This window comes from Malaclemys terrapin, chromosome 17 (assembly GCF_027887155.1).
Source record: "Malaclemys terrapin pileata isolate rMalTer1 chromosome 17, rMalTer1.hap1, whole genome shotgun sequence".
Classification (NCBI taxonomy): Eukaryota; Metazoa; Chordata; order Testudines; family Emydidae; genus Malaclemys; species Malaclemys terrapin.
The window spans coordinates 13138562-13242598 of record NC_071521.1 but is presented as its reverse complement, the minus strand read 5'-3'; the positions used below and the strand labels follow the sequence as shown (position 1 = coordinate 13242598).

The 104037-nt window shown below is 41.9% G+C and overlaps 2 protein-coding genes across 10 annotated transcripts; one reads left to right on the top strand and one right to left on the bottom strand.

Moving 5' to 3' along the window:
- Positions 1 to 1863: 1863 nt before the first annotated feature.
- On the top strand, positions 1864 to 74182 carry SPTAN1 (spectrin alpha, non-erythrocytic 1). 8 transcript variants are annotated; one of them, XM_054007504.1, is made up of 59 exons: positions 4056 to 4136; positions 5385 to 5432; positions 11320 to 11559; positions 12173 to 12298; positions 13921 to 14061; positions 15940 to 16086; positions 16816 to 16949; positions 17731 to 17875; positions 17962 to 18116; positions 19448 to 19583; positions 20593 to 20694; positions 21277 to 21414; positions 23116 to 23226; positions 23856 to 23933; positions 24118 to 24273; positions 24740 to 24944; positions 25113 to 25294; positions 30966 to 31209; positions 31601 to 31723; positions 32610 to 32827; positions 33647 to 33739; positions 34156 to 34290; positions 35124 to 35272; positions 36564 to 36623; positions 39174 to 39372; positions 40658 to 40762; positions 41580 to 41600; positions 42068 to 42103; positions 43351 to 43398; positions 49446 to 49537; positions 50678 to 50822; positions 50933 to 51114; positions 51301 to 51400; positions 51619 to 51816; positions 51940 to 52086; positions 52763 to 52866; positions 53031 to 53193; positions 53984 to 53998; positions 55868 to 55999; positions 56382 to 56519; positions 56808 to 56912; positions 57113 to 57321; positions 58522 to 58642; positions 59145 to 59266; positions 59883 to 60015; positions 60876 to 60974; positions 62056 to 62215; positions 62429 to 62505; positions 62672 to 62881; positions 64355 to 64651; positions 65193 to 65305; positions 66307 to 66324; positions 69079 to 69141; positions 70516 to 70570; positions 71078 to 71274; positions 71671 to 71724; positions 72122 to 72268; positions 72998 to 73145; positions 73845 to 74182. In XM_054007504.1, the coding sequence occupies exons 2-59, from the start codon at positions 5403 to 5405 to the stop codon at positions 73968 to 73970; spliced, it is 7527 nt and encodes a 2508-aa protein (XP_053863479.1). In that variant the 5' UTR covers positions 4056 to 4136; positions 5385 to 5402; the 3' UTR covers positions 73971 to 74182. The 8 variants fall into 8 exon arrangements, with proteins under 8 accessions (XP_053863481.1, XP_053863479.1, XP_053863482.1 ...); XM_054007506.1 differs by lacking the exons at positions 4056 to 4136; positions 5385 to 5432 and adding an exon at positions 1864 to 1949; XM_054007507.1 differs by lacking the exon at positions 36564 to 36623.
- On the bottom strand, positions 74173 to 89254 carry DYNC2I2 (dynein 2 intermediate chain 2). Of its 2 annotated transcripts, none has more exons than XM_054007513.1 (9): positions 89050 to 89254; positions 85566 to 85826; positions 84573 to 84682; positions 83342 to 83499; positions 77305 to 77414; positions 76817 to 76984; positions 76128 to 76360; positions 75231 to 75388; positions 74173 to 74640 (listed from the first exon to the last, which is right to left on the bottom strand). In XM_054007513.1, the coding sequence occupies exons 1-9, from the start codon at positions 89125 to 89127 to the stop codon at positions 74402 to 74404; spliced, it is 1515 nt and encodes a 504-aa protein (XP_053863488.1). In that variant the 5' UTR covers positions 89128 to 89254; the 3' UTR covers positions 74173 to 74401. The 2 variants fall into 2 exon arrangements, with proteins under 2 accessions (XP_053863488.1, XP_053863489.1); XM_054007514.1 differs by having other exon boundaries at positions 74173 to 74455.
- Between the last annotated feature and the right edge of the window lie 14783 nt (positions 89255 to 104037).

The window sequence follows — 104037 nt, the reverse complement described above, 5'->3', positions numbered from 1 at the left end:
TCCTATTAGTGCCTTGTAAAGTTTATCTCACTGTGCCTATGTTTAGCGTAGCAACCATTCCTATAATGAACAAACTAAAATGTATTTAATTACATCTTGAATATCTAATGCTTACTGTTGTGGCCATCTTGGATGATATTTGTTTGATACCAAAATATTGAATATTTGCAGTTAAATATTACAGATTTTGTGTAAGTTCTAGTGTGGGTCATGTTTTATGACAATATGCAAGGCAGGAAGCTTTGTGTATTATTAGGGATATTGATGAAGGTGCATGTTTTTATAAATACTATAAGGATGTTGAGCTTTTCTGCCTTACTTATGAAAGACTGTTGCAATGGATTGCCATGATGTTTTGAAACTATATTTAAATGTAGCAATAAATGTATTTTTTAAAATGCTTCCACTTAATGTATTTGCATAACCAAAATGTAATACATACCACCTTTCCAAGGGTAGTTCATAATTGTATCTAATGGTGTCTAATGTAAGTGAAGTTTCATTTTTTTGTTGCAACTGTTTTTTTTCCATTTCTGTCAATTTGAGTGTTGGCCATCTTGCCTTACCGGGGTATTTAAAGATCTTCTCAATGCAGAATGTAATATAATGTATTTAAATAATCCCAAATGCATTTAAAGGATTTTATGTTTCAAGTATGTATGTGTCACATTCATTTCAAATACAGTGTAAATGGGAACATTTCATGTCTGAGATTGTTGTACATTAAGGACCTGATCCAATTTAAATTGCTATGACTCATGCACTTCCTTAGAGATAATGGTTCCCTTGCAGTCTTATAGGTTCTGATGCAATATCTGTGGAAGATGATTTTTTTCTAATTGCTTTAACAACTTGTACAGGAGCTGAAAGAGAATGTATGTTTGTGTTTTTTATTAAAGAAAACCCCCAAAACTCTGTTTATAGAAAGGAAATTTATATATTTGCTCTCTGTGGGGTTTTACATATATTTAATATGCTCGATACAACATAGTTTAGGGGGTATAAGTACAGCATACTAGTCTTTCTATTGAAGAAAGACTTCCTTTTTAGGTGTTAGTCTATGCACCATCTTTGTCTAAAAGCAAAAATCTCTTAGCTGTGCAAGCACTCACATCGTTTGAAACTGTGATCCTTTGTTATTTTTACCTTGCATGGGGGTTTGAGAAAGGAACCATCTACGTTATCTTTAATATTAAATGCAAACGTAAGATGCCTGCTTTTAGTATTACAAAAATCTAAACCTTCCTCAATGTGTTTTATGGTAAATTAAATGTTTTTATGTAAATATTGTGCTCTTTTTTGCACCTGGATCCGGGAATGCTCCCTGGGCAGTAACCGGAAAGTGACTAACACAAAAAGAATGAAAATAAACCGTTTCACTGATGGAAAAGTGAATGCAATTTTTACAATTATTTCCAGTTTTTAACCTTTCCGCCTCCTCTCCCCCCCCAATACGCTCGGTGTTCATCATGTTCATCTATTCACGTCACTCGGATTAAAGGGCCTAAACTCATCTCGGGTGAGAGCAAACCCGGGCCCTGCTTCAGGGAAAGCGGAGCTTGTGGGAAGCCGCGGCGCCACTGCCAAGCCAATGCAGCCTCCCCCCTGCTCCCTGCGGACCAGCCTCCACCTGCCTCTCCCACCCTTTCGACTCTTTCCGGAACCGTTCGGATTTCTCCGTACTGCGGCAGGCGCCTTCGGCTTCACTCGGCTGTTTCCGTGCACTGGCTCTGAAAGCCGCCGCCTCAGCGGGGTGGGGCCGCCTTCCCTTCGGTTCCGTCCGGAGTCATTCGCCTAGTTCCGTGGCTAGAGACCAGTCTGCGGTGTTGACGTCATATCCGGGCCGGCCTATATAAAGGCTGGAGCTAGGAGCGGCGCGCGCGTAGTCTGTCTGACGGGCGGAGAACTCGGGGCTGCGCTCGCCTCGGCGGACCCTTCACACAGACTTGGTGAGGCGGGAGCGGGGGGGCGGCCCTGTCTTCGGCGGCCCGAGCGGGCGGCTGGGTGGGCCAGTTGCAGGCGAGCTCAGCTGGGGCCCTTAGCCTGCGGAGACCGAGACCCGAGTAGAGCGCCCCTCCCAGTCCCGGTTGGCCATAGAGGCGTTGCGGGGACAGGTGTAAAGCCCTGAGGTGTCCCAGTCTTCCCCCGAGGCTCGCCTCATGGCGACCGGAGGATGGGTGGGGTAGCGGTGGGTGTCCCTTCTGTGCATGCAGAAGCTCCCCAGGGAAAGCTCTCCCGCTTAGCGCCAGCGCCCCGCTTACGGTCTCATTTCCCCGGGGCTCGCCTAAGCTCGCTCGCGACAGCCGAGGGGACCTTGCTAATGTTCGGTTTCCCAAAGATGGATTTAGAGCTTTGACATTCTCCTCCCAGGCTCGCTTCTTGTCATCGCTATTAACAGAGTCTCTGCAGGGAGACGCTCTCCCTGTCTCTCTGGGCTCGCTTGAGTAGAGGCGAGCTCAGGGCGGATACGACAGTAGTGTAACGAGTGGCTGCGTTTCTGTTACTCTTTCCTGATGGGTTCGGGGCGGGAAGGAGGTTGTTGGGATGGAGGAACAGACGATTTTTGTGTGTGTATGCGAGAAAGAGAGCGAGGCGGATCCGCCCTGTGTAGCTCCCAGCAGCAGTAGCAGGAATTTCATTCACTGCCCTGAGGAGCGAATAAACACTCTGATAAATAACCGTGCCAGCAAATCCCCCTCCCCACAAAAAGAGCAGGGGAGATTTGCATCCCCCCTGAAGCAAGCTTAGCAGCCTAATTACTCCCGCCAGCTTTGGGGGAAAATCTCGAGAGGGAAAAACTGATCACAGAGAGGCTGACTGTTGGTAGTAACCCAGTCAGTGGGTTCATTGCACAGCAATGGCTTCCCTCCCTGAGCCTTCACAAGCCCATCCCCTGTCCAAGGTCAGGAGATGCAGAACAGTGAGGGAGATATTCTGGATTTCTAGGTGGTGGCTGGAAAACTTCTTCCCCAATGTATTTTTTAAATAATCCTGGACTTTTAACTGTTACACGAGGGGATTTTTAAAATGCTTGATTGAAACACAAAGCAAAATCCTTCATCCTAACTGGAAGAGGCTTTTAAATAGCCTTACGTTAATCCCCTAAAATGAATGATTGAGTCTCCTTCCAAATGTGTGACTTTGCAAGACTCCAGATGCTTGACATAAGGGGGGAAGGGGAGGATCATGGCTCATTTTACAAGATAAATCAGGATTTTGGCCTGGCTTTCTCACCTTGTTCCTGCAATTACAGAACACATCATAACATATTTCAGATAAATCAAGGGAATGTCAGCCATGTTTATTCTGTTTGAATGGAGCTTATCCATGTATAGTAAAAGAAATATAGGTTGGCAGTTTACAAATACTTTAGTAGTGTAATCATTTATGTTAATATTTAAAACACTTATTTTTGTTTGGTATTCCAAGTGTCCATGTGTGTGCAACAGTAATATTAGAGTAGCTTTTTCTCTAGTCAGGATTCTTTAATTTCATTTTTCAGTGAATGATTGTACTTTCCAATCCTTTAATCTTAAAATATACATGGCTACTGAGCAATTTGCCACTCAGATTTAAATAGGCTCAGGAAAACAGTTGTGTTGATGTGAGGAATGGGATGCAGAAAAAAGCCCCTGAAAATGGTTCTGTATCTCTGATAAAAATGTGTCCTGAACCAAGAATGCTCCTTAAGGGTTTCTGTCCACACCAAAGTGGTAGAAGATTCTATTGGTTGTTTATTGTGAGAGGCCTGGATCAGAATTTCATACTGGTTCAGAATAAAATGTTCTTTAAAACAAAAAATCACTGGATAGCCTTGCGCATTTTAATGCGATTAACAAATCCGCCTTGCTGTGAAATTTGCATTGAGCTAGCAGTGTGTTTATAAAATGTGTTCTGAAAAGAACAAACAAAAGATTTGAAAACTAGGAGGACTTCTGCAGCATTGTGAAGGGTTCATAAGTGTAGTAATGGAACCACTGGACTGTGTCAAATCATTGAAGTAAGAGGTTATAGTGCTCGCGTAGGGTAATTTATTTCCATTTCTGTTGCAACAGAAGTCTTGTATTTGGAAAGGTCAAACCAAGGTTCAACAATAAAAAATAATAGATGGTGTGCTTCTGTGAGCTCCATAGTTGGTGAGATTAATAAACACATTTTATTTTAGTTTTAAGTGTGGTATTAACCCCATCCCAGGCTAAGCCTTGTTTACCATCTTTCCCTATGCACAAGCAAGGTAAGAGCAGTCTCAGTCTTTTCAGACAGGGTGGCACCTCTGATTGCGAGTTGTCAATTTTAAAACTATCCCTCTCATCACTTCATGAAAATAATTTTTAAATTCTGCGTTGCCTTAATTTTACTTGTGTAATAACGTTGTATGTTATTCTATTATATATTTTTGGATAAAATCAGACTCATTCTTGGGGTGTGAATTGCTTGCATGCCCACCAGTCTGGGACAATTAATTTTAAACTGAGACTCTTCTTACCCTGATATAGTAGTATTCCTTCTCCTCTCCCGCCCCACAATTTGTCTCTGGAGCAGGCACCAGAATAATGGGGTGGAGCAGATTGTGGATGTTGTTGAAATAGACTGCCAAGTGCAGTCCAGCACCATGTGCCCGTTGCTGGCCATGGATCAAATACAGTGGCAATCTGCCTTCTTACTGCTGTAATTGTTTTACCCTAAGCTGTGATAATGCCATGCTAGATATGCACTTGCTTCAGAAAGCACAAAGGCACGTAACTGTAATTGTCCCTGTACAGGAACATGGATTGCAGCATAGTCATGGAAAATGCAGACTAGGGGATGCAGGGAACTGAAGATGTTAAAATTCAGTGTATCAGCCATACTTAATAATCCACCTGCTCCTTGAACAGCAATCCCCCCAAAATACTTTCAGTCACAGATTTTATTTACTGCACGTATTTCACATGGGAAGTGAATTTAAGTATTTTGGAGGAGATTTATATTTAAAGTTTGCTTGTTAAGCATGTTTGTTTCTGAGGCTGTATTTTAAGTCATCTTGTCTGATGAATTTGTATATGGAAGTGTAGCTTACCAAGTGAGATCACTTTTCTTACTTGTAATTTTTTTTCCTTTTAATTTAATTTTTTGAAATGGAAAATTATGTGCATCTTAAGTCAATTCTCCATTGTTTTAATTATATTTGATTATTGATATTCTTAACATTGTTGCATGGGGGGGACTGTGTTGCATGCAGCAGCTTTCATAACAATCATTCCAAATTACATGTGGTGAGGAGAGGAAGTAGAAAGGTGTTGCAACTTTTGACAAAATATACATTCTGTCAAAGTATTTGTTTGAGCTATGTTACTACATTTGTAGATAGTGGTATGTTACCTTGATTTCCGCCTCCCTTTTAGACTCTACATTCCTCCATCATGTTATCGTTTCGTAAACTCAAAGTCCAGGTATTTCACAAAATGCATGTAGTGGAGTCACTGTTTCTTCATTTGCCTGCCTTTGTTGCAGTGATGACCTATTTGTATAAAAAAACAGCCTGTTTTGAGAGCTGTGTATGTGTATAGACTCTAGAGCGTAAAATACAGCATGACAAATATAGCAGTTGCTTTTTTGCACTCTGTGGAGTGGAGATGATAATTTTTTTCTGTTTCAGACTTCATTTTTTTTCCTTCCTGTGATGCATGGTGTGTGATCATTGTTCTGTCCTGATCATAGTTTTGTCTGATCTACTGTTGTTGTGGATTAACTTTTATAAAGTTTTATTTTGCTTTAAAGGGCTGTTGGCCAAGAAAATATTTTTGATTACAGCATCTGAAAATCTACTGTGATGTACTGTGTAATGTAAATTACTGTAAACTGAAAAATTGGCGTTGTTTCGTATTCTATCAATGGATACAGACTGTGCAATCGTATAATTGCAGGGTAGCCACTGATGTGCGGGTTTTTGTAAAATGGTGGTCAAATAAATAAAATTAATGAACAGAACTTGAGCTGGGTAATAAGAGCAATATAAAGTCCCTATTATGGGATAAAATAAATTTATATCTATCTATATATCTTAGTTACAGTAAAAGATGATTGCAAGATATTATTAAGAAATAAGTTGTAAGTTAACAGGTTATTTACGCTGGGATCACACTGTTTCTCAACTCTTCATTTCTAGATTTTGATGCAATGCAGTCAGGATAATTTGCCTTCTCATGAGCTTCAATGCAGAGTGCAATCCCTGCTGACCTCTGGATAGTTACGTTAAAGATCTGCGGTCATAGTTAAAGAGTTGTACCTAATGAACTGCAATCTGTGGTGCAATTCAGCTATTTTATATAACATCTTCAAATTAGAGTGGCAAAATTAAAAAGAAAACCTTGCATTCTTAAAAATCTACAGTTGTTAGTGCACAAACCATGAGATCATACTAAAGAAGACTGCTGTGTCCAATGTTTTACTCCTACATAAAAGTTTCATTTTCACTACTCAGTTCCTTTGTACTTTAATTTCTTGTGTCCATGTAATGCACTATTAGATTCTTCTGTTTGAATTTTGCCTATTCTGCTGTTAGTCCGTACTAATATGCAGCAGCTTTAAATGATCTGACTTTAAACAGACAGAAACCAAGACATTTTAATTTATTACTGCAACACTTTCCTTCACGTACCCATTTTTGCTTATGTATTGCAGCAGTTTCTAAGCATTTGAGTGGTCTTTCTTACTAGTGTCCTAAAGTATGGTTTTAAAGTTGAAATTGCACCCTCAATTTGAGCTTTGATATTTTGTGAACTTAAAAAGATCCTTTCCAACAACAATAAACTAAATGAGTGGGTATTAATTTCCCTTCTTATAGTAGGGTAAATTTAAAAAACCCATAAAGGATTTTAATATGATATACTGCAATGTCGTCTTCACTTCCTTCCCAACATTATATCAGTGCACAGAATTTTTTTCAGAGACCTAAAGAGCCCCACCATACTTCCTTTCCAGAAATTCTTCTCACTTTTTCACCTTGGATAATTTATATTAACCAGGTTAAAACCAAAATTGGCATTATAAATTGTATTTAACTGTTTAAACTTTATGAATGTTTCAGATATGGCTTACTAGTTCCCTAAAAACTTCAGGAAAGCCCTGAATGGAACAAGTGAAAATAAGATGTCTACTTATTAAAATTCTTTTCCCAGACCTGAAGAAGAGCTCTTCGTGGCTCGAAAGCATTTCTCTCTCTCTCTCTCTCTCTCTCTCTCTCTCTCTCACCAACAGAATTTGGTCCAATAAATGATATTCCCTCACCCACCTTGCCTCTCTCCATATTCAAATTGGGGGGGGGTGTAAAATTCTTACTACTGATGTATAATATTTGATTTTGTTTAATAAGTATCACCCCTTCTCTTCCCTCCCAAAGGAAAGAAAAGCGTGTAATGTAATAGCTATGAAAAATCATTAAAATACTTAAAATTCATATGAATACAAAAAAAGCATCTGGAACTGCTAAGATTTTTGTTTTGTTTTGTCAGACTAGGAGGACACTATAAGTAAAAGCATATTGCTTGCTGCCACCATGCTCACTATATGCATACTAAACTATAAGTGCTTATTTTTAAGAGATGGTCACTATTTTATTACATTCTGAAAGTACTGATCACCATATGGGGTGCTTTTTTGAAAAATTAAAGTTTCGGTGGCTTTGGGTAATTATAAAAATGGTCTTGTGCTAAAATCTTGTACACAGAATTTGAGCACTTTACAAATTGTACAGCCAAGTTTTAAGCCCTGAAAACATGATTTAGAAATGAAAATGCTGACAGCTATTATATTGTCCAACTATAATTCCTGCTAACCCACCTAGATACAACTGCTTTCCCTGGTTGAATGATGTTGCTGACATTACTGTTGCATTGTTGTGTCTATAAATATCCACAGTTGAACATTCCCATTCAAACGCTTAGCATACCTCTTTAAAAAAAAAAAAAAATTGTTGTAGAAGACTAATCCTTGGCATATACAGTGCATTTGAAGAGGTCTGAGAGTAATAGACATTTTTGTTTCAAAATTCATTCCACTCACTGGCCTTTGCAATCTCTCTCTCTCTTTTTTTTTTTTTTTTTTAACACAAATTATGATTATAAATTGAAAATTTAAGAGTAAATCTGAGACAGAGTACTGGTAGTTTTAAAGCCATTAACTTGCAAGCTTTTCATAGACAATTGATAGGTTTTTTGTTTTCTTTTTAAATAGTTGCACAGTATTTAAGAATAATGGAAAATGTAGACAGATCATAAAGCATTTTTAAAGTAAGATGTGTGCCACTTTGGAGCTATTTTTCTGATGGTTTTAGCTATCCTAGAAGACAGGCTTTCAGAAGAAAATAACCTATTTAATTCAGACAGCCTTCCTGAACAGTCTGGAACTTTCTGTCTAATGTCTGACCTTATCAGCCCAGTGCAGATTGCAACGGGAGGGGCTGGTCTTGCACTATACCAGTCTCAGTCATCTAGCACAGGAATGTGTGGAATGTGATGTCTGTAAGTACAGAGACCAAGAATGAAGTGAGTTATCTGGTGTCAAGCTAGTCATTTGATGTCGGGTATCAGAGGGGTAGGCTGTGTTAGTCTGTGTCCACAAAAACGAGGAGTCCAGTGGCACCTTAAAGACAAACAGATTTATTTGGGCATTAGCTTTTGTGGGTAAAAAAACCCAGATGCATCTGAAGAAGTGGGTTTTTTATCCACGAAAGCTTATGCCCGAATAAATCTGTTAATCTTAAAGGTGCCATCAGACTCCTCGTTTTTCTAGTCATTTGAGTACATCTAAATTACAACAATGTTTATGTGGAATTTTTTTAAACAACGGTAAGCTGCTTTTATAGTTTTCCTTGATTATACTGTTAGAGCCCTTTATAGAGAAAGGGAGAAACATTTTAGTTATACAATTGAAACAGGTCAATGCATTGCTCTTTGGCTCCAGACAAGGTTACTTCAATTTTGAGATGAAAATACTGAATGCAGACTGCATCATTCTGCAGCATCGGTGATTTTTATGCTCAGAGCTCCCCAGTGACTGCTGATAACATTTTGGCAGAACAGAAGCATGCTTACGTCAGCTGATCTGCTGCAGGAAAGAACAGTCCATTATTGCTAGACCAAAGCACTTCTTTTACAATTGACTTGATCTACTTACTGTAGTTACAAAGAGTCTTTTATTTTGCAAATTCCAGCAAAAAGATAACCCAGTTAACTAATTGAATTACAAAATATATTTCTCATTTTAAATAAGATATTAACTACCTTAAATTACATATACATATAAACTATTGAAGGCATTTTTAGTACCGAAGTGTAGGCTTATAACCAAAGAGTATAAAACTGGAGTCTAATGAAAAAACAGGACTTTAATTTTTCCTAGTAGTATAAATAATCAGAATAGGCAGCAATGAGATAAGATGTAGTTGAGCAGGTGCAAATCAGGATTAAAACACTCTCCAGTCCCACCCCTCTTGAGCAGTTTTTTAAAAATTGATTTAATCCTAACTAGGAAACAGGATACAAGAAATGCATTTTTAGTAATGAATAGTTTACATTCTCAACATGTCATCCCTGCTTGAAGGCTAAGCTTAAACTCAGTAGAAAGAGCAACTACCATACTTTGTCAGAAAAAATTAATGTGTAGTTGAGCTGAGATTACATTTGGGATTTATGGTTGTGTGAGATTCAGATATGCTAATCTGATTGAGGCATAGCCATTTTTATCAGATTGAAGTTTGTGTATATTTGCACAATATAGTGCATGCAGACTTTTTCATGTGCTAGCTTTCTTGGAAAGTAATGGGTGAAACACCCATTTTTATTACTTAAAAAATTAAAGCATAGCAGTATTTCCGTCCCCTCACTTTAACTGCCGCAATGCAGCGGGGCCTCAGAGTTCACAAGTGTAACAACTGCTGCTGAAATGGCTGTTTTACAGCAGGGTGTGACTGTGCTGGAAGAGAGCTTTGGAATGTTTGAATTCGCCCCCATGTGTTCCTCTCTATCGGATGGTCCCTTTCCAAGTGCCTGTAATCTGAAGAGGAAATATGTCTGTAATATATATTTTTCCCACCTGTGGAATTTTGCATGAAATCATACTCAGATGCATTTCTGATTTAGACATATAGCTGGGTAGAGACTAAATAACAATTCCTCATTCAACAGCGATCGCCTGTCTTTCCCTATATGTGATTTTTCATTACTTTTTTCATAAGAGTGATGCATGGACTGTGTTTCCATCTTGATATATGTAGGATTTACATGATTGGCAATACAAGGAGATGTACATGTAAATAACTGCACATTAAGGTGAGAATTTGCCTGTAACTGTGAAACCTGAAAAATTATTTTATTTTATAAGCACAAAATATTCATTGCAAAAATCTCTGGGATGGTCACTGATTGGATAAATGTTTAAGTGTATTAGATCTTAATGTCACTGACTGTAATGAACAGAATTTTATTTTAGGTCCCATTTATCCTTAATACTTCTGTGCCATCAGAACTTTTGGTATTGGAGGATCAGGCTCCCTCTTTACATTTAAATTTTGATGAAGCTACAAAGAAACTAGAAGTGGGTGAAACCTTTAATGGAAAGTGGCTGCAGGAGTGCAATATTTATTCTTTGCACTGCCTGTAATAAAAATGATTTTCAAAATATGTTCTTTGCTGCATATCTTGATTGCAGTCCTTTTGCAAAAAAAGGATAATTAATGATTAAATCCTACCATTTCTCTTCCTCCCCCAAAAGTTGACATCTGTGAAGTATAATGTAAACTTACTGTATACTGGGTTTTAAAGTTTTATGTAAAATAGAAAGTTTTGTTTTACAAGTTTCTTTGTGTAAGAGAATGAGGATAACATAAATAGGGCCGTTTAGCCTTTCTGTAAAAAGCAGTAATATTGTTTGTCTTTGTTAATATAAGCATTTTTTTAAATAAACAACCCTAAGATTTTAAACATTTTTACAGTAGAAATAGGGCAGTTTTTCTTCTTTTTTTCCCGTGTACTTAGCTCTGGTATTCTATTTCTACCAGATACTAGCATGGTACTTTTGTGGTGGATGTCATTTATATTGTTGGGTTTTCTTTGATCTCCCATCCAGACTTTTAAGAAACAAGTGGTTGTTCAGTCTTTTCATGGGCATTTCCCTTCTAATGCTTTCTTGCTAGAAGGGTTTCTTTATACAGGAAACACTAGGTCTGTAAGTAAACCATGTGTGAGACTAAAAACAAACTTTCCTTACTCAGATTTTTGCATATTTGGCTTTGTTTCATGTCAGAAGCAAAGTTCTTAATTGATGTTTTTTGACTTTCAGAAAATGGATCCAAGTGGTGTAAAAGTGCTGGAAACGGCAGAGGATATCCAGGAGAGGCGCCAGCAAGTTTTGGACCGATACCACAGGTTCAAGGAACTGTCTACTCTGAGACGCCAAAAGCTTGAAGATTCCTATCGATTCCAGTTTTTCCAGCGTGATGCAGATGAGCTGGAAAAATGGATCCAGGAGAAACTCCAGATTGCATCTGATGAGAATTACAAAGACCCAACCAATTTACAGGCAAGTCCTATTTCTGTCTCCCCCACCTTTCCACCCCGGCACTATTAGCCTCCAAGCATACCAGGTTTCATCTGTGGAATAAATACAACAAACATAAAAGTGTAGCTGAAATATAGTGTGATAAAAGGAGCTGGAAACAAACATCTACAAAGCTTTCTTCAGTAAACTGGTTTCTAAGTTGATCCACTGTTAATGAAGTGTTGTAATAATGGATTAGTCACTGAAACCTTGTTGGCCCTTAAAAGAATGGAATGTCAATACAGCCTTTTTATTTCCAGAATCCATTGGACACTTCAGTTATGTGAGTAGATTTGGGTAAATTCTTATTATTCCCATAAAAATTACGTCTGCAGAAAATTATGCTGTGTGGGAGGGATTACCTTCAAAGTGTTTGAACACTCTGCAGCACACGAGCAAACAAAAATAAAACAACTAAAATTGAGATGTTTGAATCCACCCATGAAACTTATGGTACAACTATTATTTCAAATGTGCTGTTTTACTGTATGTGAATGCTACTACAAGTGTAATAAATGTACTGGTGTTTAGGGGGGGATGTGGAAGAAGGCAGCTCCTCAGATTTTAGTCCTCATCTTTAATGTTTTACTTACAGGGGAAACTGCAGAAACACCAAGCCTTTGAAGCTGAGGTGCAGGCCAATTCAGGGGCTATCATTAAACTGGATGAGACTGGAAACCAGATGATTAATGAAGGGCATTTTGCATCTGAAACTATAAGAGTGAGTGTTAGAAATCTTTGTTTTCTACAAGTTTTTTTCTTCAGTGTAAATAGGCACTTTTATCTCCTTTTTCTAAAACCTTTTCTTCATTCCAAATCTCCCAAACTGTGTATCGCAGCACCAAGTCTATTTTTAAAACACTTGTTGCTATGCTATATTAGCTACACATTTTGACAAATTCTGGATTATTATTAAACCAGTTTTCTTTGAACCCTCTATCAGTGCTTTTCTTTTACTCATTCTTTTATCTATTCTCGTTTCTTATTCTAGCTTACTCCTGACTATGCTTTACCGGTTTTTACTAAGCTACTGCTCTTACTTTACACTCATCCATTTTTTTTTTTTTTTAAAGGATTATTTGGTGTGTGTGTGTGTGGGGGGGGGGGGTATAAATCCACTTTTCCAGGTCTTGATTAAGTATACATATCAATTAGGCAAATTGATAACTAGTTTGCAGACATCAATGATGCACAACTCTTTAACAGAACAAATAAGTTTTTCAAATATTTTAAAGCTCTTCTTTTGTCACTTCTTAAAAAGTCACTGATTTCTCCTCTTTTTGAAGAGCTTTACCTTTTAGAGCCAAGGGACCTTCTTTTCACAGTTATCAAATTTACCGATTAATTGTATTTATTACATTTCTAATATACAGCTGAGTTAAGGGTGGAGTCTTACAGAGGCGGAATGACCTCTTTGTGTCGTTATTTTAGAGCATTTTTTATAAATTATGCATATTAGCCATAGCCATCTCATTGCATAAGGATATTTTGGTCTTGTAATTTATCCTTAACAAAAGTAAGAAATTACTTTTCAAATAAGTGGTCTAATTCCTTTAAAAATATAGAAAATCCTGCTACATGGTGATCAATGTAAACTTTAATTTGTATTCTGTTTGGAATGGTAACCTGTCTGTCAATGGTTTAGTCTTTCACGCCATACAGGACTGCACAGCGCCCAATAGTAACTGCTACTCAAGTTGGGCTCCATATACGAGTAGGTGAATCTTTGACTGTGGAATGCTGCTGTCACTTTCTCTTCGAATGCCTCTTTCTTCCTCTTTGATGGTTTGCAGCGTGCTGTTGGACAATGTTAGAGATTTACCTAGTGTGAGCTCCTTCTCTCCTGTAAACCTCCATAACTGAGCCTATTAAATACCTTTAATAAGTATGTGTCCATGTTAGATCTCTGAAAGCTCCTCTAACTTGCCTTTCATGTTACAAATCTCAATGTGCATAGCGTTATAAATGATGAGTGAAACAGCTGTTTTCCTGTTTTGCAATGTGTGTGTATGTGTTTGTTTTAATTTCCATTAAAGCTTATATAGAGAGAAGTTAGGTGAGGTAATGTCTTTTATTGGACCATTGTCTGCTGGTGAAAGAGACAAGCTTTCGAGCGACACAGAGCTCTTCAGCTCCTATGACTCTGACTACAATAAATGTTTAATAGTGGTCTTGTTAATTGACAGAAGTTCATCCATGCTTTACCTCGTGTAACCTTTATGAAAATAGGATTCAGATGAAAATTTCTATCATTTTAGGAGTTGAGAGAATAATTGCATTGCAAAGTTTTGTCTTTTATGAAATAGAATTATGATGTGTCTGCATCTTATTTATGTCTTTCAGACTCGACTGCAGGAGCTTCATCGACTCTGGGAGCTGTTGCTAGAGAAGATGCGTGAAAAGGGAATCAAGCTGCTGCAGGCCCAGAAGCTGGTGCAGTACTTACGAGAATGTGAAGATGTCTTGGACTGGATCAATGACAAGGTATATTATGGCTAAAAGAATATCCACTTGCATCATATAGCCTTTACAATGTCCCAGTTCTATGAAGGGATTTATATGGAGCTGTTTTATCAAAATATTCACGGTCTTATTGTGTTAAGGCACCATATGGGATTTAAATACGGTTTTATGAATTGCTGTAGTTATTTGTGTGCTATAAATGGTAGGTATACAGAGCATTCTAGCCTGTTCCAGCAATTGCAAAAACAATTGTAGGAAATTGATAGAAATAATGGATAACAGAGAAATTCTCTGTTGGTTGAGGATACCATGAAACATGATACTCTTTTCTTTGCTTAAGACAACCTTAGTATTTCTCATAGTGGTTGACCGTACCTTCCCTACATTGTGAAAGCTGCAGCACATAAAAGTAAGGTTTTGTGACATATATGCTAAAATGAACCAGTATGGAAAGGGAGTGTCTACCCATTGAAAAGTTTATATGTATTTAGCTGTGACTGGAATATCGTTAGAGAACCATTGCAAGAGAACAATTTGCTTTTGACCTCTCTGAACATTGAAGAAGCAGAACCACAAACCACAATACTAAAGTTTAAAAGCCGCAAAATGATCAGCTAGGTTTTCTTAATGATGACTCACTGATTTATGGCACTAGGAGTTTAGACTTGTAAATCCTCCATAACTGCCATTAAGTATTACAAAATATTTTTCATAAACCCGTCCCTCATTAAAATCCGCAAACCTGACACTGTCAACTTGCTATCTAGTCCATGTCAAATAAAGGAGTTACAAGTAGCTTCAGTTACTGTACCTGCCCCTAAGTATGCCTGCCAATTTTTGAGTTTTTACAATCACAGCTTCCTGATTTAAAAAAAAACAAAACAAAAAAACAATAGTTGCTTTGGAAAGGACCCGTGCAAACTAGACAAATGACTGTAGAGCAGAGGTTCTCAAACTGAGGTCCTTGAGCTCTATTCAGATGATTCGCGTATAGTTCCCTCTAAGGTGCACACCTTGGCGGTCGCACACGAGAGAATGAAGGGCCACCCACCTAATTAGTGGAGCCGCATAGGCAATGCTCCACTAATTAGGTGCCTGGACCCTGGAGGAGACGCACATGTATGGTGAGGTGTTGGCTTTGGGGGGCAATAGGGGTAGGTGGGAGGGGGCAGTGGGGTAAGAAGAAGGGGTGGGGGAAGTTCGGATGTGCAGGACTGTGGCGACCAGAGAAAGAGGCAATTTGCCCCAGCTCCAGGGCTGTGGCTGCCAGGGAGAGACCCTCCCCCTACTTCCCAGCCCCAGCCACGATAGGGGAGAAAGGGCACATCCATCACATTAGGAAGGTAAGACTACTGATATTAAAATATCAGCAGTGTACTTTTATTTGTAGAACAAAAACTCGTTTGTGTGGGTTTTTTTTATATATCACTTTTATCAAAAGCGCTTTACAATAGTTAGCTAATGATACAAACAACATTTGGAAAGATCATTACGTGGTCCACCGAGACTCTAAGCAAATTTCAAGTGGTCCGCAAAAAAAAAGTTTGAGAACCACTGCTGTAGAGAAATTGACTGATAGCAAAGTAACCAAACTGGAAAAAGTAGAGAAATATTTTTCTCTAATCTTTTTATTATAGCAATCTTAGGTGTTGCTTGTAATAATAGTAAGTGAAAATTATTCGGATGAAGTGGATTTTAAGCTGATACAGTGTTCCTTTAAGGCTGCATTTTAAAACTGACTTTAAAGCAGCATAATGAACTTTGTTTTCCTGTACCCACTGTAACTGTCTTTGAAGTGGCAACATTTTGCAGCTAGAATAGCTGTTTTCCCAGTTTCTAATCGGTTTTCTGTGTGTTGGCTTGTGATAGAAGAGATGTTCTTGTTTCCTAACATGCTAGGAAGCGATAGTGACCTCAGAAGAACTTGGCCAGGATCTGGAGCATGTTGAGGTTTTACAGAAGAAATTTGAAGAGTTTCAGACAGACCTGGCAGCCCATGAAGAACGAGTAAATGAAGTAAACCAGTTTGCTGGCAAACTTATCCAGGTAAACATCGGTGTGTTGTGAAAAGGCCCCCTCAGTGATGCTGTTTAGATTCTTTAAGAAGTGTTGGGTAGTAAATTGACATAATAGTAGTTTCCCAAAAACATACAGAAGTTGATGTCCTACAAATATAGGTATGTGAAATCTATTGTGATAATTGTGGAAACAACAGTTGTAACTCAGTGAGCAAAAATTTGCTGTGCTATGCCAGCTGTCACCTTGGAGAGAAACAGAGGCAACTGTACTTGCATATGGGATAGATCTATAGATGCTGAATATTCTCAACAGGGATTCTTCCGCTGGGTAGATTAAGTAAAGTTCTGTTAGACAAGAACATTCCTCAAAGGAAAACCCTGTGAGGAGTGGTTTTATAGGAGAAACTGACACACTCTCATGAAGACCTGAAGTTAAAACTGTTTCTCCACTGCCATCCAAGACTGTGTCATTTTTTTACACCAGGTGATCAGCTGGGGGTGAGAAGGCATGGGATCCCAGGACAAATGGGGGAATTGCTTTTCCAAATGCCCACAGTGTACAAAAAGTAATATAGGTTTTTATGCAGTGTCTTATGAAAGTATTGGATGCTTGGCTGCTGCAGTAAAACTACAAAGTTGAAAGATTGGGAGGAAAGGGAAGGTGTTTATAAACTGATCTTGTAGAAACACAGGAACTGTCTTGGTGTCTGTTGGAATAAATCCATAGACTGCAAGCCATCTTTCTCTTGCTCATCAGGAGCAGCACCCTGAGGAGGAACTGATCAAGTCTAAGCAGGATGAAGTAAATGCAGGCTGGCAGCGTCTGAAGGGGCTAGCCCTTCAGAGGCAGGGAAAACTCTTTGGGGCAGCTGAAGTTCAGCGCTTTAACAGGTATGGGCTTGGCCGGATTTGTTTGGTGCCTATGACTCTGACTACACATAAATGTCAAATGGTGCATTCTACTGCATTTAAGGTTGTGTGAACACTTGACATCCTCTGTCGTGTTTTTGTTTTGCAGCTTATTCATTGTTCCTTCCTGAAAGAAGGACCTACAACATCTAGAATGACATCCAGAATAATAATCTGATTTTTCTCCTTACCATTAGAACCCTCATCTCTCTCCTTCTTTCCAGATGGCAGTTCTGTCTCCCTCCCCTCTGTCTGAAAGCCCCCTCTTCTAAATCCAGCCTAAGTAAACATCAGAAGAGGTGTCCCTCTCTCATGCTGTTGGCTAACTAGTCAGCATGGAGCCACTCTGGCCTCTGATAGATTTTCCTTTCCTCATCACCTTTGTCGGTGCTGTCTGATGGCTCTTGGTGATTTCTTGGGATGAGGGAGGAGATCGGTTTTAGTAATCATGGGAGATGGGCCCTGTAGAATCAGTGAGGCTTAACAAGTGACTGTTTCTGGGAGGAACAGAAGCCACAAATCCTGACCTGTGCCTACACCAGCTGGCCATTTGTGCTCCCAAACCTTAAAAAACACTTGTAAAACCTTCTAGGGTTGTCTAGTTTCCTAAAGATTAACGAGTTTCCGTGTAATGGCAGTTGGATGATATCACCAGGGCTTTGTCATGAAGGCCTACATCATTGTTATGTTTGCGACTTTTTACCTTCTTCCTTTCCTTGTAAGAGAGATGAATGCATATTAATTTGTGTGTTACTTTTTGAAGGGATGTGGATGAGACTATAAGCTGGATTAAAGAGAAAGAGCAGTTGATGGCCTCAGATGATTTTGGAAGAGACTTAGCCAGTGTGCAGGCTCTGCTGCGCAAGCACGAGGGCCTAGAGAGAGATCTTGCAGCTCTGGAGGACAAGGTACGTAGAGTAGGCATTTTGTCTGTAATTTAAATAATATAATTGTCTTAGAATAAGCTTATGGCAATTTGTGTGTGTGTGTCTAGGTAAAGGCCTTGTGTGCAGAAGCTGATCGTCTGCAGCAGTCCCACCCACAAAATGCCTCTCAGATCCAAGTGAAACGGGAGGAGCTGATTGCAAACTGGGAGCAGATTCGCACTCTGGCAGCAGAGAGGCACGCTCGCCTGAATGACTCCTATAGGTAGGAATGCTGTATCACTGGAAGGACTTTTTGCATCTCCACCTAAATTAAATACAGGGTTGCAGGGAGGAGAAAGGGAGGCCATTTCCAAGATTTTGAATGAGTTAGTGTTTCAAGACACAACTATTGTACACAAAATACATGCTCTTGCTTCTAAAGTGAATGTGTTCAGGGATTTCTAATGGAAAAAAATGGATTTACATTTCCAAGATCATATATAGCAATAGCTTTCAAACCTTTTTATGTTGTGGCTCTCTGGTATTGACCACTGTCTGGGAAAAGATATCAAACTAGATGGAACATTGATCTGATCTACTATGACAGTTCCTATATCCCATGGGATCCTCTTGTTCTCTTTTGCCTCCAATCTCTTGATTACTTGGTTTCTCTGTAGCCATAAATATGCTTGGCTAAATAAAACAATATTGGAGCATTTTTAAGGAAACAAAAGGAAAATAAACTCAGTTGAATATGGCTGTTTGTTTATATTTATTTTGTGTTATGCTATTTGTCCTCTCCCAGGGTGCAGGATTTTATGTTTATTATGAATGATTCTCTCTTTGATTCCTGAAGCCCACACTGCTGTTATCTCTCCAAGTCACTTTTGTGGTTTGTTTCTGTTCCCCTGTGTATCTGCTTCCCTTTTAAACTTGGTATTGCCAGCAAATTTGATGGGTGTTAAAGCGTATATCAAAGAGATACCTGACAGAGACTCATTAAGACTTCATTTCCTTTTCAAGTAACCCTAAAGGCAGGGGAATATGAAGAAAAGCTGACAGGAAAACAAGGGGATTCTTATTGAAGACGGAGGCTTGTGCAGTTGAAGCTTTCTAAAATGGCTGAAGTGTGCCTCTTTTTTTTTCTTCTTCTTCTTCTTCTTCTTCTTCTCCCAGTTGTGCATACTTCACTGTTATAACAGAAGCAGGTCTGTAGGTCACATAGAAGTCTTCTTTAGATCATTTTGAGAATCACCACATTAATACTGCCCTTGTTTCCTCTTGGCTTCTAGCATGCAAGCTTGCAGTTAGAAGTATTCCTTTTCCTTTCAGCTCAGGTGCTATACCACGTGTTTCCCTGCGGAAAATTGGGTGAAAACTTTAAACTATCAGAAAATATCTCCCTTGACCTTTTAATCCTTTAAAGTATAGAAAAAGGTCAGGTTTATCTCAGGAGTCGAGATTGTAATTTGGCTGGTTACTATAATCATTACATTATTAGTTATTTTTATGAATTTTTCTCAGAATCTTAACATAAACGTTCCGTGTTGCAAAAAAAGAGTAAGGATGGAGCTCCTGTGCACATAAATGACTTCTGCCATTTGTTTTCCAAAGATTACAGCGCTTCCTTGCAGACTTTCGTGACCTTACCAGCTGGGTGACTGAAATGAAGGCTCTAATTAATGCTGATGAACTTGCCAATGACGTAGCTGGAGCTGAAGCTCTGCTTGATAGGCATCAGGAGCATAAGGTAATCACAGCCATATAGCTTAATCTGCTTGGCCTCACTTGGAGACTGGTTTATATATACAGGTTTAATGCAGTCTTCTGAATCACACTATGTTGTAGCATTAGCATGCTTTGAATTTATATAATTTCAGTTGCATGTACTATATAGCGGCCTATTCTGATTTAAGAGTTTGGATTTTTGCTTCTTGTTTAATAGGACAATATACAAATGAGCAAATACTGAACTATGTTTCAGATAATTTCTTATTAAAGAAAAATTGGAAACAATAAAGGCTTGTTTTAAAAAAACGTTGAGTTGAACTGAAACCTACAGAAACTAGATTAATTCTAGGAATCTAGATTAGCATCTTAACGCCAATCGTGCTTTCTTTTCCTCTCTTCTCCTCCACTCCTAAAACAAATGAATTAAGAAAGTGTCTAGCTAATATGATCGCTCTAGACTTTGAATTTCCTAGCTTCTGTGTATGTAACACGCCCTCTATATTATCACATGTGTATACACTGCAGAATTATAGTTGAGCAGGCTCATGTTTTATATCCTAGAGTCCCATTATGTGGTTTCCTCATGACATTCTAAAGATAATTTCAGGTAGAACATTACTATCACTCATGCATCTTTCCTTTCTGTATATTCAAGTCATGTTTACTAGTTACTCTTTCCACATGAGCTTCACTAAAGCTATGACTAAAATTTCTTGGATGGCTGTTTAAATTCTCCAGCCTTATAGGGTTTCCATGAATATGTAGAGGTAGCTTGAAATCTGACTTGTAGCTTCTATTTGAGTGTCACATTTAAATTATATCGGCATTACTAATACAAGACATTGGACGCTGTTTTCATATATAGATAATTGAATGTCAGTTAATACTCTGGATATCTGAATGCCGCCTTTGGCTTCTTTTTCAGTATCTGGCTTGATTTTCAAGTTCATATTTTAATAATATTTTAAAATAGTTGGGTTTATTTTCTTTTAGAATTTTAGAAACAGTGTATTTGTTGTTTGCCATAGGGAGAAATTGATGCCCATGAAGATAGCTTTAAATCTGCTGATGAATCTGGTCAGGCCTTGCTGGCTGCTGGGCACTATGCCTCTGATGAAGTTAGAGAAAAGGTAAGTTGGACAGCTCTAAAAAGAGGAGTTGGAAAAGTTCTAATATGTTTCCATTCCTTTTATTTTTTTAGTGAGTGATGTAGTTTTTGTTTAAGAGTCTGGATGCAAAAGTATTTATTTGACTAGAATATGCTCCCTTTTCCTCTTAATTTAAGCAACATGCTCTTCTCATCCTTCAATTTGGCATAAAACATCCGTTTGAAGCTAGTGACATTTCTTTATTTTCCCATTGGAAAAATGAATTATCTAATAGAACAAGTATGTCTCTTTTATCCATGCTTTCAAGTTTGCTGTAATGGAACATACTGTGTATTTCATAGCTTTGGCTCTTAAACTAAGAGAGTCTTTCGATGTTGTGTGCTGGCTGAAAGCACTTTAGATGCCCTGGTTGTGGGGGGAGATGAGGAATTTCAGAAGTTGAGTGAGGTGTTTGAACTCTCTCTTGTGAAGTGTTCTGGAGACTGAAAAGGTGACACAGACACAATCACTACTTTATAGAGCCCATGGTTGATTTTGCTGTCATTGAGATGGAAAAGAACCACTCTCCCTGTATTGAGCATGTGTTTCTTCCCCACCCCTCAGCTGACCATCCTTTCAGATGAAAGAACTGCCCTTCTAGAGCTGTGGGAACTTCGCAGACAGCAATATGAACAGTGTATGGACCTGCAGCTTTTCTACAGAGACACTGAACAAGTTGACAACTGGATGAGCAAACAAGAGGTGAGTGTTTTCAATTGCACAGCAGGCAGCACTTGGTTAGATAGCATACAGTAACTCCTCACTTAAGTCGTCTGGGTTAACATTGTTTCCGTTAGGTTGCTGATCAGTTAGGGAACGTGCTTGTTTAAAGTTGTGTAATGCTCCCTTCTAACGTCGTTTGGCAGCCGCCTGCTTTGTCTGCTGCTTGCAGGAAGAGCAGCCCGTTGCAGCTAGCTGGTTGGAGCTTGGAACCAGGGTGGACCGGCAGGCCCCCTATCAGCTCCCCACTCCCCTAAGTTCCCTGTGCAGCAGCTGCCCAGCAGGCTAGCAGTTGCAGCTGTCCCTCCCCCCACTGCCACGTGCTGCTCCTGCCCTCTGCCTTGGAGTTGCTCCCCGAGACTCCGGCTTGCTGTGCAGGGGGAGGGAAGGAAGAGGGGGGCTAATGTCAGTGCCCCCCCCCCCCCCCCCCCCCGCTTCTGCACCCCGCTTACCCCATCTTCCATAGAGTAGGGGAGACACACCAGGGCTCAGGACAGAGGGATCTTGCAGCAGCTGCGGCTGATTGAATTAACAAGGGAGTGTACTTAAAGGGGAAATGCGCATATCTCCCACCATTCCTGCTGCCTTGTATAGTGAGAGAGTTAACCCTTGGGGGCTCAGCCAATTGCTAGTTCATCATTTAGCAGTAAGGGAAATATCCCACCCTCTGACTCCTCCACCTCAACCAAGCTTCACAATCATCATCACTGTGTACCAGTATTAAATTGTTTGTTTAAAAGTTAGTGTGTGTGTGTGTGTGTGTGTGTGTAATAGTCTTTTGTCTGGTGAAAAAAAATTCCCTGGAACCTAACCCCCTCATTTACATTAATTCTTAGGGGGAAATTGGATTCACTTAACATCGTTTTGCTTAGTTGCATTTTTCAGGAACATAACTACAATGTTAAGTGAGGAGTTACTGAACTAAGCATACATTGGCTCCTTCAGAAAGAGAGGAGGAGATTTAATTTCTGAATGTATTTTTTTTTTCTCCTGTTTTTGTGAATGTGATAAATAGTTCAGGCCAAAGCCAGGCATGCCATAGTTAAGGCTACGTTTTAGTCATGGGTATTTTTAGTAAAAGTCATAGACAGGTCACGGGCAGTAAACAAAAATTCACAACCTGTGACTTGTCCATGACTTGTACTATATACCCCTTATTAAATGTTGCACTGGGGCGCCACAGGTGCTGGGGGGTGGGGGTGTCCCGGGGGGGGAGGGGAAGAGAGAGAGAGAGAGACACACACACACACACACGCCACTGCAGGAGAGACGGAGGTCACGGAAAGTCATGGAATCCATGACAGACACACAGCCTTAACCATAGTGCATGGACGTACTGTACATGCCTCTCTTCACAGGGTTCTGTTAGTGGTCTTTTTCACCTAGAATGCCAGACCTCCAATATTCCAGTCTGATGCTGCTGCTTTACATAACCTGCCAGTCATGCTGAATTGGTGTAATGTTTCTTTTATGTGAGTTAATGCCCACAAGGGATTATTCCTTTTCATTTCTGATACAAATTAGATATGTACTCCTCAGAAGAAGATACATCAACTCCATACCACATACTTTCCAAATAAACTCCTACAGTGATGAGCCCAATGCTGCATGCCTGAGTTGGCTTTAGGATAATTGGGAGTGGTGGTAGTGTAAGGCTCACTAAAGTGTTTTTCTTTTCTGCAGGCATTCCTGCTAAATGAAGACCTAGGTGACTCTCTGGATAGTGTTGAGGCGCTGCTAAAGAAGCATGAAGACTTTGAGAAATCCCTCAGTGCCCAGGAGGAGAAAATCACAGTAAGATGCTTACATTACTTGTATTCATTAAGTCTCTTTGTATTAATGAGCAAGGACTAAAATAGAAGGGTTCAACCCAAATCATTGTCCAGGGACTTCAGAAAAGATGGTTTCTGGGTTTTGAACATAATCCCAAATTGTATGTGAAATGAAATTTCACTCACCGAATAAAACCCACATTTAGGATCAAGGCAGAGAATAGGGTTTAACCTCTGGATCAGGGCATCAGAGTAATCCAGTACACTCTCTTGCACACTATGCCAGCACTTTTTCGGCTGTTGCTTGAATTGTTTAAATTTATACGGTAATCATTTCTCAGAGGAGCTATAAATCTACCATCATCTGGATTTAGGATCATGTTCTTAAGGAAATGTGGAGAGGTTTAAAAATAGCTATCTTGACTTTTGATTAGTTCAGCTGTGACACATCTCTTCTAAAACCTAGTTTGCTAAATAAGCTTGCACAAATATTCTTATCAGGGGGTAGCTGTGTTAGTCTGTATCCACAAAAACAACAAGGAGTACAGTGGCACCTTAAAGACAAACAGATTTATTTGGGCATAAACTTTCGTGGGTAAAAAAACCTCACTTCTTAGTATTTCAAATGAATGAAGACTACTTTCTTTTTAGGCCCTGGACGAGTTTGCTACTAAACTGATTCAGAATAACCACTATGCCAAGGAGGATGTTGCTACACGAAGAGATGCTGTAAGTTTTTAAAGTAACCCATGCTGCTGCTTGGTTTGTATGTTTATATGAATAAAAAGAATAAGTGATGGCACAGATGCAGGATAAATAAGTAGAGTTGCAGCAAACTCAACTATAATTAAAAAAAGCATGATGGGGTTTCTCATTAGTCTGAGAATTCACTACTGATATTTGCTTATTTCAGCTGCTGAGCCGACGTAATGCTCTGCACGAAAGGGCTATGTATCGGCGTGCTCAACTGGCAGATTCATTCCACCTGCAGCAGTTTTTCCGAGACTCTGATGAACTAAAGAGTTGGGTCAACGAAAAGATGAAAACTGCAACGGATGAGGCTTACAAGGTAAAAACAAGAATAAATATCCTGATAATGTTAAGCTAGTATTGGTTTTCAGGTACTGTTGGTGTCTAGGAACCTTATGAATAGTTCCTCCTCTTGTCATCTGCATGATCCCAAGGAGAATATTCCAGCACTACGCAAACGCTTATTCTGTAGATAAAATGGTTTGCTATCTAACTTGGTACTTATGGCTGCAATTCCTTTGACATTATCTCAGCCTTTGTGACCGCACTCAGCCTTACAGGATCCACAGTTAGCTAGTGTATTCTGTGTGATATGTACTACAGGTCTGGAGGATAGGCCATCTAATGTGGAGAAGTGTTCATAGTCACATAGGAAATGTAAATATGAAGAACTGATATAAGTTCTCCACTTTTGCTCTTACTTATTAGCATGAGATTGGTGAAATGAGGTTTTTTAATATATGCTGATTTCAGACTGAAATGTTTTCTCCCTTTCCTACCTGTAGGACCCATCAAACCTGCAGGGTAAAGTTCAAAAACATCAGGCTTTTGAGGCAGAGCTCTCTGCAAATCAAAGTCGCATTGATGCCCTGGAGAAAGCTGGCCAGAAGCTGATTGATGTCAATCACTATGCATCTGATGAAGTAGCAGCCCGCATGAATGAGGTCATCAGCTTGTGGAAAAAACTGCTGGAGGCCACTGAGCTCAAAGGTAAGATATCGTCTTTGCTGTAACTGATCATAAGAGAGCTATAGAATGACATTTCCAGCTATGGAGAAGTTTTCTGGAGAAGTCAGCGCTGAGAACAAGTGAGTAGTGAGTTAAATGAAATAGAAATTAAAATAACCTTCCTCCTCTCTCTCCTTTACATACATGCAGGAATAAAGCTGCGTGAAGCCAACCAACAGCAGCAATTTAACCGCAATGTGGAAGACATTGAGCTATGGTTGTATGAGGTGGAGGGACACTTGGCTTCTGATGATTATGGAAAAGATCTTACTAATGTTCAGAATCTTCAGAAGAAACATGCTCTGTTGGAAGCAGATGTTGCTGCTCACCAGGTAGCACAATTTCCTTTCCTCCCTCCCTTACGGGCATATTAACATGATTATTAAGCTAGACATAGCACTAACTGCTAGTGTCTGTGGAGTAAAGGATTTGTTAGTGTTTCCACGATAAAGGTGTATTTCAGGAGTTTACAATTTTGTTCTCCGAATTTGCTCTGAACACAGTTTGGTAGAAAGATTTGTCTGGGAACAATGTTTCTTTGAGTGACTCTGCATATTCCTATTTATGGGCACTGTGCAGTGCAGCCTTGTGGTACCTCACAGTAAAACCTCTTCTAGCAGTGTCAGCTAGAACACATCTTTGTGCCCCCTCCCTCTCTCCCTCCCTGCCACCCTTCCCCTCAGCTTCAGGATGCACCGAGGGTGAAGCTATAAAGGGGGCAGACTACTCTCACCACCTCATTTCCTTCCAGTAGTGTGCCTGGATGGATGTTAACCACGCTGGTCTCTTCGGAGTCGGCATCTCTTTCTGCTTAGAAATAGTTAGTGTTAGCTCATTACAGAATAGTTAGTGAATTAGCATTTCTCCTGGTTCAGAGTTATGGATGAACTGAAGAAACAGAAGAAGCTGGAGTTCAAGAAGTGCGCTTCCTGGCATCCAACGGTCATGTGTGGTGCCTCGGAGAAGCGCACTCACCCTCTGGGTGTTTGATTTGCCAAACCTTTACTCCCAGAGCCCACAAGGATAGGGAGACTTGCTTGCAGCTCCTCCTCCTAAAGGAAGCCCTCAAGGCTAGGCCCTATGGAGCCGATCAGCATCCTAAGTCTAAGAGGCCAGTCTCTGTCCCCGTGGCTACTAGTGGCTCCAAGGAACTGAAGCGTTCTAAGAAGCCACTTCCCTGTCAGGGTCAGACTCAGTTCCTGCAGTTCCCTCAGTCGAGCCCCCCAAGGCTACAGATATGTGAACTATGGTCAGAGCCAACTACCCTGGTTCTAGAAGAGAGATCAAAAAATAGTTCAGCCACCTTCACCGGTGCCATACCTCATTCCTCCCAGCTATCCAGCCCTGATGGAAACCCTGTGGCTGCAGGATTAGGGCCAATTCTGACTTCAGCTTCCAGATCCAGGAAGATGGAATTGCTCAGTGTGTCAGAATCTGGGCTGTTGGCACCTTTGCTTCTGCCTCTCTGTAGCCATTTTGTAGCATACGTCCAACTCTGACAAGACTGCTACAATTCAGCAGCAGAGATCCATTCCTTCTTTGGTAGCAAAGGATATGGACTTGTGTCTAACAACTGATCCAGTGTTGTCATCTTTGGATCTTCTGTTGGTTCCTGGGTCAGATGTGGCTACATCCTCTGTTCCAGAGAGCTCAGTCAATGTGGCAGCCCAGGTTCACCTGCCAATTTCAGTTGCTTTTCTGTTCTTAATGGAAAATACATGGGTTCCAAAAGATTATTTATTTTTCTCAGTGCTTGACTTAGTCTTCCTTGTTCCCTGCTAAGAAGAGGAGGTTAGAAGATGCTGTGGGTCTGTTTCCAGATCATCCTATACTTCCTCTGCCGAGGACCCCCTAGAGACTCTCCGCAAAGAGCTGGATTGCCATTCTCTTTGGATCTGCTTTTGTCATCATTACATTCTATATTGGATCCAGACTTGGAACCAAGAGGAAGAGAGAGGATGAATAGAGAAATCTGTGTCTTGCTTTGTACCACCCTATGGTCTGTCTCCCACAGGCATATTCCTGATCCCTATTTGCTGGGGAGACTGGCAATCCAGGACCCCATGGCTTTATTGGGGGCCACCTCAGGAGTTTTGTAATTACCCTCCAAGTGGATAGAGAGATAATGTTTCCTCCGTTGAGAATCTCTGGACTGCCAAATCCTTCATATCTGTTGACATTACTGACAGTGATGCCTGAAATGTTGTCAGAGGAAGAAGACCATGAGGTAGCTCCTTTCTGATCAGAAGCATTTGGAAATGGACTATGAGCCTGATTTATTGCTTGATGAACATGTGGGGTAGCTTCAGCCTCTGCTCCTTCAGGAGACACTGAGCAGTTCCACAACTTGGTATATCATATGGTGTCCGCTTTAATTCTTTCCTGCCGTGTCTGTGGAAGAGACTTCTCTGCTGGTGTTTGATGTACTTGCTACTTAGAGGAGTAAAATATGCCTACCCATTTGGATGGTTTGCTACAGCCAGCTAAATCAGTGTGAAGCACACCTGTTTCTAAGAAAGCAGACAAGTTGTATCAGATACCCTCTGAATGGTTTTCCTACTTCCACATCCACCCTGTCCCTAACTCTCACTCATGATGGCTGTTGCCAGTAACAGGGCTAGATCTAGATTATCGCATTCTACCCTAGCTAATGAAGAGGGCAAAAGGATTGACTCATTGAGGAGCAAGGTGTTCTCCTTGTCCCTCAATATTAGGACAGGGAATTATCAAGTGGTTATTGCCCTTTACCAATACCATGTATGGGAAAAGATGACTTTATTTTTCCAAGACTTCCCAAATGACAAAAGTAGGTTGGCAAATGCCATCTTAATGGAAGACCAGAATGTAGTCAAACGTGTGCTCAGGGCCTCTTTTGGCACTTCAGACTCTTTTGCCAGAATATTGGCATCTGCTGTGATGATCAGGAGAGACGCTTGGCTCTATTGCTCCTCCCTAGCTATGGATGCTAGAACTAAGCTGGGGGACCTTGCTTTTGAAGGGGATGGTCCATCCTGGACAGTGACTTCAAACACGGCTCCCCAACCCATGGTAGACCACCTGAATCATTTGAGAGTTCATGGGAACTGGCCCCCTTCAGGAGAGATCCTTGCATATCAATATTAAGAGCTCTCGGGTCATTCCTCCCTCACTTGCAATGGAGGTTTGTGCAGATGGAAACTGACATTACATCAGCAACGTATTACGTCAACAAGTGGGAGTGGGGGCTCACTTTGCTCCCCTGTGTGCAGAGGCTATAAGACTATGGTATTGGTGTATTTGTCATAACATTCATCCTGTAACTCAGCATCTAGAAAGGGAAAACAATGTAGTCGTGGACCATCTCAGCATGACCCAGCTCTCAGATGCACAAATGGTCCCTAAAGGATCAGTTGGTTCACACTGTATTTTCCAGGTGGGGTCAACTATATGTGGGCTGTTCACAACGAGGGTCAACAGAAAGTGTCTTCGCGGTTCCAGAGTGGGTAGGGACTGTCAGTCCCTGTCAAATGCCTTCCTTCTGCACTGTGGGAAGGGCTTGTTGTATGCTTTTCCTCCATTTCTGTTGATTCAGAAGATAGTAAGGAAGATACATCAGGATAGGGCAAGGATGATACTCATTGCCCCATTTTGGTCATGTGGTGGTTTACTGATCTCCTTCAACTGTCTGATGGTGTCTTTGTGTCTTCCTCTGTCCCAGAAAGAGAGAAGGATTTTTCATCCAAACCAACAGTTTCTTCAACTGATGGCGTGGGCAATCAGACTCTGACTGTGTCTGCTCTTGAGCAGTCATGTTCTTCCTCAGTGCATGACATACTAATCAACTCTCAAAAACAATTTACTAGAAACGGTTACCTTCTAAAATGGGCTAGATTTCAGACTTGGACGAAGGGACGATCTGATTCTCCTGCCTCTGCTTCCATCCCTTGTGATATAGAATACTTAGCCCCTGATTCTTTAAGTACATTATCTAACATAGTTAAAAGTTTGTCAGCCATTTCCACATCTCGTATTCTAGTTGATGGTAGATCTTTATTTGTTCACAGTTCAGTTAAAAGGTTTATGAGAGGGTTATCTACTGTGTATCCCTCTGTTAGAGGTCCTGTCCCTTCTTGAGACCTCAACTTGGTGTTGGCCATGCTGCTAAAATCAACCTTTGATCCCTTGGCTGAGTGTTCCTTCTACCATTTATCTATTGAAACAGCTTTCCTTATTGCTATCACATCAGCCGGGAGAGTGAGTGAATTGAATGCACTTATGGCCGACCCAACCTTTCATTTCTTGGCATAAGGACAAGCTAGTTCCCACATTTTTACCTAGGTGATGTCTGATTTCCACATCAATCACACCATTAATTTGACAGATTTCTCCCCCCTGCCCCCCCAAGCAGCACTCTAATTGGGGGAGGGAGGTTACAGTTCTTCATACTTTGGATGTTAGAAGAGCTGTAGCCTGTTACCTGGAAAAAACTAAGAGTTTTCATCAATCATCTAGATCATGTCTTATGCCAAGAACATGGTGTATAGAGTTTCTGTCCAGTCTGTTTCTTGGTGGATTAAACAAATTACTCATTGCTACACACTGGCAAAAGTCCCTGTGCCTGCTGCAATTTGACTACATTCCACTAGAGCTGTGATACTTCCTTTGCCTATCTTAGGGGCAGGTACCAGTTGCTGAAATTTGCAAAGCTGCAAACTGGACTTCTATGCACACTTCCACTATGCTTTGTGCTCTGGACTCGGCTTCTAGGGGGATGCAGAATTTGGCAAAACGGTGCTTCAGTCTCTGTTCAACTAGGATTTTGTTCCCTCCTCCAGGTTAGTTTTAGCACCGCTTACCAATCTGTTCCTTAAGTGGGAATATGCAGAGCCACTCAAAGAAGAAATGAAAGTTACTTGTAACCGGAGTTGTTCGAGATGGCTCTGCATATTCATGCTTCACACCTGCCTTCCTGTCTCTGTCAGAGTCCTTGTTGTTTTGTGTCTCTGGCTTTGTGGTAGAAGGAACTCACATGGTGAGGGTGCTCCGCCTCCCTTTAGAGCATTACCCTCAGTGCACTGTGAGTGGTGCTAAGTGGAGTTCAGGAGCACGCTAGCTGATGTTGTTAGAAGAGGTTTTTATTATAAGACACCACCAGGCCAGGAAGTGTGAATATGAAGAGCCATCTCAAAGAACTCTAGTTACAGGTAAGTAACCTTCATTTTTATTTTAGTTTTTTGAAGTAACTGAGAGAAATGCAAAAATCCAAGAAGATTACTAACTGTTTTGACTTGTTGAGAGCACAAAGTCATTCTGTGGCGTGAAACTTCCAAGATCCATTTATCCGTTTTAAAAGGTGCATTGCACCTTATTTAGTAGAGAACTACTCAAAAATGCTTAATGCTCTGGGTGATGTTAACTCTCATGTTCATTCATGAGGTGGCTATTACTGTCCATTTTTTCATTAATTCAGACAATACACAAATCAGTTATAAAAGACAGACTCAAAATTCCAAATCCAAAGACTTTCACAGCTGAAGACAATCCTAGCTTCTACACATCACCTTTAAAAGTTCAAAACACACAGCAAGGAAACTCCGTAACATGCAGATTCCAGTAGCTTCATTAAAACTTGCTTAATTTTAAACTTTTATTTAAATTTGCTGAATACTCCTGTTGATCTGACTTTTGGGAACAGTCAATACATGTGTAAGTTTATTGGAATTTGGTGTTTTTCTTTTGTGTAGTATATTGTGAGTCTAAAAATCATACACATCTCTATTAAAACTGAAACTTTTCAATCAACTGTTTACTTTTTGTATTTCTGCTTTTAGGCAGTGAAAATAACTAGTTGATTTCTAGTCCAATTTCACTTTGATTTTTCTCATCCATTATTGCAGTACAAGGGATAAGCTAAAGACCTAGAAATGTTACATAACAGTCTGGCTCTGCAACTAACAAGAATAATCAAAGCCTAAACCATCCTGGAGAATACTGATGTAATACCATTGCTGAATTAAATTTTAGGATCGCATTGATGGCATCACCATCCAGGCTCGCCAGTTCCAGGATGCTGGACACTTTGATGCTGATAATATCAAGAAGAAACAAGAAGCTTTGGTGGCTCGCTATGAAGCTCTGAAGGATCCTATGGTAGCTCGCAAGCAGAAGCTTGCTGACTCTCTTCGCCTGCAGCAACTGTTCCGTGACATTGAGGATGAAGAGACCTGGATTAGAGAGAAGGAACCTATTGCAGCTTCAACAAACAGAGGTTGGTACATCCTCATCTTTGTGCTTCCAGTTATTTTAACTGGATAATTCTGTTGTTCAATGCCTGTGTATCTTTACAGAATATAATTTGGGAATTTCTAAAATGTTTCTGACATGGTTATCCATGGCATTGGTTTGAATTACAAATCTATTGTTACAGTAGTAGTTGTCCACGATTCCTTTATTACAGATTACTTTGTGACGTTTCTAACTTTTTATAGGGCAATTAATTTTACACAGTAAGAGATCGAGACTGTAATCAGACCTACTCACTGACTAATCTTGCAGGATTCAGTCAATGTGTTTCATGCTAGAATCTTTTATTTAACCTATTGACTTCAGTGACTTTGAATGATCTCATAGATTAAGATATATCCTATGATCTCTTTCAGGCAAGGATTTGATTGGGGTCCAGAACCTGCTAAAGAAACACCAAGCCTTGCAGGCAGAAATTGCAGGCCATGAGCCGCGCATTAAAGCAGTCACCCAGAAAGGAAATGCCATGGTGGAAGAGGGTGCGTCTAAATATTTTAATCCTTCCTAGTTCATAAATTCAATATTCTTTTTTCACTTTACATCCTCTGGCCCTATACAATTGCCTCTTTTATGATAGTTTGCATGTGCATAATAGTATCTGCCAGAGGGATTAAATAGCCGATTTTGATTTATCGCTGTCCTTCACATGGAAATACATGTGTGTTCCTGGGGAAAGCCATATCTTCTATTTAACAGATTTTCATCTGCTGCTGCTAGTCACCTACATATTGGTACAAAGTAATTGTCACATTAAACCAATGAGCTGTAATTTTATCCTAATACATGGCTCCTAGTGATGTCTGATCTTTTCACTTTTTCCTTGAAGTCTCATTTTAAGGTACTACCTTTAAATATTCTGAGAAATAATAATCAATGGTGATGGGAGCTCTGTAGCTCCTGCTATTAGTGATATTACATTTACATTAGTATTTTTTATTCAGCAATCTTACTAATGTACCCCCTCTTTCCAAAATTCTAAATGCTTTTTCAAATCAGAGTCTTTTTCTGATGTAGAAACTCAAGCCTTGAAAGAACTGGCCTTTTCCTGCATCACTGTAAACAAATAGAAAGGAAATGATTAGGGCAGGGTGGTCTTTGTCTTCAATGACTCAAATGTTCCTGGCGCAATCTGACAAGAGAAAACGGTAACTTTCATTCAGTGTCAAAAGGACACTGCCTGCCGCAAGCCAAACTTGGACTAAGCTTTGTGTGATAATGAAGACCATTCAAAGTAAGGTGGATAGCTTTACATAAACCAGACTTGTGTGATTAAAAAAATGCAAGTCATCTTTCAGTCCCTTCTGTCGTTTGTATGTCTCTAAATAATGTCTCCAAACCCACTTTTCTTGCTCTTTCATTATTTAGGACACTTTGCTGCTGAGGATGTGAAAGCCAAATTAAATGAGCTAAATCAGAAGTGGGAATCGCTGAAAGCCAAGGCCTCTCAGCGTCGACAAGATCTAGAGGACTCCCTGCAAGCCCAGCAGTACTTTGCTGATGCTAATGAGGCTGAATCCTGGATGAGGGAGAAGGAGCCCATTGTGGGCAGTACAGACTATGGAAAGGATGAAGACTCTGCTGAGGTGTGGAACTGGTGGTATTTTGTTGCATGTGCAAAAAGCAGCAGTGGGAATCTGATGTAGGATTGATAAAGATAATGAGTTGTTCTGCAGGTTTTAGTGTTTATGTGAAAGTGAGAAGGACAGCATATACAGTAAGCTGCTTGTCTAGCAAATTGTAGCGGAGTATAGAAACAAGAGTATGTATTCTTGTTCTCCACCTCCATTAATAAAGTTCCCTGGGCAAGATGTTAGACTAGCTACAAAGAAAGTTGGCATTGTTATTCACTTTGTTATAGGATTTTCATATTGTGTGGAGAAGACACAGGGCATAATATCTCAGTGGATTGGTAATGGGATACAGTCTTTCACACCTATGTCTTCAGTATGAACCTGCCCTTCAGTAGTTCATTAATGATATATAGCTGTGAGATGGTTTTCAAACTGCTATTTTAGTGGTATTGAACCAATTCCTAGTGGATGGTAGCTATATCACAGATTACACAAACTGGCACCCTTGGTGGTAATTCCAAAGCAGTAGAAGCTAGTGACTTCAAGAACATGAAGTCTAAACTGTTCTCACTTCCAGAGGATGGTATTCCCTACTCAGGGTTGAAGCACATTAGTGGAGCAGTGTCAAAAACTTTCCCTGCTGCTATCCGTGCCATATCTGTTCTGTGGCTAAATAGAGGTCTTCACTCTTACAGAGCTGCTAGTCCTGCAGTTCTCATGAGAACTGCATTCAATATATATACATTAAAATTAACATATATGTATATATAAAGTGTAGAATCTGTGAAGTGGTTTTCTGATGTGCATGTTGCAATGTTTGTTTGGTTTCAGGCTCTTCTGAAGAAACATGAAGCTTTGATGTCAGATCTTACCGCTTATGGCAGTAGCATGCAGGCATTAAGGGAGCAGGCCCAGTCATGCAGGGTAAGGAAAGATGGCTAATCATCTGTTATAGAAACAAAGCTTATTATCATCAAGCATTATTGCTGAGTGTTTTGTTCTCAAATCTAAGTTAGTGGTCTTCGTCTTTGTGCTCTACTGCTGCCTATTGTAATCGATAACAGGCATGTATGTAGCACAGATAGAAGACAATTGGTTTGGTTTGTTTAATGAAACTGATATAGTTGTTGGCCTTGTTTGTGGGTTTGAATGTAGAAACGGCACCCAAATAAACCTACTTCAGCACTCTTTCATTAGTTGCTAAACAGGAATCCTTTAATACCTGTAGTAGGTATAATTAAGGCTGCAATACTTTGTAGAACAACTTTATTAGTTACATTTCAACATGTAGCTGTTTCTATTGTGTAATGCATTTTTCTCTTTCCTCCTCTTCATGGCAGCAACAAGTTGCTCCCACAGATGATGAAACTGGGAAAGAGCTGGTCCTTGCTCTCTATGATTATCAAGAGAAGAGTCCCCGGGAGGTGACAATGAAAAAGGGAGACATCCTCACACTGCTCAACAGCACCAACAAGGTAAACTCTCGCCTGCCAGGATTCTGTACTGCCTGGTACACTTGGTCTTATACGCACTAGTGAGCTTTTTTGTTGTTAAACAGCACTGTCATAGCATAGTTAAATCATTTACATAGTCATTCTGTGCTTCCATTCCTCCCTCAATTCTTTAGCACCCCTCTTCAACCCCCATAGGCTCCGCCCCCCTTCCTCTGTTTTACAACCCTCATCACTCTGTTGTACCCACCAACTTTCCACATGCGAGACTTCATTCTCTTTATATCCCATCACCATTCAGCATTCATTGACCGTAAGGGCTCATGGTTGAGAGATGAAGCTATTCTTTTCCTGCTCAACTGCACTCCTAGTCCCTTCTGGCCAGGGTCAGAGAGCTTGGAAATCAAATTGGAGATTCACCATGGTACTGCAGAGGATTATTACTGAGAGCAGGTTCAGTTTAGTATCTGAGGGGGCTTCTGAAAAGCTGTGCTCTACTCTTGCAGAGGGGTGGAATTGATGGTAGGCCTCTTCCTTGATGGTATTTTTGTCCGTTGTGGTTTTTTTTGTTTTGTTTTTTTTAATTGAAAGAAAAACAAAACATTTGTGTTTAAAGTCTAATGGTGTTAATGCACGAATCCATGTACCAAAAATCCTGTGGGCAGAAACACTCACAGGACTGTCCTGATGCTGATGAGGTACACTGAAAACATGTGGGTAGTGGTAGTTCTCTTGTGCTGTTCAGGTGCTACTAGTAGCCCCCACGGAGTTACAGAAGTTGCTTGTTTGTGGTTGTGTATCCATGTCACTTATCAAGATGAACATGTAATCAAGGTTGTATTTTCCTTTCTTTTCAGGACTGGTGGAAGGTAGAAGTGAATGACCGTCAGGGTTTTGTACCAGCTGCCTATGTGAAAAAACTAGACCCTGCCCAGTCTGCATCCCGAGAGAACCTACTCGAGGAGCAGGGCAGCATAGCCTTGCGGCAGGAACAAATTGACAACCAGTAAGATCTAACTAACAGGACCTAAAATCAGTCGTAGCACTTGTTGGGTTGGCCAGTGCCTCACTTGTACAAGTTTGGGTAGACGTCCCTTTAACATCAGCAGATCGTTGCATTAGAACCCAGTGTTGCACTTTTACAGCAGGAAAATGCTTTTTTTTTTATTGATCCATTTCATTCTTAATTCTAGATTCTTCTGCTGCTTTTCCAGTTTAACTGTACAAATCATGAAATTGAGCTCAACTTACTGTCTAACTTTATTTTCCGTGGTTTTGTTGTTGTACCTAACAACTTAAACTTGTTTGTGAATTATTTCTGTCCTAAGCAGCATTCATATTTGTAATTATATCGTCTTAACACGCAATTATGTTTGAGACGCCTTCTTAAATCTGATTATCAGAAGTACAGTACCCTCCATATACAGGACTGGCCGTGGGCAATTAATTGTTTAGGGGTCATGGCTGTTTGGCTCTGGCTTGTTGCAGTTTTTCAGAGACAAAGTGCTGCCACTCTGCACTATGTGAGCTAAAATCTACCTGCATAAAATTTTAATTTGCTATGCAGATGAAGAAAGCTGCCTGAATGCTTGGTAAATGCCTCTCCTACAGCACATGGTAGCTGTAGATTAGCTTGAGGCAGAGCAGTAGAGGATAGGTGTGGGCTACAGGCTCATCTTATCAGACTACTTGGAAAGGAAAATCTAGAAGTTGTATGCTCCCTCCCAGCTGTTCTCACAGTTATGCTGTCACTTTTACAAGAATTCCCACCCACTCAGTTGTTTTGAGACACCAGCTATTAAATGTGTTGGTAAATTATTGGCTTTGTAAACTGAGAATGAAAACCTGTTTTTTAAAATTGTATTATACTGTAATACATAGTACATACTAGAGGGAGGCAAGAACGCAAGGTTCTTAGTAATAAATTTCTGAACAGTTTGTAACTGTAACTCTAATATACGCTTGCACACTGCTTCTGAGAGCTAGAAACTAGGGTGCATTATTTTGGAATGGTGGGAGTGCCTTTCAGTTCTGAACTGAATGGCATGATTGAGAAGCGAGATGGCCCTGTAGTGAGAGTTCAACTGTGCTGATGATGATTTCTTTACGTGATTTGCACTGACTGATTGGCTTCAAATTTTGCTTTTGAATGGCACCTAACTTTCTCCATTTAAATGTGAATTCTTAACCTTCATCTCCCACCACAAATGACCCCTGGATGGAGCTGCTGCTTTCATTATTTTTGTTAATCTAACTAATTTTTGCATGCTTTTGCTGTGCTCCCTCTGTCTGTGCAGGACTCTCATAACTAAGGAAGTCGGCAGTGTATCTCTACGTATGAAACAGGTCGAAGAACTGTGAGTAGGATTCACCCCTTTCTAAACCATGCTGTCTCCATACTAGTTACCTGTTCATTCTCCCTTTTTTCTTTCCTCCTTTGGGAGTGCTGCTCCAGAGGGACACAGGGAAGCAATTTGTGCAATGTAGAATAGTCTTAATTTAGAACAGTAGTAGATATTTGGCACATGATCTCTTACAGCTAGACAGCAGCTTATCTTGTTAGCCACTTCTGTCTTTGCTAAACTGGAGGCGTTGTTACTTTCTACCATACTGATCTTGCTTATGAAACAAGACATCTGCTTGTCTCCATTGACTGAGTTAAAAAGAATCCTGCAGTTTCTTAGGTGTATGTAAAAATGTGATCTATTTATATACATACATGAACGCGTGTGTGTGTATTGGAATACAGCATATTACATATGAATGGCTTAGAATTATTTGCAGACACAATTAAAATAATCATACCATTCACAAAGGGTGATCAAACCCTGTTACTTTGCTCCATAAAAGTTGCATTACAGGCATACAGGAAGGTTCCTCACTGTCATAAGATTAAGTTAAAATATTCTATTAAAACCTGCTGGAACAAATGTACTTTGCCTTGAGCTCTGACAAACCGCCAGAGGAAGCAAGTTCCATGGGTGACTGCTCTCGCTTGAGAATGCTCTGCCACCTTTCCTTCAGAGTTTGTCTCAGGCACCCACAACAGAAACATCCTAATCACTCTTAATTGTCACAAAGTAGTTGAAGGAAAATCAGCTTCTAAGGGAATTGGATCCCAGGTCATTTATGGGCTATATAATTATGCTTCCTAGTTCCTGAAATTGCATCCTGAAGCCAACTTTTATGGTCAGTGCAGGATGTGACACTCAAGTGCTATGTGCGTATGACAGCCCATCCCATTCAGAAGATGAGCAGCAGCATTCTGCATGAGTCTCAGGTGGACTCAGTCTCAGCCAGTTCACTTCCTTCTGACTTCCAGTCTTAATCCGATACCAAGATGACAATGGTCTCATATAATTTAGGTTTCATGAAAAGGATACACAAGTAAGTATGGACATCATGTATTGACACTGGAGCCCAAAGTGTCTAGTTTTTCTCCAACAGTCTTACGTAGACATTGAATAGGAGAAGTGACAGAGTGATACCCTGTACAATCCATCCTATTGGGAAGTAATTACTCATTATTCAACCAGTGTGCTCTTGGTCTTAGGAACGAAACCATTGCAAGGGTGTCTTGTTCACCTTTGTATGGTGCTGCAGGTGACCCAACGATATCATAGAATTAAAGGCTGCTAATTTAATCAAATTAGAATGGACACTTTTCCTCTATCCGTGGCTTGAAGATGGAAATCAGTCATGGATATTAATAGTTTCTCTACTATACTCAAGCTTGAAATCTGATTGAAGAAATCTGAGGAATCCAGAGGCTGCCCCATCACCAGAAGATTTGAAACAGGATGGCAATTAGAGAAACTTTTAGAGGGGGTTTTTTCAGTAAGGATCTAACCATAGATTCCTTAAAATGGTCATCAAGTTTGCCCTCCCAAAAAGAGGCATTTGCAGTCCCCCGAGACTTCTCTGCTGTCTTTCACCAGCCATAGCTTGTAAAAGGACTCCAAAGACCATCTGTATCCATTGCTTCCTCTTTGTTGTATGTTGGAAATATTTAGACTTGATTGCGAGAAATAAGCAGAAGACATTTACCCACCCACCTACCTGTGCTTTTCAAGTAATTGCACAGTATTTCTGTATATACTACTTGTTCTGAGAGATCCTAACTCCTTAGGCAAAAATATTAATTTGCTTTGGTCTTTTAAGTCCTAGGAAAACTATGTACCTTTTTTTAAGCTGTCGGTATGTCTTTAGGACCTAATTCGTGTTACATTTATCCTAACGTAAATCAGAAGTAATTCCATTGAAGTCAGTAGGAATCACACAGATGTAAAAATGGTGTAAGTGAAATCAGAATTAGGCACATTTCTATTGCACAGTTGAAAATTTTTGCTTTGTGAAAGGAGGGGGAAAAAAGACAAGATCACCAAGTATTCATCAGATATTACATTGAGTAACAGGCAGGCAAGAATCTTGTGTCAGACAGCTGTGAGCTGTCAAATTTAAATGAGCTGTGGGAAATTGATATACTAGAAGAAAATCTTTTAATGTGCTGTTTAGCATATTTTATGCATATGTTTGATATAGTTGCATGAACAAAATATAAGGTAGGATAAATAAGTAAAAGAGCTTATGTTGTATGCAGCTACCCCTGCGTTGCTGACCTGCATTCCTTATCCTAAGCTGCAATTCGCTTTGCTTCTGCCCATCAAAAAAGCCTTGTATGTGGGAAGTCATGGTTCAGTGTCGTGATCTGTGTAGTATAGAAACTTACAGGGTTTACATCTACATGATCATTGTCTGTTGTTGTGCAGACTTATTTATTTGGCATCTCCTTGTAGGGATTTCCTTCATCGCTGGTGTTGCTAGTCCATTTTTATCACCTTCATATACTATAACTCTGTTCAGGTGAGATCTGACGGTCCCCCACCCTCCCTCTCTGTATGTTCCAGATATCACTCTCTTCTTGAGCTGGGGGAGAAGCGCAAGGATATGCTGGAAAAAAGTTGCAAAAAGTTCATGCTTTTCCGTGAGGCTAATGAGCTGCAGCAGTGGATCAATGAGAAAGAGTCTGCACTCACCAATGAAGAGGTGGGGGCTGATTTGGAGCAGGTTGAGGTACTGCAGAAGAAATTTGATGACTTTCAGAAGGTAGGTTATTATGTAACCTTTTATGTAGCACAATAATTCTACGTCTTCTTGTCATCCTTCAGCTCAGATTCCTGATGAGGTTTCCATGACAATCCCTTCACAGTTTGGTATAGTTCCACTAAGACACAACTCTGTGAAGCAAGCAAAGCATTCAGTTTATTTCCACTGGATCTGCTGCTGGCGACCCCATATCCAGACAGCCCAAGCTGGTGTTCTGCTACATGTTATCTCCACCTATGTAGCACCAGAGGAAACCCTCCTTTTTATTTAGCATTTCTGAACGTGGAATCTCCTGCACTTGACTGTAGGTGCTACTTTTATTACTTCCTCTATGCTGAGTATGCCATCCAGACAAGGAAGCTTCCCCCTCCCTTTGTTTAAAGGCAGAGTGATCAGGCACTCTGAACTGCACAGTATTCTACAAGACATGAAATAATTAATGGCCTCTGCTTTGAAGAGGAGGTGATTGGTTTTATTTTTTTTTTCTCCACCCACCATTGGTGAGTGTATGACATTGGCTGAATTTTGCCTTGCATGAGATGTAAAAGAGCTTTAAAATGTTTTCCCTCTTGCGCTGTGAGCCATTGTGCATAGAAGTGCCAGGGGCTCTGGACTAATGATTTGGAATAACCGGTGATTCAATATGGGCGGTATTACATTTACAGCTTGAATGTTAAGTAACAAGCAGTCTGAGCTGGCCTAACGATACAGGTGAGAGATGGGTGCCAAACACCTTGATGTCTCTGTAATAAACTGACTGCTGAACTTAAAATATATCACCTTCAAGACTTCAGTGCCAGCTCTCTAGTATAAGGAAGTATGTTTATTCTGAAATACATAACTTTCCTTTTTCTACTTTTAGTAATCCATTTAACGAGTTGTTATGGGGCCTGAAATAGTGGCCTGTATCATAAAATCACATCTTGAGTCATCTCTTCTAGTGTATTTATCCAGCACAATAGCTGATCATTTTTTAATCTTCTTGGTAATGCAATTTAAATTAACATTGTAGTTAATGGTTTTAAAGCTGTCTAGAAATTAACTTTATTTTATTGTGGGAAAAACTCTAGTAGTCCAGTTCTTTAATCCATTGACACTGGCAGTTGGGATTTCTTGGCATAAGACTCTATGCATTGTAGATACACTGATGACTGGAAAGGTCAAAAGGGCTAAATCCCTGCTGTTCATAAATTGGATACCTTTTGATGCCTCTGATTGACAACCTTATCGCCTTGTGTTTTGTTTATATAAATGTTCATGCTGTGATATTTACTGTTCTGTGCAGGATTTGAAAGCCAACGAATCTCGTCTAAAGGACATAAACAAGGTTGCGAATGACCTGGAATCGGAAGGGCTGATGGCAGAGGAAGTACAGGCAGTACAGCAACAGGTCTGTGTTTTTGTGACGTGGTCTGCTGCCATTTTATAATAAGAGACAGATGGAATTGGTTTTGTCCTTTCTTTTCCTGTTTTTCCATCTGTCCTCTACTTTTGCAGCTGAAGATTTTTATTGCTTCTATTTCGCTACTTATTCTTTTTTCTAGATTGCTGGTTGTCTAAAAGTGGCTTTGGTCAGCAGGGTAGCCTTTAGATCATTTCATTGTAAATAGTGCTATAACATACATCTAGATAATATTTAATTTTTTTAATACTTGGAAGTTCTAAATTAATAGTATGTGGATTTTCCATGACTACTAGTGATGCTTTGGACAAGTCATTTAATCTCTCTGTCCTTGTTTCTACATTTTTGATAATACTGTTAGACCTTACATAGGTGAGGATTAGTTGGTTAATGGGATAAATTCACTCCACTGTTCATGCAGTTCTTTGAACATTTAAAATGCAATATAAATGCCCAAGTATTATTAGCTTTCCATGACTGCTTTTGCTTGTGTAAATAATTCTACACAATATCGACAATTATAGCAAGACCACCGAAAACACTTGTTCCTTTATAAACCCTGTGATAATGTTATACCATAATTCACTGTGAGTATCAAAACTCTGCCACTTGTGCTGCATGTATTTTTTTATTTGAGCACGTTCTTCAGCTGGTAGTACACAGAAGGTCGACGTAGCAGAATACTTTTGCTTCCTCTTTGTAGGTTACATTGTTCATCCCATTTCCTTCCCTTTCCTCAAAAAGAATCAAATCTTTCTAGATTTTCTTTTACAAAATAACATATCCATTTCCTTTTCCCTTACAGGAAGTCTATGGCATGCCCAGGGTAAGCATTGTTATGATATTTGCATGCTGTCTTGCAGAAGCTTTAACAGAAACAGGGTTTGGACATACAGAAGAGAAGATTTTGTGACTGAGATCCCTTTTGGGTCATAGTTCATCTCTCTCAGAACCCTCTTTCTTGATAATGTCTTTGAATGGTGACACAAAAATTCTCTTACCTTCTTCAGCCAAATTCAGGGAGATTATCTTTTTTGATGCATTCATCCTCTGATACTTATATCTCAAGCCAATAGCCAGCTCAATGCAGGGTAGCTCATGTGGCCCTGGTATATATTTACCACCACGCATTTTTTAAAATTTTTAAAATAATTCTGAAAGGATTGTGTGCACATAAATAACTTAGAGATTTAATCAGGTGTCTTGATCCTTGAAAATTTAACCGGGTGTTGGTTAACTTCCATTTTCTGTGTTTTCTTGATGTCTAAAGTTTTCCCTTAATACTTTAAACAGGATGAAACTGATTCCAAGACCGCGTCTCCTTGGAAGGTAGGTCTGACTATTTGGTGGCACATCTAACAGATAGGAAAAATAATAACATTCTTGCACATTACATCATCTCTTAGGGCCTTGCATCCTTCTAACACACACATTCCTTTCCTTATGAGAAGTAGTAGAGTGCTGTCCTGGTCCCTTCTTCCAATAATCATGTCAATTCACAGTGGATAGATTTTTAAAACGCACATTATGAAAAATCTGTGGAATAATCAGTAGAAATTAACTGATGTAATTATCCCGCACACTGTATTAAAATATAAAGCTACTGTACAGGTGCTGCTGTCTCAGAGATAATATTAACAAAAACAAACACCCTCAACTTTCCTCATGTCTAGTCTTCATTACAAGTATGCACACAACGATGAACAAGGTAGCATGTCCTACACTCACTGTAGAAATCTCAAACTGCACTTTATATATAAAACCACAGTAATCCGTTTCCTTTCTGTATAGCAAAATGACATTTTCCATTTGACAGTCTTTAACAGAGGACTGATTTCACCATTACTTATATGCTGATTTGAAATACAAAAAGCAAATTAAAAATACAAAATCTAATACAGTAGAACCTCAGAGTTACAAACTGACCAGTCAACCACACACCTCATTTGGAACCTGAAGTACACAAGCAGGCAGCAGCAGATACCAAAAAAAAGCTAATACAATCCAGTACTGTGTTAAACGTAAACTACTAAAAAAGGGGAAAGCAGCATTTTTCTTCTGCATAGTAAAGTTTCAAAGGTGTATTAAATCATTGTTCAATTGTAAACTTTTGAAAGAACAACCATAATGTTTTGTTCAGAGTTATGAACATTTCAGAGTTACGAACAGCCTCTATTCCCAGGGTGTTCATAACTCTGAGGTTCTACTGTAAAATATCTTTTATTGTACCAACTTCTAATATTACCTCACTCACCTTGTCTCTCTAATATCTTGGGAACCAACACAATTACTGCAACACTACATACAAAAAGCAATCACTCGTCTGAGACAATGATGGGTTCACAATGCTGTAGAAGAAAAGGTACACTAAAAATTTGTAATTGAAACTTATAAAATCATGAACATTTCTATTCATCCTACATGTTGTAAAACCTGTCGTACAAAACCTGTTTTGGCCAAAACTAAGTTGTGTTGAGGTGTCTTGAGTTTTTGTCAGTATGGTATGACTCTTGATTGCTAGGATAGAAATTTAACTGCTTGATTTTGATTTTACTATTTTTGCTTTTTCCTCATAGTCTGCACGTATGATGGTACATACGGTGGCCACCTTTAATTCCATCAAGGTAAGAACAGTTGTGGTGCTTCTACTCACTGAAAAGTAACAGCTTTCTCTCATCACCTTCTTTGTGTTCACCATTCTGCCTCCATGTTCTATTGCCCTTCATACCCTTTTAAATAAACACATTAAAATAAATGCTAATTTACAGCATCTGCTTCTCGGAATACAACAGGTGCTTGTTGTATACATATCATAAAGTTACCTGCTTTCACATTGCAGGAGAAACGCTTATAACTTGCTGTATAGTTCCTTGAACCAGTGCATTGTTCTGTGATCAAAGCAGCAAATAGAAATCCGGTGTGGGTGTGGGTGTGTGCAACCTGCAGTTAGAAACCTTCAGTTATGCTCCAAGATAACTTTGGCCTTCCTCCTAGCTCATTTCCCACCACCCACTGTTCTTTAAGTAGTTTGTTTATGTGCTCTTAAAGCACTAACAGTAACATTTTTAGGAAGACTACCATTTCTACCATAATCTTTTAAAGTGGCAATATTCTGTCTATTGTCCATGGACTGCCAGTGTTCCAATGGGCCTTTTCAGCAGATCTATGGAATGAAACCTTTAGGGAGCCAAAATGGAGAGGCAGCAGTGTTGGGAATTGCAAGAGGATTTTGCTTCTACAAAGAAATCTGTGGAATGAAAAAGCTGGGGAACCATGCTTTAAATGTGATCCTCACCTGAAAATAAGACTGCATAGGGCCTTTTTCCTTTCCTTTTCTTTAAAGAGAATTTGAAGCACCTTTATACCTTAAGAAATGTAACTATACAAGCACAGTGAGCAAAATATTTTAAAATAAATCTTTATTGGATTTACATTTCAGGTCATTAAGGTCTTCGAGGGCTTGCTCATGTCCATTCCATATTAGGTGTGTGTGCTCTCCACATGCACAGGTGCCGGAAGTTTTTCCCCCAGCAGTATCAATAGGGGACCATCTCTGGTGCCCCCTGGAGTGGCGCCCACATGGCATGGTGTCAGGGGTGCTGCCGGCTCCCCCCCACCCTCAGTTCCTTCTTGTTGCCAGTGACGGTGCTGGAACATCTGCCGCTTTGGCTAGCGTTGTTTCGTTTTCTGTTCTTGTGAACTTTGAAAATATGTAATAATAGTTGTATATAATTAGTAGTTTCTTAGTTACCCTTAGTAGTCGTTATCAACTTTTCGTTAGCCCAAACGGAACTCAGCCAGGGGACAGGGCATGCCCCAGTCCCAGGCTTTAAGCCCTGCAATAGCTGCAAACGGCCTATGCCTGTCAGTGATCCATATACCAGCTGCCTACGGTGCTTAGGTGAAGGGCACGTAAATGACACGTGCCGTATCTGCAAGGTCCCCCTGGGCAGTTCAACACCCCGTTCAGGAAGTCGGGCCCAAGCTCAAGTCGAGCAGTGCAGCCCATCCCATGCTTTGCCTGCGACCCCAGATAGCAGTGCAGGCCCTAGCCAGCTTCAGGTGCCATTGACTCCCGAAGCTCTTTGAGCAGCTCAAGAGATCCAGATACTCCTGGTGCCGCCCACACCGGCTCCCACGGTGCCCCGGTCTCAGGAAAGACTCGCGTTGGGACCTATGCAAGTGTCCCCACCTCAGCAGTACCGATCCCCATCAAGAGGGATGTCCTGCCAGCGTTTACCCGCTCGAAGCCGTCGCGCCTCAGGACTGGAGAGGCACGCTCAGTGGAGTCCTTTTTGGTCCCCGCACTAGGGGCACCCATCGAGGGACTTGAGGCGTACCTCGCCGGTAGATTGGCACAGACCCTCTGAGGCACGTGCCACCCAGCAAGAACTCTGGGACCAGCCCCGTCCGTCTCTATGGGCCCAGGACCAATAGGACACCAGAGACTGCAGATCGCTGGGCCGTCATTGTCTGTTTCCAAGAAGGAGATCGCCCTACTCAGGACGATCCTCCTGGCAACTGGACCATAGTAGCTCCCAGTCCCGTTTGACATCCCGGTACCGGTTGAGTAGCGTGAGGCATGGATTGCTGGATATCCGATGCAGATCTGTCGGTCCTTGAGTGCCTAACCAAGACAGTCTCACTTGGACAGGTCGACTTTGGGATGCAGAGATCAGCACTGGTTGGACAAGAGCCACCGGTCAGCCCGATTCTGGTCACCAAGTACCGACTGCTCCACTGGTAGCTCTGGCTTGGAGCAAGTTTCCCTGACTGCGGGACAAGCCCTGGTACCGGCGGTGCCAACTACATTATCAGCCTCAAAACCTGTCCCATGGCCCCAAGTGCAGTGAACGGTGCCACAGTATGCGTGGAACCCTTGGGGGTTCACCCAGCCTTCCCAGGGTGCCCAGTTGGTGTCAGGAGCCTCGGAGAAGCCAGCGGCCTCAGTATCCCATCCCCCTCCGATGCTTGAGGCTTCAGCGGATAAGACCCCACAGGTCCAGGAGGACCCAGGGGAGCAAGGTGCTGGACCACCAATGGACGTGGAGGTTCCTGCAGCACCGTCATCGTCATTGCCAAAAGAGGCTATCACGGGGCCTCCTCACCCAGTTACTCAGGATGATGCCAGAGCACACCAGGAACTTTTGAAGAGGGTTGCTTCTAACCTGGGGCTTCAGGCAGAGGAATAGGAAGAGCCCTTGGACTCTCTGTTTGGGTCCTCGGCTCCTGACAGGGTGGCTCTACCCCTTCATGAATGGGTTTCCAAAATCACTAATGCCCTGTGGCAGACCCCTCTTCCCTGGCCCCTATCTCTAAAAGGGCCGAACGCGAGTACTTTGTGCCAACCAAAGGGCATGAGTACTTATACTCCCACCCAGCCCCTAATTCCCTTGTGGTTGAGGTGGTTAATCACAAGGAGAGGCAAGGACCACCCGGGGCCACCCCCAAAAATAAAGACTCAAGGCTGGATCTCTTCAGATGTAAGGTTTATTCATCTTCCAGCCTTCAGCTGAGAATGGCCAACCACCAAGCCCTCCTTGGCCAATATGAGTTTAATATGTGGCACGCCGTAGCCAAGTTCAAAAGGTCACTCCCTGAGACTTCCAAGAAGGAGTTCCGAGCGATCCTCAATGAGGGCACAACTGCGGCCAGGGCGGCCCTCCAGGCAGCGTCAGATGCTGCTGCCCACACCATGGCTTCCGCTATCTCCATACAGCAAGTCTCTTGGCTGTTCCCCTCTGGGTTGTCCACCAAGGTCATTGCAAGACCTGCCCTTTGGCAGGGCTCTATTTGCAGAGCAAACAGACAACAAGTTGCAAGACCTCGAGGACTCCCGCACCACCCTGAAAACCTTGGGTTTCTACGTCCTAGCCCCAGTGCATAAGCGGTTCAAACCACAGCAGCGTCAGGGCCACAGGAGCCAGTCTTGGCAGGACCAGCTCCATAAATGAGCCAAGGGTTACAAGCGCCACCTGAGCCACCCGCCTCCACCCTCTGCCCAGTCGGGCTCAACCCATAATAAGGAGGGGGCCAAACAGTCATTTTGAGGGTGCGACCTACTAGACTATTCTCTGGATCCATCTTTCCCAGTGTTCTGTCTGCCTTTCCTCCCGGTGTGACCCGCTATAACTTTTTGGACCACTGGGTCCTCAACAAAGTGGAACGGGGTTATACCCTCCAGTTCCTTTCTACCCACCTTCCCCGTTCCTCTTCAGGGTCCCCTCTCACGAGAGTCTCCTTGCACAGACGGTAAAGGGGTTACTATAACTGGATGCGGTGGAAGAAGTTCATCTCAAGTACAGTAATAAGGGGTTCTATTCCCGGTACTTTTTAATCCCAAAGGCTAACGGTGGTCTACAGCCCATCCTGGACCTGTGAGACCTCAACAAGTACCTACAGAAGCTAAAGTTCCGCATGGTCTCTTTGGCTTCTATTATCCCCTCCCTGGATCCAGGAGACTAGTATGCCATCCTCAACTTGAAGGATGCGTACTTCCACATAGCGATCTTTCAAGGACACAGACACTTCTGCTGGTTTACGGTGGGACCCCACCACTACCAATTTACAGTCCTCCCATTTGGCCTGATGACAGCACCAAGGGTGTTTACCAAGTGCATGTCGGTGGTGGCGGCTTACCTCAGGTGCCAGGGTCTACCCATACCTTGACGACTGGCTCGTCAAGGGCGGTTCTCAAGTCCAAAGGGATGTCACGGTGCTTCAAGCCACATGCCGCTCTCTGGGCCTACTGGTGAATGACAAAAAATCGATGTTAATGCCAGTGCAGAGAATAGAGTTCATCGGAGTGGTCCTCGACTCTACCTGCTCCAGGGCATTCCTGCTGCTGGAAAGGTTCCTCATGATGGCGAACCTCATCGTAGAAGTCTGAGTTCCCTGTGACTACCGCCAGGGTCTGTCTGCACCTGCTGGACCACATGGCAGCATGCACTTACATGGTCTGCCATGCTAGGTGCCGGATGCAGCCCCTGCAACAGTGGATGGGAACGGTCTTGGGACCCCTTGGAAAAGATCGTTATCATTCCCCAGGTGATACCTCGCTGAGATGGTGGACCGACCGCCGGACGGTCCTGGAAGGGGTTCCGTTCGACAACCCTCCTCACTCCATTGAGTTGGTGTTGGACACTTCGGATCTCGGCTGGGGGGCACATCTCGGCAACCTCCAGACACGGGATGTGGTCCCCGGAGGATGTGCAGTTACACATAAACGTCAAAGAGCTCTGAGCAGTCCGGCTGGCATGCGGAGTCTTCTTGCCCCACCTGTCGGACAACACAGCCTCCATGTTCTACATCAACAGGCAAGGGGGAGCGCGCTTGTCAGCTCTCTGTCAGGAGCTGCTCCATCTGTGGGACTTCTGCATCAGCCACCTGGAAGCTTGTCACCTTCCCGGTGTCAGGAATATGCTGCCAAACCAGCTCAGCAGGGATTTCTCCTCTCACCACGCGTGGTCACTCCATCCAGAGGTAGCCTGCATGATCTTCCAAAGGTGGGGAACTCCCCAAGTAGACCTGTTCACTACCAGACAGAACAGGAAATGCCACCAGTTTTGTTCTCAACAGGGTCTGAGCCAGGGGTCCCTCTCCGATGCCTTCCTCCTGTCGTGGTCAGGGAGCCTGATGTACACGTTCCCTCCGATTCCACTCATCAGCAGGACCCTGGCAAAAATCAAGAGAGACCTGGCACAGGTTATGATCTCCCCAGCGTGGCCTTGCCAGCATTGGTTTGGCACACTCATGAGCCTGTCAGCAGCCACTCCCTGGACGTCCGGAGGGCCTTGGCTTTTTATTTAGAACGTACCAAGCCTTTCCGTAAATCAACTCAACTCTTCATTGCTACAGCTGATAGGATATGAAGGGTCATCCGGTGTCCTCGCAGAAGATTTCCAATTGGATCACCTCGTGCATAAGGACCTGTTACGACCTGGCGGGGGTTCCGCCACTACCGATTGTCGAAGCCCATTCGACAAGAGCTCAGGTGTCTTCGGCAGCCTTCCTGGCGCGCACATCCCTATCCAGGACATCTGTAGAGCCGCAACTTGGTCCTCTGTCCACACGTTTACCACTCGTTATGCCATCACTCAGCAGGCCAGGGACAACGCTGGGTTCGGCAGAGCTGTGTTGCAATCTACGCATCCGTGAACTCCTACCCACCTCCACGGGTACTACTTTGGAGTCATGTAATATGGAATGGACATGAGCAAGCACTCGACGAAGAAAAGACGGTTACCTTTTCCGTAACTGTTGTTCTTCGAGATGTGTTGCTCATGTCCATTCCATGATCTGCCCTCCTTCCCCACTGTCGGAGTTTCTGGCAAGAAGGAACTGAGGGTGAGGGGAGCTGGCGGTGCCCCTTATAGCACGCCATGCGGGGGCCACTCCAGGGGGTGCCAGAGCTGGTACCCTACGGATACTGCTGAGGGAAAAACTTCCGGCACCGGTGCATGTGGCGAGTACACACACCTAATATGGAATGGACATGAGCAAGATAATCTTGAAGAACATCAGTTACGGAAAAGGTAACTCTTTTTTGTCATTTAGTATGATCTGGAGTAACGAAGCTTTCTCTTTTAAACAAGAAATAAATTCATAACATTGTTTAATCTGTCAACATCAGGTGCAGTGCTGAGGCTTCATTTCCATTTTTCCCTTTCAGGAACTAAATGAGCGTTGGAGATCTCTGCAGCAGATGGCAGAGGAGCGAAGCCAGCTGCTGGGCAGTGCCCATGAAGTCCAGAGATTTCACAGGTAAGGAGTGCACTGCCTCAGGTACATCACATCATGTTTTAGTGGTAGTTTTTACATGCAATTTTTATTCTCAGTTTAACGTGAAAACATTTAATTTTAAGAGAACAAACACAAGCTTATACAGGGCCTTGTCAAATACCCATTGACGCTTTCCATTTGCTTCAGTGGAAGTTGGACCAGGTCCATGGTGAGGAGCAGTTCTTTAATCTGTGTTTGCATTAACATTTTTCATTTAAAAAATTGGCCGTCTTAGTTTTATTGCTGACAGAGGCATCTTGTGATACCAGCGTGTCACTATCAGTATGGAAGCCGAGCGTAGGATTCTGCCTTAAACCTTTATCTTCAGATCAGTGATATTCTTTAAAGGGGTTGCAATGCTCCCACCATGCTGTGCCCTTTCTCTCTCTAGAACTGCTATCGTGAGCTTTCTCTTCTCTCTTCTCCATCCCTTTGCCAGCTGGCTACCACATACAGGTGCAGCTTCTCTCTTCAGTTATTTGTCACAGCTGATGGGCTTCTAAACATTTGAATTTCCCTGCCCACCACATCTGTATCTCACTGCTTCTGCTTTGTCTGCATTTACCACCACCAGCACCATTCTTACTTCTGCGGCTAAGACGCTGTCCGCCCAACAGATGCCAACATTTTGTCCCAACCTCTTCCACAACTGTCATTAATTTCTCCTGCTATATTCCTGAAAAGGAATGAATATCTTAATCCAGGACCAACAAGAACTCTATGTATTCTGTGTCTGCATTCACTAGAGAGAGGAAAGTCTCTCTAATGGTTACAGCACAGGAGTGTGAGAATTAGGCGGTCTAGATTCATTTCCTAGCTCTGCCAGAGATTGCCTTTATGATCTTGAGAATTCACACTGCCTCACAGGTGTAATCTGAAGCTTGATTTATTAAGTGTTGAGATTCTCAGAGGAAAGCTTATTAATGAAGGGCACCAACAATTCTGATTTTTAAATGACACAAATATTCTTTCTTAGCTCTGAGAGTTTAACTTCCTCTTTAAACCAGACAATTAAAAAAAAAAAATTTGAAGTATTAAGTACTTATGGAAACAGGTTACCTGGAGTTTGATGAGACTTTAGCATGTCCTTCATTTCAGTGTTTTTCCTTTTTCCCCAACCAGAGATGCTGATGAAACAAAGGAATGGATTGAAGAAAAGAATCAGGCATTAAATACAGACAACTACGGACATGACCTGGCCAGTGTGCAGGCCCTGCAACGCAAGCATGAAGGCTTTGAGAGAGATTTGGCAGCTCTTGGAGACAAGGTCAGACCAAGAGACCAGAACGCATGGGTTACTTGCTTTCTGTAGCAGTAACGATGGTACTGCAAAAGAGGTTCCTGCCTTTCTTCTTACTCCTTCTTCTTTATTGCCAGGTGAACTCTTTAGGTGAGACTGCTGAGCGCCTAATTCAGTCACACCCAGAATCTGCTGAAGACCTCCAAGAAAAATGTACTGAACTGAACCAGGCCTGGAATAGCCTGGGGAAACGTGCCGACCAGCGTAAAGAGAAGCTTGGGGATTCCCATGACCTGCAGCGTTTCCTCAGTGACTTCAGGTAAAAACTAAACCGATCAAATCCCTGGTCCCCACTGTTAGTTTAGTTATTAATTTAAGTACATATAGTATATGACTTGGACTGAATATTTGTTGGAGTGGTGAAAGATAACTCATTTCCCTAATCAGACTTGCTGCAAGCAAAAAAAACCACAACCCCATCTTTTGGTTGCTTTTATGGTTACAGGGACCTCATGTCTTGGATCAATGGAATCCGGGGACTGGTGTCCTCAGATGAACTGGCAAAGGATGTGACTGGAGCTGAGGCTTTATTGGAGAGACACCAGGTATGTGCCAGAGCCCTCTGCATTTTTCTGTAGGTGTGAACATTGGCTGTTAAAATCAGTTTTTTGTAATCTGTTAGTAAACCAGTTCAACAGTGGTTTTTTGAGACTCCCCATGTATGTTCCCAAGATGAGACTGAGAACCTCTTTCCTCGCAGTTTAGCATTCTGCTTCTAGTTATTAAACCTCTTTTATCCCCTTCTCCCCCTCCTTTCTTACAGGAACATCGCACTGAAATAGATGCCAGGGCTGGCACTTTCCTGGCATTTGAGCAGTTTGGGCAACAACTCTTGGCTCGTGGACACTATGCCAGCCCAGAGATCAAGGAGAAACTGGATATTCTAGATCAAGAACGGGCAGACTTGGAGAAAGCCTGGGTCCAACGTAGAATGATGCTGGACCAGTGTCTAGAACTACAGGTACTTTGCTGCCTTTTTTATTTTTTTAAATAGTATGCTTTCTTAAGGAAACTTTTCTTTCACTCCCACCATTGGGCAGTACTCACTGGTTAGTCTTCTCCTACCTGTGTTCCTTCTCCTTAGCTGTTTCATCGGGACTGTGAACAAGCAGAAAACTGGATGGCTGCCCGGGAGGCTTTCCTGAACACAGAAGATAAAGGAGACTCCTTAGACAGTGTGGAGGCTCTCATCAAGAAACATGAAGACTTTGATAAAGCAATCAATGTCCAGGTGAGGGATGTATCCAAAGTGAGGGACAGCTGTTCTATTTCATTTTACATTCAGCTCCTGAAAACTTCTTTTAAGATCAGCAGGATATGATAGATCTGATGTTGGTGATGTGACTCTAAAGTTTAGAACCCTATAAAGATTTGTTCTAAATTTTTAGCAGATTAGAAACTGGTTACAAAGATGAGAAATTGTGAATATCACTGCAGATAATAAGGGGTTTGTTATTGATTGGTTATGGACACAATGCAATAAAATAATAGGTATTTACCTAACTAGGGCAGCATGAATCACAGTACAGCATATTTCTTGTGAAAAGACTAAGCAATTTAATGGTTTGTATTGGAAATCCTTACACTGAAAAAAATCAGTGTTTCTCCATTTCCTCTAAATCCTGGAAGAGCCCTTTCTGATCCTGAGAGAAGTTCCTCTGTAGTTCTGGCAGAGGCCAAAAGAATTTTCTTCTCAATGTCTGATCTGTAGGATCTCCCACTTACTCTTAAGTGGAGTTCTGCTCATTCTGACATAGGGCTGATTTCCTTAGACTCATATTAACAAGATACCAGCCTTCTTTCAAAAGGATGCCCTACTCTAGTTCTGACACAACTCTTTACAGTGGCTTTTTGTTTTTTTGCGGTACCTGAATATATCCAACTTGTGTCCTTTTTGTTTTGAACAGGAAGAAAAAATTGCTGCCCTGCAATCGTTTGCTGACCAGCTGATTTCTGCTGACCACTATGCTAAAGGGGTCATTTCTAACAGACGCAATGAAGTTCTGGACAGGTTGGTGTGCTAATTTCATTGTTCGATCAGCTGTGGATACCTTCTGAAAAGAAGGAAATTGTTTAGAGACCATGTATAACTGTTATGATGGTACATAGTCTCCTACTTCATGCCTGTTCTTATAGGTACTGGTGAGTATGAACCATATCTCTGATTATGTACAGGTGGCGTCGTTTGAAAGCTCAGATGATTGAGAAGAGGTCTAAACTGGGAGAATCTCAGACCCTCCAGCAATTCAGCCGTGATGTTGATGAAATAGAGGCTTGGATCAGTGAAAAACTCCAAACTGCAAGTGATGAATCCTATAAGGATCCCACAAACATCCAGGTGAATAATTATTTGACCAAGAAAGTCAAATGGAGTGAAAGTTTAATTCCATGTGGCATATCCTGTTGCTGATAACAAGATGTGCACAGGAAAAATTCCAAGTCCATGTTAAAGGGATAACAAATTGTTTGGAATTAATCTTCTAACGGGGAAAAAATGTAAATAAAGCAATCCTTTCGTTATGGAGACATGCAATGTGCATAGAGGAAGGACCGAAATAGAAGGCAGTAATTATTTTTTTAATAAATATAATAAAATATGTAATATCCACATAAATATGCTGCCAGAATTCACATAAATCCCTAGGCAGTTATGCTCCTGTGTAAATTTGATAAGACATCCTATCCTCTCTTCTCCCCAACAGCTAGAAGATAAAATAAGAATTTATCTTTTATAAATCAGAGGGGTAGCCGTGTTAGTCTGAATCTGTAAAAAGCAACAGAGGGTCCTGTGGCACCTTTGAGACTAACAGAAGTATTGGGAGCATAAGCTTTCGTAGGTAAGAACCTCCCTTCTTCAGATGCAAGTCTTGCATCTGAAGAAGTAAGGTTCTTACCCACGAAAGCTTATGCTCCCAATACTTCTGTTAGTCTCAAAGGTGCCACAGGACCCTCTGTTGCTCTTTTATAAATGTCTCTTATGTCCCACCCCCACTTACTGTCCTAAGTTGCAGATCTTCATCTATTTTTCATTATTAAAGAATCTCTTTAAGTGATTTACTGTGTTTTAATACTGGTATGTGGATCAGTATGACTGCACTGAACTCTTCTCTTCTTGATCTGTTTTGTAGCTTTCCAAACTGCTGGTAAGTTTTGTAGTTTGGTTGGACTGGCCATGGTAGGTGTTTGTTCCTCTGTATAGATTATATGTGAGCACAAAGTCTGGTTGTGTTCAGTCTGTTGCTCCATCCATTAATTCATCCAGTTTCTTTTTCATCTTCTAATATTCATTGACCTCCAAACAGATGTTACCATAGACCTCAGTGTTTTTGGGTGTTGCTTTTTTGTTTAGTTAATGCTTCTTAAACACCATTTACTTATGTATTTGTTTTGCAGATGTGTTCTGCATGATCTGTTTAAATTGTGGTGCAGTATTAATTCTTTAAGGGGTGGTTCATAAGGAATCAGAAATATGGGTTGTCATCCTCCTTTTTCAAATATTTTGCTACTGGACATGTCTTGTCCTCATTCCTGCTGGACCTAGAGTAGTGGTGATTAACCCATGGCCATGTGATGTCAATTCCACTAACTTGTGTCTGGAGTCAAAATTTCTGAAGGAAAGGTATCAGTGAAAGTGGGAGATCCACATTGCCCACAGTTTGCAGGGATAGCAGTGTGGAAGAAGTAGAGGGAAGAGTGCAGAACTGAGAGTATATGTGGAAGGCTGATGGGAGTGGTAAGAATCCAAGGAGGAGAAGAATTAGAGGACAGAGCAAAACGAAGAGTGGAGAAGTGACTAGGGTAAGGAGGGAGGGGCATTAGTGAAGGAAGCAATGTTTGTCTTTCTGGCCCTGGAGGTTGCACTATCTATATATTGGCTACTCAAGCAAAAATGTCATCTGTCATTTCCCTAGAGTGTGAATTTGTTTTGGTGGTAATAGATTGACATTTTGTACTATGAGAAGCTTTTTTCATTCTCCAGCATAATGAATTTATGCCAAGAAATGGGTGGATTTTAGCTGGTGTACAGTATAATCACAGCCTTCAGCAATAACAGTTTTCAGAATAAGCAGGCCATGCGGAATTTTTCATAACAGTACTGTAGCATTTTTCTTTTATTTTTACTCTAACGGTCACCTTCCTTTCCATTCTCCCTCAGGACAATGTATTTGTCCAGTGTTACTAGCATGTGGAGTTGATACTTGTAAATACTGTTTTGTCATTCTTGTCCCATTGTTTATGCTTATGGTGGGCGTATGCGTGTGTATGAAAGAAAATTGCTTATTCGCTCCCTTCCTGTGGCTCCTGTTGTTCTCATGGTGCCTTCCATTTTCAGTGAAGACAAATTTCAACAAACAGCTAAGCATTGTTTCTTAAATAGTTTTGAGTTGCTAACTATGTTTAACTCATTGTTTTACCACATAATTTAGTCATATGGTGACTCCATATCTTCTCATATGAAAACTGTGCAGAAAAAGTGCAGGTTGGGGTGGGGACTTTTTCCTCCTGACCCATGAATTTGGATGGGAAAAGTCATAAACCTCTAGAACTGATCAGTGTGGAGCAGCCACCATGTTCAGGGTACATACATACACAGTCAGTGTTTTTTAGCAGTGGTGCCATGTAAACCAGAAATCCATATTTGGAGAATAGCAAAACTTAACATTAGAAATGTGTTGCAGCCCCCTTTAAAATGCAGGAGATATATGCTGATATAGGAACATTAGTGTAAATGTCCAATCACAGGTAAACATGCTGGTTCAAAAACAGCCTAATGCTCACTTAGTAAGACTGAGAGAGCAAGTGTTGAATATGATGTAAATGCCTAGAGAGAGATTTGGATTTTCATGATTTGACATAAGGCATTAAGTATTTCTGCAGATTAGACTACACACAAACTCCCTTTCTTCTAACCCTGTCTATGCAGAACATTCTTGCATTCTTTTCTCTACCCATGAGAATAATTTAGGAGCCCCATGTCCAGTCCTTAACAGCTTTGTTTTTGCTGCATTCAGAGCAAACACCAGAAACACCAGGCCTTTGAAGCTGAACTTCATGCCAATGCGGACCGGATCCGTGGAGTCATTGACATGGGGAATTCTCTCATTGATCGGGGAGCGTGTGCCGGCAGCGAGGATGCAGTGAAGGTAGGTGCAGCACAAAAGGATAATTAATGACATGTAGCCTTCAACTAATTCTATAGTTATATTTTGTTAGAATGAGGAAAACCACTTCCTTTTGTAGAAGCTTTTTTTTTTTTTTTTTTAATTCCTGGTTTAACTATGCAGTATGGAGCATGAGAACTGTTTTGTCCCATTTTTGCTTGGAAATGAGTAATGTTTTCTGATTCTTCTGTCAGAATGTAAAAGTGAAATGGAGAGGCAGACAATGGAGAATTTTCCTAGATCGCATGAATAACTGCATTATCTATAGTTGTAGAAGCAGCAACCAAATGTGTACAGTGTGTTGCTACATTTATTAGGGATTTTGTTTTGCTTCTGAGCGTTTATCTTCTCCTTTTCGTAACAGGCACGTTTAGCTGCTCTGGATGACCAGTGGCAGTTTCTGGTGCAGAAATCAGCAGAGAAGAGTCAGAAGCTGAAGGAAGCCAACAAACAGCAGAATTTCAATACTGGAATTAAGGATTTTGACTTTTGGCTGTCAGAGGTACCTGACTACCCTGGATTGGGGATTATGCACTCTGGTTTCTCTGATACTGGTTCCCTTTGTTGATATGTGATGTGCTCCAAAAAATTCTTAAGAGAATAAAAAACAAGTGTTTGGGAAGTTTCTATGCTGTGTCATTGCCTACACTGATGTTGGCAGGAAAAATGCTTGCATCAAATCTCCCATGTCTGAGACAAGTAGGGAGACACAGTTCACAAACTTAACTTGCATTGGGGACAATCGGAGGAGACAACCATGCAATATGTAATTGTATTCTTCCTTTTCCAGGTGGAGGCTCTGCTTGCATCTGAAGACTATGGAAAAGACCTGGCATCTGTAAATAACCTGCTGAAGAAACACCAACTCCTGGAAGCTGACATATCTGCCCATGAAGTAAGCACCTCCTCTGCTAACAGGAAGAGAAATTATAGTAATCGGAGAATTCCATAGCAACATGCTGTAAAGTTTAAACCTGTAGAAATACATTTTCTCTGTGTGTACATCATGACTATGAAGAGAAGATCCTGTGCTGAGGCTACATGCTCAAAAATTGAGATTTTCGTTCTTCACACACTCCTTGCTTATGATTCCAGGATCGCCTGAAGGACCTGAATGGCCAGGCTGACAGCTTGATGACTAGCAGCGCTTTTGACACCTCCCAGGTAAAGGACAAGCGAGACACTATTAATGGGCGCTTCCAGCGGATCAAGAGCATGGCAGCTGCCCGCCGTGCAAATCTGAATGAGTCCCACCGCTTGCATCAGTTCTTCCGGGATATGGACGATGAGGAGTCCTGGATCAAGTATGTACTTCAGAAGTTCTAGATTAGCATTGTCTGAGGCCATGTCCATATTATAGCCATGCTATCAACAACCATATTTCAGTGCAGTTGTTGATAGCACAATTTACCATGTCACTGAGGAAAAAGATCATTTCCCCAAGAACCATGTTAATCTAACTATGCCATAGATTACCTACCCACTCGTCAGGTGTATGTCATCTTGTCTAGATAATTTATAGTATAGTTTTATAATGCAGCTACAAAGACACACACATCCTTGCCCACAGTGCTTGGGGAAGCATGCAGAAGTGGCTTCAACTCTAGTGTGGGCATGGTCTTAATGTCTATAGATATTGATGGTCAGGCTTCAGAAAGCATGTTCAGTGCTAGGAAAAACTTGAGGTTTGACTATAATCTTGTGGTAAAAATCCTATGAATCCTGTGTATCTTTTAAACTCTGCCTCTGTCAATTTGAAATTTCTTTCAAAAAGGCATTTATGAGCCGGCTGAAAGCAGTTTTTAATTTTACTATTTTGGCCTGTGATAGCAGTTAAGAAAAAATGCTTTCCAGAGATGTTCATATGGATCCTGATATTATTGATATGACTGGTTTATAATCAAGGAAATAAGAAGAACTGTGCTGGTTTCCACTCCATCAATATGTGAAGGTTATCCAAATAGAAATGATCAAAATTGGAGAATTATAGTTACTTTCAAGCTTTGAAAGGAGGGAAGGAGTGGATATTTCTGTAGAATATATCTATAGAGGGAGCGTCCTGTCCCCTCTTTGAAACTGTTCTGGTCAAACTGCTGGGAGCTGAATCCTTTTGACTAACATTTGTAAGTCATGTGCATGGCTTACTGCTTTAAAGGCGCTCGTAGTGCTGGGCTGTAGGGAACATCCTCATTATTTATATTGATTTTTCTGCCTTGGATTCTCTGTATTACAAAGTAGCTGAAAGGCCATCAAATGCTAAAAACAGAGGACTCCATTAAAATCTTTATATTTACCGCTTTAAATATATGTAATAATTTGCTGTAAGCGCCAGTTCTGGAATGCGAAACATACATACAAACATACAAAAGGAGGTAATGTTAATTCCCGTTAGAGCTGTTAAGTGTCAAGTTTTCAATGGCAACTGTTATATCTGTCTAGTTTGACCTTTAAAGGTATAAACTTTACTCATTCCCCTCCTCCCCCTTTTCTTCTCTGGGACTCAGGGAAAAGAAGCTGCTGGTTAGCTCAGAGGACTATGGCAGAGACCTAACTGGAGTGCAGAACCTAAGAAAGAAACACAAACGTCTGGAAGCAGAATTGGCTGCTCACGAACCTGCCATCCAGGTAAAAAAAAAAAAAAAAAAATCTGATAAAGAGCTGTTCCATGACAGGTACTGCTGTGTTGTTTCCAACGCAAACCATATAGGTTACAGGCAAACATTTGGATGAGGAAAATAACCAGTCATGATAGAAAATGTAGTACTCTGTATAATCAAGTTATAGATTTTTAGCATTTATATGATCTGGATCACAAATCAATGATAAGCATCACTGGTTTAGATCTGTGCAGCCTGAGATGTTTCTGCAGATCACAAAGGAAATCAGACGTCCTCATACTCCTAAAGAAGGACATGACTAAGCAAAGATATGGAGTATTTTCAATTAAAGTGACAGGAAGTTCCTTCCTCTTCAGACAGTAACACTTCTCACCTTGATTCTAAATCCACAAAAAACACATGAACTGGAGAGTTGTAAGGAGTGCAGATAAATGGTGAGGAGAAAGCAGCACTGCTGTTGAAAATTGAAAACACCGAGAATACTGATGTGTGCTTTGTCTGCTTCACAGGGTGTGTTAGACACTGGTAAAAAACTGTCAGATGATAACACGATTGGAAAGGAGGAGATACAGCAGAGACTAGCTCAGTTTGTAGACCACTGGAAGGAGTTAAAGCAGTTGGCAGCAGCTCGGTGAGTGAGAATCATTTTTCTACATCAGGAAGTATGAATGAAACATATAGGGACGAATAGCAGCCAAATCTTGCAATCTTTTGATTCAGGTCATCAGCAATATCAATGCAATAAATGCTAATAGTGCATTCTACTGAGGCCATGCCTGAGGGGTCATTCGTAAATGCTCCTCAGTACTAACTTCAGTTTTGTGTTTTCCTTTAGTTGAACACAATCTAAACTTTGGGGGCATTTATTCCTTCTTCATTTGTAGGCTAGAGGCTTGACATTGTTATTCCCACCATGCTGTGCTCTCCTGAATAGAGACCGTGGTGGGAGACGGGGGGAGTACATAATTTCCAGATATGTAAGGACTGTGAAATTGCCTGGTGAATTACATAGTAGATTTAGGATAGATCTAGAGCTGGCAGTGTCAGTGGGGTCATTTTCAGCTTCTGAAGGAAAGAGGTTCGTGTAAAATGATCACATTTTAGGGTTGGTGAGCAGGCTGTCCTTTCACCTGTCTTGACCTCCACTTCACCTACATTTAGTAGTTATTCTGCTTCCATATCATAGCTGAATGTACAGAATGCAACCTGTGATTTCCCTCCCTCACTTCCTCTCATTCCTCTTACAGTGGCCAACGTCTGGAGGAGTCTCTGGAGTATCAGCAGTTTGTAGCAAATGTGGAAGAGGAGGAAGCCTGGATCAATGAGAAAATGACCCTGGTAGCCAGTGAGGACTATGGAGACACACTTGCTGCTATCCAAGTAAGCAAAAGCTGTACTGTTCTGGTTCTCTCCTTACCAGTTATTTATAACATGTAATGGTTAGAATTTAAAATATCCTTTTGTTATTTTTTAAGTCAGACATTTTGTTCATTTTAAAGAATTATATTATAAAATATCGATGATCCTTATATAAAAATGATTTCAAAAGATTTTTCTCCAGTATTTAGATGGGTCTTGTGGATATGGGCCTTTGGCGTAGGCAGCGCTAATTAAAGCAGACTGCTTTTATTTGTGCTGGAGGACTAGACTGATGCAAAGCAACCCCAGAATTGTGTAAAAATGGCATAAAGGTTTTTTTGATTCCCCTTTCTGAGTTGCAGTGAAGAAGAGTCTCAACAGCAGCACGAAGCAAGAGAATTTTTCTAATCCATCTTTTTTTTTAAAATACCCCCTTCCCTGTTAAGGCTCTGGTCCTGCAAACACACGCGCACATGCTTAACTTGTATACTGACTATGTGCGGTTTTGCAGATCACATGCTTTCCAGGTAAATTATATTTGCATGATGAGGTCTCTAGTGGACTTCATAGAGAAGACCTTCTCTCTCCTTGGATAAAGGTGAAAGAAAACTAACTTAACATTATATTTAAGGACTATATCCAGGATTATACCCAACAATTCTTCCTCCCTCTCCTCCTTCGCACACCCCAAAAAATAGCCAGAATGTGTATTAGCTAAAACTAACTAATAATTGCAATAGTGAGTATTGCACTGATTGATGTGTTGCAGGCATATTATAATGGTTTTGTTTTGCTTTTATTTTCATCCTTGTTTTATAAGCAGTCCTCTTGAGAAGTAAGATTATGTAGGAAAGTGACTTGTGAACATGCTTTCCCTACAGGGCTTGCTGAAAAAGCATGAAGCATTTGAAACTGACTTCACTGTCCACAAGGACAGAGTGAATGATGTTTGTGCTAATGGAGAGGACCTCATTAAGAAGGTGAGTGTAACTGGGTAAGAAAAATGCCTTGAACATTCTTTAAAGTGTCAGCATGTCAAAATGGATTTATTGTTCTCTTAACACTGAGCTGCAAGTATGTTTAAAAAATGAAAACTAAACACAGTCTATACATCATGCTCTCTATAGCCACAATAACAGGGCATTTGGCATATAATTGATTTTAAATACTTTAGAGACAGCAGCATGGTAGACTGATCACAGAAGCTCCTTAGTTTTAATTCTGGCTCTGTTGCTGACTTGTTGGATGTCTTGGGCAAGTCACTTAACTTCTCTTTCCCAGAGACAGCCATCCCAATTGATTCTTACGCATGGGTCTGTGCTAGACCAGACCAAGAAATCCTGTCTTTTATGCTTAGAGCCTCTGACGCACCCATTTGTGTACCATGATACCTTTTCCCATGATCTTTAACACTTCTCATCTAGTCAGTAAGATCATTGTGAAACATGAATTGGAATTTTCTCCGAAAGACCTAAAATGGCTGTTATCCATCCCATGCTTTTGTTTTCTATCTGTGTATTCACTTCCCAGAAAGCATTAATAGTCTAGCAATACAGAGAAAAAACAAGAGTAAATTGTTTGCATTCCTGATTTCTCTCACATTTGAGGCACATATTTAAGGTAGAATGAGGCCATCTTCTTCACCAAATGGAGAACCCCTAAATAAATAGGGAATCAAGGTGGTCTGTTCCCATGTTGTTAGAGCTAGTGGGCTGCCTTGTGAGTTAATGTGCAGGATTTATTTTATTAGTCCTGCTAATGTTTCTTGTTTGAAATTGTCAAAGCAGCCTAAGGGGAGCTAGGCACCAAACTCAGAATGGGATTTGAGTAGCTAACTCCCTTCAGCTCTTTTGAGAACACTAGTCTTAATTGCTTCTGTTGTCCTCAGCCTTGGTATCCATTTTAGGAATTTTCATAAGTATCCCAAGGAGTCCTTCAGATGCCTATATGTTTTAAGTGTATTTCTTCCTAATTTTGGTGAACAGGACTAGATTTCCTCCAGTGGTGTGTAGAAGATGATTAAATCACATAGGAACTAAACTGTTTTCTCCTATTCCACAGAACAATCATCATGAGGAGAACATAACTGCAAAGATAAAAGGTCTGAGGGGCAAGGTGTCAGATCTGGAGAAGGCAGCAGCTCAAAGGAAGGCCAAACTAGATGAGAACTCTGCCTTCCTCCAGTTCAACTGGAAAGCCGACGTAGTGGAGTCTTGGATAGGTATGTGCTGCATTGAAACATGGGTGCATTGACAAAGCAGGTGACTGAAAACGGCAGCCCGTCTTGAATGGAGAATGGTTTCTGACTGACCTTGTTTTAAGCGGATATGGGTGGTCGTCTGAGCCATTGATTTGCTGAGCAGTGATATCCCTTCCCCAAATTTAGGAAGAAGGAATGTGGGTGTTTATATTTAGTCTCTGCTTCATTATCCAGGTGAGAAGGAAAACAGTCTGAAGACCGATGACTATGGACGGGATCTCTCCTCTGTGCAAACACTCCTCACGAAACAGGTCAGTGCAAGGTGCTTTGAGCCAGAGAAGCAATGGAGCTTAATGCTCATCAGACAGATGAATATTGGAAGGCCTGGCATTTATTTTTGCATTTTCCTAAAATAATGTCTACATTATCCATAAATATAGTTAATCTACATTAGTTTCTTCCTTTTTAACGCTGCAGGAAACTTTTGATGCTGGTCTCCAGGCTTTCCAACAGGAAGGAATCGCAAACATCACTGCACTGAAAGATCAGTTGCTGGCAGCCAAACACATCCAGTCGAAGGCCATCGAGGTCCGGCATGCTTCTTTGATGAAACGCTGGAACCAGCTGCTGGCTAATTCTGCTGCTAGGAAGAAGAAACTGCTGGAGGCCCAGGAGCACTTCAGAAAGGTGAGAGCACAGACCTTGGAACCATCTCTTCTTAATAGTCTGGAACACTATAAAGTTTGACAGTTGTGCACAGCATTGATATAAAATCTTGATATACAAGCTGTGTAAAAACACAGTTAGTTGTCATACACCAAATGCTTTCTCGTGAGAAGCCTTCATGGAAAAGGTATTGACAGTGGAGTTGTTTTAAAGGACCAGCCTTCTACATCGTGTGCAACTTGTATTTCATAATTGTAGTTATTTAACTAAAATACAATTTGTTGAGGACAGATTTTCTGCTATGTTGTATTTTTGAGAAAACGCTTAGCTAGGGATGCAGTATTGTTAAGTGGTCACTGCAAGGGGACTGGGAGTCTAGAGTTCTGGGTTCCAGTCCAAACTCTGCTACTGGCTATGTGTTCTTGAAGAAATTACTTCCTTCTTTATGCCTCTATTTCCCTTTCGTTGTTGTTAATAATTTACTTTACAGTAGCACCTAGAGGCTCTGATCAGGACCTAGTATTAGGTACTGTACAAATGACACCGTCCCTGTCCTGAAGAGCTTACAGTCCAAATATACAAGACAGATCCCCCCCCACACACACAATTAATTCCCAAGTGCAAAACTTTGATAAAATTTTGTTTCCTAGGTCCCCTGACCTCTCCCAACTGTCCCTTTACAGCTTGTCTAGCCAACCTGCTCTACTGTTGCTGTCCCCAAAGTGCTCCTCCCTTCACATGACCACGACTGAAAAATAGCCACTTTCCCTAGACAGAAGTGAGCAGAGACCTGCTGATTTGCAGTCATTTGTGGTTTTTTTGTTTGTTTGTTTTTGTTTTTTTGTAAAGAAGTTCTCTAAGGTCTGGTCTATACTACCCGCCTGAATCGGCGGGTAGAAATCGACCTCTCGGGGATCGATTTATCGCGTCCCGTCGGGACGCGACAATCGATCCCCAAATCGGCGCTCTAACTCCACCAGCGGAGGTGGTAGTAAGCGCCGCCGACAAAAAGCGGCAGAAGTCGATTTTGCCGCCGTCCTCACAACGGGGTAAGTCGGCTGCAATACGTCGAATTCAGCTACGCTATTCACGTAGCTGAATTTGCGTATCTTAAATCGACTCCCCGCTGTAGTGTAGATGTACTCTAAGATGGCTCCCAAGTCTCAAAATGTATTTCTGTCTCCCCAGCTGCCTCATTGGAGGCCAGAGACAGCTTTTGCTTCCTGGAAAGGTCTGGCCTTGCCCCTAAGAGCTGTGGGTGAGGGTGAGATGGGCCTCTGGGGCTGTCTTAGGGGAGATGTCATTGGGAGGAATAGTACTATCCCCATTTTACAGGTAGTGCTTATGGTTAGTTCTCCGCCTTGCAAGAAAGGAGCAACAGGTGCAAATTATGTATTATTTATTGCATGTTCTTAATACCAGGTCCTCCTGCTTGAATATATTCTATTTGTGTTATTGCCTACGTGAACACCTAGATTGTCTTCTCTCTCTGAGGTTGAGGATCTGTTCCTGACTTTTGCAAAGAAGGCATCTGCGTTTAACAGTTGGTTTGAGAATGCAGAGGAGGACCTGACCGACCCAGTGCGGTGTAACTCGCTGGAGGAGATCAAGGCACTGCGCGAGGCTCACGATGCTTTCCGCTCCTCACTAAGTTCCGCCCAGGCTGACTTCAGCCAGCTAGCTGAGCTGGATCGCCAGATCAAGAGCTTCCGGGTAGCCTCCAACCCGTACACTTGGTTCACTATGGAGGCTCTTGAAGAGACCTGGAGGAACCTGCAGAAGATCATCAAGGTAAATCGGAACAAGGCTCCTCCCATTGCCACTCTGCCTCTGGAGTCTTCCTTGGACACTGTCCGTCCAGAGAATCCGTGCTTTTACTCAGCAAAAAACATTACAAATGGAAACACCTTCATCTGGTAGCACAGAAATGTTTCTGAAAGGAATTCTGTGGGGCTAGTGCCTCCCAAAATCCTCCATTATCCATATATTTGGGTTGCTACTTCATGACACCCCCCCCCCCCATTCCATTCTTCCTGAAAGATCCCAAACACAAATAATGATCTCCCACTTGTAGCTATGAGATACTGTGTTCCTTATGATCTGTCATGTTATAGTATTATGATTGCAAGGCTCACTTCAATGCTTTTTCTCAAGACTTCTGTAGGAATATTGGTTATCATAGTTAGACTAGCGGGGGCAAGAGACCTACAGGCCCTCAGTTTTGGGCTGAGCTCCAGAATCTCACTGCTGCACTGGCTTGGTTTCTGTATTTCAGTGGATGATAAAGTTGCCATGTTCTTTCTTGGTGTAAAGTGACTTCCCTGTTTCTCAGGAACGTGAGTTAGAGCTGCAGAAGGAGCAGCGAAGACAGGAGGAAAATGACAAATTGCGCCAGGAATTTGCTCAGCATGCTAATGCTTTCCACCAGTGGATTCAGGAGACCAGGTACAGTCTGTCTTAACAGAGGAGCTGTCTTAAGGAATTTCCCAAAGAGAATCATTTCTGTCCCATTGAGAAGGGATTGTTAATTGTTCTTCACATTGCGCGTCTTATCCATGCTTCCTTTTTTGATCAATTGGGTTTTAGGTGTCTGCTGCTGAGGCACAGATTTGCTGAGTGTAAGATCACCTTCTGAGTTCGGGAGTTGGGGCTGGAGCTGTCCGCTAATGGGGTCTCTGATTCAAGACTATTTTAAAAAATGTGTGTGCTCCTGAATTCACTTTCCCAGGGTAATTCTATGTACAGACAAGCCCTAATGGTTATCTGGTAGCTCCAGAGCTGGACTCTGTAGTGCAAGGAGAATACTAAATACTGAGAACAGAACTGAAGAAAACGCTAAAACTGTCTTATTACCTACTCTGTATTATGATAGAAATTAGAAAGGGGAAAATTCTGTTATTCTGTGTCGAACCATAAGATGATTCCCTAAGGTATATTTTCTAGTGTTTTGTACAGTCCAGGTTTAAATGTTCCAGAGAGGGGGTTTCCACTACTTTTCTAAAGAGACTATTCCACAGTCTTTAAGATCACTTTGCAAGCTCCTATCCAATGTACTAGTAATACCCATGATTAGGGAGAGGCAGCATGGGTGGTCAGCAGCCTCTCTAGAAATGAAAAATAATTTCAGTGTTTCAGAATTGCAAGAAATCAATGAGATATTTGTACAGCACAACTGTGTCTGACTTGAGCATACTCAAATACACCACTATCAAATATTGTCAGTTCTAGTAAGTGTGCGCTCTGGTACAGAAGAGGTGAGTTAAGCTGAAGGTGCTTTTCATGTAATCCTTTGATGGTAAATCTTTCTGCATTTATAGAAAATCATCATCTAGATGGTTTTGCAAAAAGTCTGAAGTATAAATATGGTTTTAATTTAACATGTGTTTGCCCCCCACCACCTCTCTCTCTGTCCTGCTGCCTGATACTTGGACCCTCCTGCTCTACAGGACGTATCTGCTAGATGGGTTAGTATTGAATTTTATTTCCCCAAAACTTGATGTGGGGTCCTCTCCTGTCTTGTGTGCTTTCTCCTGTCATTGCTTTGCTTGTGAAAGTTGTATTAAAGATCATTCTATTTGGGCAATGCAAGCCATGCCTGGGATGTGCATGAGATACTTATCCATCCCCTCCTCCCCCTCAAGCAAGAATGCCTCACAAAGAGAGTAATGGGTAACAGGACATTGATATGGATAAATATAAACATAGAGGAAGGAATACCATTTTTCCTGGTTCAGAATAGAAAAAGAATTAATGGACATCTGTGTGACCAGTTATATTAAGAAAGTTATCACTGGTCAGCTTATAAGGATATGCAAGGTGTGATGCTCTTTATTGGGTGTGCTTCCACATCTCATCAGATAATCTGTAGCCTTTTGTCCTCACTAGCCAGCCTCTCAATTTCCCAACAGTCAAAATCACGCTTGGTAAAATAAGAACATATTCCGATAATGCTCTCAGAACATTTAAAACTGAAGGGCTTTGACTGGGTATTGCTATATATAATCTTGTAAAAAGAGTAAAATAAAGGAATGGAATAGCCAGATTTGCACTTTATGGGTATTCAGCAGAATGTCCTGTTCATAGACTCCCATTAAAGATTGTCACTAATTAGCATCACTACAGTTTTTTTAAAACAAAAATCACATTTCCATGTATAATTCAGTTATGTGGCTACCTAGTTTTCCTTTTTGATTATGCTGCATAAGTGTGCTCCAGAAGTTGAGCTTTAACTTATAAAATATATATATCTATATATATCTCTCTGTAAGCTTTAGGATTGCAAAGGAAACCTAAACCAATGCACTGACCTCTGCTTGAGTCTGCTGAAAACCTGAAGTGTAAAATACCCATTCATCTCAATGGCATTTTAACTGAAGCTTAATGTCAATATAACTATTTCACTGCTTATGCCTTTTCTACTAAAATGAGGTTGACGGATCTCTCGGGCACAGTGGCAGTTAGTGGGATAACCCCAAATTGACTCCAGTGACTTTCTGGATGCCAAAACCTCCAGCTTTTCCCCCGGACAGCTTCTGTATGCAGTTACATGCTTTTTCAGTATTAAAAAAAAAGACATCTGCAGCACAATGAACACTTTAAAATTTGGGTGCAGTGTCAAATGTATTTAATATTAAAATAATTAAGGAATCCTATACAAAGGAGAGGGGGTCACTGCTTGGGAGGTTGCCCCCTATATACATTGTCTAGTGTGCTACTTAGACTAGAGGGACCTTGTTCATGGTTTATGGGTTTATCTCTGGTAACTTGCTCTGTAGTGAAAAGAATCTCTGGTCTCACAGTATCTCCCGTCAGATAAGAGAGAGAACACCCTAGCTTTTGAAGTTGTACCTTGGTGGAACCCAATAGATTTTGCTGGTATGGGTGCTGGATCTTTGCTGTTTTTAAAAAGTAGTGTTGTAGCTGAGTTCTGGTGTTCCAGGAAATACTAACGGAGGGGAGACATTTACTAAATAAAGTGGGGTAGTGCTCACAATTGCCATGCGCCAACTCTATTGTCTAACTGATTATTAGAGCTGCAGAGGGATTTTAATCTTTAGCAAAACTCTGAGGATTAAAACTGCAGTTAATTAAAAAGGGCATTGTCTGTGTTCATTCATTCTCCAATAGAGGGCATATAGCCATGTAGTGTAGATTCCGCTTCTTAGCAAACCTTCAGTTGCCAGCAAAAATTTGCCATTATCCAGGTGTTGCTAATAAGCAGAGGCATGGTTGTGAGGCTGCAGCTAGGGAAAGAGCAGCAGGGGAAGTAGGGACTGTAGCCCAAATGCCAGGGCTTTTAGATTCTGGAGGGATGCTCGGGGCCCATAAAGCTGCACTGTCTCTCTCCCTGCACTCTGGGGGTTGGGGCTCAGACCCCAGTGCTTCCTTTCCTGAGTGTAGCCCCCTTGCACTGCACAGCTCGAGGAGCACAGGGAGAAAGTTCCAGCATCCAGGCTGCAGCTTTCTTTCCTGTTACTGCGCTGCCCACAGCCTCCTCTCCCAGCCTGTAACCACTTACTTCCTGAGCGGTCCCTGTGTGCAAGCAGATTTTGGGGCCACACCACCTGAAGGAAGCACTGGGATGTGCTGAGGAATAGCTCTAGGCAGGTTTGTGGGGATGCAGTCAAGGAAGGAATGACCTAGCACTTCCTTCTTAAGCTGCAAACCTGCCCAGAGCTAGTGCTCAGCATGTCCCACTACTCCCTTCTCTGGCTACAGCCTCACACTCCTGTCTGTAGCTGGGGACTTTCTTCCAAAAAATGTTGTTAATAAGTAGCAAATCTGAATGCCATTAACATTAAACTCAATGGGATGGGATTGGTTCCCCAACAAAGGTTGCTGTTAATATCGGGGTTGCTATCAAGCAGAATTTACTGTATGTAGAACTTTCAAGGTCAACATCATTGTCCTACTCTCATTATCTATCAGCATACAGCAGCCATATTTGCACAGGTTGATACTGTTTTTAAATGAAGTTTGTAGCTCAAATTAACTCTGAGATTCTGTTTTGTTCACCTCAGCAACTCTTTTTAATAAATATTAAAATAATTAGATTTTTTTTTTGTACTCCATGAAGTAATTTGCTTGTTTGATATTCTCTGTGAGGTGGTGCTGGCTTGGAGTTTTGTTCTGTTTCTGTGGTCTTGTTGTGGTCTGTTCTTTCCTCTGTCTTGCCTGTTTTCTTTTTGGAATTCATTTGGTTTCTTTTCTTTGAATAGCATAGCATATCGTCGTGTCATTCGTGTCTATCAGTATGAAGTTGGGGATGATCTGTCTGGAAGGTTTTTCCTCTTATTTTCTTACCTCACTGTGATTTTAAAATGCACTCTTAATTCCAAAGGCTCGTGTTCTTTCCAACTAACTTTCACTGCTGTGAGATGCTTGGGGGTTTGTTTCCCTGTTGATTTTTTGCCTTTCCATTATTGGTTCACAGCTTCCTGCCCAAGGTTCTGGGCCTGTGCTTCATTCTCTTTAAACGTGCTTTGATTTTGAGCTTTAACCCTCTGTGGTGAGAGAGACCCAGATGTTTGGCATATTTTCATTGCCACAGAGTGATTCAGCACTTGAAAACCCTTCCCAAGAAGTTATAAGAGACCTCTGGGAGGAAAGGGTCTGGTGGGGGAGAGGGAAGACAATCGTAGCAGCAGGAGTTTAAATTCCACCGGGGGCACCAACACATTACAGCACATCTGCACAATATCCAACTTGCTGTTTGTACACAGGTCATCTGTTGTAAACTTTCACTATAAATGTTACAGGACAGAGGCTCTAAAAACTGCTGCTTTAACATTGCTTAGAATCGAAGAAACAAAAACAACTTCAGGGACTTTATGCAGCTAGTACCTGTGAAAAAAATCATGGAGACCATAACTGCAAAAGGCGGCCTTTATAAACCAGTGTGTGGTGCCCCTTGTTGGCAGGCCAAGAATGAGTCTGTAAACGTTTTAAAAATCGATGTTTAATTGTGACTACTATCAATTTCAAAATTCAAATGACTGTCAATGGCTGTGTCAGAGTGGCTCTGAACTATTAGGATTGTAGAAGTGCTCATTTGTGAGGGGTCACACTGAGAATACGGAAAGCAACATTCACCCAGCCCTAATAAAGTAGTGGAGTTTTTCTGTCTTGCAAGGGTGATTGTCTTACATCAAGGTTGACTTTAAATTAAGCCAGTAGTTCTCAAAAGGTTTTTCACACTTGCTTACTGTGTAAAGCCTCTCTAGCGCTCCTGTTTCATTGGCAAAGTTTGTCTCTAGTGAATCACTTGTAGTTTGTGTGTGTGTTGGGCACAGTCTGGGATGGGAAGGGCATTTGCACTGGGTTTCTAATTTCACTAGGTCCAGTAAGAAGGTGAGTGCTTTGGATTTGGCATGAAGTGTTTCCAGTGGCTACTTTATCACAGCCTGTGAAATTGGGCTTGAAATTAACTATATAAAGAAATTACATGCAGCAGGTTCTAAAAGCCTCTGTTTTATATAGGGTCAGTCTGAATTTAAAAGCTTATGGCCAGACGTTTGACAGAAAAAGTTTTCTTATAAAGTTTATTGAAAAATTATTTTACCCTCAAAGGATGGTGTTAATTTCAAGCCCCTCCCCACCCCTGGCCTTTGTTGTATGTGGAGAGAGCCTCTCTCTCACTGGGATTCTATGTTTAGGTCCTGTATGGTGGAAGAATCCGGAACCCTGGAATCACAGCTGGAAGCTACTAAAGTAAGCATACCTCACCTGTTAAAACTTCTGTCTCCTATTGATGCTCAGGAATGAGGGAGAATGCCTTTAATGATTGATATGTAGGTCTTTAATTAATTCATACATTTTGAGGGCAACAGACACCATTCTGATTAGATAATCTAACCTGCATTGCACAAGCCAAAGGAAAATCCGGAATTAGTTCCCCCTTGAATAGTATTTTTAAGTCTGTCCCTCTGGGCAGAGGAGACAGTATCTGAAACCTTTCCTTGCTATGTTCTGCTTTGAGGTTTCTAGTGATATTTACAGGCGAAAACACCTTTCTGGGAACATTAGCCTATCTTACAAATCCATCTGAGTCATATGTGATTAATCTCCCTTATATAGTGATACATTTTGTAACACTAGACAACAGCTGCACCATAGCTTCCTCCTACCTTTTTGGTGTTATGAGCCTGTCTTCTAACTCAGTCAGTAAAATGTTGGTACACGGGTATGTTTGCTCCATTCTGTTTTCTTTCCAAATAGCATAAGCACCAGGAGATTCGGGCAATGAGGAGTCAACTAAAGAAGATTGAGGACCTTGGAGCAGCTATGGAAGAAGCACTTATTTTGGACAACAAATATACAGAGCACAGCACTGTAGGGCTGGCACAGCAGTGGGACCAGCTTGACCAACTAGGGATGAGGATGCAGCACAACCTGGAACAGCAAATACAAGCTAGGTACAGTGTTCGTTCATTTGGGAAGATAAATCACATTCACCATTTTAGGGGATAAGTGGGTTAGGGCGAGACTGTCTACAAGCCAGTACAAATCAAGCACGGTGCAGGTAGGATAAACCTCTTCCACTTACTGTTTTGTGTTCTGAGTAGTGTAAATCAATACGTTCGTTCGTTTTTTTAGGTAGACTGCGATTTGAGAACTAGTTCTGGTTACAGCTAGCCCTCGTGATTTCTCAGTGAAGTGAGTGGCAATTGAACCAGGTGCATGCTGTCTCCACTCAAGGGGATGGCAGACAGAAAACCAAACAGCCTGAAATAAACTTGGCGTTTGATTAGCCTGTGACCCACCACTGCAATTTCATGATCCGTTCACTAGCTTTGCTTCTTCCTTTTTAGAAACACAACTGGAGTCACTGAGGAGGCTCTGAAGGAGTTCAGCATGATGTTCAAGTAAGTATGCATGTTCTCAGCAACTTGGAAAAGTGGTCATAAAGGAATTCTTCAGATCCTTGACATGTAGATGATTGCTACACAAAAATGGATGGTCCAGATTCTCAGCTGCACCTAGTTTCCACTGTTTGCAACTCCCTGATTCTCTGGCCAGTTCTGAGCCAGGTTGCTGTAAACTCTGCCAGCTGGCAATAACTGGAATAATTCCTCACTAAGGGTATGTGGCCAGTTTAGGATCTTTCTGAAGCACTCCAGAGAATCTGTGTGCTGTCTGTACTAAATATGAAGATACTTATTCACTGCAAATAGCATGTTCAAAACATCAGGCTAAAATGTCGCTCTAGTTTACTGTATAGTTATCTTAATGAAGTTTCAAGATTCATATTTTCTATTCTAGACACTTTGACAAAGATAAATCTGGTCGTCTGAATCACCAGGAGTTTAAGTCCTGCTTACGTTCTCTAGGCTACGACCTGCCTATGGTTGAGGAAGGAGAACCAGATCCAGAGTTTGAAGCTATTCTTGACACCGTAGATCCCAACAGGTATACAGATAGAAGAAAACCTATATAAATTGTTCTGTTTTCACTTTCAAAGTCTGTCACAGGCTGCTTTTGCCCATTATTGCAGCCTCTCCCTATTCTTCAAATTATTATTCCTTTACAATGGTCACTGCTACTTTATAGTTTGAGCAGAAAGAACTGTTGAATCAGACTTCCTGTATATCACAAGCCATTAAATTTCACCCAGTAACATGTCTGATTGAAGAAATTCTCACAATCTAGACCCCCATGCCCGGGGCTTTTCATGAGACATTTACAATATTCTTTACCCTCTTAGTTAACGCAGGTCTAGGAAGGATAACCCTGCTGCTAGACCTGCCTGCTTCAATGGGCTGAGAGCTTAATAGAATCAAGTAGTGAATCCCGCCACGTGAGGGTCACCCCATCCCCATTACCCAGCCTGCTTACTTATACCCATGACTGTCTCTACCTCCCGTATGGGTGATAGACCCCCACCGTTTATCGACTGTCTCCTGCTCCCGCCCACCAGTTACCCACCCCTCATTGGGGACATTGCAGTGTGTATATACTATGTGTGCTGCCCAGCCCCAAAACACCAACATACCCCTATACTCTGCATGTTACCCCCAATGACCAATAACTAATGCTTCAAATTTTCTGTATCGTTTATTTTTTTTAAATATTCTCTAATAAAATTTAAATTTGTTCTGAAGCAGATCTGTTTACATGCTATGTGTGTTTTCTTGGCAGGGATGGACATGTCTCACTGCAGGAATACATGGCATTTATGATCAGCAGGGAAACTGAGAATGTGAAATCCAGTGAGGAAATAGAAAGTGCTTTCCGTGCCCTTAGTTCAGAGGGCAAGCCCTATGTGACCAAGGAGGAGCTCTACCAAGTAAGTGTCAGTTGTGCAAACCCCATCTCAGGAAAGACAGCAGCAACTAGCACCATGAAAATTAACTCTAGCTGTTCTGAGCCCTTGCACTTTGTGTCTGTTTTGCAAAGCTGACTGACATGGATCTACACCTGTTAACGTCCCATCCCAAACACAAAAATAATGCCAACACCTTTCCTATGCTCCTGAACGATTTTATTGATGCAGCTAAAGCTATTTGCAAGTTTGTTTGATCCCTTAATGAGAGTACACCAGTGCTTTATACTCCACCCTATCAGTAAGAAGCCAGATTAGTACTTTCCCAGTTGCACTGAAACTAGATTAAATTTAACCTCCCTACAGTTGAATAGGGCATTACTGTTAAAGCTACAGGAGAGAACAGGTCCTGAAAGGAAAAGTCACCATGTAACAAGTTTTCCATTCTGGATCCTGACAGTGGGAGTGAGATAAGGACAGAAGTCAACTGACTGATCTGAGAAGTGGAAGTTACCTATTTTTCTCTGAGGTGGAGGATCTTAAAAATACTGCATAACTGAACAGGAGCTTCTGCCTCTGTGGCCTTACTGTAATTTATCTATCTGTAACAATCCAATCCTTCCATTACCTTGAGAAGGAGGTTAAGTTCTTTACCAATGAAAACAGTTTTGTCTTCACCACTGCGAGGCTATTAACCACCCTATCTTCAATTTTGTCTTTCAGAACCTGACCAGGGAACAGGCAGATTACTGCATCTCTCACATGAAGCCCTACATGGATAGCAAGGGCAGAGAACTTCCTTCTGCTTATGACTACATAGAATTTACACGTTCACTGTTTGTGAATTGATATAAAAGCACTAACCTTTAAAAATACAAAGAATATATTCACGTTTGCCAACTGTAGCCCTGCATGCGTCTCCATCTTTGTGTTCTACAATAATCAATGCTACTTTCTGATGTAACCTTAAACTGCTTAGCTTAAAACTCTTAGGAAAAACAACAAATATTGCAGTGTGCTTCAATAAAAGTTACTGGTCCAAACTGCAGCAAAAATTTCAACTTGTGTTTAATCATCTTGATGCTTGAGTACCAATTTCAAGTGCAACTCAAACCCCAGTAGAATCTCTCATTACATAGCTTCAGGTAAAGATGGTCAGAGTGACTAGGACTTACCTTGCTCTTCATTACAAATGTAATGGATCTGTTTTACAGACCAGTTTTGGGTAGAAAGGGTAACAACCCTCTCCTGTAGCAAGATAACACAGGCCTGTTAGTGTCTCAATCAGTGACTTCATTTGCCAGCTGCTCAAGGTGATTCATTTCTCTTGGTCCCTGTTGAATAAAGTCTGAACTCAGCTGCCATATTTTCAGCATCCCACTGGCATCCCCTGCTGCCAGAAGCTGAGGTTGCTTGATGTTAAACTCTAGGCAGTACACAGCAGTCTGAGCTGAAGCTTGCTTTATAGAAACTGCAGGCTTCTGGGAGCTCTTTCCGAAATCAAACAACTGCACTTCTCCTTTAAAATAAATAATCCACATCAGTCTTTACTGTAAACAAATGTAATAAAAACAGTGTTCGTTCAAGCTTTCCCTCCAGCCTGGCAGCACTAGAGCAGTGTGGATGAAAGTCCTCCCCTGCTGGCAGTATCTAGATTATGCTGTGCCACAATGAAGTGTAGATCTACTCACGGGAGTCAGGGCAGGTTGAAACCAGCTGCTAGCAGAAGTTCTGCTGCAGCCTTGCAGACATCTTTAAATGCTAGGCCAGTTTCTAGTGTCAGTCATATTGCAAACTACTAGTGCTAAAAATGAGTGCTTTAAACACCTGAAAGCTGGAAACAGTTTTAGCCGTGGCATGGTATAGCAAATTTCACCTATCCACGTAATGGGCAAGATATGACAACTGTAGTTGATACTCCAGACCTGATAATCTAAAAACCCCTGCATTATACCAATTGACAGCTTGGAAACCCCAACTTTCAAACAAATTAAGTTTTAAGCCCGTGTGGGAAGTGCTAAACAGTAAGCTTTTACATAGCACTAGTATTAGAACCCAGAAGAAAACCTGGTTTTTCCTTCTAAGAATAAGCAGCTAGAGGGTACCTACCTTCTCCAGTGGCAGCTGCAAAGACCAAGGGTCGTACTGGAGACCAGCGCACACTAAACAGGTACTTCTTTGATAACTGGAGAGAAATAAGGGGCTGTGCCTGCAGCATGGAGTGCAAGTGAACATGTCCATCAGTACCGCCACTCAGAAAGAGATTCCTGGAGAAAATGAGAAACACTTCTTAGGGGATCAGTATTAAGAACACAGAGCAGAGTTCACTTAAGCAGCCTGAGAGTTGATGCCCAAGTCTGTGGTTTCTTTATGTATGGCCTTTTTGACTGAATGATATCAAGATTCCTCTTTTTTTTTTTTTTTGTTAGCCACTACGAACTGCAGTCACATGAATCACTGCATCTTTGGCCCTGTAGTCTCCAGGGACCTTGTATTTCAGGATCTTGGGGGCTAGCATAATCTGGTCACTCCCATGCAAATTATATGCAGTACCAGGACTCCCACCATGTTTCAAGAAAACAGATTTATGGACATTTAAAATGGTTTGTCATTAAATGATGCACCTACAGACTGAGTGTACAGTTCCAAATATAAACTTAGATGGCTACTAATGAAAGTCACAAGTAGCATGATGGGCAGTTGACTCTGATGTGGAAACAGGCTGTCCCCTAAAGTTGTTAATGGAACTATGGGAAGAGTTGTCCTGAATAAAAAGAGCCCAGGGGAAATAAGGACAATGCTATGGGCTTCAATGAAGTTACACTGAATGTGCCCCTTGTATAGGTGCAAGTTCTTGCAACTCCCTTGAAGGAAACAGCTTCTGGCATATGGCCCTTGATTTCATCTTTTCCACCCCCCTAGGTCACTCAGGAAAACCACAATTAGAACAGTATGGTTGTGTAACAAACTAACATTTGGTGCCAATGCACTCTGCCCATTACTTGCCTGTGGAAAGGTGAGCAGCTTACACAGTACACAGGTCCACCATGAGGAGAAAAGGCAAACTGTGCAGGTGCCTTGAGGGGAACAGAGCTACCTGTCCTAGGGACAGCAGTGGTCTCTACCGCAGTGGAGCACTTGAGAGAATATCCACCTTCCACACCAATGATAAACACACTGGGATCAAAGTGGGAGAAAGAGAGCGAGGTCACACCCACAGCTGTCTCCCCACGTGTGCGCTAGGGGAAAGGGGACAAACCATCCATGAGACACAAGGACTCAGAAATTTAACATGTACATGAAAGCCATACTAATCATAGCCTGCATGACCTGCACCAACCATTTAACATTTCCTTTTTCTTTTTACAGAACTGATCCTCTAATAAGGATTCAAGTTCAGGATGGAGAACTTAGCTGCTTACAGCTTTGGTCATTTAGCTTTAGTTCAGGGCAAGGCTGCTGCATCCAAAACTTCTAAGTGGCCAGTTTCCACACTATCCTTTGGGTTGGTAATGGGAAAGCCAAAGTTTACTGTACTTGTTGATAAATGGGCTTCATTCTCTCTCTGCTTCCCCATCACAATGGAAGCTACAGCCACCTACCTGTGCTCTCTCGTAACCCAAGCTATTCTAACTCACACCAAGCCCATTAAAAGGTGGTTTCAAGTCAATGTTCTCTGGAATTATTGAACTCACCTTCTTAAGTTTCATACTCCGAGGGATCTGCTGAGCTACTAAGGCGAATCCTTCAACTAATGTCAGCTGACCATTTCTCTGTGTCTGCCACACAAGGATCTTTCCATCTGTGGATACACTCAGAATCTGGAAGTTGTGACTGTGCTTTGAGTCCTGTAACCAGTCAACCTGTTCCCAACATGAGAAAACGCTGAAAAGGGGCCTTGCCAAGCCCAGTAACCCCACATTCAAGAACACTATTAAGTCTCAGGACAAATGACATTAGGTGACACTACCAACAAACCAGTCTCATGAGGATTTGCCCTATTCAACTGTGTTGAGGTTAAGTTAATCTAGCAATGAGAATTTAAAGATTTCAATGCAACTGTGCAAGTACTAAGCTGGTGTGAAGATGTCCAGGAAATGGATGAAATGTCAGGATTGTGATTCCTCCCCTGCCCTCCAAACCCAATGAACACCCCACTAACGTGTGGACTGCCCCCTATTACCTGATAAACTGGATCTGTATGAGTGTCATCTGTCATCCCTGTCCTCCAGATCAAGGGGTCTTCTATCCTGCTCGTGTCCCATATCAAGACCTCCCCACTGTAAAGGCCACCTGTAGATGACAAAGGATCAATAGAACATAAGCAATGGCTACTAATGGAAGTCACACGTAGCATGATAGGCTCTGTTTACTTTGTTATTGACTGTAAATAGGTTGGCCCCTAGAAAGAGTTGTCCTGAACAAAAAGGGCCAAAGGAAAATAAATTAGTCTCTGGTGTAACCAGGAACAATGCTATAGGCTTCAACTGATTTGCATCCACAGGGGACACATTCTGATGCAATGCTATGTAAAAGAGTTTCCGAGATGATTCTGCCTATTCCTGCTCATGGATATTGCACCACCTAGTGGTACCTAATGGTAGAACCTTCTAGCAGTTAGTGTTCTTGTGCCCCCTCCTACCTTTTGCCTCAGTGTCTCCAAACATTCTGAAGGCAAGGCCGCAGCCCCTTCTACCACCTCAGTTTCTTCCACTGCAAACCAGACATGCAGAATAAACCAGGACTCTGAGAAAGAGGGGAAGACGGGTAGGAAGTGTGAATATGCAGAGACATCTTGAAGAACTCCGGTTACACATAAGTAATCTTCATTTTTTCAAGTGGCTCTGTATATTCCAATTTATGGGACAGATTGATAAGCAGTGCTGAAGATAACCTGGAGGCAGGAACAGAGTCCTAATGCTCCAGACTGAAGCACTGCGCTACCAAATCTACCATCAGCCCTGGAGGCCAAATCAAGAGCATAATACTTAGTAAAAGTGTGTACAAAATTCCAGGTCTCAGCCCTGCAGATTTCAGCAGCAGGGACTTGCTTAAGGCAAGCAAAAGAAGCTACCACAGCTCTGGAGTAATGTGATTGTACCATCATGTATAATATTCAACAATGTGTTGTTTAATCCATCTAGAAATAGTCTAGAAAGATGATATAACCCATATAATTCTTAGCATAAAACACAAATAAGCTGGATGATTTTCAAAACTTTTAAATTACGTTTAAATAATATGTAAGAGCTCTTCTTGCATCCAAAGTACATATAACAGATTCCCCCTTTTTCATACGAGGCTTTGGAAAAAATGCCTGCAAAGTAATTGATTGATTTAAAAGTCAGGTGCCACTTTTGGCAAAAATCTGGTTTCAGGCGTAAGAACTACCTTATCTTTATGAAAAGCAGTAAACAATGGATCAGACATCAAGGCATTCAATTCACTCACCCTTCTAGCTGACATTATGCCAATAATGAATGACGTCTTAACCAGATAAAAACAGGTTTAAAAATTTTATTAATGTTAAAATATTATATAATATACAGGTTAAGAAAAAAGAGTGTCTGTACATCTGGGTATAGTGCTTAGATTATCTACAAATACAAAGTTTGTTTTAAAAGTCATAAGATACATATAGAGCATAATCAGCAATAACCCAAATTTAGGTGAGTAAATTTAACAATACAGTTTAGATATTAGCGTCAGGTACATCACTCATGAAAAGTTATACAAAGAGTTGGTCGTGGAAAGCAAATATATCAATGAGTGAAGATTTTCCCCTAGTAATTGAGAATTTAGGGTAGGTTGTCCATTAGAAAAGTATTTGAATTACTTTCCTGACTGCACTTCTCATCGGCACTCCAGCTCATCCCTCCTGGTACTGGCAATGTCCGGTGATGTGTTCTAGGTAGATGACCCTCAACTACTTGATGGCTTCCGACACCATGAGTTGCCGCATCAGCCAAGAGTAGTGTTGACCGATTCCACATTCTCTCAACACTCACTCGTTACTGGGGACCTATACCCCCAGGGCTCCGACGATCGGCGCGCGAGTTTGGACCTTGTAGCCCCTTGCTCTCAATGTGTCGGCCAGAGGGTTGTATTTCTCCAGCTTTCGAGATCAGGCATCGCGGAAAGCCGGGGTCCTGTTTTCAAGGGGAATTGTGACATCCATCATAATGATCTTCTTCCAGTCTTCGTTGGTGATGACGATGTCCAGTCGCAGTTGTCTGTCCATTCCAGGGATGGCGGAGTTCACAGCAACCTTCCCCACGGGTGGTGGGATGGCTCTGATCAGGCGATCTTAGATGGCGTTGTGGCGCAGCTGCCAGGCTCTAGAATGGGGCTTGCAGATACACAAAAAAAAATCCTATCTTGATTTAAAAATTTTCAGTAATGGAAAATCCACAACAAGCCTTGGTAAATTGTTCCAATGGTTAATTACTCGCACCATTCAAAAGGTACTCCTTATTTCCAATCTGAATTTGTCTAGCTTCAACTTCCAGACATTTGATCATGTTATACCTTTCTCTGCTAGATGGAAGGGCCCATTATTAAGTATTTGTCCCCATATAGATACTTATATATTGTAATAAAGTCACCCCACCTTCTCTTTGTTAAACTAAATCCTTTTCAGAGTCACTGCTTCCCAGGAAAAAGTATGTATTGCCTACATTCTTTGTTCCTAGATGTGCACATTTACATTTAACTGTATTCAAATGCATAGTTTTGCTTCGCACAGTTTACTAAGCAATCCAGATCGTTCTGAATCAGTCACCTGTCTCTTCCTTATTTACCGCTCCCCCAATTCTCATGTCTCCTGCGAATTTTATCAGTGATGATTTTATATTTTCTTCTAGGTCATTAATAAAAATGTTAAATAGCGTATGGCTAAGAACCCATCCCTGCCGGTCTAAACTGAAAACATACCCACTCAATAACAATTCCCCATTTACAATTACATTTTGAGACCTATCAGTTAGCCAGTTTTTAATCAATGTGTAACGTGTGGCATGTTAACGTTCAGATTCCCTGACAAAGGAAGGATATGGGGAATTGGAATGGGTAGTCTTTCAAACTGTATGGCATAGCTCTTTTCTTTAACTTCTAGAACCCATTTGTCTGATATTATAAGCCTCCATGCACTCTAGCCTCTCTCCAAACAGAGGAAGGGAAGGATCCTAGATGGTTGGTTCTTGACTCTTGATCTTCCCATCACATCTGAGGTCTGACACGAGACAAAATAGTCATAGAAATAGGAGAATGCTTAGATTTAGGTCTTGATTTAAATGACCTCTTCTTATGCTGTTCTGAAAGAATGTAGCCTGCTGGTACTGTTGTTGACATCTCTGATTTGCTGGGTAATAAGTTGAAGATGACTGTGGATAATACTGCCTCTGATAACGCAAAGCAGCCATCTCCTTCTAATAGAAGCAATTAAGACCAAAGAACGAGTTTGTCAATCTTTCTCCTTCAATTTTTTCAGTAACTCATCAGTATTTTCACTGAAAAGACCATCCCCTTCATCGTTATGTCTGTATCAATCTCCAGAGAAAAGGAACAAAGCCAAGCACGTCTCCTCAGCATCACTACAGAAGCCAATATGCTAGCAGAAGAGTCCAAGACATTAAACAAAACCCTAAAGGAGTGTTTCACCATATTTTGACCCTCCGTTGAAATTGTGTTACTCAATCTCCTTTTGTCATCTGCCAACTTCTGCACAAACAGCAGTATCTTCTCCCACAAGTGAAACTGACAGCAGGACACGACAGCTTGGTAACTTGCCACCCTAATACCAAAGGATAAAGAAGAGAACACCTTTCTCGCTTAGGAAGAATCTTCTTCCCCTCTCAGTCAATAAGGATAGGGTGAGCTTGTCTAGATCTTGCTCTGCTACTGGCAGCAGCACCACCAGCGACTTAGGTACAGGGTCCCTATGAAAATCCTTCTGAGGGTAAATGATCTAGCTTGCCAGCTTTCCTGGAGACAGGTTGACAAGAAGCAGGAATAGACCACACGGATTGAGCTGGCTAAAGCAAAATCCAAAATAGGTAGGGATATCCTATTCCTGGAAGTAGCACCAAGAATGTCAAACATCGGATGAGAAGTCTCTTCCACAGGCACTGAAGGCAGATTCAAAGTGGACATCACATGATCCACTAATTCATGAAATAGTGTAGTATCCTTAAAAGGGCAGGAGACTGAAGCAACTCCCACATGCTCATCTGGTGACAAATCAGGATCACAGTGAGTGTCCACATGCTCCTGTTCAAAAAGAGAGGCTATCAATTATCAGGCACCACTGCCTGAGATGTAGACAGATCTGGAGGAACTGGATCTGGGATTTCCAAATCACTGGATCCTTAGCAGATGAAAGCTCACCTCTCCATCCATGTGGAGGATAACTAAAAAGTTCCTGCAGCAGCTCCCAATAAGGCCATGACACCAAGGACTGTCAGTCTTCCCAACAACTGGGATTCAGGAGCATCCCCACAGGAGGAGGACCAAAGAGGAAGAAACAGGCCTCTTAATTCTTCCTCTAGCCTCCTTCAGATATGGATCTGGCACTGGATCTGCGAGAGAGTGCACTGGAGATACCAAAGGACCTTGAGGGAGGTAAGGAGGAAACCTTTGCGAGGATCCTGTAGGAGTCCTAGGAGGAGGACGTACAGACAGTTCTACTCTCCTTACAGATGAGGAGACCAGCGAAGCCTGCCTCTTTCTCAAGGTCCTCTGCTTTTTTTGCTCAGATCTGAGGATTGATCAGAAGCCTCACAGTGAACCTCAGATATCACGTAACAGTATTCTTCAGAACTGAAAACGTAAGTGGAATCAAAGCAGGAGCCAAGGTCAGAGACGAAGAAGTAGACAGCAGCGGATCCAACACCAGACTCATGCTCCTGGCTCCCAAGCCTGACCCCAAAACCAACCTTGACTTTTGGAGCCATAGAGGCTCTGTAAGAATAGAATGGATCCAATAAGACAGCCACAGCCAACCACGTGGCCCTTGATTCTGGCATAGCAAAGACCTAATTGCAGGAACAGTGAGAATTGGAGCCAAAGCTGATAGGGGTTCTGACTTCCTGGAATCCTCCAACTGCTTCAATTTTCTTGAAGTCACAGGAGTCAATAGTGCCGCTCAGATCTTGGTTCCGATGACTATCCGGATCCCAAGGGTTTAAGCTTCAAGAGCCTCCTTCAGGAGAAGCCCTTGCAATCTGTTCTGCCTCTACTTGTGAGCTCTGGGGTATCGAAGTTGAGCAGAGAGAATACTCAGATGGAGAGTGACCTCTCGCAAACACTTGAGGCACCTGACGTGGTCATCCACTGCTGAGAAGACAGTAGGGCATGAAACACACCTCTTGAATCTTGGTTTCTTCTTCCTCTTCAGTTCCACCATCACCCAGAAATGAAACACTAACAATTAAGTAACTATTTCTATACTTATACTAACTACTATTAACAACAATATAACACCAATGAATACTCAAGAAGAAAGAACTCCAGACCCAAACAGTTCACTTCCATTCAATCTTGTGGTTGAAAGGAACTGAGGTGGTAGATGATGCTGCGTCCCCTGATATAGCCTCGCTCTCAGACGGCTGAGGGAAGGGGTACAAGAGGATGCAAGAGCACTCTAAGAGACAATGCTAAGGGAAGGTTCTGCCATTAGGCATCACTAGGCAGCGTAATACCATACGTGGGAATATGCAGCCATCTTGAAAAAGAATACTTATCCAAAGATTGATTTTGCCCTCTCTCCCCCATCTCCCAGGTTGCCCACTTTCTTAGCAGGAATCTCTAGGTGCTCCAAGAGGTAGTATAAAACAGGCAAAGCCTACTAAGAGAAGGGAAGGTCGCACTGAGACAAGGGAAGGTCCTGATTCCTAGTGCCTCGGATGAAACAGCAATTACACATTTGGCAGCAACACTTCCCTTGCCTTGGGGCTTGGGAAGTGACTGAGGAAGTGCACTGCCATTCCTCTTGGGAGGAGTCCCAGGTATAGGGTGACCAGATGTTCCGATTTTATAGGGACAGTTCCAATTTTTGCATCTTTTTCTTATATAGGCTCCTATTACCACCCACTGCCCTCCCAATTTTTCACATTTGCTGTCTGGTCACCCTACCCAGGTAGCTCTGTAGAGAAAATCAGCAGCACTAGTTGAAGAAGATAAAGGAACAATTAAAAATAAAATCTAAGGCAAGAGCAGTCTACCAATGATCAGCGAAGGCTGTGATGGATGGAAAGCCAGGCACATGACAGAACTGGGAACATCCACTACTAGATCAGGACACTTTGGATTTAACCCCCTTCTGTCCAGGTTCCAGGTACAAACATAGGATTTTTCTGTGCTCCAGTCCCCGTCATCCAGTCTGGAAAAGAAAAGAAGTCAAAATGGAAGTTACACCTCATCCAGTCATTGTTACATAGAGACACTCAGCTAAGCAGATTCCCATTTCCATTGGCACGTGCTCTCTGGGGCTACAAAAGGCTTTGTTTAGAGGAGGCTGGGGTTACAATGCATCTCTGTGGAGTGCTAGGTTTATGGGTATGTGTTGGTGCACCCCACTATGATGGGAGTGTTTGACAACAGTTCTTTGATATAAATCATTATTACAGGACAGGACCTATTAACTATACTAATAAGGGAACAGCCTGGAATCCATATTTGGGAAAGTTACTTCACAGCCACCATTCAAATAAAGCACGCACTTCCTCCTTTTTAAGTTACCAAAAGCAACTGTTCTGCAGAGAGGATGAAAAGCCAACAACATTTCATTCCAACAAGGAGTTCGGGGTTTGAAAGTGCTCTACAGAGGAAAAGTGGTGTGCTGCTGAGCAGTGACCACTGCAGCTGAATAAGGAGAACTGATAGGGGCTGAAGTGCTACTCACCATACTTGCAATAACAAAGCAGACTAAAATGGTGGTTAGCCCTGCTGGAAGAAAATCTAATCCAAATAATATCTGGCATGCGAGAACAGTGTTGAGAGCATGTCTGTGTATGGGCACCAGGTGTATTCTATATGGGCTTGGAGACCACGTGATGGCTAACAAGCAATTTATAATGAAGGCAAGTATGCACATCCAACCATCCCACACATATATACACACACTGCAGACACGTACAAACATACACCTCCTCTTTACATTTTTCAACAGAATCTAAGAACAAAACATTGAGAAAATATACATTAGTTTTTGGGATTGGAGATAATGGACAGAGAGGAAAGGGAAAGGATATCTGACCTAAATTAGAACTGCCCTTGGGTTCTGATTTTTCTGAATATCAATTAAATATCTTTTTCAACATAAATAAGTTGCTTATACACATGGTTAGTTATTACAAAGCAAGTAAACATTCTCCAATGCTTCTGAATGCAGGCCAGTCTGAAATGTCTCACAGACCATTCTCAGTTGTGCTCTGGATCAACTCAGGTGCTCACCTGCCATAAGAACATGCAACAACTGATCCAGTGGCATTCCAGGAGATGCTGGTCACCTGCAACTTCTGATCCTGAGCCTCTGGGTACGATAAGCTATGCAAACAGGACACCTGGAAAAGATTAAATCCAAATACTGAGCAAACAACCTACGGAGATACAGAGAATTAGGATCTATATTCAGAGACTGAAGAAAAAATCACGTTATCTCCACAGACCAATATCCTGGTCAGGATCCACACTCCCATTCTCTTTATAGCAGCAGAGTCTGGGGAGAGAAACTGTGGTTTGTAGATACAGGTAAGACAGAAGTTTGCCTCCTGTTGAGAGCATCACACGCAAAACTCTGCATGCTCCCACCAAACCAAATGTCTCTCCATAATGTCATCTCACAGTGGGTCCACTCTACTATCTTCAGAGCAATTACAGAAAAGACTAAGAAGCCCATACCCGAAGGCTTGGGGCAGTCCCACTCCACAATTCTGGGGATTTAAGATTACACTGTGCTTTCAAACCATAATCTGATAAGAGGTAGCAATAAACATACCCAGCATGCACCAATAGCTACCAGCTGCCCACATTCCTGGACACGGCACACTGGATAACCATCATGTGACCAGGCCAAACCACAGGCACTGCAATGACTTCCAGAGGCTGCCAGACAATTATTAATACACTATTTCCTGAAGAACATGGCAGGAAGATCTAAATGAGCAGAGATTTTAAACTGCACTGGTTGCAGAGAGGAGGAAACTAACCTACTACAATTGTAAACTTCCTTTTGATGAAGCCAGTATTACACACTGTTGCTACTCACAAGGACAGGTTACCTATCTAGACTGGGGTGAAGGCAAACAGAGAAAGAATACTTATTTTCTTATGAACAGAGTCAAGCAATGACAGTTTCAGCACCAGGTAACAGAGCCAACTATTCCACAGTTGTTGCTATGGGCACTGTCTAGTATGATCATATTGCTCTGAATTCTATCAACCTACCGATTCATTCTGATCTACCCAGTTCACCTCAAAGCCATCGAAGGCATGACTCATCCAGTTTTTATTCAGCTCTTTGATAACAACATCCTCCACTCCCTGAAGGAATGAGAGCAGGCCAGCATAATCCACAGGAGCTTCCTTCTGGAGATCCAAGTCTTGGATAGTCTCCTCACTTTGATCAGTCTGCATGCCAGCATCTCGGCTGGAATGGGATTGTGCTGCAGCCTCCACGGTTGAGATCTCCCCAGTCTGACAGCTTTTCTGTTGGAAGAAAAATAATGTTCTACAAATGAAACAACGAAAGATGGGTGCACAGAAACCCACTTAGGACATTTCCCTTTTGTCAGTCAATATACTGAATATATACTCGAAAGGGACCTTGCATATTGGGTTCCTAGCTAATTGGTGCCTGGTATGCATTGTGGAGTCCTGCATGCAAGAACAGTTCTCAGGCCAGTGGAGTTCATGTTTCACAAAGAGAAGAAAAGTTATCAAATCTAAGTATACCTCTAGCAGGTCACTTTATGGAGCAACCCTGGTTTTAGTCTCAGAGAAACAGAGGTCACTTGCTCCTTGACTTCCCTCAAATCAACAGGGTGATGATACAGATGCCAACCTTCTATTACAGTGAATAGGTACTCAGGAGAATAAGTAGGAAAGGACAGTACCAGAGTTATGAGAGTGGAAACATAGAACCCAATTTTAACTGATGTATAAGGCACTGGGGTCCACACTATGTATGTACTGTACTACTAGGGTAAGAAAATTCAGTTACTTTTAGCATATTATCAACATGAATGGATATAGATTCCCCTCATTCTTGCTCCTCCAGTGCAGCATACCTACATAAAAATGGCCACACTGGGTCAGACAAATGGGCCATCTAGCCCAGTATCCTGTCTTCCAAAAGCGATGACTGCTAGATGCTTCAGAGGGAATAAACAGAACAGGGCAATTACTGTGTGATCCATCCCCTGTTGTTCAGTCCCAGCTTCTGGAAGCCAGAGGTTTAGGGACACCCAGAGTATGGGGTTGTGTCCCTGACTATCTTGGCTAATAGCCACTGATTGACCTATCCTCCATGAAATTATCTAATTCTTTTTTGAACCCAGTTATACTTTTTGCCTTCACAACATCCCCAGCAATGAGTTCCACAAGTTGACTGTGCATTGTGTGAAGGAGTACTTCCTTATGTTTGTTTTAAACCTGCTGCCTATTAATTTCATTGGGTGAACCCCTGATTCTTGTGTACATAAACCCCTCTTCTCCTTGTGCAGAGTATCAGATTACTTCTATCTCCAAAGACCATTATTATTGAGGCTCTTTGTTTGTCACAGTCATGGCTTTGATAAAACTGGTGACTTTTAAGGTCTTTAAAACCAGTAAGCAAGACTCCTCCGTGGCTTTTACAAATTTGGCTCTATACGTGTCCAGTGAAGTATGGGAGAGTGAGGTGCTGTTTTAAATAATTTTTAATGAAAACAAATTTTAAAAATAAATTCAAAAACAAAGGCTATTTGGTCAAAGCAATGTGTGTTCATGACTTCCTGGATTTTTTTCCATATATTTATGACCACTGTGGTTTTTTGCCATGACAAAGAAACAGCCTGAATTATTATTAACCAGACATCAGCAACGTGCTCTTGCTAGGTATTTATACTATGCCTATAACCATGATGTCTCAGCACTGTATAAGACATACAGCAAGCCAGTCCTTGGACCAGACTTCACAGTCTGGATCCAACATCTCCCACAGGGTTCCAGAGCCTACATTCACAAGGAGCCACAATCTTTTAGAAATGTGCTGAGCCCATCAGCCTGGTTTATTTTTCATTTTGCACCTTTATCCACATCTCAGCTAGTGGGAGTAGTGCTTAATTTTGACAGTTCTTCAATTTTCAGAAGGGTGCTAAAAACTGCCTCAAACAGACTACTCCACCAAACAAAACATTATAAAACAAGAAGATACAGAAATATCTGTGCTGAGGGTATCTGCTACCTGCAAACAAGTAAACATGCTTTCCTAGCCAAGATCTGCAGTCTGGATTTTCTGCAGCATTCCATATGCCCCTGGGGCACAATATAAAGAACAGATTGGCCGTCCACAGCAGCTTTACATAATTTAGCTCTTGGAATTTTCAAATACAGATGTGGCTTCACTCCAGTTTCAGCAACCAGCCAGCTACCCAATGAGAAATAAAGCAGTTGATGGAACATTGCTATGGGTTCAGCAAGTCAGAGTGTTTCGAAGCCGGAATGAAGGAATAGATGGAGAAGCAGGTTATAATTAGCACTTCCACTATGAAAAGGTGTGAAAATGGGAGCACTTCTGAACGTGGACTGGAAAACTAAAGTTCCTATGGCAGCACTTAGTGCTTGTACTATTATGCACTCAAAATTAGCTTGCCTTCTGCTTATGTAGGATTATGCGAGCCAAAGATCTGGACTAGCAGTGTAGATGGTTTACAGAAGAAGAAAGGAATAAGAGATTTCTGACTGACTTGAAGAATACACTTTAGATGTGAATTCAGGGGTTCTAAAAGTATAACCCTATCTGGAAAGAAGTAAAAAAAGGATTCTCAGCAGGAAAGAGCTTCTACTTTGCTGACCTTTCTCACAGAGGTAATTGCTACAAGGAAGACAACTTTGATATGAGAAAGTAGAGGGAAGCTTTTCCAAGTGAAAAATGAGGATAGCAGGCTTTTGAGAAGATTTTTGGGGTAATGGCTTTTGGACCTGACCAGAGAGAGAGGTCCAGTCATCGCTATCTCTGCGGTCGAAGTTGCAGTCTCACAGCTGTATTGTGCAATTTCTCCCTGTGTTTGCCCAACAGATCTTTGAGAGAGGCAGCACCCATCAACTGGGATCACCATTTTTATGTTTTTATTTGTTTTTGCAAACCTTGAGACTGAGATGTTCACCTCAGGTACTGAGGCAAGTTTGAGGTGTGTGTTTTTCTGTACTTTATCCATCTTGAGGCAGGCTCTGTTGGTGGGAATTCCTTATATTCTGGGCAGAGCCACTGAAGCAAAGAACTATTCCAGCAGCTCCAGGGCAGAGAAGACCAGAATCCCTCAGATTTTATTTAACTTATCCTGGGGAATTTGTATTTATTTTAATTTGAAAGATTTGTTTCCTCATCAGAAATATCCAGAATAAATTAGACCACCTCAATGAAGTTGTCCAGGTCTACAATGTCAAAACGCCTCCCCTCATCTGAGTCTGACTCCCGAGTCCTGAGAGGATGACAAAGAAAGTCTGAAGGGGCAGGACAGGGTCGGGGTCAGCCTGCCCTGGCAGTAGTGGATGGGGCGGCAGTTCATGCAGGGAGGCAGCATGGAGCTGCACGGGACAGACAGGGACGCTCTGCTCCGGGACCCGGGAAGGCGAGCGGACGCCGGGTGCAGGAGAAAGGGCCGAGGTACCCACCAACCCACGGCCGCGGCGAATAGCTCCTGCCCCCACAACCAGCACAGCCGCTCACCGCCTCGCAGCGGGTCCCCTGGTCTCTTCGCCAAAGCGACTCCACATCGGCCCCGCACGCCACGCCGTCCCCGAACATCCCGGCGGCGGGGGAAAGGCAAGCGGTAGCGGTGCGTCCCTCTAGAAGCACAGAAGCCTGGAGTCCCGATCCCGAGCGGCCCCCGTCGACCTCTCTAGAGCCGCCATCTTCCTAAGCCAGCCGCGTAGGTTCCCATGGAGACCAGAAAGGCACTGCGGAATGACGTCAGTTAACAGCGACAATTCCGCCGTACTACTCTGTGACTGGCATGACCGCCATCTTGGTTAAGGGCACGGACCTTACAGAATACCCAACGCTTCAGACGGCCACCTTGGTTAAGGGCATGGAATCTCGGGCCTGGGGGAAGGGCCTAGCCCGACCCGCCATCTTGGTTAAGGGCACAGGGTCTGTTTAGGGCGTGTTGCGTGAGCCTGCCGTTGTTCCCTCACCTTATCCGTTTAGGGGGCATTTACCTGGGCTTAGACCCCGGGACTGCAACGTGGGGAGGGAGCGTTCCGACTGTTCACAAGAAGCAAACAGGCCGAGGGGGTCGGTGCCAGGAATAAAGATGGCCGCGGTGGGAGAGGCGAGAATGCTGAAAAGAGGCCAAAAAAAAAAGGCTCAGCAGCCTGCCTCTGGCAAAGCCATCCTGTGCCTCATCAAACCCTGTAGGGGAAGGGGTGCCCTTCAGTCCCAGAATAGAGGCAGCCCCAAATCCAACCCAAGAAAGGAGGGGTCTGCAAGGGGAAGCTCCAGACTCTGTCCTATGAGGCCCCCGCCCTTCTCTTCAGGAGCAGGACTGAAGATATGCTAGAGCAGAGGTTCTCAAACTGGGGGTCGGGACCCCTCAGGGGGTCGCAGGGTTATTACATGGGGGGGTCATGAGCTGTCAGCCTCCACCCCAAACCCCACTTTGCCTCCAGCATTTATAATAAGCAACAGAGGGTCCTGTGGCACCTTTAAGAGTAACAGAAGTATTGCGAGCATAAGCTTTTGTGGGTAAGAACCTCACTTCTTCAGATGTGAGTAATGGAAATTTCCAGAGGGGGGGGGGGGAATAAAATCTGTATGTGACAAAGGCATATACCCAATTTTGGCTTAATTTTAATCTTTTTTAATTAATCTAATTCTGATGATGAAGTATTTGTACTGTGTTTAAAGTGCTATTTAAATTCCACTCTTAGCTTTTTGGAATCCCACTCTGTTTGAATTGTCAGAGTTGGGCAGTCCATGTCCTATGGAGAGGTCTATACCAGAAAGTTGTACCACTCTAACTAAACCAGTAGAGTTAAAGCCTATGGGGATGTCTACACTGCCCAGGTACAGCACTGCTGCGGCCGCGCTGCGACATGGGCAGTGTAGACACAATTTATCACCGGGGGAGAGCTCTCCCGACGATTAAAAAAAAACCCACCCCGAATGAAGGGTGGTAGCTGTATCACCAGCAGCCATCTATACTGGCGCTTTTCAGCGCTAAAACTTTTGTCGCTCAAGGGTGTGCTTTTTCACACCCCTGAACCACTAAAGTTTTAGCACTGAAAGTGGCAGTGTAGACACAGCCTTACAACACCCTAGTGTAGATGCAATTTCATCAGTATAAAAGTTACACTGCTTAGCCCTGGTCTACACTACAGGGTTAGGTCAAATTTAGCCGCGTTAGGTCGATTTTATAATGAATGTGTCTACAAAAGCAACCCCATTCCGTCGACCTAAAGGGCTCTTAAAATCGACTTCTGTACTCTTCCCTGGCAAGGGGAGTAGCGCTAAAAATTGACCTTGCTGGGTCGAATTTGGGGTAGTGCGGACACAAACCGACAGTATTGGCCTCCGGGAGCTATCCCAGAGTGCTCCATTGTGACCGCTCTGGACAGCATTTTGAACTCCGATACACTGGCCAGGTACACAGGAAAAGCCCTGGGAACTTTTGAATTTCATTTCCTGTTTGGTCAGCGTGGCGGACTCAGTAGCACAGGTGACCATGCAGTCCCCCCAGAATCATAGACATTCTACGCTCCCCCTATCATCTCCGTCCCTGAGATTATTGCAGATTAGAAGGCGGGGGGAAAAAAACGCACTCGCGATGACATGTTTTCCGAGCTCATGCAGTCCTCCTGCCCTGATAGGGCACAGCTTAATGCATGGAGGCATTCAGTGGCAGACGCCAGGAAAGAATTAAGTGAGCGCAAAGAGCGGAGGCAGGACACGATGCTGCGGCTAATGGGGGAGCAAACAGACATGATGAAGCGTCTGTTAGAGCTGCAGGAAAGCCAACAAGAGCATAGACCCCCGCTGCATCCACTGTATAACTGCCTAGCCTCGTCCCCATGTTCCATATCCTCCTCACCCAGACGCCCAAGAACGCGGGGGAGGGAAGGCTCCAGGCAGCCAGTCACTGCACTCCAGAGGATGGCCCAAGCAACAGAAGGCTGTCATTCAAACAGTTTGATTTTTAGTGTGGCTACAATAAGCAATGTGGCCTTGTCCTTCCCTCCACCCCCACCTCACCCGGGCTACAGCCATTTTGAGGGCGAAAGCCATAATCGCACAAAACTCTGCTATCATCAGTGTGACTGGCAATCCCTCATGGAGATTCGCTCACATCCCACTATAGCCTTATCAACCTCGCTTCCCTGCGCAATGTACCAATCATGGACGTTTGTAGAGTTGCTGCCTGGGCCTCAGCCCATACCTTTAGACAGCACTATGCCTTAGAGTAACAGGCAACATCTGATTCCTCCTTGGGATGCTCTCTACTATCAGAGGTCACGACTTCAACTCCAAAACCCCTCCTTCCATTGGAGGGCACTGCTCTGAAGTCATCTAAAGTGGAGCATCCACAGGGACAGCACTCGAAGAAGAAGAGAAGGTTACTCACCTTGTGCAGTAACTGAGGTTCTTCGAGATGTGTCCCCCTGTGGGTTCTCCACTACCCTCCCTCCTCCCCTCTACTTCGGTGTTTCCTTATTAGTCTCTGCAATAGAGAAGGAACTGAGTGGGGGTTGGTCGCCCAGCGTTGGTTAACTGCCTGCAGCAGCGCAAAGCAGGGACCACGCATGTGCGACCCAACCAGCACTGCTACTAAAAGTCTCCGACTATGAGCGCAGGGGAGCACAAACACCTAAAGTGGAGCACCCACAGGGATAGCACTCGAAGAAGAACTATTCCCATATGCGAAGGGGAATAACCTATACTGGTGTAACTGTGTCCACACTAGGGCTTGTAAAAGTATAACTATATCAGTACAACTCTCAAGTACAGACCAGTTCTTTTTAACATGGTGAACACACGGGATAAATTTAGTCCTCGCATAAACAAATCTAAATCAATCCATGTACTTCTTCAATTGAGTTGTTGCCACTTATTCCAGGGATGAATATGCCCCATACATAAAAATCAAGATACAGGAACAAATTCAGCCAGGTCTATACTACAGATTTCTGTTAATATAGTTATGTCGGTCAATGGTGTGAAGAGGTGTGATCCCAACCCTGACTGACATACCTTTGCAGGTTGTAGCCCCTCATGTCGACACAAACTGGCAAAACTGCACTTTTACTGTTATAGCTTGTTTCACTTGGTTTAACTATACCAATATAGCTACATCCACACTAGGAATGCTTTGCCAATATAATATACTGGTATTCCTCCTATTCCAGTAAAGCAACAGTACAGCTGCACATCTGCAGCACTGTACATATAGACATGCCCCAATGCAGATGATGCTTCCGAATGGACATACCTCCACTAAAGTCAAGAGATTTGCACCCAGTTATGCCATAGCTCAATTTGTTCTACTCTGGCAATTTAACAAGGAACGATCGTCAGATAATAATGATACTTTATAAGTAATATTTCACCCTTCTCTAGCATCTTTCACTTGAGAAATATTAGCGAAGTAAGCCTTCCAACATAGATATGAGGTAGAAATAAATATTATTATACTTATTTTACAGATACAGAGAATGAGGTAGCGAGAGATTAAGTAACTCACCCAAAGTCAAAAGAAATCGGGGGCAGAACTGAACAGAAGTCTCCCAATTCCCAGCCCTGTGCCTTCTACCATCCATCTCCTCTGCTCCTCCTGGTTTATTTAGGCCTTCATGAAACAGTAATTAGTAGATCTTTACAAAACAACAACATCTAGCTCTTACATAGTGCTTTTCCTCAATAGATCTTTACAAAGGAAGTAAATGCTACACACATATAAGTAGTCAAGTATCAGGGGGTAGCCGTGTTAGTCTGTATCTACAAAAACAACAAGGAGTCTGGTGGCACCTTAAAGACTAACAGATTTATTTGGGCATAAGCTTTCGTGAGTAAAAACCTCACTTCTTCGGATCCGAAAAAGTGAGGTTTTTACTCACGAAAGCTTATGCCCAAATAAATCTGTTAGTCTTTAAGGTGCCACCAGACATATAAGTAGTGTAACCCAAACCCCATTTGAGCATGACACCTCATCACCTAATACAGTATTGGGAACAAAAGGACCACTCCTAGTTCACTAAGCCATTAATGAGGTCTACAGACATTTTTTTAAACCTTATATTTGCTTATTGATGTAAATCTAATATGCTGTATAAACTCAGATAAAGTTATTGTATTATGTTTGATATCTGCATGGATACTATGGTGATGAGTGCAATATAAGAACCTATTGCAACAATTATATAAGTAGCTTCACAGAGAGAAAATAACAGATACTAAATGGCTCTTTAATCTAGTTGAGAAAGGCATAACAGGAACCAATGGCCAAGAAGCTGAAGCCAGACAAACGCGAATGAGGTGCACTTTTTTTTTTTAAACAGTGAGGCTGATTAACCACTGGAACAAACTACCAAGGAAAGTGGTGGATACTTCATCTCTTGGAGTCTTCAAATCAAGATGTCTTTCTGGCAAACTCTATGAACCCACATGTGTACATTTACTTACTCTGTGCCTCAGATGCTGCACCTCATGAGGCTACAATAATACTTTGTCCTTAAAATGATACTTTGCATCTGCAGATAGTCTCTAACTTTATCAGAGAAGTGAATATAATTCCCATTTTACAAATAAGGAAACAGAGGTACAGAGAGGTTAACTGACTTGCCCAAGATCACAAAGAAAATCCCATTATTCTGTGGTAACATATACCGTTTTACTAGTGCAAGGGTCTGTACATGGATTGTAATGGGCTGGTATCATGAAAGTATCCTTCACCCTCATTTTCTCACGAGTTTAATGCTTCTAAAACCTGACAAAATCCAGACTGCAGAACTTCGCTTTAGATTTTCAGCAGACCAGTTTTAAGTATGATCTTAGCAATACTTTACTCCCCTTGTTCCCCTTTCCACTCTTTCTGTTGGCACTTGATGTTTTAAACATTCATTTGTGAAGCAATTATAAAAGACTTGCAGCACAAGAGGAATAATGGGAGCAATGCACTGTTTTTCTCACAGCAGGACACCGATCCCTTGTCTGGAGAAAATACTGAGTGTTCCGCCTCATAGTGAATTCATTCAGGACCCAGACTGCTGTCTCATAAAACAGCGCTCTGCTCCTATTATTGCTGAAATCCTAGCATAGCACTTGCTGGGAAATGCTTATTCCTCGGGACATCAGCAGACTCTACTGCTTGAAGATGTTTAAGGGCATTAAAAATCTTTGTTTCCCAATGATTGAGATAAAAATAAATTTCCCTATTCAAACTCAGCCACTCCACTAAAATATGCAAAGTGGGTGTTGTTTACAGGATTCTTTGACCAAAATGCAGTAAATATTAAGTACAGAAGGTAGAGTGCTTCTGAATCTCACAGTTTACTGTATGCTAGACAACTCTGCTGGACAACTTTGCTGGACATTTGAACCTGATTGGAAATAAGTATTTCAGAAAAGTTCTCAGCAGTATTTAAGCCAAACATTTATAATTTAAAACAGAGAACCTGCTGCAGTCATCGCTAAATTACCTTTAATCAGCATGATTTCCACATAGAAAATATTAGTTTATTAATTATAGAGTATCAAAAATATGCAATGCTTTACAACCATAGATTAAGTCAGTGGTTTTCAAACTTTTTTTCTAGCAACCCAATTGAAGAAAATTGTTGATGCCGGCAACTCAACAGAGCTGGGGATGAGGGATTTGAGATGTGGGAGGAGCTCAGGGCTGGGGCAGAGGGTAGGTGTGCAGGGGTGAGGGCTGTGGGGTGGGGCCAGGAATGAGGGGTTCAGGGTATGGGAGGGGGCTCAGTTGGGGGGGGGGCTCAGGGCTGAAGCAGGGGGTCAGGGTGTGGAGGGGTCAGGACTCTGGGCTGGGGATGCAGCCTCTGGGATGGAGTCAGGGATGAGAGGTTTGGGGTACAGGAAGGGGCTCCAGGTTTGGGGAGGCTCAGGGCTGGGGGAGGGGATTGGGATGCAGGCTTACCTCGGGTGGCTCCCAGTCAGCCGCGCAGCGGGGGTGCTAAGGCAGACTTCCTGCCTGTCATGGCACAGCGGACGGACCATGCTGCGCCCCAGAAGCAGCAGGTCTGGCTCCTAGGCAGAAGCGCACAAGCAGCTCCACATGGATCTCGTCCACAGGCACCGGCCAATGGGAGTGCAAAGCTGGTGCTCGGGGTGGGGGCAGTGTGCGGAGCCCCGTGGCCCCCCCGCCTAGGAGCCAGACCGGCTGGTGGCTGCTCCCGGGGTGCAGCACAGTGTCAGAACAGGTAGGAACTAGTCAAGCAGCACCACCTTAGCCAGACAGCATCACCGACAGGACTTTTAACGGCCCGATCAGCAGTGCTGACCAGAGCCGCCGCGACCCAGTGCTTTACAGTCCTTGACCCAGTACTGGGTCGCGACACGCAGTTTGAAAACCACTGGATTAAGACACCTTCCCTACCAAAATAATAATCACTAGCATTTACTGCACTTCACATGTTCAAAGTACTATAAAAACATTAATTAATTGACAGAAGACACAAATGGCAACATATATAGGACACAAATGGCAACATCAGAAACATACAGAATGTTCTGTTTTGAGATGTTAATACTGAACTGAAAATGGGGTGGAATTAAGGGTATTTTAAAAAGAGAGATTTTCATCTGGCCTCATATTAACAAATTGCTAATAGGTGACAACAAAAGTGGCTCTTTTTACAATTTGACCTATGTTTCCTCTGCTTTGTGCTTCACAAGACAGAGCACTAGAAAGTTCAATTTATATATAAAAATAAATGAAGCAAATCAGCAACAGGAAACAGACAAGAGCAGGAAAAGACTGAGGAGGGAAACAAAACATGGAATGAAGGGGCACTGGGAGACATAACAGAAAGAGGAAGGGAACATAAGGGAGCGGAGGTGGGGGATACAGCATATTTCTGCTCTTTAGGTAAGGGACCATCTCTTTGTACAGTACTTAGCACTTAGGGGCCCTGAGCTCTAGGCACTATTGCAATTCAATTAGCAATTCTGGATAGGAGGGGAAAGTATGAAAGAGACAGCACAGATATTGATGGGGAAAGAGCAAAAACAGGGCTCTTTTTTGTTGCTAACCTTTGAGGTTTTATTACATAATTTTCCATATGATGAATTATAAATGTAACGGAATGCTAAATTTATTATATAGTTCAGCCAGTAGGTGGCGCTGTGCATAAAATACCTTATTTAAGCAAACCTCAGCCATACCCGGCAGAGCGCTTATTAAAGGATCTTATAATAAACACATCTGGTCTCGTGTGCATAAGCAAGCTCTATGGCCAGTCCATATCTGGTGCAGAAGAAAATGAGATGGTTTCAGGAATAAATTAAGACCAGAAACAGAAGAAAAACAACAGCAACAGTTGCAAACAGAAGGAACAACAACAAAGGTTGCAGGATCTCATCAACATGCACTCTTCAATGCCCAAGACAACTTCAGCTTTGACAAACCTTCAGAATATACAGCCTGGAAACAATTTTTTGCAAGATTTAGTATTGCTACCAAGTTCTACAAGAAAACTGAAGATATACAGGTATCTTCTTTCGCTTATGATCTGGGGAAGCAAGCAGAGCATACGTTTAAAACTTTTGACTTTACTGAAGAGCCACAAAGATGACTATGAACGAGTTCTGGCTACAATTTGATACATACTTTATACTCAGAGAAATGTGGTTTATGGAAGAGCGTGTTTTAACCAGAGAATTCAAGAACCAGGAGAAAATGTTGCAAGTTTTATAAGTGTATGGCACACGTTGGCTGATAACTGTGATTTTGGGCAAGCAAAACATGAAAATATCAGAGACAGGCTAGTTATTGGGTCAAGAGATAACAACCTTTCATGCAGTGTACGCACAACTCTACCAAACACACCCTGGAAGAGACTAGCTGCAGATTTATGCAAATTCAGTGGACATCATACCTGGTTGTTATGGACTATTTGTCAAGTATATAGAAATAATGTATTTGAAAGACATAACATGTTGTAATGTTATTGAAAAACTGAAGTGCACTTTTGCTCACTTTCGTATTCCAGAACAACCAGTGACAGACAACAGGCCACAATTCACTGCAGCAGAATTTAAGTCATTCCAAATTAAATATGATTTGTTCAGATTACTAGCAGCCTACATTATCCACAAGCAAATGGAGAGGCTGAGAGAGCAGTACTGACAGCCAAGACAATCCTACAGCGGAAAGATTCATTCCTTGCTCTTCCGTGTTTACAGATAAACATTAATAGCTGCTACTGGATATACTCCAGCACAACTCCAAACTGTTTTTCCGACTTTGGAAAATAAAGTATCTCCAAAGTGGCCAGACATGAAGGGAGTAGCCAGAATTGATAAGAATTCTGGGAAAGCTAGAACTAGAATTCTAGAAGAGTGTGACGGTCCACTTTTACAACACACGTCACTCAGCTAGAAAACTGCCAGATCTAGAACCTAGTTACCATGTTCATGTCAAAGTGGATGGAGAAAAAGGATGGACAACTACAATTTTTGTAAAGAAAGAGAATTCAGCATCCCAGAGCATATGTGATTGAGACCGACAGCCACCGTGGAGAGTGCAACAGAAATCAACAACATCTACAGTTTGTTCCTCAGAAAGACCAATCAACAGAGCAAATGTAACCCACAAATGTAACCCACGCACTTTCTGGGTGTGGTGCTCTGTCCCATCTAGTGGCAAAACCACTTAGAGATTAATTAATCTGATACAGCCTTAGCTACAAGCCATGTGGCTTTTAGCTCATGTAATAGAGGCTCATGCATTTAGCTCCAGAGGTCCCACGTTCAATCCCATCCATCAATGACCAGGGTCTGTCGGTGTTACACAAACTCTACAAATGGCAGATGCAGAACAAAACAATAACGACTCAAGGATTTCAAACTCACCACAGCCAATTTGCAACTAATGGACGGCCAGATAACCAAGTTATTATGTGTTCAGGCTATATAATTAGAAAACCAGTATGATTCAGACACATGTAACAGACTGATCCGTACAGAACTTCAAAGATAGTGTGATAGGGTATATTTTGTAAATGGAAGGAACGCAGAACTTAAAGGGGGCAATGGAATGGAATGCTAAACTGTATTATATTGTTCAGGTTATTATAAGTTATTTAAAAGAACCTAAGCCATACCTGGCAGAGCATTAAAGGATCTTATGATGAACACATCTGGTGTGTATAAACAACTCAGTAGCCAGTCCTTATCTGGTACAGAAGAACATGACAATAAATAGCATCAATTACCAATTAAGTCACAGATCAATCAAGTTTAGTAGGGTTTGCGGGTTTAATCCTTTTACATATTTTGGGCATTAATGACCTCTTCCTTTTTGCAGGTATTGCTAAACTCACATCCAAGCACCTACGTTGCAAAGGTGACCCTTAATAAAAGGGAGGAAAAAAGGGAGACAAAAAATTATAGCCAAATGTAAAAAGAATGGGAATGACCACAGGGGAAGTATGGTGTAGTGCTCACAACAATAGGGTACCAGAAATCAGGACCCCTAGATTCCACCCCAAGCTCTGTTACCAACTCATCATGTGACTGGGGAAGTTGCTTATCCACTCTGTGCCTCACTTCACCAGCTTATATAATGGACACAATAGTACCTCACAGATTTGTTGGGGAGGGGGCGTGAATTAACATTTGTAAAATAATTAGAAATCCTCACAAGGAAAGTGTTATAGCAAAATATTATTTATTATTATAAAAACAGTCACCACCGCAGAAGTATCATTTTTAAAAGGGCATCTAGAAACATAGCCAAACTCTGCTCAGTTCTACTTTTGGAGTAATTCTATTCAGGCTATGTCTACAGTGCAAGCACTATGGCTGTATAGCTGCAACTAATCCATTGCAACAGAAGGGATTTTTCCAGCACAGTAGTAAATCAACCCCCTCAAGAGGTGGTAGCTAGGTTGATAGAAGAATTCTTCCGTTGACCTAGTCGCGTCCATATTGGGCTGAGGACATCTTAACTAAGCCTTTTGACCTAAGTTTTGGTGTAGACCAGTCCTAAGGTTTACACTGCATTTACACTGACAAGAATAAAAGAAGGATTGGGCCAGTAGTTTCTGCCTGCTCTTAAGCAAACATTTGCTGATTTTTTGTTTATTTAAAATGTGCAATTTTAAATACTCAACATAGTATCTGAGCATAGATTCCGGCCTCATCTACACTTTAAAGTTTTATTGGCATATGTCAGTTAGGAGTGTGAAGAAAAAATACAACACCCCACACTCCAGACCAACATAGCTACCCTGGGAAAAGCCCTAGTATAGATGCAGTGTTACTGGCAAAAAAAATTATTTTGCAAATAGACCTTATTTCATTTGGGAGACTAGTATAAACTATATCAGCAAAAGAACACTTTCTAGTATAAGCTGCATATCCACTAGGAGGGTTTGCAGGTATAGCTTCACCAGAAAAGCCTTTCTAGCATAGACAAGGCCTCAAAGTAGCTTCTGAAACTGTAAATAAGAATATCCTACCTTTATTAGCCTCTTATCATCGTTCGCTTCAAAGGATCTCAGAGCGCTTTACAGACTACACACACAAACAACTCTACACAACTACTTAGCATCTTAGAACAATAAAGGAAGAATGCCACACCGAGCAGAAACTATATGGGGGAGGCAGAATATAATAAATATCCAAACTGGAATATGGCCAAGATACCAATTTTAACATTCCTACTGCTGCAAAAAAATGCCAAGTGATTTCTAATGACCAGAAATGGTTTTGTATTCCATCTGAAGAATGGGACACTGGCCCAGCATTGAAAAGAAACAGATACTGAATCACCAACACTACCACTTCATGCAAATTTTGGTAGGATTCCCATGCAAGTACAGACCCTAGTTAACCTTGCTTATCTTGTGTCAGGTGGAGTAATCTAAGGGCTGGTCCCCACTTAGTCCGGACTTCGGACTAAGGTACGCAAATTCAGCTACGTTAATAACGTAGCTGAATTCGAAGTACCTTAGTCCGAACTTACCGCGGTCGAGACGCGGCCGGAAGTTTCCCCCCGTCGACGCCGCGTACTCCTCTCGGCGAGCTGGAGTACCGGCGCCGACTGTGAGCACTTCCGGGATCGATCCGGGATCGATTTATCGCGTCTTAACCAGACGCGATAAATCGATCCCAGAACATCGATGGCGTGCCGCCGGACCAGCCGGTAAGTGAAGACTAGGCCTTTGCCTACATACACACTTTTAAATAGAAGCCATATAGTTGGATGATGCATTTGGGGAGTGACCTGAATGAAGTCTGGAGGTAGAACCCAGGAAGAGGGCTGTAGACTGGTCTTTCTTCTTTCATTTTCATTTTGATCATATGATTCAAACTTTCCCTATCTGTGCTACCAATCGTGTAAACTATACTGTACAGGCATTTTAACCTTGCTGCAGTCTACCCTACCCAAGTCCTGCTTATACCACAGCTTACACCATTGATAGCACCAGTGCATCTGGATTAAGACTGAAAAACAAACTTCCTCATGTTGTACGGTGACCAGATAGCAAGCGTAAAAAATCGTGACGGGGCGGGGGGTAATAGGTGTTTATATAAGAAAAAGCCCCCAAAATCGGGACTGTCCCTATAAAATCGGGACATCTGGTCACCCTATCATGTTGTCAAGACCTACAAGAACTGATTCCAGTATTGGGAAGTGGCAGGAGATAATTTATAAAGGAATGAACACAGAGCATTTCTTTATACAGCTCCATTTCCAAAGATCTGGGTGCTAAACATGTGTTAATGAGGACTCTGAGACTTCATAATTAATTATATTAGCATTTCTTTGTTATTCTCTAGGACACAAGCACCCAGCTGACATTTCAATGGCAGTCTGGTAGTTTTCTTTGTTATTATTATCCAGGACTAGAGTTATAACTTCACTTCCAGAAGGCAGTACTGAATGAAAATACAAGGTCCTTGAAGGAAACCATGCTGGGTACTGAATGCATGTCAGTGAAGTCTTCCTAGTCCAGAAAGTCTCTCCTCAGATACGGACCTTCCTCTCCTCCCTTCCCCCATCCACTGTGCTGATCCCTGACACTAGAATCCTTCCCCTAGGCTCCTTAGGAATAGCAATAGCTAAGAGTTTTCAAAATGTTGAATTCCACACATTCAAATGGAGGAGTATTGACTGAAAGTATTCAGAGTAGCAGCCGTGTTAGTCTGTATCCGCAAAAAGAACAGGAGTACTTGTGACACCTTAGAGACTAACAAATTTATTAGAGCATAAGTTTTCGTGGACTACAGACCACTTCTTCCACTCTATATGCATCCCAAGAAGTGGTCTGTAGTCCACGAAAGCTTATGCTCTAATAAATTTGTTAGTCTCTAAGGTGCCACAAGTACTCCTGTTTCTTTTGACTGAAAGTAGATAGCAATCTTGAAGTAGGAAATATTCTGACAAGCTTGACTTCCCAGTGCAGTAAAAAAAAAAAAAAAACAGAACGAGGAGTACTTGTGGCACCTTAGGGACTAAAAAATGTATTTGGGCATAAGCTTTTGTGGGCTAAAACCCCACTGGGGTTTTACATTTTTTAGTCCCTAAGGTGCCACAAGTACTCCTCGTTCTTTTTGCTGATACAGACTAACACGGTTACCACTCTGAAACCGGCTGTCAAAAAGAATCCCAGAAGTGGCAAATTTGATAATGGATGTACAATACTATTGGGGAAAAAAATGTCTTCACCCTCTGTTTTGCCCACTTCAATGCAGAAAGAAAATATTTTCCAATCATGTCAGTGCAAAACCAAGAAACACATGATATAAAGGTATTTCCCTTGTACAATCCTGTGAGGGTTTGTGATATTTTTATTTGCAAGAGAGAAAAGATGATCTTGTCATAAAAACTATGTTAAAATATCACTTTACGTGACAGACCTGCTCCCATGTATATTCTGTCAAGTCCTATCAGCTTATGTTTACTTCTGTTAGCATTGCAGAGCTGTCCCAGCTATACGACAGCAAGCTGAAAGACTGTAAGCTCTTTGGGATAGGGACCAATTGTGTTTGTACAGCACCTAGCACAATAGGATTTAGTCCACAACTGGAGCTTCTTGACACTACCACAGTACCAATAAATAAATAAATACTATAAATAAAACTGTAATAGTGTTCACACACCAGGAATAGAACTGTTAATTAAGTTCCACTTGCAGAATATTTCTTGTCGGTGATATGTAAGGAAACATCATATTTAGTGGTAAAACTTGAAGATTAGGAGTCAGATTCCTGAGTTCCAGTCCCAGCTCTGGTGTGGACACTTACCTACTCTGTAACTTAGTTTACCTATCAATAAAATAGTTTAATACTTTCCTCACAAGAGTGTTTTAGAAACTCTACTTTTAAATCTTAAAGTGCTATGACAGCCTACGATAAGTACAAAGTACATAATCATAAGTATAAAGATTTATTATGGCATAACATTGTATATGTTAAATCCTTGTCTTACATATTTAATACTTTCCCTTTTTACTCCTGCTTTGTCTTTTTTCCCATTGCACCTATCCAAGGTTATTGGCACACTGAAAACATTTAAAAGGTGTTAGACTGAAACTAAAGAGTTACAAATAAAGCACTCACTCCTCACTGAGTGATGTTCTGTGTGTTTATTTTAATCTGATATTTCCTGAGTAGAAACAAGAGGATACTCCTCCACAGAGTGCAAATATCAATAGAATTTCTCTCTCTCTCTCTTTCCATAACAAGGGAAGTCTTTCATGATTCCCAAGAAAACAGCTGCCCCTCTGTAAGGGGGGAGGGGGAGGAAGGAATGGAATACACATAGTATGATGTTCTTTTCTTCTTCATTGCTAGGCTCTAGGCCCAAGGGCCAAATTCTGAGATTTTATTCAGCCCTTATTCAGAAATCAATGGGAGTTTTCCGGAGTAAAGCTGAATAAGAGCTTCAGGATTTGGCCAGGACCAAAATCCTAGAAATTAAACATTTCCAATTCTTACTTGTAGAGAACTCAGAGTTTTCTCCTAATTTTCCTGTGGTGGAGCAAGTCATTTGAAAGTCGCTGTATGGGAAAACCTACATAAGGGCTTACTATGGTTCAATCCAGACTTCTGGTCCCTCCCTTTCATAAGGACTAAATTAGCTAATATATAATTGTTAACAAAATTATGTGTGAGCAGCTGATACACGTGTGTCTAGAGCTCTCTTTTTTTTCAGCATAATGTTTTACAAGTATCTAACACTAGTTTCCACCTGTTTTGATTCAACCTTCTGCTGAGTTTAGTCCTGAAATTAATCTATATAGCACCAGATCTTCCCTCAGTAATGAGAGTTTATACAGTTGGAATTTAAAAGCCCTCCCTGTCAGGGAGAGCAGAATTGAAGGGAGCAGAGGAGAACTAGCTGTTACTCCTCCTATGAGTAATCTCAAGGTCTGTCCACACATGGAAATTGTCCAACATAGTTATAGGAGAATAAGTTATTTCACTAGAGCCATGCTGGAATAACTCCCAGTGTGGACAATAACTCCATTTTGG

Excerpts from the sequence above, each read along its gene's own strand:
- SPTAN1 (XM_054007504.1), top strand. The coding sequence starts at position 5,403 with ATGTTATCGTTTCGTAAACTCAAAGTCCAG. Across the intron at positions 17,876-17,961 it reads TTGCAGCTCTGGAGGACAAG|GTAAAGGCCTTGTGTGCAGA; the intron begins GTACGTAGAGTA and ends GTGTGTGTCTAG. Across the intron at positions 42,104-43,350 it reads AGACCGCGTCTCCTTGGAAG|TCTGCACGTATGATGGTACA; the intron begins GTAGGTCTGACT and ends TTTTCCTCATAG.
- DYNC2I2 (XM_054007513.1), bottom strand. The coding sequence starts at position 89,127 with ATGTTCGGGGACGGCGTGGCGTGCGGGGCCGATGTGGAGTCGCTTTGG. Across the intron at positions 84,683-85,565 it reads GGGTAGATCAGAATGAATCG|GTGTCCTGTTTGCATAGCTT; the intron begins GTAGGTTGATAG and ends AATCTTTTCCAG. Across the intron at positions 77,415-83,341 it reads ACAGCCTTCGCTGATCATTG|GTGGCCTTTACAGTGGGGAG; the intron begins GTAGACTGCTCT and ends TGTCATCTACAG.